The 135,507-nt window shown below is 36.9% G+C and overlaps 6 protein-coding genes and 2 pseudogenes across 10 annotated transcripts; 4 read left to right on the top strand and 4 right to left on the bottom strand.

Annotated features, from left to right (window-relative positions):
* Positions 1-1,409: 1,409 nt before the first annotated feature.
* On the bottom strand, positions 1,410-29,106 carry LOC104602454 (Radical SAM superfamily protein). Of its 2 annotated transcripts, XM_010266143.3 has the most exons (11): positions 28,675-29,106; positions 28,515-28,590; positions 28,254-28,351; positions 24,799-24,900; positions 24,572-24,658; positions 24,351-24,467; positions 10,131-10,234; positions 9,787-9,926; positions 9,544-9,680; positions 1,915-2,120; positions 1,410-1,805 (listed from the first exon to the last, which is right to left on the bottom strand). In XM_010266143.3, the coding sequence occupies exons 1-10, from the start codon at positions 28,861-28,863 to the stop codon at positions 1,947-1,949; spliced, it is 1,224 nt and encodes a 407-aa protein (XP_010264445.1). In that variant the 5' UTR covers positions 28,864-29,106; the 3' UTR covers positions 1,410-1,805; positions 1,915-1,946. The 2 variants fall into 2 exon arrangements, with proteins under 2 accessions (XP_010264445.1, XP_010264444.1); XM_010266142.3 differs by having other exon boundaries at positions 1,410-2,120.
* A 31,959-nt stretch (positions 29,107-61,065) lies between these two features.
* On the bottom strand, positions 61,066-66,034 carry LOC104602456 (receptor-like cytoplasmic kinase 176). Its single transcript, XM_010266144.3, has 6 exons — positions 65,425-66,034; positions 64,117-64,442; positions 63,684-63,819; positions 63,400-63,542; positions 63,146-63,269; positions 61,066-61,942 (listed from the first exon to the last, which is right to left on the bottom strand). Exons 1-6 carry the CDS (start codon positions 65,474-65,476, stop codon positions 61,482-61,484), a joined length of 1,242 nt encoding a protein of 413 aa, XP_010264446.1. The 5' UTR covers positions 65,477-66,034; the 3' UTR covers positions 61,066-61,481.
* A 6,081-nt stretch (positions 66,035-72,115) lies between these two features.
* LOC104602457 (triosephosphate isomerase, cytosolic) lies at positions 72,116-79,710 on the bottom strand. The gene is made up of 9 exons (XM_010266145.3): positions 79,551-79,710; positions 78,934-79,009; positions 77,166-77,289; positions 76,360-76,444; positions 75,365-75,497; positions 74,005-74,099; positions 73,283-73,361; positions 72,665-72,747; positions 72,116-72,369 (listed from the first exon to the last, which is right to left on the bottom strand). Exons 1-9 carry the CDS (start codon positions 79,587-79,589, stop codon positions 72,322-72,324), a joined length of 762 nt encoding a protein of 253 aa, XP_010264447.1. The 5' UTR covers positions 79,590-79,710; the 3' UTR covers positions 72,116-72,321.
* An 8-nt stretch (positions 79,711-79,718) lies between these two features.
* LOC148802187 (fasciclin-like arabinogalactan protein 2 pseudogene) lies at positions 79,719-81,072 on the top strand (annotated as a pseudogene).
* Positions 81,073-83,687: 2,615 nt separating this feature from the next.
* LOC148802186 (transcription factor ILR3-like) lies at positions 83,688-86,021 on the bottom strand (annotated as a pseudogene).
* An 8,002-nt stretch (positions 86,022-94,023) lies between these two features.
* LOC104602672 (cytochrome P450 86A22-like) lies at positions 94,024-94,596 on the top strand. Its single transcript, XM_010266455.1, has one exon. It carries the CDS (start codon positions 94,024-94,026, stop codon positions 94,594-94,596), a length of 573 nt encoding a protein of 190 aa, XP_010264757.1.
* Positions 94,597-100,378: 5,782 nt separating this feature from the next.
* Positions 100,379-107,829, top strand: LOC104602674 (cruciferin (DUF506)). 4 transcript variants are annotated; one of them, XM_088897622.1, is made up of 4 exons: positions 100,379-100,832; positions 100,937-101,247; positions 105,034-105,250; positions 106,740-107,829. In XM_088897622.1, the coding sequence occupies exons 2-4, from the start codon at positions 101,140-101,142 to the stop codon at positions 107,225-107,227; spliced, it is 813 nt and encodes a 270-aa protein (XP_088753748.1). In that variant the 5' UTR covers positions 100,379-100,832; positions 100,937-101,139; the 3' UTR covers positions 107,228-107,829. The 4 variants fall into 4 exon arrangements, with proteins under 4 accessions (XP_088753748.1, XP_010264758.2, XP_088753749.1 ...); XM_010266456.2 differs by having other exon boundaries at positions 100,604-100,832; positions 100,931-101,247; XM_088897623.1 differs by having other exon boundaries at positions 100,619-100,777.
* A 16,950-nt stretch (positions 107,830-124,779) lies between these two features.
* LOC104602458 (transcription factor AS1-like) lies at positions 124,780-129,531 on the top strand. Its single transcript, XM_010266146.3, has 2 exons — positions 124,780-125,613; positions 128,080-129,531. The coding sequence occupies exon 2, from the start codon at positions 128,136-128,138 to the stop codon at positions 129,204-129,206; it is 1,071 nt and encodes a 356-aa protein (XP_010264448.1). The 5' UTR covers positions 124,780-125,613; positions 128,080-128,135; the 3' UTR covers positions 129,207-129,531.
* Positions 129,532-135,507: the final 5,976 nt, after the last annotated feature.

The following is a 135,507-nucleotide window of genomic DNA, read 5'->3' as shown; positions in this document are numbered from 1 at the left end:
CGGTTCATGGGGGCCGATTTAGAGCTCTTTCACCCCCTGAACCGATCAGACCCCCAATACACCCACTGTAGGGGTGTATTGGAGGGGTCTTGGAACGATACATATCGGCCAATACGTGTCGCGATACTTTGAAGTTTGAACCTTGGTCAATATATTTACCAAGTGCTCATTTAATGCACTTATGTTGTTGTGCCTACTAGATCTGATCTTGTTTGGCTAGTAGTAATTTCTAGCTTCATTCGTGTTGAAATGGCTTCCACCGTTCTCTGCATGCTAGCAAACAGACAACTAAAAGTGGAGAAACAATGAATGAAAAATACAAAATTGTTTGTAATGCTCTGGAGAGATTGATTGATGTTTACCAATACTCTATAGGGAGAAGTACACTTCAGCCCAATGCAGAATTCTGAAATTACACCCCCCCATAGTCTACTAGCAGCCCCTCCTATAAACCACATCATGTCCGTAGATTTAGCATCAATCCATAATCAGGATTCATCCCCCTATATGGTGGGGCTAATAATTCTGAGCTGCGCTGATCAGTCATTCTCCCATATTCCATGTGGCTGTGGCAACCCAAAACGTTTCATTAATGGAGGGTTTACTTGGGCCATCCCACAGGGTTACCTAAATAGTAGTGAAACCACAAATTACAACTTTGGAATTTATTCAAATGGATGTTAGGGTCAAAACTGTCGGTCCATTTCTGAAAGGTGGATTAATTAAATCAATTACAAATTATAGGGGTATTTTAGTAAAATACATATGATAGGTTTTAATGGCTTTTTTACCAGTTTTGTCGGAGTATGTACTAAAGTACAAGTGTACAACACTTTCCGTTTAGGCCTCTTATGTTTTTCATTTTTCATATTTGAAGCGACAGTGAAGATTTCCCAAGCCCAGGGCCAAATTAGTTTGGAGGTAGACAAGATCTCCGGCAAGCAAAAACTCTGCTGACATAGGCATCCAACCACAAATTATAAATATCTCGTGTACATTATGTTATGATGGACAGATGATCCCGATGTGAAACAGGATTCCCATGCTGTCATGGTGTTCACAGAGTTTTTATTTGCAGGGAATCCCGTTATATTAATAGGTTCTGTAACTAATTTAGTTATGTGACTTGCATCCCTTAATTGGATAAAGCTTTAGAGGCTGTGCAAAAACTCTAAGCTGTGACAATATGGAAATCCTGCCATACATTGCGAACATCTCCCCATGAATTTAACAAAAATGCACGAGAGATGTTCCCAATGTGTGAATGGATGCCTCTCTGTGCACAGTTTTTGCTTGTAGGAGATCTGGGCTCCTGTTTTACAAAAAAAACACGTCTCTAGATCTTCTGCAAGTGTACCTGTTTTTGGAGGGGTTTGGACTGATACTGGAAAGACATAATACAGAAAAACTTGCAGCCAATCAACTGATATTATTAAAAAAGGTGACCAATTAGGTGGTATTTATCAAATTCATGGATTGCTTTGATTGGCCAAAGCTCTTCCGGTATCAGAATTTTTTATGGTTTAAAGTATTGACACGCGCATTAGGCGAAATTTAACAAGAGCCAAGCAAAGAGAATAAATCAGCTTTCAAGCTTTTTGTTGTGTTGCTTATACACACCCACGTCGTGAGTGGAATTCTTGGAAAAGGAAGATGCCAACTCAATCCACCAGGTAGGGTATTTTCTTGGTCCAGTCAGGCCTTCACCTCCGAGACCAACTGCTCAATAATTCACGTCAGCCCCATTCTCATCATTTCTTCAAGTTACTTGAGACTCTAGATGTAAATTGCAACCTCCTTCCATGCTTGAGATCATTATGAACAGCAGAAGGGCCATCAGCAAATCCCATTTTCTCTTGATTCTTATTATACACATTAGCAGGGAAAATAAGATACCAGACATGGCTAGCATACCAAGTTTGAAATGATCTGGGATCCTTGTGGCATCAGCCAATAGGGGCAACCAATTGGGTTTCTGAATTACCGGATAATGCAAGCAGAGGATTCCTCTGGAACTCATTTCTGAGCTGTCCACAAGCTGCATTTGCATCAAGCCCACGTGTCTGCCGGATGCTTACAGTTATTTTACGAGACTCTAAGGCAGTTGCAAATGCTAACATCTGTAAAGAACCAGAAACAACGGTCTATCAGTGTAGTTCTTAATTGTTGATGAACCATAGTTGTCAAGGTGTCTAGGGGATTCTGGGCGACACCGGGCACCTAGTCACCTAGGTGATAAGAATTTTATACTATAAAGAACTTTTGGCTACTTCCCTAATTTTATATACCAGCATGCATATTAATTGGTTTTTTTTTTATCAGTAACAGAATTTCATTGGAATTAATTAGGAGGTATTACAATCAAACAGAGGGAGGTAAGCTGTCTTAACTCCCCCACAAGTAAAAACAGAAGTAGAAAGAAGCCCAAAACAATGAAGCCCTATACACCCCTTGCTTAACTAGCCCGTCAGCAAAGGCATTTGCAGTTCTTTTAACCCAGCTGTACTTAACTTCAATATCCTTTGCCAGCCATTTAAATTTTTTCCTCTCGTTGTATTTCCACAAACCAGGCTTGTCTTCCTTTAACCGACTTGCTACTATCTCCGAATCCCCTTCAAGAATCAGTCTCCTAATATCCAGTTCTCTTGCTCTTTGGATCCCTTCTAGGGCTGCTGATATCTCAACCCTGAGAGAATCACCCTCTCCAATTGGACCAGAGAAAAGGGTTACAGTATTTCCTTCCTCATTTCTTAAAACCCCTCCAATTCCTGATTGTCCTGGATTCCCAATGCTGCTGCCATCAAAGTTTTAACTTTATATACCCAGCAGAAGGGGGATCCAAGGACTAGTGACCCTCTTGACCTGGACTGAATTTGCTATTTCTTTCCAATTTCTCAATAAAATATCCACAGAAAAGTTTGAAAACAAATCCATGGACTTCGGCCAGTGCACTACCCTTAAGTGGATCATCTCCACTAAGTTCTCAGCTTCCCCCTTCTTTTCCGAGAAGATTCTGGAGTTTCTTTCTTCCCACAAAGGCCAACATACAGCAGCCCTGATACTCCTCCACATGATCCTACCCCTCTTTGAAGGCCAACTGAAAAAAGAGGGGGAAAATAAACTTTGCACATTCGAAGGGGGGATCCAACTACACCCAAAGATAGACAAAGCCCAAGCCCAAATAGTTGTTGCATAATGACAAGACACTAATAAGTGGTACCCAGTCTCTCCATCAGCTTTGCAAAGAACACACCTGTGCGGGGAAAGACAAGTCTTGGGCCTTTTCTTTGAAGAAGATCACAAGTGTTTATTCTTTCCAGAAAGGTTTCCCAGCAAAAACTCCCAACCCAAGGTGGAATAGGCTTGCACCCAATTTCTTTAACAGGGAAAGGCATCCCAAGGGAAGTAGGATGCTGAGAAAGGGACTGAAAGAATGAAGCACAAGAGAAAGAGACCATGGGGGGGTTCCATATTCTGCAGTCTTCCTTTTGGGGGTTCAGAAACACATTTTCAAAGATTGCCAGGAGGGACATAGTATCTTCTAAGTCGATGTCCCTAACAGCCCTTCTCAAATTCAAATTCCACCCAAAACCAGAGGAAGCATCAGAAGGGACTAGAAAGGAAGAAATAGGCTCATTCTTAAGGTTAGAGAGCATACAATAATGGAAATTTGCTTGACAAAGGAGAATCCCCTACCCAAGTCTGTTCCCAGAATTTAATAAGGTTACCTGAATTCAATTCATACCTGGTCCATTGAGAGAAAACTAGGAGATTATGGATTGCTTTCCAAGGAGAAGTGCTTGTGGCCCTTGCCAAGATTCCCGGATCCTAGCCATTATTCTCTAGCCCATGAATGCTAACCACTATCTTTGCCCACAGTTTATCCATTTCTAATGGAAATCTCCATAACCACTTCCCCAATAATGCCATATTCCTTTTCTTAATATTCCCAATCCCCAGCCCTCATTGCCACTTGCTTCTAGTCACCACTTCCCAACCTACCCTGTGGTCCTTCTTTTCCTCCCCTAGCTCCCATAGGAAGTCCCTCATCAATTTCTCCAGCTTATTAGAAACCTGTGTGGGGATCTTGAAAACTGATAGGAAATAAACAGGTAAATTAGTTAGGATTGACCTAATCAATATTATACATCCCCCCATAGATGATTTTTCTTCCAAAAGGCAAGCCTTTTCTCAAAACTTCAAACTTCGAATCCAGCTTATATTAATTGAAAAATGATCAATTCTCTTTATTGAAAATATTAAATTTCCTCTAAAAAAGTGACAAATAATCATATCTAAAAGATAAAAAAAATCTTTTACATATATGATCTTCATTATTTTCAAAAATAATACTACTATAATAAGCAATGTTTAATAATGCAGAGGCGTGATGTGAGGCGTTCCACTACCTAGAGGCATGAGGCGTAGTTCAAAACGTAAGAGGCGTAAGCCTCCTTAAGAGGAGGGGGGATCTCATTTTTTCTTTATTTTTAATAAAAATCTTTTATATTAAGAAGAATAAAGGTGCATATCACTAGTTGAAAGGGGGGGGGGGTCTTGTCCAAGTGGAGGCAAGCAAAGCGAACCGAGGTGTACGCCTCAGAGGTTTTGGTGCCTCTAGCATATGCCTCAGGGTGTTTTGAGAGCACCTCGCCTAGAGGTACGCCTCCCACGCCTTTTAAAACACTGATAATAAGTATTTAACAGAGCAATTTCATAGCAATTAGTAACTAATGAAGGTTATTAGTTTTATATGATAAAAATTCAAGGTAGAAAGTAAAATAGAAAAAAAAGGATGTAGTTGCAGTTTTATTTAATTGAAAAGAGAGAGACTTATATTACTTCTTTCTTTCTTTCTTTTTCTCTCCTCAAAAACTTTTGATCTTTTAAATTTCAATGATAAAACATTAAAACAAAGTATAAATGATATATGGTATATAATAGAATGTATTTTACAGACATATTAATAAGATGCATCAATATAAGTGATATTATAATAAGACCCCAGCTTTATCATTTTTGTCACCTAGGCGGGCACTAGTTGCCTAGATGGGCACCTAGTCGCCATAACTCAAGGCAATTAGGCGAGATGAGGATACATGGGAATTGGAACCATGTTCTCTCATTCTTTCGCATGCTAAAGAGAAACTTCCATAGAACAAAACTAGAGAACAGGTATGGGACCATGTGCCAAGCAATGGATGCTAATCAGAAACAGGTAGAGAACTAAGGTTTTTTGAAATGGGAAACTTAAAAGAAGAGACAATGGGTTTCTCAATGAAACCTCAGAAATGTAAAAGATACTTGACAATTCTGAATCCCAAAAACAAATTCCTATCCTCCCCTTTCCGCCAAAGACAGAAAAAGGATACCCATTATGTCAGAGGGAGTTGTTTAGTAGTTAATTATGATATACTTGGCATTGAAAAACAAATAGTTAATTATGATATACTTGGAAGTAGAGGGTAACTCAAAGCTGATCATTTCTTGGACCAGAAATAAACAGCTTATGCCATGGACTTTTAGGCATGAGTTTAGGAGAGCATCACAAAAGAGCTAAACATTACTTTCAATTGGGCAAGGACAGCAAATGGGATGGCTGATACTCTAGCAAAACAAGAGGTATATAGGCAGTTTTTTGGAGCATTATCGTAACCTCTGTAACTTTGTTGGGGATTGGAATTGATTCTTATGGGTGGCCAGACCTTTTTCTTGTATTAATCAGTTTCATCATATAATAAATTCTAAATTTCTTGCTGATAAAAACAAAACAAAACAAAACAAAACAAAAAAATAGGGGGCAAATGATCCTTAGGAATATAACCAAAGTCTACAAATAATTGAAATATAATAATGAGAATAGATAATCCATACCTAGGCATGTTACAAGCAGCGTTGCATGGACAAGGGCATGGGAATTGGAATCCGTGTGTCTAAAAGTCCGACTCAGCAAGATGAGAACTTGGACTCGTGGATGCATTTATGGAAAAGAACATACTATTAAAATAATTCACATTTTTTGAATTCTAACATAATATACCTTTACAAAATGTTGCCTTTATTGTTGTTTGTTTGTAGCCATGTGTTGTACTTGCACTCTTACCTGATACAAAATTTGTACTTTTTTGTCTAGTTTGCACTCACTTGCAGTGTAAATTTTACATCACATAAACTGATGCAAAATTTGCACCACCTTCCTCCCTCCTCAATTATTTCTCATATAAAGTGGGGACCACATCATAGCGTTTCCTACCTCCCTCCCAAACAAATAGCTCTCCTCCTACCCTCACTCCATACTAGGGGTGCAAATGGATCGAATCATGATCCGATCCAATCCGAGATTTGATCCTATTTGGTCGAATTCGGATCACCCCCTAACTGATCTGCTATATATTTATTTATATAAATATGACTAGGACACTGGGACTTTGGCAAGGTTTGTTGGTGCCTCTCCTTAGAAATCTATACATGCCATTCTTCCTTCCTTTTTGCAGCACATCAGGTATGACCTCTGAATCAGGTAAAGTTTTGGGAGCACATTTGGGTGCATGAGATAACTTTGAAAGACCAATTCCCTTCCTTGTTTTCACTCTCCCGGTTTAAGGACAAGGTTGTGTCCAATTTTCTAGTTCCTTCTCGGTCTATTTTTGGGTTTGATTGGGATCTGGGGCTTAGAAGAGGCTTAAGGGATGTAGAGGTTGAAAATGTCACGAGTCTATTTCAAATCTTAGACCAGGTGGTGTTGGATCCTTTTGAGAGGGATAAGAGACAATGGACCCTTACTCCCTCTGAAACCTTCTCTTATGCCTCTTTTTTCAAGTCCCTACTGCCTTCATCCAGTCCATTTGCACAAAACTTTCTAGTTAAGGATGTTTGGGGTGAGCCGATTCCTCCGAGGATTGGAACCTTTTATTGAGAATCCTTCCTCGGAAGATGTAATACTTGTCACATACTCCAAAGAAAAGGCCTTTTTGGTGCTTGTCTCCGAATTGGTGCATTCTTTGCAAGGCTAATGGTGAAAGCTCCTACCACTTATTAGTTCCTTGCCCCTTTGCTACTGATCTTTGGGAATGGTTTTTTTCCTCTTTTGGTTGCAGGTGGACCCCACCGCCAAACATTCAAAGTTTGTTTAGCCCCTCATTCTTTGGTTGGCCAAACAAAAGGGGAAGGATAATATGGAGATGTATAAGGGCTGTTGTTTGCTGGACTCTTTGGGAGGAAAGGAACACCAGAATTTTCTCTGAAGTTGAAAGAAGTAAAGAATGCCTTATTGAAGTAGTAACAGTGAGGGTGGTACATTGGCTGAAATCCTTGGACCTGCTTGTTGATATTTCTACGGATATGTTGCTGAATAGCTGGCTGGAGGTGGCAAATTCTACTCCTACCCGCTCTTTAGTTTGTCCGTGTGGTCACCACCAAGAAGTGGACTTCTAAAGCTAAATTTTTAAGGAAGTAGTGAGGGAAATCCAGGTTCATCAGGTGTAGGAGGGGTTTTAGAGATGAGGATGGGAAGGTGCTCACTTTGTATTCAGGTCCCATTGGGTTTGGAGACTCTCAAAGCTGAGGTCTATGCAATACTGGAGGGTATAAGGAAGTCTAAGGAACTGAATATACAAAAGTTAGTCATTGTCTCATTGAAGGGGACTCAAAGCTGGTCTTTAGTTGGTTACAAGAAGGTAGTGAATTTTGGAAATATGCTAATGAGAGGAGGAACATTAATTGGCTAACTAGAGGATTGGAAATCAAGTTTCAGTGGATCAAGAGAACAGCAAATGCATTTGCTGATGCTTTGGCAAAGCAGGGGGTGGGAAGGGATCAAATGTTTTTGGCTGTTCTGTAACTTTTTCTTCTTTGTATCTTCCTGGAGAGAGTTAAGCCTGTTTATCTCTCTTTGGAGTGCTGTAACTAAATTCTTTTAATCTAATGAATTTCAGTTATTGATAAAAAAAATAATACATATATATGTTATTTATCTATTTACAAATATATTATTTATATTGTATTTTTTAAATTTGTTATATTATTTATTTTTTTATAAAAATCATGTATATATATGATGAAAATAATTAAAAAATACTTGTATTTTTGTTTTTCTTTCATTAACTTGGTATATTTTATTTTTTTCTTTTAATAATTTAATATTTTTTAAAGAAAACAAATGGGATTGGATCATATCCGAATATCTGACTTCCCAATTGGATTCAAATTCAGATTCATATTTATCAGATCCAATCGGATCTTCAGGTCGGGTCTGATCTACAATTAACAGCATCGGATCGGATTCAGATATACCCTGATTCGAATCTGATCTGATCCATTTGCATCCCTACTCCATATACAGTGTGAACCACTACATTTTACTTCTCACAGTCACAAACAAATAAGATAAAGTCAAATCTGAAGCAAAAGAAAACCAGAATTTACATTCAACCTATTTGTAATCCCACACATTTAGACCAGTGCAATTGAAATTTGCACTGCAAACAAAGTGACCTTTGAATAAAAAAATGGATTCATCTTCTAGATTAGAAGTTCATTTATGTCAAACAAGATAGGGGATAAAAAAGTAAAAAATGCTATGTAAAAATGCCTTCAAGAATCCATGCAGTGTCTGACTTGGCTGTGTGTCCCAACACTGGTTACAGGTCAAGTTGACACGAAAAATGTAAAATCTTTAGGACTTCAAAAATGATAAAATTTTTTAAGTTTGACTAAGACTAGGATTACCATTATAGGAACAACTATCATCAAGGAAATGTTCATAGAATTCTGTCATAAAGAAAATAAATTAAAGCACCTCAGAATACAAAAACACCTAATAGTAATAACAACCAATGCTGACAACAACAACAAAAAGCAATGATGATGACAATAATTGTATTAAAGGACATACCTGCATGTTACCCTCCCATAAAAAAAAAAAACAAAACAAAAAAGTTAAAGAAAAAAAGGAAAGAAAACCATAAAGTAGGTCAATTGGAGAGGTCTGAGTTAATTTGGTCCATCCATAATGGCTGCTTCCTTTTATTTGGTTGACTGTAAGAATACTTACTCCAGTTATCTTCACAAATATTGCCGTGCAGCAATATTTAATTACACAATCAATCTTGCATTAAGCAACACGAGACATGGAATAGGTTCTGCACTGTCATTTGGTGTTACCTTGGTACATGCATGGTTAAACAAGTTTTCAGGTGTGGACTTCTCATATAATGTGTACTTTTTCATGATATCTTGTTTATGAATTCCAAGTGCCCAGCTTTTTTGCTGATTTAACTTGGCACATCAGTGGAATGCTACAATCATTGTGCCAAGGCACAATGTCCAAGCATCAGAAATGCTAGATCATTTAGTTTCAAATTGTCCTAGTAACACTGCTGGCATCTTACATCATACTGCTCATTATTAAAGAGATCAAGATCAATCTAAAAGATCTACTAGGCTAACAACAACAACAAAAAAAAAATAGGATCAGGGGCCACAAGATTTGGGAGCAACAAAATGCAAGAACACAAATTTTCATGGTAAAGAGAATGAATATACCGCTTTCTTGTATGGACGCCGGTACTCTGAGCCTTCTATTGGATTGAATGGTATCAGGTTCACATGATAACCACGTCCCCATGCATGGAGTAGTTCTGCTAGTTCAACAGCATTCTCTACCCCATCATTAACTCCAGCTGCCAATGATAACATTAGTAAATGTATGTTTATTAAATCATATTGATGTTGATGACCTCATATAAAAAAAGAAGATAACCTTTCCCAGTCAGAGATTTAATGTACCTAAAAGTGTATATTCAAATGATACTCTGCGACCAGTTTCTAGGAAGTAATCCTTGCAGTCCTTCATAAGTGCATGCAATGGATAGGATTTTGCACTTGGCACAATTGTTTCCCGAAGTTTCTGGTTTGGAGCATGCAAGCTAGTTTCCAAAATAAATAAACAATAAAGCTTATGAAGTAAGAAATGTGAATAAGATATTAGCTAGTGAAAAGAAAATAATGCAAAAACATTGCCTTTGGGTTTACTATCTCTGCTTAGTGCATGACCAGTGGTTTCCAGCATGTGTGTAAGACATGGATATGCCACAATATTGGTTGAAATATTCTTACCGGAAACATCATACCTGACAGCTAATGTAGACTGTAGTTTATGTGATGCCAATTTTTTAATTGTGTTTGGAACCCCCACAGTTGAAATTGTAATCATTCTTTGCCCAATTTGCACATCCTTCAATCAAAAGGAAAAAATGCTAATAGAGATTAATCCAGAATCCAAATACACATAACCACACTTGCCACAAGAGCCTAAAATAAAGAAAGAAAATCAAGTAACCATGTTTCAGATAAGCTGTATCCAAAATAGGTTCAACAGATTCCACATTGGATGTTCAGAATTATTTAGCAGAAAGAAGACTAGTTTCAAGGCTGCTGTCAAGAAATTCTAAGCAGTGCATTCTCTCAGTAGTCTACTACTTTTTCCTCTGTAATGTGGCCCAACTTTCTAATCAACCTGTAACCCAATTCTTGGGTTCTAGATGGTGGATTTTGGAAAAAGCATCAGAATCTCAATAATCTAGATTTAAAGAATTCTAGGATCTAGAAGTCTAAAATCCAACCAGACTTTTTTTGCTTGGTAGTTTTCAATGGTTGTATGCATTCCAACCAAACTTTGGGATGTTATCAAATGGCCCCTTAACCATGTTGTTGGCACTAGAGTTAACTTTCTAGGCACTCACAGAAATCAATTATTTCTCCCAGATACCAACGCAAGCTTTACTTGCATTTTGAGTCAATACTACATGGATTAACTGAAGTTCATCACAACCAACCAACCACAACCAAGGAGACACCTTTCACCACTAGGTTCTCAGAGCCAATAACATTCATAAACCAAGTCCCTGACTAAGATGGATCTTCACTATAATAGTATTTCCAACACCTATAGGCCCTAAGAAACAAGAATAAAAACTGTTAAAGTTGTTAAATGATACTTATGTCCCAATAAATAGCCATCAAAGTTGAGCGAGACAGCATTGAAGGTGGGTTGAGGGGGTACAATGAACTTCCACAAGAAAAGGAGAATTAAGGAGAATTTTATTGGACACCTGGGCAAAACATAGAGAGCAGATTAAATTGATAAGTTTCAAAGCATGCATATTCTTTGATGCACATTATAGGTGCTTACCTTTAACAGAGAAAGGATTAGCTGAACGGCTTAGCTGTTCAGCAGGCTGTGGGACCAATAATAACACTCCACATCAATCATAAAAATGCATGGGGCCCACAATCATTCAATCTCTTAGTGTGGGTCCAATGTATTTTATCACTGGTGTGGAGGGCTATCATTAGTTTCACAGCCTGCCTCACAGATAAAGTTTTCGGCTAATCTGAATTCTCCCTTTAACACTACTAGCAATTATCAAGCCAATCCAAGGCCCTACAGCATAAAACACCCTCCGCAAACGCATATAGAAAGATACAAATAATCTTTACATGCTGATGTAAATGTGGGAAAAGGAAAAGAGACCATGGAAGAAGAAATCAAGTTAACTGATGTAGGATATATAAGGGGGTCCTACAAATTTCTGATCTGTTGACAGGCCCAGTAGGGTGAAGGAAGATAATTTGAGTGATTAATGATGAAGAATGGAGACAGAGAAACAAGTGGAAAGCTGGCTATCCAGCAAAGAATGAATAGCAGATTAAGAAGAAAGAGATTAACTCTTGCTTCTGCTGCTGCTGCTTTTAGAGTAGACAGCAAGAGATGGTTCAATCATAAAATGAAATAAGCAAGAGAGATTTTTTTTTTTTTTGATAAGAAGTAAAGTATCAATTCATTCAAGAGAAAAGTACAACCAGAGGCTGTACAAAGGAGATACGAGAATAGATTCAAACCACAAAACCATTGACAGATACAAACAGACTTTCAAAATTAAACAGAGAGCTACAAAAAGAACTGTCAACTTTAAACTTAGTCGATGACCAAGAACAGAGCTTCCCCACGATCTTCTTCCACACTTCCATCTTCTTTACAGCTTTTGTTTTGAAATATCCTTGAATTTCTTTCTTGCCAGATCACCCATAGGACTGCACCTGGAATCAGATGCCATAAACATTTCCCTTTCTTTCTTAGGCCTTGTAAATTCCAGTTGTTGACAAAAGTAGCCAAAGATTTTGGGCAGCAACTTCTGATTGCAAAAATTCTGAGAATCCTCACCCAGATTTTGTGAGTGAAGCCACAGTGAAGTAATGGGTGATCACCAGACTCCTCATCATTGTTGCACAAGACACACCTTTTAGAGTCAATCACCACAAAATAAGCAGTCCAGAAGAAAAAAGATATCTTCGATGGGCTGTGTTTGCACCAGATTAGATGTGCAGGGAAAAACGTATCTTCTTCCTCCTGGACCAGTTTGGTATAGAAAGATTTCACCGAGAATTGACCTTTGCTCTCTGCTAACCAGACCCTTTTGTCTGTTGCATTTACATCAATTTGGTTGTTGTACAACCTTTGAAGCTGTTAGACAGTGTATGCCCTTAGCTCCAATCAGAATGATGTACCTTATGACATTTAATGTAAATGAATAAAGTACATATTTGATTCATGTTATTGTGGTATGTTTCTGTGTAATACCCTTAAACTGGACACATATGAGACTCGTGTTAGTTTAGAATATTCACAGCCGTTGGATAGATCTGGGGAGATTTATCCTGCTAAGGCTGACACTGATGTGCTGCCAAGTTGGTTGGGGTAGCTTGTCTCAGCTGCCAGGGTGAGACCTGAGGTACATGCAGTGTGGGTTTTCTTGAAACCCTGAACCGGACCAGAATTCCAGTATTGCCCTGGACCTTGGAGATTGATGGGCAAAACTGGAATGTTACACCTGACCCCTAGACTCGATTATGATACTGCACTAGGTGTCGGATTGGGCTGTCTTTGATATGCCAATCAGTGAGATCCTTAGAGGGGGTCAAAACCTAGGTATGTTGGGACAATCCAAGAATTCATCTGAGTGGATGATCATAGTGACAGGATCAGCCCCTTTGTCGGACAAAGTGAACGATCGGGGATGCACTCTCTCTGATGGAAACCAAAACTGCTGGCAGTTGATTTCAACCGTTGAAATTTGTTTTGCAAAATATATTTATATAGAGATATACATATATATTATGGTTTCAAAATGTTTGCAAAAGGTTTTAATTATCGGGATCCATGTGAGTAGAGAATGCAGCACTGTTCCTTGCAACCAAGGGAGAGGTTCTCTCTTGTCGGGCAGTGTTTGATCATTATGGGCTGAGAGGTTAAGTGTAAGACCATTGAGGGTAATACCTGATGGGCTAATCTTGCATCTGCCCATAGTCCTTGGGTTTTTATAAGGTGGCTTGACCCAGGGACCATTTAGTATAAATGTTGGGCCCATTAAGAGCCCATGGTGATGGACTCAGGGGTTCACTGTCTCCTACAGTGAATTCGGCCAGGCCTTGTAACAGAGGTTGGGGCTGAACCCATGTGGCTGATGTGTAGATCAATGTTTGGGTCCCACGCCGTACAAGGATACCCAACTGGGCAGCAGTTTGGAGGATAAGTGAGCACATGGACTTAATGGGCCTAAAGCCCAATTCGAACTGGTTTAATATGATTAATTAAAGAGGGGCGGTTCTGGGATTTAGACCAGCATATAGGATAAGGGATTGTCCCTATCCACTCAGAGAGTCCAGATCCAAATAGAGATTTGGATCAGGAAACTCCTAATCAGATTAGGAGGGCTGATCTTTATCTGCAGATAAGATAAGGGATTATCCTTATCTCTTAGAGAGAGTCCAGATCCAAATACAAGATTTGGATTAGGAAACTCCTAATGGGATTAGGAGAAGCTCTCTTTAAGGCTATAAATAGAGGAGAAGGGCGAACCCCAGTTCATCCATCAAATTACAGATTCAAGAGAGAAGACAACACCAGTTGGACTGGCGCCATCTTCTGCTCTTGCCTTCTCCTACTGTTGCCACTATAGCCAGTTCGATCTTCACCTGTAAGAGCGATCAAGAAAGGTTCTTGATATTAGTTTTTGGAGAAAAACTGATCTGAAGTCGTGCTCACTCGCCCTCCATCAGATTCTTGGTGAAGAATTAGGTTCTTGCTGAAGGACCACCCTGTTGATTCTGCTCCACCCTACACTATGTCATCTTCAGTGAGAGCAGTCTTTGGAGATCTCCTTGGGCGTGAACACCTTCATTAGGAGTTACTACTACTCTGTATCAGGTATATCCCTCTCCTACCTTTTTGGTTTCAGATCTGGTCTGGTTTAGGGTTCAAAATTGATCCTTGAAAATGCAGTTTTCTAAAATAGGGAATGTGATTCCCAGATGGGAGAGAAAAATTTTTGAAATTTCGCCCAACCTACCTGCAGGGTTCGGCTATCCATATGATGGATCTCTCATCCCTTCAACCTACCTAATGGTTCAATCTCCCAATCATTCAAAGCCCTTCTGAAAGTAGGATTCCAGATAATCATCCCATTTTGGAACTGGACATAATCTGCCACTTTAGCTTCCTTGTTTGATGCAATTGCAAATAGCTCTAGGAAATCATCCATTAGCCTATTGTTTCCACACCAAACATCCATCCAGAAATTGAATCTATTACCTCTCCCCACAACAAACTTGATTTCCCTGCTAAAAGCATTCCTTCCAAACCGAGCAACCATATGACTGATTGGCACCTCCAGGAACCCAACCTTCATTCCTTGAACCATATTTTTCTTCAATTACTCTCTTCCCCAAGAAATTTCCTTGTTGACCATACCTCCAAGACCACTTTCCAGGTAAAGCTAAATTCATTTCCCGAATTTTTCTTATTCTCAGTCCTCCAATCTTTTTTTTTTTGTTTACAAACCTTCTCCCAATTTACTAAATGAATCTTCTTGTTGTCCTTCCACCCCTTCTACAGGAACTCTCTTAACTTCCACTCAATCTTATTTGCAACTCCAGCTGGAACTGGATACAGTGACAGCAAGAAAACAGTGTAGAGAACACTGATGTGCGCCCCACAGCTGTGGTCCCACTCTGTCCGTAGGGTAGAATGTATCTAGTCATAGCTGATGGTCAATCAGTTATTCTGTTATTCTAGTTTTATTTACTTTTCAGTTTTATATTGTTATGTGTTATGATGTAAACACCAAGGGCAGATGTGTCCTTTCATGTAACTAGCATAACATATAAATATTAAATTGAAGTAGCGGCGGCAGAATATTGAGATTCTATTCTTCTCATCAAAGCCTGTGTTCTACTGCTCTCTCACTATTCTTTCTCCTCTTTCTTCTTCACTTTCTCTTCTCTTCGAACCTGACGTTTCTTAGTGATCAAGACTGATAGCAGTCTTGAAAACCTACATGGTATCAGAGCCAAGTTAGGGTTTCTCATGTGAGTCTAATACCAGCCGACCACATGAGAATCTCCTAGGACTAGAAGCTGAAAAGGAGGAGTTCGCAGACTGATTCTTGGAGATCGCCAGAAGTGCTAGCAGCTATTGGAAGCTTGTTTGGGTTGCAGAGTGTTGGTGGTCAGGAAGGATCAGAGAAGACTAGGGTTCAGGTAACCTTAGAAGGCAACGAACATTTTTTCCTTGTAAGTTATTTATTTTCTAAGAGAAGTTCTATCAGAGAAGATAGGTTGGACCTATCTGGAGAGGGAGGCCAAACCATTCTAGGGTTTTTTCTCTTCGATTCACTAGGGTTTTACAGCAAACCCTACTGTTGGGCCGAACTCTCAACTTTGTTTCTCTCTGCTCTAGGGTTTGAAAGTGATCTTGCGGCAAGCCCTAGTGTTAGACTGAACCTTGTGATCTACCTAGAGCTGCCCTCAAGTTTATTGTTAGCATTGATCAGATTCTAGGGTTTCTTATTAACCCTACTGCAAGTCTATCTATACGGTACTGATTGGATTGTGCAACTGAATTGTTCACTTTAAGGATTGATTAAAACCCTAACTCTGCCAAGCATATCAGACCTACTTCTAAGCTGTTTTTCAGAGTCTTTTTTGGATTTTCGAACTCTCTTAAGGGGTCAGAGCTCTACGGACAGCTACTGTTGTGTTGGCTAGTTGGTTTCAGATCAGAATTATCCCAGTTTTGTGCACATACACTGTGAATACAGATCAGGCCTATACTGTTTTTTGATGGTGATTGGTAGTCCAAGTGCTGTTTTGAGACTTGACAAAAATGGAGTTTAAAAATCAGGCAGAAGGCAGCCTTGGGAACATCAGTTATGGTAGTGTTTCTGAGATGGGTGGTCAGATTACAACCGTAAAGTTTGATGGATCAAACTATTTGGAATGGGCCCAATCAGCCATGATGGCTATTGGTGGAAGAGGTAAATTAGGGTACCTCTTGGGAGATATGAAAGAACCTCCCAAGGGAGACCCGACATATACCAAGTGGATCCAAGAAAACTACTTAGTTATGACATGGTTGTGTAATTCTATGCAGCCTCATATTAGTCGGAATTACTTGTGGGAAAAGACAGCTAAAGAGATATGGGATGTTATGAAAGGAACTTATTCCCAACCCCTTAATGTTGCCAGAGCATATGAATTGAAATGTGAAGTGAAAAATCTTAAACAAGGAGAGAGACCGGTTTCAGTATATTTCTCTACCTTGCAGTCCCTGTGGCGTGAGATTGATCACTTAGAGACTCTTGAGTGGGAGAGTCCCAAAGATGCACAGATATATAGAAAGCAGGTTGAGACAAACCGGGTATTTGAGTTTCTGGCAGGCCTAAATTCAGAGTATGATATTGTGCGGCAACAGATTTTGACTAGAGACAGTGTGACTCTCTCTCAGGCATACTCATTCGTACACAATGAAGAGACCAGAAGGAAAGTTATGATGCAACCTCAGCCCCCCACACCAGCCTTTGTAGCGGTCACACCCAAATTAGGGGGTGATTCAGAGAAGGACAGGAGGAAGGAAGACAAGAAGGATGTGGTATGTGAACATTGTAAGAAGCCCAAACATACAAAAGAAATATGTTGGAAACTGCATCCTCACTTGGTTCCTGCGAAGTTGAGAAGCAAGAAGGGCACTGCTCATGTAGCCGTGAACACTGATTCAGCATCCTCATCTGGCACAAAAGGAACATCTTTAGAGACCTTAGTTGCAGTTCGGGCTGCCCTAATACAGTTAGAAAAGGAAGTTGGAAATTCAGCTCAGCCACCGCAGTCACCATCAGCCCCTGCCACATCTGCCTTCGCACATTCAGGTACTCGAGCTTCAGCCTACCATGCCTCAGCTCCAGGTACTACTGAACCTTGTTGGGTAATAGATTTAGGTGCATCCGATCACATGACTAGCTTGCCTTCTCTGTTTACCACTTACCATTTGTCTTCTGGTAGGGATAAAGTATCTATTGCTGATGGTTCCCTGGTTCCTATTTCTGGGAAGGGTGACATCAAGTTATCAGATACTATCTCCCTGACATCTGTCTTGCATGTTCCTAAGCTTGATACTAACCTTCTTTCAGTCAGTAGTATTACCAAGTATATGAACTGCTCAGTAACCTTCTTCCCTGATCGATGTGTTTTTCAGGACTTGGAGACGAAGAAGGTGATTGGGACTGGCCGTGAGACGAATGGGATCTATCTGCTCGGGGAGAGGTTCCGTCAGGAAGAGTCAGTAGAGAAGATGTCTTTTGTTTCTCAGAGTGTGAGTCCGGTTATGCCAAAGCATAACCGATTAGGTCATTTGTCCTTTCGGTCTCTAAAGAGTCTGTTTCCAGCTTTATTTGAGTCCATTGAGTTGTCTCAGTTGCAGTGTGAGAGTTGTGAGTTTGCTAAGCATTGTAGAAAGCTTATTTATTGAGTAATAAAAGGAGTGATAATTTTTTTGATATTGTGCATACTGACGTTTGGGGGCCTTATCACATCCCTTCCATGGGTGGGTACAGATATTTCTTGTTATTTGTTGATGACCATACCCGTTTTTTTTTTTTTTGTTTATCTCATGCATTCACGAGATGAGGTACCTGTCCTGACCCAAAACTTTCACCAAATGATCCTAACCCAATTTGATGCCAAGATCAAAGTTCTCAGATCTGATAACGCAAAGGAATACTTTGCTAAATCATTGACATCTTATCTTCTTCATCATGGAGTTATCCACCAGAGCTCTTGCCCTCATACACCTCAGTAGAATGGAGTTGCCGAAAGGAAGAATAGGCACATCTTGGAAGTGGCTAGAAGTCTCATGTTTACTTCCAATGTTCCTATTCGCTCCTGGGATGATGCTATCCTCACGACGGTATATCTTATTAATCAGGTTCCTTCCAGGGTCCTTGATATGAGATCTCCTTTTTCCCTTCTACACCCACGTGAGGACTTGTTTTCTATTCCCCTTAAAACATTCGGTTGTACCTGCTTTGTTCAGCTTCTCGGACCCCATCACTCCAAGTTCGAACCCAAAGCCTCCAAATGCATCTTCCTTGGTTATGCACAAACTCAAAAGGGTTATTGCTGCTATGATCCTATCTCAGGGAGGAAGTTTGTCTCCATGGATGTCACCTTCTTTGAGGAGACACCCTATTAGGGGGAGAACAGTGGGAGTGGGGTAGTAGTTCCTTTACCTATTCCATTGGGTGATGAGAGCTACAATGGTGAGGGCGGTCAGAGGGATCAGGAGTTGAGGGGGAGCTGCAATGGTGAGGGTGGTCAGAGGGATCAGGAGTTGAGGGTCTATCACAGGCGGTGTAGGCAGGTTGACCCCGATCATCAGTAGTCCAGGCCAGCTCCAATCTCATCTGCAGCTCCAGGTCTAGGTATTACAGTCCCAGGGCCCACAGAAACTTCCTCTATTGTTGCCATTTCACCTCCTACAGATGACCTTGACCTTCCGATTGCAGTCCGTAAAGGGAAACGACATTGTACCACATCTACAGCCCACTGTATTTCCCATTTTTTATCCTATGATCGCCTATCTCCTACCTATAGGTCCTACCTTAGTTCCATTTCCAATGTCCCTATTCCAAGAACAGTGCAAGAAGCCCTATCCGTCCCAGAATGGAAAGATGCAATGCAAGTTGAGATGGATGCCCTGTTGAAAAATAACACCTGGGAGGTAGTTGATATGCCCAAAGGAAAGAAACCAGTTGGATGCAGATGGGTATTTACGGTGAAGCATAATGCAGATGGATCCATTAAGAGGTATAAAACTCGGTTAGTTGCAAGAGGGTTTACACAGACTTATGGCATAGATTACTTGGAGACCTTTGCCCCGGTAGCCAAGATGACCACTATTCGAGTCCTATTATCCCTTGCAGCAAGTCACACTTGGCCTTTATACCACATGGACGTGAAAAATACTTTTCTGAATGGAGATCTGCAGGAAGAGGTTTACATGTGTTTGCCTCCTGGATTCTATGATGCAGAAGCATGTAAGAAGGTATGTCGGCTCAACAAGGCTTTGTATGGTTTGAAATAGTCACCTAGGGCTTGGTTCGATAGATTCAGACTAGCCCTTGTGAAGTTTGGTTATGTACAGGCCCAGTCAAATCATACTCTATTCATCAAGAGGGTGGAGTCCTCCTTGACACTACTGGCAGTATATGTTGATGATATTGTGGCCACAGGGAATGATAGCCATGAGATTGAGTCCCTTAAACAACTCCATCAAGAATTTGAGGTGAAAGACCTTGGTGTACTCCGGTATTTTTTGGGTATTGAGGTTGCTAGATCCAAACAGGGGATCTTTATCTCTCAGAGGAAATATGTCCTAGACCTGTTGGCAGAAACTGGAAAGTTAGGTGTCAAGCCTGCAGATACACCAATTGAACAGAATCACAGGATTAGTGCAGAGAGTGGGGAGCTTCTTGAAGACAAAGTTATGTTCCAGCGATTGGTAGGAAAGCTCCTATATCTCTGCCTCACTCGGCCAGATATCACATATGTTGTTAGTGTTGTCAGCTAGTACATGCATTCTCCTAGAACCACACATCTTCTTGCGGCAGAAAGAATCTTAGCCTACTTGAAGAGATGTCCGGGTAGGAGTATACTGTTCAAGAACAACAACCACATGAAGGTGGAGGTCTATATGGATGCTGATTGGGCTGGGAGTGTTGATGACAGAAGGTCTACCTTAGGATATTGTGCCCTTGTGGGAGGAAATCTTGTCTCCTGGAGAAGTAAGAAACAAAGTGTTGTCTCCCGGTCTAGTGCTGAAGCAGAATACAGGTCCATGGCCAACGGAGTGGCTGAAATCCTATGGCTAAGATCTCTACTTGAGGACTTGGGTATTGAGTATGAGAAGCCCATGATGCTGTATTGTGATAATCAAGCAGCCATTAATATAGTACATAATCCAGTGCAGCATGACAGAACCAAGCACATTGACGTTGATCGCTGTTTTGTACGAGAGAGGGTCTCATCTCAAGAAAGAAACTAGAAGCGGATCTATCCAAGTTGGGAATGATGAACATTTACTCCCAACTTGAGGGGGAGTGTAGAGAACACTGATGTGGGCCCCACAGCTGTGGTCCCACTCTGTCCGTAGGGTAAAATGTATTTAGTCATAGCTGATGGTCAATCTGTTATTCTGTTATTCTAGTTGTTATTTACTTTTCAGTTTTATATTGTTATGTGTTATGATGTAAACACCAAGGGCAGATGTGTCCTTTCATGTAACTAGCATAACATATAAATATTTAATTGAAGTGGCGGCGGCAGAATATTGAGATTCTGTTCTTCTCCTCAAAGCCTGTGTTCTACTGCTCTCTCACTACTCTTTCTCCTCTTTCTTCTTCACTTTCTCTTCTCTTCGAACCTGAAGTTTCTTAGTGATCAAGACTGATAGCAGTCTTGAAAACCTACAAACAGGAAGGGAAGAAAGGACACTCTTGATTAGAGTGAGCTTACCTCCCTTTGATAGATACCTTGATTTCTAACCAGCCAGCCTCTTATCAATCCGCTCCAAAATGGGATCCCAGATATACTTGGAATTGCATTTAGCCCCTAAAGGTATTCCCAAATACTTCAAGGAGAGCTTACCTACTGTAAAGCCCCAAGAGTCAACCCAAGACTGCAGCTCTTGAACCCTCCCCACTACCACCAGTTCACTTTTGTGAACATTCAAATGCAAGCCTGAGACCACTTCAAACCACCACAGAATGGCCATTAGGTAATCAATTTGCTCCTTGGAAGCATTACAGAAAAAAATCGAGTCGTCTGCAAACTGTAGTAGAGGAATCTCCAGCCTGTTTTCTCCTACACTGAAACCTTCCAAGAAACCCCCATTCACTGCCTTCCAAGTTAATTTCCCTAAAACTTCCATCACACATAGAAATAGCAAAGGAGATAAAGGGGTCTCCCTGCCTTAAAACCCCTTGAGCTCCTAAAGTGACCACATGCCCTCCCATTAACCAAGCCAGAAAAGGATGGAGTGGTGGTGCACACTTTCATCCAATTCCTCCACCCAAGGATTAAAGTATCGGAATCGAGTATCGTATCGGATAACTTGGATACGGATACGCTTTGGAAACGCATGGATACGGACGAAAAATATGATATGCTAGAGAAACACATAAAAATTTCATAATACATTAATAATATTAAATTTAAGGTCAAATAACCATAAATAATGTATAAATACATACAAAGTATATATTTTAATGGTGTATATGAAAAAAATATATTACAATTAATATAATATGATGCATAGATATCATACAATTTTATTGATAATGTATTAATCAAGAGTCCAAAATGCAAAACATATTTTCCTATTATATTTTAATTATTATATCAATTATTTTCGATTTTACTATTTTTACTTTTTTACATTAACAAAGAGGTCAACCAAATATTAAATTCTCTATGTAAATTAAAATATCCATTAATAATTTATAAAATGTATAATCTCAACTTAAAGTATATCAAATCTATTAAAATTTCTAAGATACATACCATATGCATTCATAATTTTTAATTTTTAAAATGATTGTTCCATTATTATATTTTTACTCCTATAATTTTCTAATTAAAAATCTTTTTTTGGTATATATGTAGATTAGTAGATTTTATAGATTCAGTTTAAGATTATATTCTTGAATATTTTGTAAACAATGTTTTTATTTTCTAAATAATAAATATGATTTTATGTAATGTAAATATATATATATATATATATATTCTCGTATTAATATTATATATATATATGATTTTATAGATTCATGTGCAAATTTATAAATTTTAAGTACTAAAATAATTATTCTCATATTAATATTATATTTTTATTTTTTTTTTGAGATTCAAATAATATTTTGATATAAATGTGGATTTGATATATTATTTATTTCTATTATTTTATAAAATAATGATTTCAAGTATTACTTTTTTTAATTTTTAGTTGGAGTTAGCAGTAATATGTATTATTTATTTGAATTGCATTTGAGTAATAAAGAAATAAAATTTGTACTCATTTAGTCATAAACACAAAAGATGGAATGGCGTAGTGGCTTAAAGGCGCGGGTGTTAAGCTTTCCCTTAGCTCTTGACACGGATTCGAATCCTTGCAACTCTCTTTTTCAGTAGAAGAGTATGCGCATGCGATACGGACGTTAAGTGTATCGCTCTATATCTGTCTGTATCGATATGTATCAGCCGATACAGTGCAATCCGGACCGATACACACCCGTATCAGCCCGATACGCACAACTGGTAGGATACATCTCCAGTCATAGCGTATCCCGTGCCTGGCACTAACGATACCAATACAATACGCCTCGTATCGGAGTATCGTATCAATATTTCAATCCTTGCCTCCACCTGGAACTGAAGTTCATTCTCCTTAAAATGCAGTCCAAAAAATCCCAGTTCACATGGTCGTATGCTTTTTCAAGATTCATCTTGCATAGCAGTCCTGCTCTACCACTTCTAAACCGGGAATCAATCAGCTCATTTGCAATTAGAACACCATTCACCACTTGTCTCCCCTCAACAAATGCACCTTGGAATTCAGAAATAATAAGCCCCATGACAGGTTTCATTCTTTTAGCTAGAACTTTTGAGAAAATTTTGTAAATGCTACCAACAAGACTGATCGGCTTGAAATCCTTTAATTCTTCAGCACCATGCTTTTTCAGGATTAGAGATATAAAAGTGGAATTAAGGCTTCTCTCAAGAGTAGCTGAAGCATGGAATTCTAAAAAAACAGCCATAAGGTCTTCTTTCAAAAAACCTTAACACCTTTTAAAAAATTTTGATAGTAAAACCATCAGGTCTCGGTGCCTTATCACCACCTTCCATCTCTTTAATTGCTTCCCATACCTCCTGCTCTGCAAATTCCCTCTCCATGTTCCTCATCTGCTCTTCAGGTAAGCTGTTAAAATTCAGTCCATCTACCTCAACATAAGAATTCAGATCTCCCTTAATAGACTTCAAACTAACTAGGAAACTGACCCAAAATAACTTCTAATTTCATCAAAATTTCAAACAAAGGAAAACCTGTATGTAACCCATAATAGGCAAAACAGAACTCCAATATAGACCCAAAAAGTAGAGACTCAAATCCCATCACAGCTTGAGACCCTACCACTAAAATGAACATAAAAAGGGCCATTACCCATGCTGGTACCAGCTATCTAGGGTCTTGGGAAGGGTGGACTGGGTACAGATCAATCCATGACATCTATTTTTCACAAAGTGACTGCTTTCAGATTTGAATCCATCTTCTCAAACTTGTCAACTTGAGATTTTACCATTAGACCAAGAAATGGCCCCTACCGAAAATGGGCATAACTCTCTCAAAACATGTCGGTTTACAATATGTTGGTCTTGTTCAATAGATGACCCAATTGCCTATCTAATGACACCAAAATCATGCAAAACAAACATGTTTTGACTTCTGAAAACTAGGCTTAAAGAAAAGTGACGTGATAACAACCACAACTCTTCAAAAGTCCAAAAACTCTCTAAGAAAGACAGACAAATAATTGTAACCCCTCCAAATAATTTACCTTATTTATCTATCAAAATAATGATTATCCTTGTTAGTAAGTCACTAACAAACTCTTCAAAAAGAAAAAAAAAATTACCAATAACCAAAAAAATTATGAAAATGCCTATGGTGTATGAAATAGGAATAAAAAAACTTGATTTTTTGTTCCATGGTTTTTTTGTACAAATTCTTCCAAGGATTCTTTCTTTTTTTTGACATCTACATAACATGTGTATGTCTAAGATGAACAATAAGAATATATCTTATTCCTATTCCATAGAGCAGGCTTAGCAATTCCTCTTTATCTTACATATTCCATGAAAGAGATTCATCCAATCATATGATGTATAAAAGAGCAAAGATAGACCTTATTCAAGCATCGATGTGCCTCTAAAACTGCTTTCAGATTCAACATTGGTTCACCCATTCCCATAAACACAACATTTGTCACCCTATGCTTGAAGAGCTCCTCTATAGCCAACACCTATATAAATAAAAATGGAAATGCAAAATACCATGATTACTAAACCAGTTCATCTGGAAACGGCTTCTGGAAATAATTGTAGAACAGATTTTAAGCCCAATTACCTGCTCAACAATTTCATGCCGCTGAAGGTTCCTTGAAAATCCTCCCTTGCCAGTAGCACAAAATGAGCAACGTAATGGGCAGCCTACCTAGATATTTTAAGTCAACATAAAGAAGTTAGTGTAAAAATAAACAAAATGACATAAACATAAAACGAAACTGCTCCTAAACTAGAAAATTTGATCTCTGTAAAAACCATTTGCCATTTTCTTCATTGAGTAGTTCATACCTGTGATGAGACACATGCAGTGAGGCGGTAAGAACCTTTATTGTCTTCAACCGGTATCCCAACTGTCTCAACCAATCTATTGTCCTCCAGTTTTATTAATATCTACAAATATCAAAGATGGCTAGAAATAAGAAATAAATAAAATTCATGACCATAAGACCAAAAAGTTCTCCTAACATGGGGACTGCCAAATTTCCTTCAAATGAATATGGATTTCAGAGGGGTATGTGTGTATGCATGTGTATATGTGTGGTGTGGAATTCTGGATGGGTGGATTGGTGCATTTGTGGGGGTTGAGAAATAGTTTTACATACACAGAAGGGGGAGGGGGGATACCTTCAATTTTTCTAACTAATCCTAGACTTATTAACCTTGATTTGATTATTTAAAAAAGATATGCACGAATCCCCACCATTTCACTATGGATCCATTTGGTTGCACATAGAATGAAGGAAAGCAAATGATTTCCCAGAAATGCCTTTACTTTTATGAATAACAAGAAAATTGTATTAATGAGAATTAAAGAGTACATCAGATAGGAATGATGCTATATGGCTCATTACCACTTGAACCTCTTTATCTCATTCCTATAGATACATAGCACAGTATTATTTGTCAACAACCAGATTATTACAACTTTTGAGTCTCCCTTAATTACAAGTTTCTCCACCCCCAATTACATTGCCTTTTGAACCCCAAAAACTGCAGCCATTAACTCTGCCCTTGTTGAATTCCCTTCACCTATTGGTCCTGAAAGTATTGCATGTAATTTATCCATTTTCATCCCTTAACACCCCTCCTATTCATGATGGTCCCATATTGTCACCCTTTCCTTTCCTCCCAAATGTGAAATCTGAAAATCAGAAATGGTATTTTCTGTTGATTGGGTACACGTGAAATGGCAATGAAAAGCAAAAACTTTCCAAAGAGTAGTAGTTATAGGAAAAATGGTGTTCCTTCTTTTTTTTTTTTTTTTTTGATAGGAAATGGTAACTTTCATTAGAGAATTGAAAAGATTACAGGCTTACCACCCACAAAATGGATGGAAAAAGAAAATCAAAAACTTACAAACAGGCCCAAAACAAAGCCTCCCTAGTAACTCCTTGCTTAGCTAAAGTGTCAGCCATTCCATTTGCTGACCTTCTTACCCATTTAAAATGCACCCCAATCTCCCTTGCTAAGCTAACAATCTCTCTTAGAGGCTGTCTAAGAGACGACACTCCCAGGTTTCCAGCTTGCATCCACCCTATTACCAGATTGGAGTCTCCTTCCACTTCTAATTGCTGCATTCCCCATTGTTTCACCAGTTTCAAACCTTTAAGGCCATTACTTCTGCCCTTAATGAATTTCCCACCCCAATTGGGCCCGAGTAAAGGGCCAAGACTTTTCCTTCCTCGTTTCTGTACACACCCCCAACTCCTGATTGACCTGGATTACACAAGGAGCTTCCATCAAAGTTTAGCTTCACCCTGAACTGAGCGGTGGTACCCAACATTCTTGTACCATAGGGGAGGAAAGCGAGGATACAGCTATAGCACTCCAATTTCTAATTAAGTCAGCGGAGGATAGTGTTCCTTCTATTTTTCCACAAGTCTCAGCGATTCAGGTTTATTTTCCAAGTTAAATCAAACATCCAAAAAAGTAGGAAAATGATCCATTTTCCTATTGAATATAATTTCCAAGGAAATTATTTCTTTTCCTTCATACTATTTGCAAACAAATGCAACCTATGTGTAACTTATAAGCTGTAAATTCTTATATATTCAATAAAGTCCTAGATATCATTCATTATATAACATTCCTAATTTCCTATACAATGAGAATATAGTTTATTAGAGACCACTTTTGTCCATTCTATCTTCATGATTTATATGATACACTAGATTTTTAGTTTTACAAGTCATATGGATGATGCAGATAAAGGAGCATCTAAAAACAACATTTAATTCAGAATTAAAAAAGATGGAAAAAGGAAACACCAACCTTTATTTTTATTCATTACCATCATCATACAAGCCTTATAATAACCTTTATCTTTATTAATTCATAAAATTCTATATTAGATTATAAATCATCATATACTTAAAACAGTGTTTAAATTTGCATGTGACACTACATTTTGAAGCATACACTGAGGTTGAGGCACGAGAAAGCCTTAAGAGTCACAGTACAAAGTATATGGCACATGCCCCACAGTCAAGAAAGTAGGTCTCAGAGATTCATAGTTTCATAGAGTGACAGAAATAGGATCTTTACCACAAGACAAGCATGAATGCACACATGGAATCATTAGAGCTACCCTTTTTTTCTTTTTTTTTTTTGAGAAAAGGTAACACAAAAGTTTTATTAGAAAAGAATCAGGATAATACCTGGCTGAGCAAACCCACTACCAACCCCCACCTAGGAAAGGACAACAACTTATAACTCCCACAGACTCTTGGAGTTCAGATGCAGAAGGGCACTCTGAAACTTGAATTCACTGACAAAAGAAACCCAAGACACAAGCTTACCCATAGCCAAATTAATTAACTCATCCACCTCTTTACTTTTTTTTACAGATCTGTCTCCTATTTCTCTCAGCCCATACAGTCCTCAACAGGGCAGCAGGGATAGATTTTTTATTTATTTATTATTATTTTTTTTTTTTTGATTGATAGAAGGGATAGACTTCTAAACACACTTCCCCTTCCTACTCAGGTTCCAGCACCACAAGATCTCCTTAACTGAATTTGGCATGACCTAACAACAAATCCCTGCAGATTTAATGAAGTGCCACCAGATTTGAGAAGAAACCGAACAGTGAAGCACAGATGATCAACAGTTTCCATCACTTGCCCACACAAGCTGCAGTTCAGATCCTGGATGCTAGAGACTTCACAGAGAAAAGACCATCCATTCCCACTCCACCTCCACCTCCATTCTTCTTCCTGGCTAATATCAACAGCCAACCTTTAGCAGATGAAGCAGACCCGACACCCAATCTAATTCCCAATCTTGGAAATTCCTTCTAAAGCTCGGGGCCTAGACTACATTACCCCCTAGGAAAGCCATCTTACCAAGCAAACCTACACTCAACCTTGCAACTTTTGCCTCAATGGTTGACTCTACAACCCAATAATTCTACATCCAATATTCCAACAACTATGGAACGTAGTCACAGTCTACGTTTGCTCCTCTTTCAAGCATTCAGACCAAAGTGCATAACAGACTCCTTCGTACTTGGTTTGGTAAAATAGCTATACCAATTGCCAAATTAATGATAACGTCACCGGAATTATATTCCACCAACTACCCATGAGCTCTTTAATAATGGACAAGCTACAGATAACATCTTCTAATAATAACTGCCTCAATTAGTTTGTTATTGGTTAGTTAACCATATTAATGGAAACTGACAAAACAAAATGCAAGTAATAATGCATAAAAAAAACAAATAAATAGACTTAACATCCCACCTTAATAGTGTCATCAGCCGCGGCAACGGCACGATGAATGGGCGATCTCCCAACCCTCCATCCAGCTTCCTGAAGATCACTCCTAAAGGCCTGAGGCACTGTTAACCATAATTGGGTCACAAATAACAATTACTGATATTCCAATAATAAGGAAATCCGAAGAAACAAAAACGCAAACATTACGGGGGGTTGATTTACTTAAACAGAAGAGTATAAAGGAAAGAGGGAAGGACAAAAAGAAAGAAAGAAAAAGCAACTCACGGTGACTGAAATCCTGAATTTCTTTGGCCTTAGTCTTGTAAAGAAGATGATGAAGTTGCTTTCCTCGATAGCTTTGCTGATGAATAATTCAAATTTCAAAGATGAGTTTCAAAATATACAGAGATATATATAAACTGGTGACATTACCCTTCCGTTTTACCTGGCCAAAGTCTCTAGCGACCTGCTGAAGCTCTTGCTCGGACATGCCAAGGAGGATGCGAGAATCCAGCTGAGACTGAGAAACGCGGGGCGGAGATGGGAGGGAAACTGTACGCAAAGGGATGGAAATGGAACGAGAACGAACTGCTCGCGCGAGGGGAGCGGAGCACACGTTATGCAGCAGCGCCATTGAAGTGGCGACCACTACTACTGCCTGCCGCCCTCTTAGTTTTCAGAGGCTCTCAGAGCGAAACCAATTTCTACCGTTTACCGGGAAATATCTCCAACTCTCACAGCCTCGCGTCTCATTATATTTGCGCCTAAAAAAACGAAGAAGATAATTATAAACGGCACCCTATATCCAGGGACCGGGACTCCTATTTTCCGACAGTCGACGAAGGCTATCACATTAAGTAGCGGGGACTCGTGCAATGTACGAAAAAATATGAAATATTGAATAAATTTGAGGCTCCGTTTGGTTTGTGGGATGGGAATGAGAATATTCCCTTTTCTCTTATTTGTTTTGAAGGAAATAGATGAATGGGACGAGAAAAATGATATTAGATCTCAAAATAGTAGAAAGAGGGTCGCACCAAAACAGTGTGACCTTGGTGGAAAAACTCAAGAAACCTCCCCTTTCCCATTCGAACCCAGAAGCAGAGCAACGGTGGCAGTACCCCCCTCTCAGCCACTCCCGTCCTCCCTCTCTCCTTTCTTCTTCTTCCGTCTTTTGTTTTTCACCCAAAAAAAAGCATTGTTCATCGTCTTCTCGACAATGAACATAGGTAATACCAGTGGTGATGACTAGGATCATTTACCCTATAGTACTCTCTGTTCTTCCATTTTCTCTATTTCCCCCTTCCTTTACATCTTCACTTTCTGTCGGCGAACTACTGTTTGTCTTCCTCTTGGTGAAATAGAGCACCCCACAGCGGCTATACTCCATCATTCCTACCGTCTTCGGTAACTGTCTCACTAGTTTTGACTAATTTTTCCGATCATCCATTGTTTCTGGCTTCGTAGCTATTTGTCTTCCTTCAGCTTCGTCTCACCAAAATTCCTACTCTCAATCCTTCTTCCTCCTTTTCTCTGATCGCCGCTGCAACTCTCGACAGCGGCAATCTAAGAATCTCAGCACTCCTATTTCTCTCTCATTCCCTCATTTTCCCTCTCTCTTTCTCTCTCTCTCTCTCTCTCTCTGATCGCCACTACAGTCATGGAGCTCTATTCTTCATGAATCTGGTGAAGAAGCAACTCATGACAGTGCTTTTCCTATTATTTTCCCACATATAAAACCAAACAATGGAAAGGTAAATTTTTACACTTTTCCATCAAATCCCATCCCATCCCACCCAAATCTTCCCACAAACCAAACAGAGCCTTAGGAATAAGTAGACTGTAATCCTTGTGAGAAATCTGAAATTATAGCCACGTGCTAGTCTACTAGTAGCCCCTATAAATCACATTCTACTACTGTGGATTTGGCATCAATCCATGGTCAGGATTCATTCCACCTCTAGGGTGGAGTTAAGATTTCTATGGGTGGATTGAACAGTTAAAACCCCAGAATTTTATTTATTATTAATTAATTGATAAATTAATAATCAAATTTTGTTATTAATTAATTAAAAATATTCAAAGTTATTATTAATATTTAATAATTGTACTTTTCATTTAATATTGATTTATAGAAAATAATTATTGTTAATTTAATACGAATAAATATTTTTAACCAATTTAATTTTATTAATCATTTGTAGTAATTTTAGTAATTGATTATTTAAAAAAAATTGATTGACTTTAAATAAATAAAAATAATTATAAAAGCTAACATGTTTATTAATTTCACTAATAATTAACAACTATATAGGAATGGCAAAGGGGTGGGGCACCCCATCCCTGTCCCCACCCTATAGTCAAGACACTCTACCCCATCCACACCCCATCCCTAGTGTCAGGCAATTTAGGGCAAGGCACCCACTCCCCGTTAGGGATGGGGAATCCACGAATTTCCTCGCCTCGTCCTCACTGTCGAGCAAGTTTAGGGCAAGGCATCCACTCCTCATCAAGGATGGGGAATCCTCAAATTTTCCCCACCCCATCCCTAGTGTCGAGCGGGTTCAAGGTAAGGCACCCACTCCCTTTTAACCCAATATTCAATTTAATGACAAAAATGATCAAAAGGATATACTGAGTATCAGTCACATGGTAAATTTCTAAAACTACATTAAATTGTCTTTAATTTTCAAAAATGTAATTTTATGAAAAAATTAGAAAATTTATTACATTTGTGTTATTTTGAAAATTTATTCAAATTTATTTTTAAATTGTTATTAAATAATTTATTTTCTTTTTAAATGGTTTACTTATAGAATTACACTAATTTATCTTATATTTTCTAATATAAACTAATCAATAATTTCCTGTTTCCAATATTATACTAATTTATCTTAAAAATTTGTGTAATTATTGGTTCAGATTACAGTTTTCCCTTTCCCATACTCATTTATCTTTAATAATTTACAATGCAAATTACATAATTTCTCAATAGTTTTCTAAAATCTATCAAATGAAATAAATTTTCCTAAAATTTCCAAAATATTTCAATAATTTTTAATAATTATTTAATACATTTTAAATAAACTTTCAAAAATTTTATATCTTTTAATTTCCAAAATTTTATTTTACGAAAATGTAGTTTTATGAAAAATTTTGAAAAAATTATTACATTTGTGTAATAATGGAGATTTATTGAGAATTATTTTAAACTGTTATTAAATATTTATTTTTATTAGGTAGTTTACTAAAAAAATTACACTAATTTATCTTTTATTTTCCAATATAAATTAATTAATAATTTCATTTTCTAACATTATAATGTTTTATTCCCCATCTACATTTGGTTATTAACTATAATAATATCAATAACTAAAATTTTATACTTTTTGATAATTGTTAAATATAATTCTCAATTTTATAAAAATTAGTTAAAGAGTTTTGAATTTCTATAAAGTGTTGTTAATTAACATGAATATAACAGTATTTACCCAAAATACTTTAAAAAGTCATGATAGTTAATAACAATATTTATTAATTTTTGGTAATTTACTAATTGTACTGATAAGAATATTTAATTTTTGGTAATTTACCAACCATATTTATTAACTTTTGAAAATAACACTATTTAATACTCATTGAATATGGGTTGGATTAAATATTAACCATATTTAACTATTTACTAATTAATATGAATATTTTAAATGAGAGAGAGTGGATATAGATTGGGGGGAGAGAGTTTAAGAATTGATTGGGGAGTGGGGTAACATGATAAGAGGAGATACCTTAGGAGAGAGATTCTACGAATATTTTTAGGTAGTTGGGTTGGGAATTGTAACAAGGCTTAATTAGAGTGGTGGGAAGGGGAGAGGAGAGAGAGTCAAGGTGAATGCAGGGTGGGGGAAATGGAGCAAGGAGAGGCATGATGATGTGGACAATCTTGCTATATATTTATTTATTTATTTAACCCCGCAATTACGTTGTGGAATATTTTTTTAAACAATGTTTTCAAAACTAGACCGGGTCGGATGGTCGGATCGGAAAAACCAGGAATGACCGGTTCCGTTTTCCTTCAAAACCGCTTTTTCCTCCAAAACCGTTGATTTTGGTCAACAAACCGCTAAACCGACCGATTAACTGTTTGAACCGTTCGAACGGTTTTGACCATTTTTCAATTTTTTTAATTTTTTTATATTTTTGTCAGAACGGGCCAACTATTCGAACCAGTAACCGAACCGCTGACCGGTTCATTTGTAAAAACCATGCTTTTAAATCTCCAAAGCCAAACTACCCTTTTGCTAACTTATGGGGTCCAACTATGTTGTCAAAAAGATATAATATGGGGAAAATTTACAATCAATCAACCGGCATAATAAAAGTAGTAACCAATCAATTGAGTTTTCATCAAAATTCATTCGAATTGTGATTGGTCAAAAGCATTTCTGATATCATGTCTTTTAGGCATCATAAATTTTTCTATTTTATGATATCATTTTACCCTTTTGATTTTAGTTTTTAATTAGGTTTTGCTTTGAACCAAGTTTATGTTAAGGATGTCTTAAGAATGATTGATCAATCAATTTCTTGAGAATTAGTTGTACTTAGAATAGTTACTTTCATCATTTTGACTTGATATTTATTGATGGAGGGTGATTTGGCTCGACCTCGTAGCATGGGGACACGTGGGTACAACCTGGCATAAGTGACAGGTCAGCATGGTAGCATGGCCATAACTCGGTGTACTGAACTCGCCAGAGCCCAGCAACGTAGCTCGGCGAACGTAGCAACTCGTCAAGCAGAAAGATCTAGTACACAGAATTCCCCCTAAGGGAGGAGGACTACCAAGCTCCTCCCAAGACCCGAACTTCCCCTGGTGGGCCCCAAACTCTTCCTTCCCGAAAAGGGAACACCCCGATCTACGGGAAGTACCCCGAAGTGGGGACACTTCAGGATAATCCCATCAACGCTCCCGCCCATATTTGCCTAAGGCTCAACTCGAGCGCTTGCACCTCGGCTACCCCGGCACCTCGATGTAGGGTAGCTCGAACCATGGCAACTCAATGCAAAGTAGCTCGGTAACCTACAGAAAAGATCCGCCTGACAATAGTACCTGCCGAATCCGGAGGTTGTGCCCACGTCTCTTGTCAGGCGGCGTTGTGCTAGACACTTCTGCCAGATGTGGCGCGCCTGATAGGTCCGTACACTACAATGGGTGCCCACATCCACCACCTCGTCTCTGGCAGTAACGGCTGCGGCAGAGGCGGTTAAGCCAGATTTGACAAAACACCGGTATAAGAGAACCCTAACCCTCGCGAAGCAAAGGTATTGAAGCTAGCGCAATCAACACTCTTAGTTTTCTCTCTGCATTTTCCTCAAGTTTTCTCAGAATTCTAACTTAAGCATCGGAGCGTTCCCGCCGGGAGAGCCACCTGGAAACTCTTCACGTTCCTCTTCGTCTCAGGTACCGTCAATCACAGCTAGGAGCCAGGTTCCAGCCAGCTAGGAGTGCCCGGATCGTGTAGCATCATTTGGCGCTATCTGTGGGAATCGCTTCAAAAGGCCTTCCTTTAACTTCTGTGTAACTTTCTCCAAAGAACACATCAGCACCATCAGCACTCATGGCTTCCTCCAGCAACGCCGGACGCCGAAATGCCTCTAAGGAACGACCCCAGCTTCCCACTGTCTACATCAGACAATTCACCGTCCCCCTCTCTATGGACGGAGTTCCTAGTCTGAGTGTGCCTCAGACAGTGGCACCCGTGGCTATTCCACTTCCCCCTACGGTTGGAACAACCTTCGCTGAACCCACCATCCCCCCTCCGGTGGCTAGCCAAGGTCAGCTTGAGAATCTGATGCAGTGCATGCGAGCCATGCAGGCTCAGATGCAACAGTTCCAGCAGCTTCAGCTTTATCAGCAGCAAGTGTTGCACTAGGTTTCCCAATATCAGTATCAGCAACAGTTTCCTTCACTCCCACCTCGGCATCCACAGCACAGCAAACCAGGCCCCGCCACCAGAACGAACTTCCTTTCCGACGGGGAGAGACCTCGGTGTCGTCTCACGGGAGAAAGGAGAGACCACCTACCCCCGCCTCACAGCTTGCAAACAGGTCGGGGGCTTCCTAGCCAGTTAGGCCCGCGTCGCCTCAGCGTTCGCAATTTGAGCTCCCACTTGCCGAAAACCGGTTCGAGGTGCTGGCCGCCGACTTGGGACAAGGTCCCTCAGTTCGCAGCTACCAACAGCAGTTCGAGCCTTTCCCTGGGCCCATCGAACTCGGTAATACCGAAGCTAGTAGCACCAACACCGAGCTGGCTAAGAGGCAGTGGAGACGTGCCGAGCTCGCCGAGCTCGCCGAGCTACCACCCACGATCTACCCAAACTCAAAGGCAAGGAAGAGGTAAGCTCGGGCGAGGCAAAAACTACTCCGCTTCTTTCAATTCCTTCCCCTCTATCACCAAAACTCCTTCCTGTCCCCATATCAAGGGACTTCAAGCTCTCCCCACTATCCAAGTATGATGGATCCTTCGATCTGAACGATCACGTTGACGCCTTTCAGTCCCAGATGCACCTGGCAAGAGCCAGTGAATCTTGCATGTGCGTGGCCTTCTCCACCACCTTCAAAGGGGTAGCCCGCACCTGGTACCGAAACCTCGCGCCCAGTTCGATAAGAAGCTGGGCGCAGTTCGTGCAAGTCTTTACCTCCCACTTTGTCACCAGCAAGAGGTGCCCAAGAACACAAGAGAGCCTCCTTGGCATAGTTCAGAAGGAAGGGGAGTCCATCCAAAGCTACATCAAGCGGTTCAATGATGCTTGCTTACAAATACCCGACTTGGACCCCGCAGTTCGACTCAGTGCGGCCAAGCGAGGCATCACCCACAAAGAGTTCAAGTGGCACGTGGTTGTCAATCAGCCGAAGACCGTGACTGAGTTCCTCAAGCTCGTAGATCAGTTCATAGGGACGGAGGAAGAGATCCACCAGAAGGGCGAGCAGGCCCTTGAGAAAAGAAAGAGGGAACCAGAGCCCCTAGCTCAGGGTGATAGCAAGAAGAAGAAGGACCAAGCTCGGGGAGCAAAGCCAAATCAGCCTTTCCGAGCTCCAGTAGCGGAAAGGGACTACACACCCCTCAACGCAAAGCGGGCCGAGATCCTCATGGCGATCAAGGATGCCCCGTATATGAAGTGGCCACCTCGGCTGAAGGCCGACCCTAATGTTAGAAATAAAAATTTGTATTGCAGTTTTCATAAAGATCACGATCACAGTACCGGGAACTGTAAAAACCTCCGTGATGAGATAGAGGAACTCATTCGTCACGGATATCTGAGGAATTTTGTACAAAGCAATAATAGTAATAAAGCAGGTTGGTAGGGGGAGCAGAATAGAGATGCTCCTGAGTCTAGCAAGCAGGCAAAACAGCCGCAGAGGCAGCCCCCCCGAAGAGAGACCAGTCCGGGGGACCATCCATGTAATTGTTGGATGATCAATTGTCGCGGGCTGCACTTCGATCGCTGCTCGATCATCAGCTCGCGAGGCTGCCAGGGAAGAACAGAATCCCCCGAAGTGGCCAAGGGTGGAGGAACTGATCTTCTTCACAGAAGACGACATGCGAGGGGTCCACTATCCCCATGATGACACGCTCGTCATAAAGATAAAAATCAACGACTTTGAAGTCAGGTGTGTCATCGTCGACTCGGGCAACTCGGCGGATATTCTCTTCAAAGCAGCCTTCGACCAACTTCAGCTCCAAGAAAGCGACCTGAAGCCCGCAAGCACTCCACTAGTGGGATTCAGTGGAGAGGAGGTTAGACCTTTGGGAAGAGTTACTGTACCTGTGGAGGTCGGCACCTGGCCCAGCGTGGTGAGGCTCAACCATGATTTCCTGGTGGTCGCGACTCCCTCCCCATACAATGCAATAGTAGGTCGGCCCATCACCCACGCCTTACGGGCAGTAGTCTGTATCTACTATCTGGCAATGAAGTTCCCTACAGACTTCGGGGTCGGAGTGACGCGAGGCGATCAACTTGAGTCCCATAAGTGCTATGTAGCCGCCTTCAAAGGAAAAGCCAAGGTAGCAGACGACCTCAAGCTGGAGCAACCCACGGAGCAGTGCACAGAGCGTGCCACACCCATCGAAGAGACCGTCTCCATCCCGGCTTCGACAAAGGACCCAGCTCGGGCGCTTCAGATCGGCGCTTCTATTGATGAGCCTCTGCGATCTCAACTAGTAAGTTTCTTACTCAAGAATTTGGATATTTTTGCATGGTCCACGGCAGAAATGCCCGGCATAGACCCTAGCATTATAACTCATAAACTTTATACTGATCCTGTAGTTAGGCCCGTTAGACAGAAGAAACGCAACCTAGCCCTAGAGCGATGGAGGGCAGTCGACGAGGAGGTCGAGAATCTCCTTGCAGCCGATTTTATCAGGGAAGTCCATTACCCGAGCTGGGTGGCCAACCCCGTTTTGGTGAAAAAGGCAAACGGTAAATGGCGCATGTGCGTCGACTACACCGACCTAAACCGAGCTTGTCCAAATGACTGCTTCCCGCTTCCCAAGATCGACCGCCTGGTGGACGCGACCTCGGGGCATGAGTTGCTGAGCTTTTTAGATGCCTATTCGGGATACAACCAGATCAGGATGGACCCAGCTGATGAAGAGAAGACTACCTTCATAACCGAGCTCGGCCTGTACTGTTACAAGGTCATGCCCTTTGGATTGAAGAATGCTGGGGCAACTTTCCAAAGACTTGTAAACAAAATGTTTGAGCCATTAATTGGCAGGAAGATAGAGTGTTATGTAGACGACATGGTCATCAAAACCCAATTTTCACATGATTTAATACAAGATTTGCATTCGGTTTTTGAAATTCTGCGTAAGTTTAATATGAAATTGAACCCGAATAAGTGTGTCTTCGGTGTCACCTCGGGTAAATTCCTAGGGTACATCATCAACCGGCGCGGCATTGAGGCTAACCCGGACAAAATTAAGGCTATCCTAGAAATGAAACCGCCCCGAAAATTGAAAGAGGTTCAGAAGTTGAACGACCGTTTAGCTGCTCTAAGTCGCTTCATGTTCAAGTTGGCAGACCGTTGCCTGCCTTTCTTTAAGGCAATAAAAGGCAAAGGCTTTGAATGGACTAAAGAGTGCCAGCACACGTTCGACAAGCTCAAGAAGTACCTCGCCACTGTTCCTGTCTTAACCCGGCCCGAAGAGGGTGATGTTTTAGAGTTGTACCTCTCGGCAAGTGACGAGGTGGTCAGCTCGGTACTAATAAGAGAAGTAGATCGTGTCCAATGGCCCGTCTATTATGTTAGTAAAGTATTAAGGGAGTAGAGACGAGGTACCCGGAGATAGAAAAGCTAGTCTATGCACTAGTCATTGCAGCTCGGAAGCTCCGTCCGTACTTCCAAGTTCACACCATTGTCGTCCTTACCAACAAACCTCTAAGGCAAGTCCTTCTCAAGCTTGAGGTCTCCAGAAGGTTAACGAAGTGGGCCATTGAGCTCAGCGAGTACGAGCTCCAGCACAAACCGCGAACTGCTATCAAGGCCCAAGCCTTGGCAGATTTTGTCGCATAATGCACCTTCAACTCCAAAATCCCCAGGTTGGTCGAACACGAGGCCCCCAGCTCGGGCACCGTGAAGTAGCAACCAGTGGGACATCTCTCCTAGTCAGACCAAGCGCAAACTGGGATGAGGAGCCTTGGATCCTTCACGTAGATGGCTCGTCGAACCAGCAGGGCAGCGGAGCTGGGATCGTTCTGTACGGGCCGAGCGGTGTAAAATTGGAGTACGCACTGCGTTTCGAGTTCGCGGCATCCAACAACGAAGTAGAGTACGAGGCGTTACTAACCGGGCTGAATCTAGCAAACGAGGTGAAAGCCAAGCACATTGTTGTCTACAGTGACTCTCAGCTCGTGGTCAACCAGGTTACGGGTGAGTACGAAGCCCGTGAGCCAACCATGATAGCTTACTTAGCCAAAGTAAGAGGGGCTCTGCTCAACTTCCAGTCACACTTCATCCAGCGGATCCCAAGATCAGAGAATGCTAAGGCCAATGCCCTATCCCGGTTAGCCAGCACTAGCGATAACACCATGAGAACCGTGTATATAGAGAACTTACCTCGGCCTAGCATTCTCGGGGGAACAGAGGAGGTCGCTCCCGTCGTTCAAGAAGAGCCGAGCTGGATCAATCCGCTCGCGAGCTTCCTGCTACACGGAACCCTCCCTGCAGACCGTAATGCCGCCAGAAGGGTAGAGCATCAGGCAACCAAATACGTCATGATAGACGAGCGGCTATACCGAAGATCCTATACGCTCCTCTATCTGCGCTGCTTGCGACCCTCTGAGGCCGAGCTGGTCCTCCACGATGCTCATGAGGGCCTGTGCGGCGGACACTTGGGGGGCAGGGCCCTCGCCTAGAAAGCACTGTGATAGGGATATTACTGGCCAACGATGAAGGCAGACGCGACTGAGCTCGTCAAAAAATGCGACAAGTGTCAAAAGCATGCCAACATCCACCACCGGCCTGCCGCCGATCTAAAATACCTCACTAGCCTGTGGCCATTCGCATAGTGGGGGATCGACATACTCGAGCCATTCCCACCAGAAACAGGGCAAAGAAGGTTCCTAGTGGTGGCAGTTGACTATTTCACCAAGTGGGTCGAAGCTGAACCTCTCACAACAATCACAACCCAGAATGTGCAGAACTTCGTTTGAAAGAGCATAGTGTGTCATTTCGGACTATCTCGGGTACTGATCTTCGACAATGGTAAGCAGTTCGAGGACATCAAATTCCAGAACTGGTGCCAAGACATGGAAATTCAGCAAAACTTCACCTCAGTGGCGCACCCTCAAGCAAACGGACAGGCGGAAGTCACGAACAGAGCTATCCTCTGCGGGTTAAAGGCACGCCTGGACCGAGCTAAGGGACTATGGGCAGATAAGCTGCCTAGCATATTATGGGCTTATCGTACCACGGTAAAGACCGCTACAGGAGAGACCCCCTTCAACCTCACCTACGGCACCGAAGCAGTCACTCCAGCCGGGATTGAGGTTCCCTCGCTGAGACTAGAAGCGTATGATGACAAGGCAAATGAATACGAGCTACGTACCAACCTCGACTTACTTGATGAGGTACGGGACATCGCATACATCAGGACCGCGGCCTACCAGCATAGAGTAGGTCAGTACTATAACGTCAGGGTCAAGAAGCGGACTCTCCTCGTCGGTGACCTAGTTCTCCGTAAGGTTATGGTGCCTGAGCCTGGTGTTGGTAAGCTCGGTCCGAACTGGGAAGGACCATACCGAGTAAAGTGAGTGTTCAGGGAAGGGATATACGAGCTCGAAACCCTATAAGGGAAACAAGTACCTCGAGCATGGAATATTGTCAACTTAAGGCAATATTACCTATAAACTACTGAGTAGACCACGAGTCACTCCCAGAGCCTAAGGGCCAAAATGCCGAGCTAACGTAGAGCTTGGCGCAACAAGACCCAGTCGCCTCTATGGCATGGGCGAGCTACTGAGTAGACCACGAGTCACTCCCAGAGCTTAAGGGCCAAAACGCCGAGCTAACAATGACCTCGACACTATAAGACCCAGTCGCCTCTTCGGCATGGGCAAACTCTAGGAGAGGTGTGACTAAACCACTCCCCCAGCCAAAGGGCTAAAACACCGAGCTGACTAAGGGTCTCGGCACTATATACGACCTAACCGCCCCATCAGCGTAAGCTTAGTATGCCAAGGACGCAAGCAGCTCAGGTGTGGACCCTACGGTACATAGCCCACCTCGGCATACAACAGGTTGACCCCGCTAGGGACAACCGTCAATCCAAGTAACCTAGGAGTAGACAGGTCGGGCATATGCCTTACTATGTCACTCACCTTGGTGTACGTTATAAAGACCACCCCTACAAAGTACTGGGAGACAGTTCGGGGTGGTGATGGACGAAAAATCCTACTTCGGACACTAAACAGTTCGAATAAAGCAGCCACTGGCAAAAGCACAAGGTGCAGAATACTTGGCAAAAAAGCGAAATTCATTGATTGAGAGTTTCGTACAACGAGCTCGGTAAAAAAAAAAATTGAGCTCGTAGGCTCAAGATACAAGGGCTACACTATTTGGGGGACTTATCTTTACTCGGGACCTCCTTAGGAGCTTCTGCCAGGTCGGTGGCATCTGCCTCTTCGTCGCCACTCTCCTCCTCAGAATTCGGGTCCTCTGTGGCCTGGCGGGCTATCTCGTCCGTGATCCGCGAGGCGGTGATGGTGCTCGTATCGAGCTCGGGGTATGTGTGCCTTATCAACCACCTACTTAGTTTCAAGCCCTTACGATAGGCCTCCATCAGCACGACGTCAAACTTGTCCGATCTGACATAGTCTAGAACGACCTTAACCTTGGTCTCCTCTATGGCCTGGTTGAAGATCTCAGTTTTCTCCTCGATATCGATCTTAAGAAACTCCACCTCGTGCTTAAGGACCCCTTGATCCTCCTTAAGGCCTTTAACCTCGAGCTCTAGAACCCCCTTGCCTGCCTGGAGGGCGCTCACCTCGCTCTTCAGCTCATCTCTTTCGCGTGCCATCTCTTCCCTTTCGTGTGCTAGCTCCTCCTTCTCTACCGTCAGCACCTTGATGACATTCTTCCAAGATGAAGCATCACTCTCCAACTGATAAATGTGGTCCCGAGCTGCCCTCAGATCGGCGTGGGATGCGCAAGCCGAGTCCTCGACAACTAGAGCCCGCTTTAGATACCTCTCGGACTGGAGTCAAGGCGTACATGGCGGAGTTCACCTGACCAGGGAGGATTGGTTAGCACCGAAGAGATGTACAAAAAGGGGGGATAAAAGAGAAGAGAGAAAAGGGTCTGTATAACTTACCACCATTGTGTGAGTGGCAGCCCAGGCTCCGAGCTGAGTAGGAGCGAGGTCAGCCCAAAGGGAGACCTCTTCGGTGTAGACAGCCCCCTTGATCTTCTGAAGGCTGCATTGAGGAATCAGGATGCTCCGTTCCCTCTCCTGAGTCCTCGAGCTGGAAATGGCCATCTCGGCTGTGCGGAAGCTTCAGCCGCTGCATCAGCGGCCTCGGTGGTGACCTCAAGCTCCGCAGCTGCCTAAGGGACAGGCTCTGCCGATGTCTCGGGCTCCCGAGGTGGCAGGATCTCCTCCAAGTCGATGATTGGAGGTACGTCAGGGAGCTCGGGCTCAGAAGTAGGAGCCTGCGGAAGCTCGGATTCGGAAGTGGGGGCCTGCGGAGTCTCGATGCGAGCTCTCTTGGCAGCTCGCTTCTTCTTCCCTTTCATCTGGCGGAAAAGTCTCTCCCCCTTATGCTTCTCTTCTTCCATGGGCCCTGCAACACAGCTCGGCATTAGTAAACTCGAAAGTACCAATCATTTAAACAAGGTACTAAGTAAGACAACCTACCCGGGCTCAAGCCGGCCTGTATAAGCTTGCTCTCGGCGATATAATCCTTGTAATTAAACCCGAGCTCAGTCCATGATTGGAGCGTCTCCCTTGTCTTCTTGTCCAGGATAACACCGGGGTCTTGGATGGCTGCCCTCCAATGAGTGGGGAAAGGCCACCCCGCGGTGTTCCAGACTACGAAGTAGTCCTGCTTCCAGGTCGGGACTTTGCTAGGAAGCTTGTGCAACATTTTGAAACCCGAGCGAGGGGACAGGTAGTAAGCCCACCTATGCTCGGGGAGAATGCTTGAAGCGCTCTTCTTTATTAAGAGGATTGAGCAAAAAATATCAAGGTTCAAAGGAAGGACATACTCGAAGCACAGGGATAAGGTCCCGACCACGTTACGAACGGAGTTCGGGTGAAGTTGGTCTATTGTGATGTTGAAGTGGTTCAGGACCTCTACGATAAGAGGGTGGAAAGGAAGACGGAGCCCGACTATAAGCTGCTCTCGGAAGATCACGATCTCGTCAGGACCGTGCTCCCATGGGAAGTTACCCGCAGGAAGACTGTAGGTATACTCCCAAGGCAAATTGTATTGTCGGATGAGGTATCGGAGCCTCTCCAGGGTCATAATGGAGGGACCGAACCTATCCGGCATCCGACCTCGGTGAGAGGGCCAGATTACCCGAGGTTTTCCACGCCTCGTGAGACTGGACTTCGGTGGGGTCACCCTGAGCCGAGGTACCTACCTCGGGCTCATCCAGTTGACTATCGAAACTAGACATAGCGAAGGAAAGAAACGAACTGGAAGGAAAGGAAACTAAAAGAAAAGCAAAGGAGACTCACCAAGGAGAGCAACCGAACTAGGAACAATTGACCTGAGCTGGAGACCTTAGACATGAGCTCAAGACAAGTGCTGAGGACTTATGGCGAGGGAAAATGACTAGGACCCCCACTATTTATGGCCATTGTACTCGGGCATCAATGGTCGAGATCAAGATGATTTAACGGCTCTCAAGGAAACCGGCTACGTGATTCTCGAGGCAAAATTGATTTAGCGCATTTTTTGACGTCCACGGAGTTCATAGATCGCGTGACGTCCACGCGTAGACTGTACGCGACTCGGATTGCCCTTGATTGAGCCAAGCAGTGAATTGGTCTGACCCATAAGTCGCCTGACCAGGAGGCCAGAGCTCCGAGCCAAATCCACCCGACACACCGCGGACTCCCTGCACTGGGTCAGAACCCCCAGCACGTGGGTACAACTTGGCATAAGTGACAGGTCAGCATGGCAGCCTGGCCATAACTCGGTGTACTGAACTCGCCAGAGCCCAGCAACGTAGCTCGGCTGACGTAGCAGCTTGCCAAGCAGAAAGATCTAGTACACAGAATTCCCCCTAAGGGAGGAGGACTACCAAGCTCCTCCCGAGACCCGAATTCCCCCTGGTGGGCCCCGAACTCTTCCTTCCTGAAAAGGGAACACCCCAGTCTATGGGAAGTACCCCGAAGTGGGTACACTTCAGGATAATCCCATCAATGCTCCTGCCCATATTTTTCTAAGGCTCAACTCGAGCGCTCACACCTCGGCTACCCCGACACCCCGGTGTAAGGTAGCTCGGACCATGGCAGCTCAGTGCAAAGTAGCTCGGTAACCTACAGAAAAGATCCGCCTAACAATAGTACCTGTCAAATCCGGAGGCTGTGCCTACGTCTCTTGTCAGGCGGCGTTGTGCCTGCCACTTTTGCCAGATGTGGCGCGCCTGACAGGTCCGTACACTGCAACGGGTGCCCACATCCGCCACTTCAGCTCTGGTAGCAACGGCTGCGGCAGAGGTTGTTAATCCATATTTGACAGAACTCCGGTATAACAGAACCCCAAGCCTCGCGAAGCAAAGGTATTGAAGCTAGCGCAATCAGCACTCTTAGTTTTCTCTCTGCATTTTCTCAAGTTTTCTCAGAATTCTAACTTAAGCATCGGAGTGTTCCCGCTGGGAGAGCCACCCGGGAACTCTTCACGTTCCTCTTCGTCTCAGGTGCCGTCAATCACAGCTAGGAGCCAGGTTCCAGCCAGCTAAGAGTGCCCGGATCGCCCAACATCATTTATTATCGTCCATCCATAAAATTTTGGGCAATTTATTGATTTTACTTAAAATACAAAGTATTAACATGAAGTAGCGTATTGTATCATATATGCCTTTTTTATGGTTAATCCCCAAATCCATTATTTTATATGTTAATCTATGTTTATACCTACCCCTTCAACCTACTAAAAAAAATTGTGTGGTATAAAGTTCCAATACACCCCTTCCAATGTAGGTGTATCAATACTTTGGACCTTATTTTACTTTCGTGTGACAGGTTAGGGGAGCAAATTGTATATGTAAAGGCTGTTTGTTTGTGGTGTAAATTGGTATTGATGTAAAACTTCACCACTGGTTCATTTTTATTTGTGTGTGTTTGTAATGTAAATCAAGATTGATGTAAAAATCCACTTTGGGTTCAGATTTGTTGGCATTTGGATGGAGTGGATTTTATATCGTAAATCAATGTAAAACTCTACTGTACATCGATAATCGATGTAAATATTATATTGATAAAATTGATATAATATTACATCGACAACCACATTTTTCAAAGCACAACGGTCAGGAATTTTAAACCATCAGTGTTGAACTCCATCGATGGGCTTTTACATCAACAAAGTTTTTACATTGAAAACAAACACAACCTAAGTATTACCACGGTATGGGAAAAGATAAAGATACCCAACGTAGTAACCAAGCAAGCAGTACCATAAAAAGGTGCTAACCAATCAAGTGGTATTCATCAAAACCAGTGTTCTCGGACTATCATTAACCTAGACAGTTGGACCGTTTGGCCCGGAAATCATCTAGGAAGCCGGTTCCGTTTCACCCTCAACCCATTTTTGGGCCCAAAACTGTTGACTTGATCAAATAACCATTGACCCAAGTGGTAGAGCTATCAACCTGCTCAACCCGGACAGAAGTTCATGTTTTCATAAGATGCAAAGAGAGAGATCGGAGAATAGAAAACAAGTTGTAGAAATCTCAGATCTAAGATCTCAGTTCTCATATCCGAGTTCTTAGATCTCAGATCTCATATTTGAGTTCTCATATGTCAAATCTCATATTTGAATTCTCATATGACCAAATGGTTGCCGTTGTGTTGTATGTTATTGCCACCATTGTCATCGTCATCGCCAATGAACATTGGATGCTCCTCCTCCTCTTCCTTCTTCTTCCCTCCTCTTCCTCCTCCTTCTTCCCTCCTTTCCTCCTTTCCTTCATTTTTTCCTTTCTTTCCTTTCCTTTCTTTCTTCTCAGCCAACAACCATCTCTTTTATTTTTTTTTCTTATAAAAGACCAAGAGTAATAATATTAATTGCCCTAATATTCCATACCGCCTTAACTATTCAACTTGGACGGTCAAACCACTAACCTAGAAACCAGTGGCCATAGTGGTTCCGCTTTTGAGTCGATTTTTAAAACCTTGATCAAAACTTACACTCAAGAAGATCATTTCTTTCTACAGTCCAGATAAAAAAAAAACAAAAATAATAAGAAAGACGCAAAGAACAACAAGCAAAACAAAAGAGAACTTAGGAAGCTCACACATCTTTTTTTGATGAATGATATAATACTATCAACCCACTCAAAAATAGAACCACATAATTCACCTTGAGAAGATCTGTATAAGCATGACAACCTATGAGCTAGCCCAGTCCACTATCGCTTAATAGAATAAAAAACAAACAATAAAGAAAGACAACATGGCTAGAATGTCTTGCACTATGACAAAAGCCTTCCTCTGGACATGATAATAACTTCTTTTGATTCAAACATCTAGTAAGCTTACTAGATGGCAATAGTAAAGGAGTAGGAGCAAGACCACACTTTTGATTCAAACAGTCTCAAAAAGCATCCTACCAAAGACCACGCTTTTGAGCCAAAAAAACTCCTAATAACATTGCAAAGCAAGGACTAGCGCCAAACTTTATGGCAATAACACCATCATCTGCACTAAGAATCAAAACATTGAAAGAGCTTGACCAGTAACAGAAAAACTACTATCCGATGGGTACCAACGGGGGGGGGGGGGAGCTTCAAATCGAGACATGAGCTATCTCCTCTGTAGATGTTTGCCAATTCGGCTTCAAGATCATGGTCATCTTATAATAAGACCTATTGATGACATTCACAGTATTCAAAGGATTAGGTGTGATATTGTTAAAAATCAAGTTGTTCTTGGCCTACCAAATAAACCAGGCTGCTACACAAATGTAAGCAATAGCTTTAACTTTCTCAAGATTTGGTTCACACAATCAACAAACCAATATGCAAAAGAGATGCATGTTAGTCTCATCATTAAATCTAAAACTAGAATCCTTAATTAATCAAACTCAAAATTGGCATGGAAAACTATTTCATCTACATTTAAAGAGATTACATCTTATTTGAGTAGGGGTGTTCCTTAAAACTGTACATCATTGATAGCAAGGGCATCATGGAAAGCTCTCCAAATAAAAATTTTTAGCATCATATTCAATGGGTAGACTCCATAGTCCATAACATGGACCAACTATGATTTTCTTAGCAACCTACATATCATTGGGTCTATCCACTCCCTTTTCCTCTTCAGCCGACTTGTTTTCTAGGAGGCTGATATGACAATGAATGCGCCATTAGAATACAACATCCACAACAACCTATCTTTTCTATATCTGTAATGCCCATTTTTTTTGTATGGCTTCCACCACAGCCTGACCAAAGAGGGAATAGATGACCTCCATCTTCTAATTGACTTCTTGAATTCTCATCAATAAGCTCCCTCTAACTTTATTGGGACAAGGAGGGTGAAGTTTAGGCCCCATAACAGGGTAGGTACCCTTATTGGATATCAAGAGGCAACTATGGAGGGTTCCAAGTATCAGCTTGATCAAAGAAACATGTGATTTTTTATAAAGGGGCACAACCCTAGTGATACAAAGTGATATTTTGAATTAACTTGGACTGCAACCATTTATCAAAATTGGGAAATTGGGATGTGCTTTGAAAAAAAATCCGGATTAGCCGAACGTCATGGCTGTTTAGCAAGCTGTGGAATCAATAATAAAGTTCTAGACCAGTGACAAAATACATGGGGCCCGTAGTGAAAAGTTAAATGGTTGTGGGTCCTATGCATTCTCCTTTAAAATTTTCTCTCATCTTTATTCTTAATTTTTCCCACACAAAATTGTTTTCCCTCATGAACTTCCTCCCTTATCTCTAATTTTTTGTTAGCCATGTCCTTCATTCACAAGCTCTACTATTGGTAGTCTTTGTAGTGATGTGATTGGGTCTTTATCCCCTTTGGGCTCTGATTGGCTTTGTAATCTCCCTTGATGATTACAGTTCTACTTAAACATCTTAAAACCAAATGACCCTAGCATTGATAATTATATATATAAAGGAGAAAGTTATTGTGCATTAGGAGTCCTATAATTATGTCACTCTAAAGAATATTTACCTTTAAACACGCAATCATTGATAAATACATATATAACAATTTTACTTCCTTTCAACTTAGGCCTCGTTTGTGTCTTGGTAAATGACTTTCCTGGGTAAAAAATGCACTTATCTGGGCAAGTGTTTCTTGGGAAACACTTATTCGGATAAGATCACTTGCTAGTGTTCTTTTATTCCCAAGATAAAGGTGTATAATGACTAATTTATCAAATAGACGTGACATTATTAAATGGACAATATTTTTCCATCATGTGTAAGTAATTTACCCAAGTTTGAAGAAAGTATTACTTCCTCAAGTAAAACGAGCTGCTAAAAAGTTGTTCTTTCTGTGGGATTCACTAATACTAGAAAATGAAGGCTGGTTTATTTCTTTTAATGTAGCGTACCAATTTATCCATCCCCACTTCCTAGAAAATGAACAAGGCCTTAAAGTTATAAATGATAGTCCCAATATATGCTTCTTAACATGTTGGAAGCATTTAAAGATCATTCTAAGATCTAGAAACGAACCGAAATAGCAGTTAGAGACCAATCTTGAGAAATCGAAGCAAATGCAGCGTCTATGGCCTGTTTAAGACATCTGAGAGCTTCAAAATCACTTCTTTAGCTTCTTCTCCTTTTGCTCTTCTCTTCTATACCTGAAACCAGACTAAGGAGCTTTTCTCTCCCAGCAGAACTGCAAAACTGAAAAGAGAGGAACTCCTTCTCTTGGGAGTTGGTTGCCTTTTGCTCGATGGAAGAACTAGGAGTGTGTGGCTTTATTTATAGAGCTTTGCAATCGCTCAAGAGGGGCTTTCTTTCATGGTTAAGCATTTGGAAACCAAAGGCTCCATCAACCTCAATTTTTCCAAATCCAAGAGCTTGTATACAACAAACAATGACTCTTAATTGCCTCAATGCACTCCCCCTTTTAGAGGAGTATTAGGTTGGTTTGTAGAACCATTTTTCCAGCCAAGATGCCATCTAGAGTCCTAGTTATCGACTGAGATTGAGGTGGTTCATCTCAATCCACTGTTGAGCTCAAGAACGGTATGAGCTCTAACAATCAATACATACACAAATGCATTAGGTATACACATAAATATACATACATACGTATATAATATTTGAATGTGCTACCATGAAGACGTATTGGGCTTGGGTTGCCCAATGCCTCAACCCTAAGTTAGGAATAAAAGCAACGTTCAAAAAATGAATTTATCAGCCATCTGAAACGTTAAATATTAATAGTTTATTGAGTTTGTTTTTATATATTATTATATGATGTGATAATAGCACTAACAAAATATTAGACAAAAAAATGAGCTTCAATTTGAACTCTAGGTTAGTGTTTCAGCTCAGGACCAAAATTTTAATTCCAGGACTGGCTTGACTACTAAAAATTTTTTATATGGGTCCAGCCCAATCTAGACCATAATCGCTCCTACTCAGATTGCTCATCTACTTAGCCCATTAGAAGCTCATTCTTGGCATAGTCTCACCAAAATCCATCCACTACCACTTGGAGCTATTTTGCTAATCCATTGGGGCTATCCTTTGCTCCCATTAGACATACATGTTGAACTAAAGGTCTTTTTTTTTTTCAGCTGCAATACAGTTCAATATGCAATCTCTTTCTGGCCTTCTTTCAATTTTCATTTCCCTTTTAGCTTTATTTGGCTTTCCTTTTTTACATTCATCCAACAGAACATAATAGCACAAGTGAAATAGTATTTCGGTTTGGAAAGAGTGTACGTACAAATATGTATGATGCAAATATAAGGTTTAGAAATACCCTATACATGATTTTCATTGAATATATTAGTATTTGCACTTTTCCTAATATGGAAGGAGTACAAATACAAATGTGGAGAGTGCAAAACCTTGTATTTTCCTATTATTTTGTATGTATTTGTAATGTACATATTTGTATTTGTCAAGATTTTAAAAAACGAATCATTCAGGGGTCTGATTCTCAAGATGATCCATTCTGACAAAAAAAAATTATAAAAATTAAAAAATAAAAATGGCAAAAAACCGTTGGACGGTTTGAATGGTTCGACCGCCCGGGTCAGCAGTTTGCTGACCAAATCAACGGTTTTTTGCCAAAATATGGTTCTGGGGGTAAAACAAAACCGGTCAGGTGACCAGTTCCCGATTTTTCTGGTATGATTGTCTGGTCCGGTCTAATCCAATTTTGAAAACATTGGTATTTGTACTATTTCAAAACTAAGCCTAATGGACAACTCTTCTACAACATCAATTTGATTGGCGTTAAAAGCACATTATTGTTTCAATAGAACAATGTGAATCACATGTTGATTTTTTTTTTTAACATCTCATCGTTCAATAAGACGTGGGTTGAAATAGTAACAAATGCTTCAAGTATTAACAATGTAACAATGTTATGGCATTAAACAGAACGGAATGATAAAATAGAATTCATGTAGCTGAACCCATATGGTTCGGATAAGGCTTGGATGATGATGATGCATTTGAAGAGAGCATCTTAGTGACTAATTTGATAGTGTTTTGTATCTCATCATAGCGGAAAGAACCCTAAGTCTTAAAACTAATCTTAATATGAAGCCACTTCTTGATATATGCATATTTCCATACCAGAATGCCTTTGTCCCTAGGAGATCTATATCGAATAATGTGGTTATTATGACATAGGAGATTCTACATTATATGAAGAAGCAGAAGAGATGATTTCGTTCAATAGCAATTAAGATTGATATGATGAAGGCCTATGATAAGATTGAGCGGGGGCCTTGGGTTTCAATCATTGGATTGATATGATCCATTTTTGTATTCTATTAATTTCTTTTTTAGGCCTAGTGAATGGCAGTCCCCAGGATTCTTCATTCCTTCTAGGGGTCTTCGACAAGGAGACTCTCTCTCTCCCCTTATATTTTCATCTTAGCTATGGAGGGCTCTCCTTATTGCTAGGTAAAGCTGAATAAATAGGTTAAAATATCTAGAGAGGCCCCTATTTTTTGTTGATGATGTTTTTGTTTTTTAAAAGCCTCCAGGGAGGATGTAGCAAATTTTTTGGACATAATTAATAATTTTCAACAAATGTTGGGATAATTGATTAATTGTTCTAAATATGACATTTTTTATAGTAAAGCTGTAAGCCACAAAGGAGTGAAACTTCTTAAGAGACAATTAAGAATGGGGAATTTTTCTTGTGATACTAAAGTATTTGGGTGTTCCTCTTTTTTGGGTTCGAAATAAGGCTCATTCTCTTGCCTTTGTTATGGATACTTTATCAAATAAATTAGATGGCTAGAGAGTAGCTAACCTTTTTTAGGAAGGTAAGTTGGTCTTAATGAAATATGTCGTGCAAGCTGATCCTAATCATGTGATTTTGATGGTTCAAATGCCTGCCTCTATCAATAAGGCTATGTTTGGTTTGAAGGAAAATGTAGGAAAATGAATGAAAAGGTAGGGAAACATTTACAAATATTGTATTGCTTTTCCTGTCTTTCCCTTCTTTTCCCTACCTTTTCCTTCAAACCAAACATAGCCTAAGAGAATTGATTCTATCCAGTGGGGTTTTTGGTGGAACTTCTAAAAGCAAGAGAAGAATTTTAGATGGTGTAGCTGGGATAACTTGTGCTCTCCAAAGACTGAGGGTGGGTTGGGTCTTAGAAAAGGCTGCTGAGTTGAATCAGGCGTTCCAGCTGAAGCTCGTTTGGTTATTTTTGAATAGAGAGTCAGCCTTGTGGGTCAAGAGCTCTTGAGGACCAAGTATTTGCATAATAATAGTTTATTCCCTTTTATGCCTTGTTCACTTTTAGGTAAGTTATTTATTCAGGTAAATTCACTTATTTTTATTTTTCAAGTAAATAAGGCAATGACCATTTTAACCATAAAAAATTCATTATTGAAAGAGTCACTTTTATTTCCCAAGAAAGTTGGAGTCACTAGAATGACCATTGAGATGTGACTCCAATTTTCTTAAATAGAAGAGAAAACGATTTGGGACTGTTCATTTTTTGTCAGCGTTTGGATGGTTAATAAAGAAAATTATATGACACTCAAAGGGCATTTGTGCTTTCTCAAATGCTACTTAATGGCTGACTAACTATAGGTATTGGATTGGCACATTTGGAAAGTTCAGATATTGATTGTTGCGTTTTAAGGTTTGAAGACCAAAATGATACTAGACCCAAAATACAGGGTACTAATTGGAAATTTCTCTAAATTAAATAATAAAAATAAATAAATTACAAAAAGCTAAAAATACAAAAAATCCATAACAAGAAAAAATATTTAATACCCATTAAGAGAGTTGTTTTTAAAAAAAAATAAAACCAACTATATTATCAAACACCCTCTAATTGGGCCGGCCAAATGATTGAATAATTCAACTGTTTGAGCGATGCAACTAGCCGGTTCCAATATATATATACACGAGTGATGACATGAGACCAAATTCAACATGAGGGTCTATGGCAACTGGCAAGGCAAGTTGGGCAATAACTTGGGTGGAGGACCACCTAAACCTATTCCTTATCCTTTTGTGCTGAAAATAATAAGTGAAAGAAATTAAAGCTAAACATTTGATTGACAATAACAAATAATGAAACTGCCTTGAAAAAGTGACAATTAATGGTCCCATCCACCAATTTCTAACTTTGTACTTTTCTTTAGCATTTTCACGTAATTTTTAGAAAATTTAATTACCATTTAAGATAAAATTTTAAAATCAAGAACCTCCTCCTATGAGTCAATTACTTAAACCTCCGTCACAAATTCTTTTAATCTCCTGAAACTTTGACCTCTCCGAGAGAAATTATAAGAAGAGATCTCTTCCGTTAATTTGACATTGAGAATCCAATATTGATGATTTCTCATTTATCATTAACACTTAATACTTGAGGGGGCTGAATGTTCACAAAAAATCTCTCTCTCTATATATATAATAAAAAGTATGAATGAGGGTATGAATTTTTTTTGATTAAATTGTTTACATTTATTATTTAGTCCATCTCTAATTATAAAGATTGAAAATATAATTTTAATTAATACTTTTTAGCTCATTTAATCCCCTCTCATTAACTCTTGTATTTAAGGTTTTAACTCCCATTCTCTCTTATTAAATCCCATATTTAAGTTAATTTTCACTAATAAATACTACTAATTAGATCTATGTACTTTTATAACTCATATATTTTAAAACTTACTCAAAATAAAATCATTATTTATCCAAATGATAACTAAACAATTCAACTATTCAAATCAAATTGGCCAACCCATGAACTCATAGTTAGATAATAAAATTTTAAATAGAAATGAATATAGAAAAATTACAAAAAAGTAGAAAAAATAGACACATTTATGATATTTTTTATTAATCATATTGAAAAACAAGTGCAACATACAGGAAATTTTTTTGTTGATGATGAAAATGAAATATATAATCTAAAACTAACAAAAAATGAAATTATTTTCCTATTTGGCAGAGATCAATAGTTCAACTTTTGTGTCAAATCTATCAACCTTGAATGTCATTGTTAAATAATAAATATTAATAAAATATAAAAAATACATAAACTTTACAAAAAAAACATTGGGGCACATGTATAATATCATATATTTAACACAAGGTTTTGAAAATCGACCTGGAAATGGAACCGTTATGGGCACCGTTTTTCGGTTCGGCGATTCAACCGTTTGGGTCAAACCGTTCGACCCGTGACGTCATAAATAAATAAAAAGCAAAAAATATTTATGTACTAGCTGGACCCGTGTGATGCACGAGATTTATTAAGTGAAAGCTAAATAATAGAAATGGTCATTTACTAAAATACTCATCATAGTTTCATGGATTTACTAAAATCTACCTTATAGTTAGACCTGTTCATGGGCTGGGTAGCCCGACGGGCCGGGCCGGGCTGGCCCCCGGACGGGCTTGCACATGGACTTTAGCCCACGGGCTTAACCTTGGGCCTAAAAGCCTGAGCCCGACTATTTTATGGGTTGGGCTCGGGATTTGTCACAAAAGCCCGTCTCGAGCCCAGCCCAACCCGACTTTTATATCCCCTTTAAACCTAATAATCCTAAATTGACTACTCATCTCATTCTCACCCTTTTAGCATCTTAGGTCTCAACTCTCAGGAACTGGCAAATGGCGAACCCTCTCAGAGGCGAACTCAACACCAGTGCCACCAGTGAACTATGGTGGTGAGTTCGCTCTCTCTCTCTCTATTTCATCTTCTCATTCTCACCGGTGAACTCCGACAATGAATTCTCTCTCTCTCTCTCTCTCTCTCTCTATATATATATATATATATATATATATATATATATATATTCCATCTTCTCACTTCTCAATGCTCTCATTCTCACCAGTGAACACCGGTGCCACCAGCGAACTCAGGCGAACTCACGATGCAATCTAATAAAAGTGAAAAAAATCATTGTTAGGTTGGGCTTCGGGCTCGGGCCCGAGTTTTGGGCTTTTTAAGAGGACCTACTCGGGCCCAAGTTGTAGGCCCGTTGGTCGGGCCAGGCTTAGGCCTGAAAAAATCCTACTAATGAGGAGTAAAAGCCCGACCCGACCCATGAACAGGTCTACCTATAGTTAGCATTTTTCTAAAACAACACTTATAATTTGCAATGCATTTAATCAATCTTCCATTAGATGACAGTGAAAATGACAGTGTTGACCCTAATGTTTATTTAAATAAATCTAATAAAAATAAATAAAAATAAAAATACCATTCTTGCCCTTAATAAGAAACGGGCAACCACTCTATTGGCTATATTTGGTCAATTTTGTTTTCTATACAAAAAAAAGTGTTAGGTGTATTTTTGGAATAAAAAACCATGGGCCTAATGGCAAAACAAACACTCCATAATGAAAGGTTGATTAAGTAAATAAGTTGTAAAATATATGGGATGTTTTAGTAAAATGAAAACTATAAGGTAGGTTTAAGTAAATATGTAAAACTATAAGGTGTGTACCCGACCCCGACCCCGACCGAGGATTCCTATTAATCCCTGTCTCCCGCCCCTGCCCCGCCAATTGGGTCCCCATTGGGGAAGGAAAATTGCCATCCCTAAAGGTGTGCTCTAGTAAATGACCCTAATACAAACACATAAGAGTATACAATTGTTTTATATTTTCAAAATTTTAAATAATTAATAATTATTTATATTTTATATACTATTCTAATTAAATTTTTCTAATACAAAAATAACAATAATTAATTTTAGTTAGGTTTATTCATCAAACTGATGAAACCGACCAATCCAATTCAACCAAGTTGGATCAGTTTCACTTTAGCATTTGTAAACCGACCAAAATCGAATGACGTAATCATTGATATATATTAATATTTTATATTTTAAATATATTTTTTAATATGGAAAAGGAAATTTCCCATGTTTCTTAGTCTAAAATGTTTTATATCATAAATCTATTTTCTAAATTTATTTTTCAATAATTGCACTGTAATTTTTAAGTTTAAATCTTTTGAACCGACTGACTAAACCAAAAAATTGACTCAAATCGATACAATTTGAGTGGGTTGGTTTTCACAAAAGGTTAGTCTGTTTCATCTAACCAACTCCCTAACATGCCTAGGTCAATTTGGTTGGCCAAATAGCCTACGACTGAACCGAACCAACTCATGAACACTCATAATTTTCAGCTAAATTAATAGTCTTATCTCTAATAAATAAAAATAGTTTATATCCAATAATTATTGAAAATTTATAGTGAAAAATACACAATTATTGAAAAATATATTGATAATGAAAAATACAAAAATTACAAAAATACAATAAGTACTAAAAATATATTAACTTAGTCAATAAATAGTATAATCTCTAGTAAATATTAATCAATAACTTATAATAAAAATACAAAAATTAAATTTTAAATTCTAAATAATAGTAATTTAATATTCAATAATTATTGAAATTTTTTTGTTAAATAATAAAACAAAATAAATTTATACATAATCATTGAAAAAACATTTATAACAAAAAACATTAAATAATTATTGAAATATAATAAATATTAACTTTAGTATATATAATTATATAATAAATATAGATTAAGAGTTTAAAATTATTATTAATAAATATTAATTTTTTTGAAAGTTATTTTCTCAAATTATTACTTGAAAGTGAAATTAATTATTTACAATATTATGTAAAAATATTAAATTATTATTAATTTCAATATTATGTTATAATTATTTTTCTACTTTTTAGAATTTTTTAAAAATTTATTACATAATTTCTTTATTTTAACTATTTAAAATCTAGTTTTGTTAAATATTTTTTTATTTAATTACTTAAATAATATGTAAAATATTTAAATTTTAAAATATTAATTATTTATTGAATTTAATTATCCATAAAATCATAATTTATACTATCATTACATAATTTCATTATTAATTTTTTAATATATTAAATTATTATTAATTTCAATATTATGTTATAATTATTTTTATACTTGAAGAATTTTTTTTTTAATTTATTACATAATTTCGTTATTTTAACTATTTAAAATCTAGTTGTGATAAATATTTAGTTATTTAAATAATCTAGAAACTATTTAATTTTTTTGTTTTTTGAGTTTTATTTATTTAAAGCTATTACATATTTTTAATGAAAAACATTTAAATTGATAATCTAGAAAAACATAATTTAAATTGTTAGTACATAATTTTGTGATATATTTTGTAAAAACATAAAATTATTTTTTGTGCTTTTAATAAATATTTTAAATTTATTATATAATTTTGTTCGAATATTTAAATAATTCTTAATTTTTTTAATCCAAACTTTCTTTAGATAAATATAGATAAAAAGTAGGGGAGAGGATAAATAGGAATTAGAGATAATTTTGGAGATAAATAGGAATTAGAGATAATTTAGAAGATAAATATGAATTAGAGATAATTTTGGAGAAAATGGGGGAGCTAGTTTAGGAGAATAGATTATTTAGGCTATTGGGAAAGTGCATCTCATTGGTTGTCTTAAAAATGACATGGAATAAAAAATTCAAAAAAAGGAGAAAATTTCTTGACCGTTTTGTTTTAGGGTAAAATATAAAAATCTTCCCTGAGTTTTTTGACAATCTTATAAACCTCCCCTATGTTTTGATTTTAACAGAATCCTCCCCTATAATTTTGAAAAAAACTATAAATACCTCCCTTCCATTAAAGTTCCGTTAACTTAGAAGATGAATTTACTAAAATACCCTTAAATACTTCTCTTTGAAACAAAGAATAGAGCAAGCTTCTCTTTGAAACAAAAACATCTCCACAAATTCACTAGCAACATTCCCGTAGATTTCAACAGGCAGTTGATAATCTTAATTTAGATTCGATGTTTGATTTCTTTAGTTTGTCAAGATTTTTGCTCTTGGGGATCAATCTTTGTAGAAGGCAATGTCTTTGACTTTGTTCATGTTAAATTTAATAAAACAATCCAGGTAAGATTGAGAGAAATAGGTTGGCGCTTAATACTTAATAGAAGTTTGAAATTTTTGTTTATGTTTTATGATTTGAGATCGTGTTAGGAATTTCTTTGAACACTTGGAGTACTGTCATGCACATCATATGAACGCATTATGAAGATGAGTTCAGTACGGTTGAAGCCTTTTGGGTAGATTAAATAGTTCTGAAAAATGGTTGTTAAATTACTTAAATAGTAAAAGGAATCGCTTAGAACCATTTAACAAGCATCTCCACGAAGTCTCTAGACCGTGGTTCCTATTTGCCTATCACCTGTAAAAAAAAAACAGAAAATGAAAAGAAAAAAATAGGAAAGAAATAGAATGAAGAAGAATAAAAGAGATGGAAAATTAAGAAAATGTGAAAAATAAATAAAATAGAGCAAAAGGATAAAAAATGAGTGACGATTGGTTAGCTCAATTGAGACAGAGAAGTGGAAAAAACAGGGGTAGGAGATTGGTTTGCTTCGGTTACCACTTTAAGGGTAAATGTGGTATTTTAAGAAAATTAATGTATTACGTTAGGGTTTTCGGCCAGAAAAACTAATAAGAGGGAGGTATATGCACCATTTTTCAAAACTATAAGGGAGGATTCTGTTCATATCAAAACACAGAGGGAGATTTATAAGATTGTCAGAAAACTCAGGGGAGGTTTTTGTATTTTACCCTTTGTTTTAATATATATATATATATATATATATATAGAGAGAGAGAGAGAGAGAGAGAGGGAGATAATAAAAAATACCATAGAAATTTAAATAAAATACAAAAAATACAGGAAAAAGAACAACATATGAAAAAATAAAAATATCTACATATAAAAATAATAAAATACAAAAAAAATATGGAAAAAATTCCAAAAAATGCAAGAAATTTTCCATGGCCATTACTAGATTTCAAAGTTAAAGATTAAAGTTCAAACTATGGTATGCAGATGATCCATAGTTAGAGATCTCCACCTGTTCTAAATTATCAAAACATTGATGTAACTCGCATGTAAAGTAGGAAATTTCTCAACCCAAGAAACGAAAACTACAAAAAACACCCAACCCCTTGCATTCACCAAAATAAACAAAATATAGAGGTAAAACAGGAAAGTGATCACATACCAAAGATGTTGATTCCAAGTTGGGCATAGATCGGAGAGAAAAATCCATCCACAAAATGTATAAACCACCATGTGATATAGAATGTAATTGCTATTGGAAATAGAATGACACTGGTAATGGTGGTGCGACAGTGGGTCCGCTGCCGGTGGGCTTGGGCAGTTGGGCTTGGTCGCAGGCAAGTTGCTGCTGCAAACCTGCAAGTTCTGCTCCAACTCGCAGACAGTGGGCTTGGTCGCCAATGCCCAATGTTGAGTGCCGAGTGTCGCTGCAAACTTGCCAGACAACCGCTGCAAGCTCACTGTCCGCTGCTGCAAGTCGTCGCTACAAGTGCTGGTGAGTCTTTTCACCGTCGGACGCCACTATAAGTGCTGGTGAGGGTGAGTCTTTTCACCGCCAGACGCTGCTGCAAGTGCTGGTGAGTCTTTTCACCACTGCAAGCTCGTCAGTCGCCGTCGGACGCCGAAGTTGATGGCCACTGCAGGTGGCCGGTCGATAGGGTGTGAGGGTTGAAAGGAGGGAACTTGGGAAGGGTTAGAACTTCTAACCCTAAAGCCAAAGGGAGTAAGGGATTCGAACTGGGTTGGAATATAAAAGCTATTTTATTTTATTTTATTTTTATTTAAAACATTGAAAATAAAAATGCTAACCCACGAATCGCTGCTTGGGTCGAACGGTCTAGCGGTCCAACCGCCCAGGTCAATGGTTTTCTGACCTTTTCAATGTTTTTTAACAATTTTCGGTTTTAAGTAAAATCGGACCCGAGGGACTGACCGATTACCGATTTTTCCAGTCCGACCGTCCAGTCTGGTCTAGTTTTGAAAACCATGATTTAACAAATAAATGTAAATAATAGTATTGTTTTTACATTGATAGAAATAAAGAAAATATAGAAAAAATTGAACACATCTATAACTCCATATTTACACCACTATTAAAAATATGAATAAAATTGTGAAACTTTTTTTTGACTAAAATACCCATTAAATTTAATCCCTATTTAATTGTGAGGTTTAAAATATAGTTTGAACTACAATTTTCACCTCATTCAATTCCCCCTCTTTAAATTTTACATTTTTTTTATAAATAAACAAAAAAGTATACACTAAGAAAATAAAATATTACAAAAAGAAGAGATCCAAATTTTGTAGTATGAATCTGATTAATAGTAAAAAACAAAAAAAAGAATAAAAAATATATGAATTTTATAGAAAAATTTGGATACATTTTTTTCTATCATTATTGTCGTATAAAATTGTCATATGCAAAACACGTGCACACTAGTAATATAAAAGTGTCTAATATAATTTGCCCAATTTAAAAATAGATTAGATAAGAATATCTTGAATCTTTGGGAAGCGAAAAAAACAGGAACACACACAAGATGGGACGGGGACGAGGACAGGGGATGTGGAACTGCCAAATGGATGAAAGGGGTCCAACTTGTCTTGGACTGGATTTTGGGAAATGGTGGTCACGACTCAATCACTCAATCATTCATCAGCGTTGGTGTAAATAAACCGTCTACCTTGCTTACTGTTAGAAGGTCCCAAAGAATTTACACCACACTACAGTAGTGGGAATACGAAAATATATCTGATATCTCCCGCACTTTTTGCTAAACCCTTTTTAGATGGGATGGCTTATGTTCATTCTTCAACAAGCTGAACGAACTCAACTCTGCTGTCCTGTCATTACCACCAGTGCCCAACTGCCCATAGCTTTTTTTCAGATTTGATTTAGGGCTGCAGCTGCTGCAAATGGGATCTGTCCAAACTCTGATTCAAATCCATTAATCCAATCCAATTAAAGTGGTTATCCAGATTCAGGGCTGATATGGATAAAATTCAATTCGAATCATCCAATTCCTTGTACTTACATCCCGAATTATGGTGATGGGGTGTGGATGATATGATTGGTACTAAAGTCTTTGTGGAGACTTGAGAATGAGGGTCCCCCATCAATACGGGGTTGTGGGTTGTCGACTGAGAGTGAGAGGGATAGGCCAGGCCTTTGGACAAATCAAATCATGAATGTTCATCAATGTTGTAAGTCGATAACATTTTCAAGTCTTTCGCCCGATTAGAATCCACCTTCACCGTCACACTGACTTCTCGTAATTTGTTAAGGTTTTCATCAGTTTCTCCGGTCCCAAAGGAAATTTTTTTGTCCTAATTATTTTGGGTTTATGTAGAAATAGCAATATTGATAAGTTTGGATAATAACTGATCAACAACCTAATAACTATTTTGGCTTCTGGTTCCCGGTTGAAACAGTCTGACCACCTGCTCCACTCCAGTATAATAACAATGGAAAATATAATTAAGCTGGCGGATGGGGGCAGGCAAGACAAGTATCCACAAAGAGTATACATTAGGCCAGCAAGAATGTTTGAATTGATAAATGTATATTACAAATACAACCATGTCTTTATTTTTATATTTAAAGTTATGTATGTTTTAATATGTGAACATGTGTTACCAAAAATTTTCTATCATTTAAATATGTATGTAATTGGTATCAATACCATTTCCATGTCAGTGTCGAGGGGACGCTTTCTTCTCTCTTCTACTTTTTCTTATTTGGTTGAATATTTTTCAAATATTTTCTAACAGTTTTAACACTACATTGGATTTTGTACAATCAGCTTCTTGATAAAACATCAAAATAAAGGGTTTTTTTTTTTTTGCCTACATGGCACTTAACTACTATCAAATAACATGGAAAAATATGCACAAAACCCAGACTACTTTAAGGAATTCCAAGGTATTGCTGTTGCCTAATAAAACTGCATTGATAGTTGTTACCAAACAAGGCCTATAAAGTTAAAATTATGTTTTTCCAAATTCAACAGTCAATTCCATTTCTCACCCTTCCCATGGAAGATGGACCTAAAGAAAAGCCTCCCGTAGTAGAAAAGGTTTCTAAGTTTAATTATCAAAAAAAAAAAAAAAAAAAAAAAGTAGAAAAGGTTTCTAAGTTTAATTATCAAAAACAAAAAAAAAAGTAGAAAAGGTTTCTAAGTTTAATTATCAAAAACAAAAAAAAAAAGTAGAAAAGGTTTAAGATTTTGGTATGAACACGAACTTTCTCTCAGACATATAATTCAGACATGTCCTTTCTACTTGATTGTCTTCTTAATGCTTGTGCCACCTGCTACGTGACATCCCAGTCTGCAGTTCAGTTTATTTCCTTTTTTTTTTTCCTTTTCTTGTTGTAGTCATGTTCAGTTCAGTCTTGAATGACCACAGCACAGCTTGGAAATAAAAAACGCAGTATACTTAAATATCCAGACTTCACTAACACCACATTTAAGTAAAGTCTCACGTTAAGACAGGAAAAGAGAGATGGGAACTCAATTTCTTTCTCATAGCACGAGGAAAATATTACAGAAAATTAATACATGTACAAAACTAAAGAAATGAAAAGTTAATATCAATATATGCAAAATCCTCCCCATTGCAATGGCAATAAAATTTCCTCTTCTCTAATCTCTTTTAGATGTTACAAACATGTCAGTAAACCACTGACACTTTTTGTAATTTCATTGGTTCCTCAAAAGTTAACAGGCACAACTGGAATATGTATTGATGTAAGGTTGATTCTTAATATATTGGCCAAAACAAGAACTGTACAGTAATCAAACAAGCATGGGTACATACCCTCTGGAATTGTTTTCGACATGATGCTTTTCATAACCACCCTCTCAATTGTTTCAATGGTAAAGATTACATGTAAATCCAATTCTCTCAGTTGCTGTTAAGCATAAAGGGGCGAAGCAGATGGCCTGGGATAAGGTGCAGCTTTTCTGTTCTGCGATTCATCTGCACTTCTTCTGCGGGGTCTGGTTCCACTGGTGGGTCGACTTTCATGATTTGGGTGGTTTCCATTTTGTGTGTCTCTCACAGTGTCTTTGGAGTCTTGAAGCTGTTCCAACGCTGCCACAACCTCATCCATGGTTGGCCTGTACTTTGCTTCTGTGGACAGGCATTGGAGAGCAAGATTTGCTGCCTTTTGTGCTCCGGTCAGTGAGTACTGTCCTTCAAGACGGTTATCCAGAATGCGGAAAATTTTCCGTTTGTTGGTCAAGTAAGGCTTGGCCCATTCTACCAGGATGTGTTCTCCAGATGGTCGGTTCTTGTCCACTGCTCTTCTGCCTGATAACATTTCTAGGAGAACCACCCCAAAGCTGTATACGTCGCTCTTAGCAGTCAGATGGCCTTCATAATAGTAATGGTAAAATGAAGATCAGGATGGAGAAAATGGTCTAGTTCTTTTGCTTCTTTGCCTAAAATCATGACTGTACAAAAGCTCACTTATAAAATTTTCAAGTCATACAAGGAATTCAATATGATTACTTTTCTTTTTTATACCCCCCAAAATAAATAAATAAATAAAATAACCAAGATTACAAAATGGAACTACATATTTCCTTCCCTTTTCTTTCCTTTTTTTTCTGGGATGGGAAAGAACATATTTCAAAGCACCTTGCCTCTGAAAGCAAGTCTTGGAATCCTGTTGCTATAGCTCCCCCATCACACTGCAGCTCAGCTGGTTCCACTGTTCATGTGACCAGTTACATCCTAGTAAACATTTCCTAGTAGCATGGTGCTATTTACCTTCCAATCTAATTTTAAATACCATATACAAGGAGGAAGGAAGGAAGGAGGCAATTAGTTGCAATCTGATCTTTTGCAAGACAGTTTTGCCCATCCCATCCAATGACATGTTTTAATTGATTATTCTCCTCAATTTTGTTTCACAAAATTGCCCTTACGCAGATAGTACATTAAATTCTATGACCATCCATTCAACACTTACAAACTAAATTCTGTTACTATAACATTCTCTCGTCATCCATATCTTCTAATTGTATTCCACTCTTCTATTTTACCTTCTATTAGTGGATAACTTTGGCTTATCCTCCACAAACACGCTTGACTAATAATTAATAAGGAATAAAGAGATTAGATGTGTTTCAGCCTCATTTTGCATGTCAAGCCTCTTTGTTTTATTATTTTGATTTCAGTGCAAAGAGGAAGCCATCGGCATGTATTAGGCAGAGATGTTGAGAAAATCTTTTCCACTTTTCTTCATTCATCAAAAAAAAAAAATCTTTTCCACTTCCATATACAGTCTAAAACATATTTAGATTTACAAATTTTATTTCATGCCAATTCAAAGGACTCAAAGGAGATTTGATATGGAGAACCAATATATCAAGAAGAATTGGTTCATTTAATAGAAGAGTTATGAAGAAATAAGAGAAGGAGAATGCAAGCCAGATCCAAATGGGCCGGGGATTTAATTGAAACCATATGAATTGAATTTTGATGGCAGTGGCCTGGTACTTTGGATGCAAATGTGAAAGAAATTGAACCAATAAAAAGAGTATCAAAGTAAACCATTTTATTGAATGATACCTGTAGCTAGGTATTCTGGAGCCGCATATCCATATGTTCCCATGACCCTTGTAGAGACATGGCTCTTGTCACCTGTTGGACCATCCTTGGCCAACCCAAAATCAGAAAGCTTTGCATTGTAGTTCTGCAAATTCATTTAAAAAGAAAAGGTATGAATGCATTGATAAAATCCTGACCAAAATCTTACAGGTGCTGGCAAATAAAATGCAATCATACTCAAAATTGCAGCGAAATGTGTTTTACAGTATACATACTGAATCAAGAAGTATGTTGGATGTCTTGAAGTCCCTATAGATAACTTTTGTTTCGGCACTATGGAGGAAGGCAAGACCTTTTGCAGCCCCAAGAGCGACCTTCATACGGAGGTTCCAAGAAAGTGGTTGGAAATAAGAACCCCCTGTTTCAAGAACCCAAACATGTTAATCACAAAATAAAAATTAAAACTCAACAGACTCTACATATCTCCCTCCGAAGAGAAAAAGAAAAAGAAAATAAAAAAGGAAAATCAAAATGGTAGGACAGGGATAAATGAGCTCACTCCTGAACAGATGGTTCTCCAAGCTTCCTCGAGGCATAAACTCATAGACTAGAAGACGATGCTCATCCTCTAAGCAATAGCCAATCAATTTCACAAGATTAGGATGATACAGCTGCCCCAGATAATTGACTTCTGCCTACAAGCTCAAAGATTCGGGCAAAGATTAAAGAATATTCCTTCTAAAGAGTATTGCAATGTGGAAATTTTAGTCCCCAGAACAACCAATAGCCAGATTATATAGAGAAGCTTGATTTAGAATTGGTCGACATTTCGACAATAAGAAACCACATACACATATATTCAAATGCCTGATTTCAACCCACTCAAGTAAGAAATTTGTGAGCATGCAACTTGAACATAAAGATAGAAGCCCCAGTGTAGGAAGATGAATTAGATCTTTGAAAAATGCAGAAGCCTAAAAGGGAATACTCACCAACCACTCCTTATGACCCTGAAAACCTTCTTGGTTAAGCCTCTTAACAGCAATAACGATGCCGGTCCCAGGCTTGGCAGCTGTAAATGCATGCTCATCAATCCACCCCTTAAAGACTGAACCAAAGCCACCTTCTCCCAAAACACTGTCAGGGCGGAAGTTCCTTGTGGCCATTTTTAGTTCGTTGAAGCTAAAGCTCTTCAAATTGGAAGACAGCAAAATCTCCCCTTCACTACGAGGAGTTTGAGGCACTGAAGCAGCTGAGACTTTGCTACTTGCACCACTTACATCATTTTCATCTTTGCTCACATATTTTGAGTTCACCCCTGCAGAGCCAAGGCAATGACTTTACATAAACTCATACATGAAATGAGATGTAAAAAGAAAGGGAGAGAAAAATTAACAAACTCAATCACCGCAGTAAAACATTATATTCCACAAACAAGGATCCATGACATTCTCACAGATAAAAAGTAACCAAATTCACAAAATTGAGCAAGACACCCTTTTCATGCTTTTCAAGATCAAAACATTATTAAACTATGTAGGCTACAGCAGAACACAAGGTGCATAAACCGAAACTTCCCCTGTAAATCTCAGAGAAAATATTGCAGGGGAATCTAATTTCCGGGTAAAATAACTCAATGGTGTTTAATTGCAAATTAGTTCAACTATAGATCAATCTACAAAAAAAAAAAAAAAAAAAAAATCAGCGTTTTCAGCAAACGAAATCCATCCGCTTAAAATAACAAATAAATCCTTAAATAAAACGATACTTTTCTGGGGACCGACTCAAGATGATTGGGAAGAAATGCACATTTAGTCATTTACTTGCAGGAAAAAAAAAAAATGAACTTGGATGTTATAAAAGCGATTTCTTGCTTCCAAACCTCACCCCTTCAAAGAAGGAAAAAATTAAAGGAAACTTAAATGAAAAAAAAAAAAGGAATCAACGTGATGGAGAGGGAAAGACACTACTGAAGAGATAGTTTAATCGGGGCGATGGAGAAGACACACAAAGAGGCTCCAATACAGAACAACCACGGACATTCATAGAGAGTTAAACGCGAAATAAAAACAAAATCAAATATTTCGAGGAAACCAAGCTCAAGAACTACAGAGTTTCAGCTACCAAGAGATTGAAAGCCCGAAAATTAATAGAAGAAAAGAGCAATATGCAAGAACCCAGCTCCGATCAAATTCAGTCATTCGAACTCATAAAATCTACATTTCAAGTAAATTATTTCCGAAGCAAGCAAAGAGAACCCGTCAAAAATTGTTGAAGCAAGCAAAGAAAAACGTCAATACCCGTATGAAATGGACTCTCGGCCTTGATTCGAGCGCTCCAGCAAGCCCCCATGGCAACAAATCCCGAAACCAAACTGTTGTATTCTTCTCTTTCGACCCTCACACTCCTTTAGAAACCAAAGATTTTAGGTGCAGAGAACTTGAAAAAATAGAACCGGATCCGTGAAACAAAGCAGATCTAGTGTGAAAAGGAGCTTTTCTCTGTAAAGTTAGGTGTCATCCACGAATGACCTCCCCCAATTGATTGCTTTGACTGCATATTCAATTAATAAGAAAATTCAAAAGAAACAACTAATCGAACACGAAAAAGAAAGGGATAAAAATAATCACATCCTTTTTCTAGATATCGAATAGAAGCTTGAAGAAACCCAATTATAGATGTTAGAAGAGGGGTTTTTCTTTCTGGTTTCTGGGTGGAACCAACAAGGACGACGAAGAAATCAAAAAGGGGGGAAAGAAAGGGAGGCTCGTCTTGGTGTTCGCTAGTACGTTTCTTGGAAGCTCTTTTCTAGTCCCTACCAAAGGCGAGACAGTTGACCTGTTTGTTCACTGCAGCGAGAGAGAGAGAGAGAGAGAGAGAGGTGGGAACGGGCTGGTCCCGCCCAAGCTTATCCTTTTAATTCCACGTCTCATACTTCAACACCATAGCCCCTGCATTGGCTGCGCTTTCTGGACCGTTAGATTCCAAATTAATGATTGAACATTTAAGCCGATTTGTTGTTGTCGGAAGGCTCTATGGTCTACCGTCGGCTTGGCTTGGTTTTTACTTTTTGCTTCTTTTTTTGACTATTAATATTACTTTTTTTGAGGATTTAGCGGAGGGGCTGTTGGGCTTGGGCCATTAACTCTGCTGGTTCCGTCACTTGATTTTCCCGTAATCGTCATTAGATTCTAAGGTTTCCAACGTAACGACTGCTAATAACTAATAATGGACACGTGCTGCAAATAAATAAAGTTTTTTAAAAATTTACCTTTCTCGGTCTTTGGTTTGGCTAAGATCAAATGAGCAGAAATATTTAAGATATCAGTAAAACATCCATTTCTTTTGAATTATTTGTTTTTTCCTTGGTAACATCATCATCATCATTAATGTCTTTATTCCAGTTATATGGGGTCGGTTACGTAACTCCTTTTCATTAATCTGTTTTTTTTTTTTTTTAAATTATATCTAAATAATTATTTCTTACTATTTATTTATGTCTCTTATAATTTACCTTGGATTTTCTAATTTCTTAAATGTATAACAAATCACTTCTTATAACAGATAATATCGATTTTTCTAATTATTCATATTTTTCTTTCTTTAAAACATGAAAATAAGGCATGAAAATCTTTATTTTTTCGTAGGGCCCATTTGAAAGCTAAAGAAATCATTTTGGCAAAGCAAAAAAGGATCCTCTTCTGATGGAAGAGTCTTAACCAAACTCACCCTGCAAGCGTACAAAAGAAGGGTAAGACCAATAATTTGGATTACTTAGACTTTTCCAAAACGGGTGTAAGTTATTGAAAAGTTATACTTTGACATATCTTCCAACGAAAACAAAAAACAAAAAATAAATAACGTATCTTTAAAAGAAAAAAGAAGAAGAAACAAATAATTTAGGCAGAATTTGCTTCTCATAAAATGGACAAAAAATTTTAAATCAAATATTTTAGACCGAAAGTATTTAAGGAAAAAAAATCAACAAAAAGAAAACAAATTAGCAAACAGTCATCATATAATTATATCTTTATTATATTATTATTATCTATGTTTCTAGTAAGACCCACAACATATCATGGGGAAACAATTGCAGATACTGTGAAAGTAAATTTATGGACATGGGTCCTACTTTATAAATTCATGATATGTTAAGATAGTATTGATGGCTTTGTATATTTAATGATGGGCTCGAGTTTCAACTACACCATTTGGAGCTTAGGGTCCATTAGCTGCATTGAATGGGTTGGGCTTGACCTAAACTGATTAATAATTAATAACTCTTAAGCTCTAGCCTTTTTTAGAGAGAGTATAAATATAAATATATAAAATACAAAATTTTGAACTTACAAATATTAGTATTTTGTATTCCTTCCAAGTTCCAAGCCGAACACGAGTTCAGCTACATTTTACAAACATGGGCTTTGTTTGAAAGGGAAAATACGGTAAAGCAGTGTAGTCTGGTCCAAGCAAACGATCATGTCTCTGAATATATTAATTAATTATTTAATTGCTTTTAAATTTTAAAATAAGGTAATTAGTAGTATATTCTAGAAATTGGATAGTACAAATGATGATGTGCAATCTTATATATGGCTTACGTATACATGGTGCCGATCCAACATTTAATGAGCTAGAGAAACACCTAGCTATACAGAAACGTCAATAGTCAAATGTGACGAAAGGATCAAGACCATTCATTTGCCAAACCACTGGGGGATGTCAATGTGCAGTGTGCACCATAAATGTGCTTGTTGTTTCATTAACTGTAAATGGAAATCCATACCATCAACTTGACAACTCACACTCACGAGAAATACCTTGGTTGTGGGACCCTTTTCAAGACGGCCATCATTCATTGCATGTATGCCATCTGTTGTGCCTGCCAGCTTGCCCTACACAGTCGCTCGAGACTCGAGAGAGTCGAGAATTGAGATAGCCGGAGAACGGGCCAGAAGGCCAGTCGGACTAGCGAACCGTCCATTTATCTCAGGGCCCACCGGCCCAGCCCATTTTGATGAAAAAGCAGCTTTTGGAGGTTGTATTATATTGTAAGATAAGATGTAAGATATATGTATATAATATCATATATGGTTGATAACAACAATGGGAACGAGTGTGAATACAACCAGGTAATAGGTTGACGACTGTTTGTTGTTTGAGAAAACTCCTAATAAAGAGAGATGATAAGGGTTAAAGGCTTAAAGGAGACAATAGGAAAGACAAGAGAAAGCTAGCCCTCGTGAGTGTTGACTTATTCCATCTCAACTTAGGTTTGGAGGGTGCAGAGCTGAGCCCTTAGCCACTGATCAGAAGTAAGAAGCTTATATTCAACGATGACACAGACTCACGCCTCTTGTTTGGCACTCTTTGACCTTTAAAAACTCTCTCTCTCTCTCTCTCTCTCTAAGTTCTGAGAATTCTGACCTCCTTTTATGCTTCTAAAATAAAATATAGAAAAAGATTCCCCAGTCATTGGTGTTATGTATTGCAATAGTAAATATTGCATTGCACTACTCATATCAACCCTATCTCGCTCTGTCTGGCTTCTGAGTGTGTGTTAAAGACAAACAACTTTGCAAGCAAGTTTAGCAATAATTAATTTTTTGGGGTGTCAATTAAATTGGGTAGAAGTAGACGTTTGCTAATCACAATGAAACCCTGTATTTAGAATTAATTCTAGTTATTCAGTTCCCAATAATGCAGCAGCTGTCCATTCCTGTTTCTTGCACCAGACAAAACCAGGATGACTGGATGAGGAGGGGCTAGCTAGGTCAGGCCGGTCCAGATCAGTTGGAGTTAGGAGACTTCCGATTCAAATTTAAACCAAAGTGGGAATACAAATCAACTACCCTAATTTGCAGGTTGTTGAGGAATAGCCAGTTAGCCACCACCCCACCTCCTCTAAAAAAAAAAAGATCACGGGCTCAAAGTCAATATGATGTTGGGTATCTTGACTTTGTGCTATAATGTACTTATCAGGAAAAAAGAAAGACTTTGGGCTGCCATCTCTCTTTCTCTCCTCTGTATAAAAAATGATCCAGTCTCAGTTCATTCAACTGTGATACTTCATATATTTTTTACTCGGCCCATAGCTCACCACCCCAACCAGCCCATTTGCCATGATAAAAAAATGATAATGCATCCAAAAACCAATTGATTGCAAGATTAATTGCATGTGGCTTCTAATCAAGATGAAAAAAAAAAAATTTGTTTGCAGAACAAAAGGATTCTTGTAAAGCAAAGAAATTAAATTCTTGCATTGCATATGATTAGATATCTTTGGGTATAACAAGCCAGAACATAAAAGATTTATCTATTCTTTTGGATCAAGAAGTGAGTCAAAGTCAAGCGCAAGGAACCATGGACATGCAAGAATTGTTTATTTGCTTTGTCTTTATCTACATTTTGACTTTTGTTCATCGTCCCTAAACAAAAGAAAAAATGAAGTATGTATCCACATACCGTTGTGAAAATTTCTTTTCTTCCTTTATTAAATTCTACATTGAGATGATGAAGTATGCATCATCATATTATCAGATATATGAAGAGTGTGGGTTTGAACGTATGAAATATCTAGTGGGCCTCTTTGGACAGTCGAGATCGGCCATAAGATTCCTCCACGTTGAAAAGAAAGTGGGTTCATGTGGGAAGCTTCTTAGTTCTTACATGACCCACGCATATGCAAGCATCTGTAGTTCAGAGTAAAAGAATTGTATCTGCCCCTGACGTGATTCTATCACAGGCCATTCAATTTTGGTGGCGGAAACAAAATGCCTTAACTCGGTGTTCTATCTATCATTGTACAAAATTAAAATACGTTCTTCAACTGTTTTTTGTTTTGAAAAACAAAACAAAACAAAACAAATTAAAATACAAAATGCCTGCACTGCCCACCCAGAGTTTTCTTCTTTTAATGGACCAAATTTGGAATACCAATGACTTAAATTCATTTGCTTGTGCCGGTCAAATTCTGATCATTCAGTCCTCGCTTTACATGGAAAATATCTTCTCATGAATAAAAACATACAAGTATTTAGATGTTTTCAATGCACGGCTACAAAAGATTGTAAGACTGAATCCAAATTCATGCTAGTCTTGCTACAGTACTAACGATAACGAGACTGTTGGACCAAGTCAGACCAAAGCAGCCAACCCAAATGGACCGGCTTTTGTATGTGTTAAGACTTAAGATCGACCAGATGAACTCATTAAATTGGGCAGTTGAGTTGAACCATACAAATAGGTGGGCACAACTTCTAAAACCATTGAATCCTACTTATTTTCTGTTGGCTGTTTTTGAGGTAATGCACAAGGACGGCTAGATTCTGGTGGATGATTTTTATTGTTGGTCCAACCATTTCTGATCCAGTTCCCGAGTTTTCTCCAAATATAATCAGATCACTCATCAATGTTTTCAGAAAAAAGTTAGCCGACCGCCTCTTTCTGAAAAGTGTTTTTGACCTCCCTAATCCTCAGTAGCAGTGGGACAGTTATGGATGGAAAATGACGTTTCACTAGGTGGAGAAGAAGAATGAGCGGGAAGCCATGAATCATAATGACTTGTCCCCTGAACCGAACTTTGATGAAAACCCCCCCATCTTGGATGCACTGAAAATGATCTCCATGGCCTAAACTTGTGCCAAGAGTGATTTGGGGTCTAAGCAATTCCAGCCTCATTGACGAAAATGTGTATGACAAAGAGGTCAAAAACATCTTTCAGAAATAAGGGAGGCTAGTGAACTTTTCCAGCGGGCCTTGATATCAATGCTTCAGGCCTTGATCTTGAGCCCCTTTTCATTTTAATAAAGAAAAATATATTCATGCACAAGTTTCAAGTTTCAACTATAATTTAATAATATGGAAAAAGAATATAAACAAGAGTCATGATTGGGTCACCTGCAGTCTGCAGGTGAGTCATTGTTATCCGAAGAGGCCACTTCGATGATCACGTAGCTAATCAGAACTGAACAGCTCATATTGAAGCTTTTTTTCCGAATGCCATGCCATATGTAAAATTTGGGGCTCGGATTTGCTACAGTTTGTGCAGACATATATTTGCATATGGCACCCATCTTTGAGTCAAAGTAAAAACTTGCGCCCATTTGTGTAACAAGTGAAAACTTTTGAGAGTTGGAAATTTGCACAAGAGATGGGTTCAAGGTTTGTTGAAATTATTAAAGGGCGATGCTTTCACTGTTATCAAGTGCCTGTTGGAGGAAGAATCTACTCCATGGCGTATCAGACCAATAAAAGTCGATTGACTGCAGGTGTTTAAATAGTAATAGTAGCTTCACCCCAATAATAACCGATTGCAAGTGTTAATCCTGCATTCCTGCTGCTTAAAGCGGTATCATTTGCAATGCAATACAGATATTACAAAGATACAATGATACAGACCACTAGTCGTAGAGCATGCGTAAGAATGCATAACAAAGACGTCTGAGATAAGTTAAACCAGCTATTGATGTGGGTAAGATGCTGAGATTAAATCTCATTTATGTTTAAATATTATAAAGTAACAGCCAAATCAATAGCAAATCAAGTATTGGCCATTAATTTCCTCCCGTGCCAAATTACAGTCTTTCACTTTGAGTGCAAATAAAGGAAGCCTTTTTTTTTTTTTTTGATTTTTGGTGACAAACAATTAGGCTATGTTTGTTTTGACAAAATAGAGAGAAACAGAAAGTTAAGTAGGTCCACCGTCTATAGAAACCCCAACAACCAGAAAACCAAAACAACTTTCTGTCCAGAGTCTTGGTAATTTAAATAAATTTCAAAGATGCAGACAATTTGGGCACCATATTTATGAAACACATTGTATAAGAAGGCCCTGACGAATCCATATTCCATTCCCTAACAATCACCAATTCAAAGCCATAATTTCCCGCATGGCAGCAGGTGCCAGTCACCCAGGCAATAGGGCATCGGTACGACCAAAAACCCGACCAAACTAAAATCAATAGTAGGATTTACAACATCATAGAAGAGTGACAAAAAGAGGGACATTCTCAATTTATTAAACTCAGAATCCTGCTGGCTCACATCCAGTTAGTTTTAGGTATCAACCATACTACATAGATACATAGATAATAGTGGCTCTTAGAAGTAACAGTTTTTGAAGGGAAAACTACAGGGTGGCAGTTTTTGTCACCAACAAAAACTCCCAGCATAAACCACCGTATGTGGTTCCAAGCTTAAGCAGTCTTCACAGTGGCAGACTTGATGATGTCAATGAACTCCGGCTGATAAGAAAATTTTGGCAAGAGGAGAGAATGTTAGCCAGCAATGCAAGGGTAAACCACCAAAACCACTAGATAAAAGAAGCCCAGACAGAAAAACCCAACTGTTTGGTTTGCAGGAATTTCGTGGAAAGGGATATGCTAATCTCAAAATGTTTTTTTTTTTCAGCTGGCGTTGCTTCTTTTAGGTTAAAATAAAAAGATATGCTATCTTTCACATCGGCCTATCTATCAAACCAAAAATCTCAGCCAAAAATATCCATTGAGATGGTTATTCAGACAGCCAAGAAAAAATTACCTTTAGAGAAGCTCCACCAACCAAAAACCCATCAACATCAGGTTGTGCAGCCAACTCTTTGCAGTTTGCTCCATTTACAGAACCTGAAAAAGAATCATTATAATCACTTTAAGCTATAGTCTTTTAAAAGCTTAAAAATCAATTAATTATTGTTGTGTTCCTATTTTTGTTACCGTGTCACCATTAATTGTTGGAGGGATCAAAGAGAGACAAGTTTCTTTGTTGTTGGACAGGGATGACAAAAAGGTTATTGGACAAGGTAGCACAAATGACTAAGTGAAGGAGGAGCTTTTGATGATTAACGAGAAGAATAGGGATGGAGAAGAAATTGGACAGCTTGCTGTCCACCAAAGAACGAGTAATAAGTTAGAAAGAAAGAGAAGTACAACTAGAAATAATAGTGATTTCTAGAAACCTAAAATTCCATTCTTAAGATGCCTACACCCGGAAAATAAATTTAAATAACTCAAAAATACCAATATCCCTATCACCAGAAAAATTCTGAAATCAGTGTAGGAATTGGAAGACTGATTTATTTCCTTATGTATAAGCACAATAGATTTCTTAGAGATGATGATGGTTCGTAGAAGAGAGCTTGCCCAAATAATAATCAGTTACCTCCATAGATAATCCTGGTTGTGGCAGCAACTTGAGCACCGACATTCTCATGAAGCCATTTCCTTAATTCAGAATGCACCTGTTATGCATATAATATATAGTTAGTGCAATGAATATGACAATTTTTTAAAGAAATATGTTGATACACCCATGGATAGACCTCGAGTGTGGGTAATTCCCGAGGTTCCATGGCAAGTAGTAACCATCTTTCCCTAGTAGTTGTCTATAATCTTCATAAAAAAATGTATGAACTTTCATTAGAACATAGAAAATCAGCAATATCCATAATAGAGGAGCTGAGCCCCTATCCTTGGGAAAAGAAGAGAAGAAAGGATAAAAGAAGAAAATAATCAATATGTGTTGATTGGAAAAAAAAAAAAAAAACTTTTGGGTTCTTCCTCGCTTATCATCAATTCATGTTTTGAAGTTTTTGAGGGTTCAAGACAGCATACATGTTGATTGAACCCCATAAAATAAGAAAATAATAAAAAGAAACTAGTATTTTAACTCACAAACTGAATAATTAGTAAGTTGGGATACTTTTCAACCCTAACCGTAACCTGAATTTCAACATGACCCAACCCAACTGGCCAACCCAACTTTGGCCTAACCTGGCCCAAGTTGCAGCCCTAATGACACAGGCCATCAATATAAAAAATGGGTCCATTCAATAAGAATACTGGAACCATTGTACTATAGCCAATAGAAACACCACTACTTACTTCCTGTGCTTGAGCAGGGGTTGCAACTTTTCCGGTCCCAATGGCCCACACAGGCTCATAGGCCAAGACAATATTATCCCAATTTGATACTTTATCTGCAAGGAAAAACATATTAGTATCCAGCCACAAAAGGAAATTAATGTAATTTTATTTTTAAACATTAAGTTTCAGGGCAATAGCACCTTCCCAAAGAAATGACATGTTGTTGATAGAATATACCTTCTATACATCATGCCAATCTATATGTTTATGATAAGGAGATTAGCCTGGCATAGCATTGTTCCATATGACTTGAGATGGGGGGTTGTTGCCCAGAAAAGAGGTATGCACACAACCCATCTAAATTTCCCCTCTTTGAACTTGAATAGAATTGCAGTGAAGCAAAGAAAATAACTAAAAGCTTAACATCAATAGGTTTTCTTATTTAATGTATCTATTATGGTTTTAAAAGTGAGTTTTCTGCATCCAGTTTTGGAGTTGTTACCGCAGTAAGGAACAAACCCATATAAAAGGAGAAATGAAGCAATCAAATGAAAGATACTGTCTTGAGCATCTATATCTTTCTTTTCTTCATTTCAGAATGCAATTGCAAAGACTAGTTTAATTTAAAAACCAATGACATTCATGAAAAACATCAAATAGAAAACAAGATAATCATAAAGCAAGTTTAGTTCCTAACTATAGTGCATTCAAGCCATTTCTCTAACTAATAGCACACAATAAGAGTGAAGTGGGTAATAAGTAACTTGAAGCAATTCCAAAAGCCCAAAAATTGGTTTGAGGTTTCAACAGGAATTCCCCATGTTAAATATAAACATGATGCAAATAAAAAATACAGAGAAGTTGGTAACACCAAGCAATACCAGAAACACAACAGTTACAAGATGCAGAAATGAAGCACGAAGCAACTACATCATAGTGTCTTGCACAAGTCCACAAGAGATAAGACTACAACAGTTCAACAACAATGTCCAACCCCCATTTCAAAGCCACATTATCTCAAATCCAGTAAAGCTAAGGTATATTCTTATCAGTATGATAAAGTTTAAGACCTCAATTGCCTAATTAAATGTAAAACAACAAAAAAGCACAACAAGGTAATTAAATATACCAAACAACGCCTTTTGGTATACAAAACAGCTAAAAAACATGGATGACACCAGGGACAAGAACCTTCATCTCAAAAAACCTAAACCTCAAATAGATCAAGAACTTGAAGCAAAAATAATAAATAGCATGGGGCTGAGCTACCCCCCATGTTGTGTTGCTCCTCCTAGTTTTAATAATAATAATAATAATAATAATAATAAAATTGCATGTAAAATGTGTGCAGCTTGTACCAAGCAAAATATGGCAGTACCTGCAATTGCTTTTGTCTGTGCAGAAACAATGTCCACAGTAGCTCCTGATTCTCGCTGCTCAAGAGTCTCCCCAACACAAGCAATCACCTTCAAGCCTTGAGAAAGTGCATATGCAACCTTATCTCCAACAAACTGAAACATAGAGAACATGTATGTAGATAGTTGCATACCCTTTCATTTGCATACACTCCAAATTCATTTAGCATATAAAGTAAATTGTGAAGCATGATAAGGGGGATGTATCCATATGACATAAAGCATTTGGAAACAAATGGGCTTAGGTAGGTGGAAGAGGAGGGGAACTGCCAAACATAATTTCATGGATGAAGAAGCAGAGGAGGTTTGTTGGAGATTTAGGCATCTGGTTAGAAATGCACAAATCGTAGGTGCCAATTTGAACAGCTCATTCAAATGAATACCTAGAAGTGCAAATATGGTAATTGATGCATTGGCTAAAGCAGGTGCTGTTAGGGATAATTTGGAATGGGGTTTTCCAGGGACAGGATCCAATATGTAATTCTGTAACTTCTGTTACAGTCTTATTTTTCATATTGAAGCTGGCATTGCCTATATTTTGGATCTGATGCCTTATTCTTAGGGCAGCTAGGAGTTTTCTCTAATAAAATTCTTAGGTTGCTTATCAAAAAGAAATGTAGAACTGCAGTCTAGTCTACACTGCAGAGTTGTGAGTTAAAGCCCAAAATTGTCAATTAGGAAGGATGCTACATTGATTTGTGCAGCATAGAAAGGTTGAGCATAAATCAATCATATGGAGAAAGCATTCTCAATATTGAGCAAGAAAGAATAACAGTCTGGCCTTCTTCCCTCCTTGACACCATGCCAACCCATGTACTGAGCATACATTGTTCTCCTGAACAAATCTGGAGAACAAGATCTGACAGCTGAACTTTTGAGCCACGTCACTTAGTGTGTGGTCACGCTTCTTTTTTTTTATTTTGTTAATACTATTCACCAAAAAGTAGAAAAATAATACCTCGTTTGATTCCTTTAATAATAGCCTTCTTTCTGAATGACCAATAATGACCCAAGGAATGCTCAAATTGACAAGCATCTCTGCACTGTCAACAGGAGACATCAAGTCACTAAACAATCATTTGTCACAAAATGGGTTACATAATTAATTTAAGATGGTATATCTTAAAACAAATTATGTTACTATCTTTGTAAAAGCAGCACTTGAGAAAATGAAATGAAAATAAGTGCAACAGTTCAGAGATATCTAACGTGTCTCTTCATATGAATAAACATCAATATGACAAAAAATACCCTGCTTGCAAACTAGAATTTGAAAATAAGAACAATGCTACATATCACTGAAGATGAAAGAACAGATGAACATAGGGGCATATTGATAACGGATGAAGTTGCTGACTGAATGACTTGCTTTGTCTCTTAGTAAATAAAATAATTAAATACTGATTTATTCAAAGGAGTCCACAATCTCAACCTCCTTAAAAACTTATTCACTAAAAGACAAAAAAAAAAAAAAAAAACTTTTTAGTTCAGCCATTTCAGCAGTTACCAAATGGCCCCTTGGTGAAAAAAAAAAAGAGAGTCCTCAAAAGAATTGAACAAATTAGTCATGCCACATAAAGTGAAAACAGCATCAATGACAATTACAACCTTGAAAATACTAAAATAATATTTAAAACATGCAAGCAATCCATGTAATATATCTGCTAGGGAAACATGCCCATCATGAGATTTGTTTATTATGATAATTGAAAAGAATGTGCCAAGGCTTGCAATTGAGCGAGGAGAAGCTGACTGGAAACATACCTAACTTCACCAGTGAAAGCACCTCCTTTCCTTACCCAACAGTTTTGTGCAGAAACATGAAAGTCAGACCTCAATAAGCTTTTTACCAAAGAAAGGAACACAAATGGAGGGCTTACAACGACCTCTGCAATAATAACACGTTTGTACCACATCAACAATTAGGTATTTGAGTATCAAAACATCTCCCAAGATAATATAAATGTGTGTGTGTGTGTGTGTGAGAGAGAGAGAGAGAGAGAGAGGGTGGGGGGGGAATTCACTTAAACCAACAATAAAGTATTAGTTTATCTAGACTAATCTTAGTACTTAGTTAACCCAAAGACATCAAAATTAACCACAACTGGGTTTTGAGATAGAAATTGAGAGTAGTTCCACAAAGTTGCCTGAGAAAATTATAAAGGTGCAAATTGGGAAAGTGATCTGAAGAATATCCACTGCATCAGGCCTGGATGGGCCCTTCATATTTCAAGAATTGCTAAACCCAGGTGGCCAGGCCTACCCAAGTTTCTCCCCTACAAAATCACAGTTCCCAAGTCATTCATGTTAAAGTGATATTTCAGATTCAAAACCTAGACAAAGTTTCAAGGTACAACTACTTCCATTACTAGGAAGTAGGAACTGTTTCATGAATTCTGTCAGCATTCAACATTCTCTTAAAAGACCAGGGGAGAAATATTTCTTCCTTAGTTTGCATTGTGAAAAAATGAAACTTGATTAAGTTTAGATTATTTCATCCTTGTTTTTCCAACTTGGAAGTAGGGAAGTGGCAGCCATGCCTAAAATCTTTAAACAATCAAGCCATGAAAAGGTCCACAATTTGATAGGTCCCACCCACAATAAGTTGTAGACTATGGCTGTTCGATAACAGCTCAAGTGGCTGAACTGAATGACTTGGTATTTTGTCTTTTAATGGATAAAATAATTAAACAATAAACTATTCAAAGGTATGGTTATCAACCAACTTCAGTTTTAGCTTAAGGAGCTCACAACCTCCTTAATAACTTTTTCACTAATCACTAAAAGAAACAGGAATAAGCCATTCAGTTCAGCTACTTCAACTGTTATCAAAACAGCCCTTAACGTCAACCGGATCAAGTTACAACGACCATCCATCCTATTTATCTTTTGAAAGACCATTCACCATAAAGGAATGTCAAAGAAATTTGAGTAGACTCTATATGACACCTAGGAACTCTAAATGAAGCAGGTAAAGCCTGATTAACTAAAATCTCTGCTGTTTTATCTACTTTCTATATTTACGAATTTACCAACCAGAATATAACATCTATTGACCAAATTACCCAATTAAGTCTAATTCAGTAGAATAGCATTCACCTTCACCATAACCTTTTCTCCAACCATTGAAGAACATGTTCGAAACTGAAGGCACACAACCAGGTGATTTTTTTTCTTGTTCTTCTGAGGGACAATTAGACGAAATTTTGGTATGAGGAATTCCGGTATATCAAACATATTGGATCATGAATATGCCTCAAGGGTGTTAAGGTTCCTCTCTTTATCTCCCCGAATACGATGAAAAATTCAAATATATACTGTTTGATATGCTCGTATAAAAGACTCGAATAGAATTCCAAATAGAAGAAAACTCAACACTAACTTCCAACTTGAAAATTAGAATGTGATTAAGATCCATGCAATAGTCGAAAGAATAAAAGTCTCAGCAATGAAGAAAGATGGCACTAAGAGCGAAAGGAGACAGTAAGAGTTTAACAAACCAACATAAGTAAAAGCAGTTTCAGCCACTTACCCACAACATCCTCAGAGGGTACCTCCGCTTCATTAAGTGTGGAGACAATCTTCTTCACTTCTTCATTGGTTCCATTCTAAATGGAGATTCATTCAAGTTCAGTTCCTCAACAAAAAGGAAATACGCATCGGAAAATTTAGATGAAACTCAATTCTAGCTACTCATCCATGACAGTGTTTAGTAACACAGTTGCTCCTATTATCGTTCGTCTATTTCAAAATAGACTTAGGACTGCAACTATAGAGTGGGAAAATGACAACTTTACTATTTAAGTTTGCATGCAAGAGCAACCGAGACAGCAAAAATCCAAAAAAGTCCATCACCAGATCTCGGAAAACACTGAATTATGAAATCTCACAAATGGCATCAACATATAAAATCCAACTATACATACGGATGACAAGACCGGATTGCCTAAACTGATTTAAAATCCAACTATAATCCGACTACAGAAACCCATCGCCTGAAACTAGTGACCAAAATCGGAGAACCATCTCAGTAAAAGAGAGATCTAAAGCACTTCAACTATGGATTTCATGTGCTGGTTAATACAAAGAAAAGATAAAAAGGGCAAACAAATAATAGGAACAGATCCCAAGGATCAACGATCTACTTACGCATTTCCAGTTGCCGCCGACGAAGAACTTTCTGCCCATTTCCAAAGGAAACAAAGATACAGGGAGGCAAGAGTTCACAGTAGCAGAGACGAAGAAAAGAGAGGTTTGCTTGGTAGCTGTGGGAGGAGATATTATTATTTACATTTATAGAGAGAATAAATTGTGCGGTGCTATTTAGGTGAAGTTACCATAATACCTCTGTTCTATTTTATAAGGGTAAAATACAAAAATAATCATGAAAATATCCCCTTTAATTTCATTTTAACAAAATCCTCCCCTGAATAAATTCAACAAAAACCTCCCTTCCATCAGTAATCCAGATGAAAAACGTTAGACCAGTGCATCAATTTTTTTCAAATACCCATTTTGCCCTAACAAAATCGACAACAACACACCCAAAACCACTACAGTATTTTCATTCTACTCAAATAATGCAGCTCTTCCCAATGGCCACTGGAGCAATAACCCTCTCTCTTCCTACTCTTAGTCGAGGTCACCGATGCACATAATATAGCTATCATTCAACTCGTCGTAGAGATCAACAAACGTGAGACCGTCGCAGTCTACGTAGTCTACAATGGCGGCATGTTAGACCTCCTGTCACACCTCTCCATCTACACCATCAAATTACCAAAAACGTCCTATCCCTTCATGTTCTCCTCGATTATTTTGGTGCACAAAAGTAGCTTCAAATGACAAATGGTACGATCTTGACTGCCACCATGTTCTAAGCCATCGGCTCTGCCCCCGACGCTTCTAGCTTCGTCAACATCACCAATCTCAAAGGTAGCAAGGTTGGCTTTGGAGTCGAATCCAAGCACGGCAAGGTCATGGCATCCGTTGAAGAAAAAGCCCCCACTCCGAACCCCAGCGAACTAAACCTCACATCTCTAATGTCAAAGCAAGGTTGTAAGGTTTTCACAGATACGCTAGTGGCTTCTGAAATTGAGTAGACATTTGATAACAACATTGAAGGAGGGTTAACGGTGTTATGCCCCACTGACCAGGTGTTTAAGGACTTCATGCCCAAATACAAGAACCTAATAACGGATGGGAATAATTTGTTGTTGTTGTATCACGGAATTCCTGTTTACGATTCCATGGAAATGTTGAGGTTGAATAACGGAGTTGTGAACACGTTAGCAATAGATGGTGCCAATAATATGATTCCACAATTTAGAACAACAGCGAGTTGGTAAAATTGGAGAAGATTGTGACAACCAAGATAACGAGGACGTTGTAAGACCAGCATCCTCTAGCGATTTACACGATTGACAAAGTGTTGTTACCCAAGGAGTTATTCAAGGCTTGGCCAATGCCAGTGCCAACACTGGCTCCAACACCGATGCCTATGGTTGGTAAGTCTCCCAAGGCACCAAAGCATGTGTCACCACCGATATCAGAGTCCGTGTCTTGGAATGGTGAACTATCTGATCAAACCGTGGCTGACGACAACAACGTTGTTAGATTTAATGGTGAGAGATGAATGGTAGCGGTTTTGGACGTGTTGCTGCCGATTTAGATAGGGTAAGATGGGTATTTGAACATTTTAAGGAGGATTTTATCACGGAAGGGAGGTTATTGTTGAATTCTTTAAAAATTCAAGGGAGGATTTTGTTAAAGTAAAACTAAAAGGGAGGTTTTTATGATTGCCAAAAACTTCAGGGAAAGGTTTTTGTATTTTACCCATTTTATAACTAAGGAATATACCCTTCGACTAATTTGTCCATCATCACGAATCACCATCACCAGACCTACTTTTTATTAGATGATATTATATTACGCTTACAAGGTTAAGAAGTTAAAATCGGAGGAGCAATTCTGTGAAAGGGATGATCTGCTCAGTGTATGGAGGGGTTGCACGTTGACGTTGCGCAAAGCGTGGCCAGACAGATAAAACATATAAAAGCGACCGGAGGCCTCAGAGTTTCGCGACCTTGTTTCAGGTTGTGGTGGTTGCTTTGGATCATCCATGGATACGGCCCACCCCCACAGGAATCCTGCGTCAGAAAGAAGATAGAAGAGTGGGACTGTGGAGAAGGTTTTTTTTGGAAGTGCATGTGCTGCTGAGAAGAGAAGTACAGAACCACACAAAAAGTTTGAGGCTTTGATCTCTGGAATCACCTGCTGTGTACAGGTAGTATTCCCCTATAAATTTATATCGCTGAAAACTGCGGCAAGAGGTGATTGAGACATGGTGACCGACTGACAATGAGATTCCGATTAGAGCAGGTGGGGAGAAAGGCATCTGATTTCTATGCATGGTCAACTCCACTCCAATTGCTCAGTTTATAAACAAGACAATGGCTCTCAAGTGTGATTAGAACTAATTAATCAGGACAGTTGGCAAAAATGGATTCTGATAACCCAAAATCCAAAGTAATTAGAAGAAATTAAACCCAACCTGCCGTATGGATTGATATATCCATCTATCTAATTCTAATCTAATATCACAAAATGTGTCAAGCAGACAAGGAGATGTGGGTTCTAGTACTAGTCTAGTGACATTTGTCGTTATTTGATTGCATTTAAAGAAATCGTTTGTCCCCCTTCTCAAATTTCTGTGTGTATATGGCATTCATATCTTCTTGAGTGGACAATAATAAATTTGCTTATGATCATGTGCCTTTGTGGGCTTCATTTGTCTCACTCAAAACTCCATCTCGCCTATCCAGAGTCCAGACAGTAGAAGAGCCTTGGTATCAAATCTGCATCTCTCGTGCCAAATCGGAACGCATCGATAAAAGGTACTTTCAAAGCCACATGTTTGAGCAATATCGATGGAGTCCAAGGGGTGGCTTCTGTTTCTGTAAAACATGGCACTCTTATCACATTAAAATTGGCTCAAATTCTCCTATAATCCTGTTCTGACTTCTGATGAATATAATAAGGAGATGGAGAAAAGCTCTGTCTAATACAATGGTTATTGGAGAAGCAACATTCACAATGGAAAGAAAACTTGTTAATTATTATAGCTGTACATATCATACTATTCCTTCAAAACTATTAAAAAAAAAAAAGAGAGGCTATTCCTGTTTATATTTATTATATTTCAACTTGAACCATCAAAGAGCATGCACATTGACTCATTTAGCTGTCCTAAAGATAATTGCCTTTCCTAACTACCTCTTCTAATTTAATTTAAGATCCTCGTTGTTGTATTGATCCATTTCGTCAGTCCAGACGAGATAGGATTAACTGAACTCAATAACTGTTTAATAGATTGTGGAATTAATAACATTCCACAGTCCACACCAATAGGACCCACAACCATTCAACCTCTCAGTATGGGTCCTATGTACTTTTGTCATTGGTATGGGGCATTATCATTCGTTTCACAGCCCGCAATACAGCTAAAGCGTTCAGCTAATCAAAATTTCAATAAAAAGTTCATATTCATTGGAACTTGGAAGTTTAGAGCGTCCTAAACATAACCCAGGGGGTCCTGACAAGGTCCATTGGGCTTAAACCGGGCCTGGGTTGGGATAAATTCATTTTAGCTTAACTGGGTTGGGCTCCATCCAGTAATCCTACATTGGAACACCTAAACCTTCTTTTTCTGATTTGAAGTATAGTTCTACTAGTTAATATCAATAATATGGTTTTGATTCTTTTGGACTGCTTCCCAATTATCAATCAGAAGCATTTTCTTTTATTTTTTTCCTTCTTTTGTCTTGTTATTTTTATGGTCGTCCAGCAGGAAAGATAACAAAAACACATAATGGACTAGATGCTATTTACGATTATTGTTAAACCTTTGTTTTCCTTCTTTCTGAATTCTGAACTCATATTTAGGAGTAATCATGAGAATATTCTTTTAAGGCTTCATTTGGTTGCATTTGTGATGGAGGAAAACCTTATTTTACAGAGTTTCATTACACCTTAATGACCGTGGAAAAAAAACTTCTTTCGAAAGGGAGGAAAAGAGTAGAAGTTTTAGGAAATGAGTCAAATGACATTCCTTTTAATATTCCACGATTCTTTCTTGGGAAACCATTCACTTTTTTTTCTTTTTGCAATTTAATCCAAACACCAGGAAAATAAAGAAATTGAATTCCTTTTCAATATCATTTTCTAATAAAACCATTTTACATACATACAACAATATGTAGCCTCGAACTAATTAAGAAAAGAAAATTTGCTTCTTCAATGAAGAGTCCAATGCTTCCGAGCACTTACTGATGGACACATACCCAACTTTTTACTAAAGCTGGATTGTTTTTTCCAAGGCTGACATACAACTTCTTACTAAATGAAGTACTTAGAAGGATGCTTGAATTGATTAATGATAAACTCCAAATAAATTGTATTTACAGAAGACATGTCCACTGTTTGTATTCTTCGAGCCTGAAGAGAGACGAGGGAAGAAGAAGAAAGTTGGAAATAAAAAGTGGCTGGGCCCATAAAACTTAGCATGAGAAACTCGGGCCCACAAAAGTACAGCACAAGACTTCTCCTCATAGGCTGGGCCCATAAAACTCAGCTCTTACAACGCCCACAAGAAAGGATAAAATTTCGGCCGTCTATGTCAGATGGCTTGTGATGTCTACAGGGATCTTCCTGTGTGACATGTTAATCCATATAAACTCCATGGAAATGAATTTGACCATCTAAATTTAGTAGCGGGCCGTCCCCGCATGATCCATTAGTGTTCGAAGAATTTGTAGAGTGAATTAACATTTCACTAGGGGTGCAACTTATATGGGCCCAACACGAACTCAGACTGACCTAGCTGCAATTTTCATTGGCTGGGCCTGGGCCCAAAGTTCAGGATTTTTCTTTTTTACTTTTAGGGCTAGGTCTGGACCTAGCTTTTAGATAGTCCAAACCTGGCCCGAACCCGATCCTATTTTATCCTAACTCGAACCTGACCTACCTATGTACATTACATGGATATACAAATACATATGTATATACATGGACTTGAGCCCGGCCTAAGTTTTTTTTCCTTTTTCTTATGAATATCTAAGCATGGGCGCTTTTTGGGACCGATTTTTAAGAAAAAATGCCCATGCTTTCAAGGCCCGTTTTTCACAAAAAAAAACGTTTTTGCTACATAGGCAGTGAGAAACATTATGCTGTTTAATAAGGTGATTTTCATCACCGTTTTTCATGTATGTGCTGACAGGTAAGCACCACATATGATACACATCAGTCAACTGTTGGGGGAAACGGTTGAGAACATGTTCTTGAGTGATATCCCAAGATGCAGGTGGCATCCATTGCCACATGGCCATTGGCGACAGGTAGTTTGGCTGATAAGGAATGCTCTTCCCATTGACAGAGAAAAATTAAAGTGGTTGTAGCTGCATAGGATGTATGAGGCGGCACAATAGGACATACATGAAACACAACCATCTGCTCCATCCTTTCTTTCTCTGCCTTGAACTGCTTCTCTGCCTTGAGGTTTTGTATTGTAATCTTAAGTGCATCATTTATTGCTTTAAGCTTATTTTGTGCTTCAAGGCGTAGCTGATTCAAAAGACGATGAGTTGCATTATTCAGGATGACAACCTTATCGGCCTTTATTGGCTGGCATGGCTGCAGCCTCCCTGGCTCCAGATTGGAACACAACTCTAAGAACCTACCATTGAGTCTGTCCCATCGCATCTTTTTGCTCCAGAGGAAGACTCTATATGACCTCGCTTCTTCAAGCATGACCTTTCGGCACAATTCTCGTCCTTCAGCAGAAATTCAAGTCCAAGGCCGGCCCGCACCTGATGATGAGACTGTTTGATCGCTAATCATCTGGGGTTCTGGGGAGGAGGCCAAAGATATTCAGCGGCTTGAACATCATCCATGTATTCTATAAACCAACTACTATTTTGACTTCTGAGCGGAACCCATAATTAAATTCACATAGACAGAGTAGGGCCCCCAGAGCGGAACCCTAGCAAGTCGATCGAATGGCGAACACCAGTTTTTCCACGAGCTAATGAAAGGAGAAAGTTGAATGGCAGAGGCAGAGTAGGATGGATGGCCGTTATGTTGACATGAGGACAAGATCACAAGTGTCGACATTATGTGATGATGATGACTACAAAAGGAATTGGGCCCCCAGAACCATCTTAGCATCTTCCCAGTTCCCACCCTAGTGGTGGTCACAGCAGAAATTAAATGGCAACAGGACTATTGTCATCTTCCCACTTCCAAAGTTATCTTATCATACAAGAAACATGGTCATGTTTAGAAACGCCCATCTCTCTCTCTCTATATATATAAAGTAATAAAATCAGGCAAAAGTCTCCTTACATGTGGCCCACTTACATTCAGATACCTGTTATTTCAAATATTTAAACAAAATGGACACGTAACAAAATCTGAATAGTGGTAGTTTAAGAATAGAGCTCACTAGACATGTTTCAAATTCTAATTAGTGGTAATTCAATAAAACAGTCCACTAACATGCAGAGTAGAACCCACCACTATGCAGAGAGTTGTGAGAAGTGGGAAGCTCCCACTTTCAATCATTTCTTAAAAACAAAGGAAGTTGTGCCATTAATTAGTGTTAACTACTAAGCTAATTAATTAATTATAGCTACTAATTACTAATAATAATTACCGTTAACTACTTTTAATGAATTAATTACAGCTATTAATTACTGTTAACTACTTCTAATTAATTAATTCTAACTATTAATTACTAATAATAATTACTCACTGATAATAATTCATTACAGAAAACAATTTCTTATAATAATTACTGCTATTACTTAATTGCTGATAATAGTTAATTAATATTGCTCATTATTAATTCGGAAAAATAATTTCTTATAATAATTACTGCTAATACTTAATTATTGATAAATTATTAATGACAATATTGCTCATTATTAATTCGAAATGATAATTATTAAATATTTTCATAATGGCAATTAATAATTTGGAAATAATCATTTTATATTTATATTAATTATTTTGAAAATAAATATTTAATGGTAATTATTTATATTATAATTATTATCAGAAATTATAATTCATACATTTATATGAAATAATTAATTATATTATTATAAGTAGTTATAATTAATAATAAACATTTTCATAATGGCAATTAATAATTTGGAAATAATCATTTTATATTTATATTAACTTATATTAATTATTTTGAAAATAAATATTTAATGGTAATTATTTATATTATAATTATTATAAGAAATTATAATTCATACATTTATATGAAATAATTAATTATATTATTATAAGTAGTTATAATTAATAATAAATATTTTCATAATGGCAATTAATAATTTGGAAATAATCATTTTATATTTATATTAACTTATATTAATTATTTTGAAAATAAATATTTAATGGTAATTATTTATATTATAATTATTATCAGAAATTATAATTCATACATTTAGATGAAATAATTAATTATATTATTATAAGTAGTTATAATTAATAATAAATATTTTCATAATGGTAATTAATAATTTGGAAATAATCATTTTATATTTATATTAACTCATATACATTTATATGAAATAATTAGTTATATTATTATAAGTAATTATAATTAATAATATTATATTAATGAATATAATTATATTATTATTATCAACAATTATAATTAATTATTACTAATACTGATGATGATAATTATTACTTTGGAATGTTAATTAATTCATGTAAATTAATAATTATTTTAATAATGTTAATTATTAATTGGGATATAATCATTTTATATTAATATTAATTCATATTTTATAAATATATAGTTGTATTACTTATTTACATTATTATTACAAGTAATTATAAATAATACTATTATTATTCTCCAATAAATATTTCATTTAGTGAAAGTTAATTTATAAAACTTTCAATTATTCAATATTGTTAAATTTAAAGAATTATAAAAGCAAATATTATTTTATGAATTAACTAAAAATCATAATATAACAAATTAATTACTTAATAAAAGAAAATAAAATAATAATAATACTTTAATATTACTGATTTCAAAATCAATACACACATAATAAGAATATATTATTAGTTAATAATAATAATAATAATAATAATAATAATAATAATAATAATAATAATATACTTATTATTATTATTGATTTCACAATTATTAATATATTATTAATCTATTAATAATACTGATTATTATTAAAAAATGTTAATAGAAAATTTTAATTACATAAAATTATTTGTTGAAATTACCCATTTTAATTCGGACAATTATTAATTATTAATTTATTAAAATTATTATTTATAGAATAGTTTTAATTGCTCTTTCATTAACGACCTTATTTTCGAGTAATTGGTTTTTTATGCTCAATAATTTTTTTTTGCAAAAATCCAAATAACTTTTCATTTGCAATGCTACCCATTTTATTTTTCTCTTATTCAGTTTTCCAAAAGATAAAAAAATAAATTAATGATATTTACCTATTTTTATCAAATTATGTATTTATCAAGTTGTTGTCATTGATGATGACAATGATGATGAGTCAACTTTTTGAAAGAGAGAGGTACTAATAATAATTAATGACTTCTAATTAATTAATTTTAGCTATTAATTACTAATAATAATAACTCACTGATAATAATTTATTATAATAATTACTGCTAATACTTAACTATCGATATTAACTAATTATTGATAATATTTCTCATTATTAATTCGGAATGATAATTAATAAAGATTTTCATAATGGTAATAATAATTTTATATTTATATTAACTCATATTAATTATTTTGAAAATTAATATTGAATGTTAATTATTTATATTAGAATTATTATCGGAACTTACAATTCATACATTTATATGAAATGATTAATTATATTATTAATATTATCAGTAATTATAATTAATACTTATATTAATTAATATAATTATATCATTCTTATCATCAATAATTATAATTAGTTATTACTAATAATAATGATTTCTGATAAACATTAATTACTGATTATAATTACTTACTGATAATTAATTCCTTAACTATAATAATAATAATTATTACTTTGGAATGTTAATTAATTAATGATAATTAATAAGTATTTTAATAATGTTAATTATTAATTGGGATATAATCATTTTATATTTATATTAATTCATATTATTTTTTTATAAATATATAATTAGTGTTAATTATTTACATTATTATTATTATTATTATTATAAGTAATTATAATTAATACAATTATTATTCTCCAATAAATGTTTCATTTAGTGAAAGTTAAATTATAAACTTTTAATTATTCATTATTGTTAAACTAAAAGAATTATAAAAGCAATTATTATTTCAGGAATTAACTAAAAATGTTACTTATAACAAATTAATTACTCCATAATAATAATAATAATAATAATTTAATGTTACTGATTTCAAAATCAATACACACATAATAAGAATATATTATTAGTAAATAATAGCAATAATAATATACTTATTATTATTATTGATTTCATAATTATTAATCTATATTACTCAAAAAAAGACATGGAATAAAAAAATATTCAAATTACCACTAAATGAATGAACTAAAAATCTATGAGTATTCTAGTTGACTTGAATTTGACACATCAACATGCCCAAAATTATAATTTCAACGTACATTTTCTATTTCTATCTCCCAATTCCCATAATTCAAACATACCATTGTGGGGAGCTTAGACTTAAAATCTATAACCATGATCGACCAAAAGAAGCGTTGCCACCTAACTTGGAGGTGACTTCCATACTTAGGATGGTCCCATTATTCTCCTTTCTTTCATGTTTCCTCTGTTGGATGGGCTTCGGAGTCCTAATTATTTTTTCAATTGATTGTAGCCATACATGATGATGATTTGATTGTAGTCATATATTTTTCATCTCTTATTTTAGGGGATGGATGCATTTGCAAATGTTGTTTGGCATGGATTGTTTTTCTTAACAGCTCTTTGAATGGATATCATAAATGCTTTTTATCCATTCATATGTCCCTAAATATTAAGCAGTATTGGTGATATTGTTGTAAACATCCATCTAAGTTTACTATTTTATAAATAGATGAATGATTTCAAAGTTATTGATACTTTTTTGGGGGTTAGTTGCTCAACAGGATATTAATTTTTTATTGTTAAATAGTAAATTTCAAATTAAATGATACTGTAATTGCCCCATAGTATGGGGTCATTGTCTAGATAAAAGCATGGTAAGTCTCTTAAATCAAATAAAGAGCCTACCCTAAATGTTTATTATAAATAATTAAAAAAATGAAATAATTCATATTAAATCAAATAATTACTTATTCAAAATTACTGAATTAAATAAATAATAATAACAATCAATTATTTATAGAAATAATTAATAATAATAACAATCATCAAGTACTTATTTAAGTAAATAATAAAAAACTAAATAACAATCATCAGTTATCATTAATGTTTATTCAAAACATGCCCCATAATAATTACCAAATACAGTAATTAAACCTTAAATGAGAATCAATATTTACTAATAGTCATTAAAATTGTTAAGCCAAATCATTAACGTTTATTCTTAAATGGAAAATATGAATTAACAAATCTATTATATAATAATTATACTTGGTTGGAAAAAAATATTTTAAGTAAACATTTAAATAATTACAAATTTAGTTAATATTATTACTAAATAACAAAAATTTTAAATTAAATACTAAAATAAAATAATAATAATAATAATAATAATAATAATAATAATAATAATAATAATAATAATAATGGTTAAATTAAAGTAATAAACGTTTCAAGTTGAATTTAATGACCTGTATAATTTTCGGGTTTGACATATAAGGGTCAATTTATGTTGACTCATAGGACTTGAAAAGTGGCGGTTTATAAACAGTAATAAAAATCATTAATATTTATTCATATATATTAACTTCTCGATACTTAATATGAGATCATTCACTAGTATTAAAGTAAACCAAAATTTGAAATTGTCCCAAACAAAACCACACTACCATTTCTAAGTTCAAACCAGACCAAACTGTCAATTTCAATTTGGTTTGATTTTATGGTCTTAACCATATAATGAACACTCTTATCCAGAATAGGGTGAGCTATATACTTGAACTAATCCATACTGATCTATTTAAAAACTAAATTCAGATCTGCTGCTGATAGGGTTTCTTGGGAGGTAAAAAATGGGCGTTGGATTCCATATGACATCACTTAATTAGGTCGTGGGCAGAGCTAGGCTTAAAATGGCCCCATTTATATTCCATTATCCATATGATCACTATAAATGCAAAATGTGAGAGACCCAGTTGCATCCAGATATACAATATGTGGGCATGGAAAGAATGAGTTCAAACTTGAAAGGCAACTGATATATTGTGTTAGAGGGTCAATTCAAACAATGGATTTCGATGCTGAATGACTGGTAATGGTTGATTGACCGGCCAAGATTAAGTAGGGCTATGCTATATGTTAATCCCAATTCCCGTTTCTGTTCCAAAAGTCGGCAGAGGAGAGGAGGAGGTATTTTCCTGTTTCAATTAATCAATTTCAAAATTGGTTACAATTACAAGGACGGTCAACGAACGCCTTGTTTTGATTCCTGGAGTTAAATTCCAGATTGAATTGGTCAAACAACAACAACAACCACAGAGGCTTTTAGACCGATTCATTCCAAATTTCCAATGCCTATTAGCGTTGGAGTCGTACTCTGCTGTCAGAGTCTATGATCAACAACCATTAGATTTCTTCCTCGCAAAATTGGCCTTCACGGCAGCCTTAACAGTGAAGCAGGTGTCATAAACTTATAATCGGGAGATGTTTTCAATAATGCACAATTTTAAGGGTGTGATTACCAAATTTTGCAAAGAACAAATACCGAAGTCACCTACAAAATTACCATCACCTTTATGTAAATGAAAAATAACGATTGTGGGTTTTTTTTTTTTTTTGAGAAAATGGTACCATATTGGCGCCACATTAGAAAAATCGGTGTTGGAAGCAACACCCTCTTGTTTGATACTATTTTCTTAGAAAAATGTTGCTTCAGATCATGTCTTAAAAATCAGAAAAGTGTGGTATAGAAAAATGCCAAATTTGATGTTTTATAGGAAAACGGTGTATTGCTATCAACAATGCAATAACGTAGTATCAATGTAACCTCATCTTGGACATTGGATAATAAGGGCAGTGTTTGGCATTGGTGCCGTTTTCTGAGAAAACGGTGCCATGTAGGCACCACGTCAGAGAAAACGGTGCTGGAAGCAACACCCTCTTGTTTTAGTATCGTTTTCTCAGAAAAATGTTGCTCCAAATCATGCCTTAGAAATCGAGAAAGTGTGGTCTGGAGCAACGCCAAATTTGAAGTTTTCTAGAAAATGGTGCATTGCTACCAATAATGCAATGACGTGTTATCATCTTGGACGTTGGATAATAAAATCAATGTTGAAAATGTTGTTGCTAGCAATGGTACCAAACAAAACCAGCGTTGTTTTCTTAAAAAACGCCTATGTGGCAGCACCGGTTCCAAACAAAAAATAAGAGAAAATGGTGTAATATTCCCAGCACCGATGCCAAACACCTACAAGATCAATGTTGAATATATTGCTGCTAGCACTGGTACCAAACAAAATCAGTGCTGTTTTCTCATAAAACACCTATATGGCAACACCAGTTCCAAATAAATAAGAGAAAACGGTGCTTACAACTCCACATGCCTAGCACCATTTTTCTTAGAAAAAGATATGATATTCCCAGCACCGATGCCAAACACCTACCTAATCTAAGTCTACTGATGTAATCTGTTACGAAATCATCAATCTGATTAAGCAATTAATAGTTCAGACTTCAGATTTGTTACATTGGAGGAATATGTTGTGACTCCATGGCTTTTCATTATCAAACCGTCTAAAAGTTCAATTTAGACCGCTCCGTCTTTGATTTTGAACACTTCTTCTGAAACCACTCCCTCTGTGGTTGTGAACACTTCTTCTGAAACCGCTCCCTCTCTGCAAGTTGCACAACCACTCCCTCTCTCTCTCTTTAGAGAGTTTCTCTCTTGCGTTGCTCAAGGTTCTAACAATCTCTTTGTTGGGGTGACTCCCTTTGGGGAGTCCCCCTTTTCCTTTATCATCTCTTTTCTTTTTTGTTTGTTTTTTCTTCTTTTTGCAGACGTTTTGACAAGCGGGTCATTTGCTCTTGGATCCTGTATTGGGCTTTCGATACTAGTGGGTGTTGCTTTTCGTTTTGCCATCCATAGTTAAGTTTGATCGTGGTTCTCTGACAAAAACAATTCATGATCAATTCCATTCACAAGGAGAATGCCGTTATGGAAGGCAGTTACAGTATCTGATACCGGTTGTAATGTTTGGGGCTCTATCATCTTTTGTGGATCTACCCCAACCATACTATTACCGGCTCTTTGCAATCTCTTTTAGAAACCTTTCCTGTTTTTTCTCTTGCTGTTTATGGTGGATTGGAGTTGTGTTTTTCTAATTCTGTTTGTGATTTTTCACCTTTGTTTGATTGCAGAAGTTCTTTTATTCTCCTACATCTATTTCTATATTTTGTTCTTCATTAGAAATTGTATTTGGATTCTGACTGGCCTTTTTGGCAAGTCTATGTATTGCAAAATTGGTACTAATTAAAGAACACAGCCATCACAGCATTGACCTCTAAAAGCTTAAAGTCAATCAATCCCAATTGCTCAAATGGTCATCAAGGAGAACTACCATAATCTGAATCCGGATTTGCTCCTAACACATGAGGTTCCAGATATGCGGCTCTGCTGTGAGGTGCAGGAGGAGCAATCTATTTCCCATAACGCCTATAAAATAATCTAGTAAGGTTGGCAGTGGACCACTACATAATTAATGTAGCCCAAAGCCGAATGGTTCAAAATCTTTGCTTCAATTTAAAATGGTTTTTAGAATTAGATATAAATTTTTTTTGGAGGTATTTGGTCTTACACCCGAATCACCGATAGGAGTCGTTAAGTAGCAGAAGCTGCACAACACAATAAGTGGTGCAAATGAATTAGATCATGATCCATACATATAATTTATAGATATGTTTATATTATATTTTTGTAGTTTATTATTTTTTTATGAAAAACATGTATATGTATAATGTGTAATATAGTTGAAAAAATGTTTGTGTTTTTTGTTTTTCTTTATATTTTTTAAATTTTTAGAAATTAAATCAGATTAAATCATATTCAAATATCCTACATCTTTAAATGGATTCAGATTTAAAATTGACTAACACTATCCTTATTATTTCTGACAATTGACTAATTCTACACCTGTTGTTAACGTCCATTAACAAAAAGGCAAAAAAAGACTATTTTACCATTTATTCTTCTTCAAAGTTTCAAAATAAAACAGAGAAAAGGGGAAAGAAACACTAAATTCGGTGATTTCAGCACTTACATCCCTATCATTTTTGCACCTAAAAACCTCTTTCGTAACATCGGATTTTGCCTGCCAGAGTGAGCAGGAAGCTGGTGGGTGATGGACTCCTGAGCTTGATGCTTCAAGCTGCTAAGCATGGCAATGTCTTGGATTTGGAAGATCTGTTCATGAGGTTTGTATTCGACAGTGCCTATATGATTGTCCTCGGCAGAAACCCGAACTCACTCTCTTTGAGCTCTGCTGCTAATGAGATTGCTAAAGCCATCGACGACAGGACGGAAGGTGTGTTCCATAGGCACATCATGCCCAGGAAGCTGTTGGGTTGGTTGGTAGTCGGGAGTGAGGGGAGATTGGCCAGAGCTCGGAAGATCATAAATCGTCACTTGTTAGAGCACATTTCGTTGAAAAGAGAAGAGCTGCACAAAGGGGTGCAGGGAAGTGATTTGATAGCTATGTACATGAGTTCTCAAGCTCAGAATGGAGAAAGCAAAGCTTACAGTGATCTGTCCCTCAGAGACACTGCACTGGGCTTCCTGTTTGTTGGGCGGGACTTGACGGGAACGTCTCTCACTTGGTTCCTCTGGTTGGTTTCCACACCCCCTCGCGTGGAGGAAAAGATCATTGATGCAGTTAAAGAAGAAGGAAGCAAAAGGTGTCATCAGAGATCAAAAGCAGCCATGGGTGTTTGATTCAGAAGATCTGAAGGATCTGGTGTATTTCCATGCAGCCATGTGTGAATCCTTGAGGCTGAACCCGCCACTTCCGCTCACCAGAAGAGGTGTTGTCAAAGAAGATGTGCTTCCTGATGCGGAGGGGGAGGTCTTAGAAGAGAGAGTGTGGGGACTGAGGATACGAGGGCAATATTGGTTTTTAAAAAAATTGTATAGGTCACGTGGGGTCACACGTGCATAGATTGGGAGCATTAAGGGATGCTAATGACAGGGGTAGAGTTAGTTAATTGTCAGAAACAATAAGGATAGTGTTAGTCAATTTTCAAACGGTACACTTAGTCAATTAGCTAAACCATAAGGGTAATTTAAGAAATTTACCTTAAACAAAATTAATATTTGAGAGGATCTACTATTTATACTATTGGATTGTATTCGGATATACCATGATTCCAATGCAATCCATTTGCATCCCTATAGCACCACACTCGAAAACCCCAAACCAACCAGGTAAATAAATAAATAAATAAAAGGGGTAGAAGACAAGCTTTTTGTTGTAAAAAAGATAGAAATAATAGCTAAAATATTTCAGTTGATGAACAAAATTCTACCTTCATTTAGGCTCAGTTTGCTAGAAGTGCAAATACAAGGTCTTGCACGGAACACATTTGTATTTGCACTATTCCCATTCCCAAATTGAACCTTGACAAAAAAGTTCAAGGCATCCTGAAAAGGTATATATCATTTCTGAGCATCAATTATCTTACTATTTCTCGCTAGACCTATTCATGGGTCGAGTAGCCCGACAGGCCGGCCCGGCCCCCAGATGGGCTTGAAGACAGATTTGAGTTCGTAGGCTTGACCTCGGGCCTAAAAGCTCAAGCCCGACTATTTTATGGGCCGGGCTCAGGATTTGTTAAAAAAGCTCGACCCGGCTCGACTTTTAGGTTAAACCAAAAACCCTAAATATCCTAAGTTCCTAACCCCTCTCTTCTCATTCATCCCTTTCTAACCAAACCTCAGTTCTCTTCTCAATAGTCGAACACTCAGTGGCGCAACCAATGAACTCTAGCAGATCGGCGGTGAGTCCTCTCTCTCTCTCTCGTTCCTCTTCGCACTTCTTCTCTCTCAAAATCTCAGACGCGAACTCAAGCACTAGCGAGGCGGCGAACATAGGCATCGACTGTGGTGGCGAGTCTTCTCCCTCTTTCTCTCTCTCTCTCTCTCTCTCTCTCTCTCATTCCTCTTCTCACTTTTTCTCTCAGAATCTCAAACGCGAACTCAGGCATCGGTGAGGCAGTGAACATAGGCATCGACGGCGGCAGCGAGTCCTCTCTCTCTCTCTCTCTCTCTCTCTCTCTCAGATGTGAACTCAACACCGGCAAACACAGTCATCGACGGTGGGTCCTTTCTCTTTGCCATCTTTCTGTTAGGTCGGGCTTCGGGCTCGGGTTGGGCTCGGGCTCGGGTCTAACAAAATCCTGTTTATGAAGAGTAAAAGCTTGATCCGAGCCCGACCTGGCCCGGCCGATGAACATGTCTATTCCTCGCAAACACAACATCTCCACATATGTTTTTCATGAGCCAGGAGTGCGATGGGAACCCAAGAAAAAAAAATTCTGCACACACTTGGAAAGCAAGAGAATTCAATCACACATTAGAAACATCTCTTCATCGTGAATTTGGCATACATACATGGAAAATATTCTCAATGCACAACTGATGCCTACCAATAGAGTTTTGCTTGTAGGAGATTGGAGCTAGCCAAAAAGTTCGAGAAAGCAAGCAAAACATGTTCCTTAAAGCTATATTTGGTTTGAAGGGAAAAGTAGGGAAATGAAAGGAAAGTTAGAAAAACCTTCACAAATCTTGTATAGGTTTTCTTACCTTTCCTTTCTTTTCCCTACTTTTTCCTTCAAACTAAACATAGCCTAACAGTCTAGTGGTTTTACATTTGGTGGATCCATTTAAAGATAAACTAGAATTTAAGTTTTTTTTTTTAGCACTTGTTCATAAGAATTAAAGCTTAATTAAATTTCAGTTTTAAAAGGGCATCCAGTATGAACAATTTGGTAGTTGAGGCTGACCCATAATGTACTGCTAAAAATAATTTAAGCTGGCCTTTTATGGCATAAAATATTATTACAAATATAAAGGTTTGCATTTTCCAACACGAAAGCTACTAAGACAGTTAGACAAATACATGTAATGACCCGTTGCTATTAGGTGCCAATCCCCTTTTTTAGGCTATGTTTGGTTTGAAGGAAAAGGTGAGGAAAAGAAAAGAAAGATAGGGAAACATATACAAGATTTGTAAAGGTTTTCCTGCATTTCCTTTTCTTTTCCTACTTTTTCCTTCAAACCAAACACAGTCTTAGTGTTTTTATTGATTTTTTTCCCAAGTGACAAGGAAATAAAAATGGAATGAAAACAAAGGAGAGAGATTATGTAAACGTAGGAGAGAAGAAGTGAAAGGGTCAGTTTGTTTTTGAGTGGAAGGGTCACCTCACTTGTACGTATAGAACAAGTTTACTAATTGGGTTGTTAAGTGTGTGATATATATGAAAATGTTTCATATGACGTGGCAAGTTGATTTTGTTTTCAAAACAAAACCAACCACATGTTGTTGAACACCCCCTCAGTTTGGTGCTTAATTAATTGAAGTCATTGCTTGCTTTGTGCAATGGTAAAATCTTGGGCCGGCAAGCATATGTGAATACGATTCAGTCAGATTCTACTTAGTTAGGACCAATATTAATAATGCTCTTATTTATGTTACTCTCCTTTTTATTAGAGAAAATTTATGATGGTATAAGAAGAGTTTTGACCAATCAAAGCACCTCATGAATTTTGATAAAAACCACTAGCTGATTGATCACCTTTTATGATATCAGTTGATTGGTTGTAAGCATATCTAGTATCATAGTTAAACCCTACTTATTATAAAATTTCAAAACCTCATATAAAGCCTCTTGTATAGACACTTTTACTAAAAATGTTAGCTTGGGTAGTTAGGTTCATGCGTCCATATTTATGGTTGGTTTTGAGTTGGCCCTTGACCCAACCCAACTAATTTGTACCCGTTAAAATATGGTGCAAAAATTGCACTGTAAAAGCCAAAGAAAAAAAAAAAGGTGATAAATTGAGACATTATAGTAACATCTTTTAATGTTGTTAACTTTTTTTATATAATTGGTAAATACATATTTGTACAATATGAATCAATTAAAAATAAGTAAATCATATGATGTCTTTAATGTAAATGGTTACTTTTTTGATTTATCGTGTAGTTTTTGCATCATATTTAAATTTGTTTTTTGGAGAGAGTCATAAAAGAGATATTTATTAAGAGGAAAAGAGGAATTCAACAGGGGAGAGGAGATGTTAAAAACATTGATCATTTGGAGGGAGAGGGTTGGGTTTTACGAAAGATTGATGTTATTAGAGAGAGTAACAATGGGTTTTATTGGAGAAAACTAGATAAGAGTGAGCATTGCAACTTATGTTTTTAATAATTTAATTTAAAAAATAAATGGCCACACATATGAGAAATGATAAGAGAAGGAGGTCTGTGTGGTGAGGGATCTTGGCTTCCCTCTTTCCTCTGTATGATATAGATAATTACTTGTTTTAGTGTAAGTAAAAATGACTTAATTATCCCAAATATCCATAGTTTTCAGACTCGGTTTTGTTTCACCCTTAATCCATTCTTTGGCCAAAAATCATTGATTTGGTCAACGATATATTGACTTGAGTGATTGATTCATTTGATTTGGACAATGATTTTTGGCCATTACTATTATTATTTTTATTTTTTTAAAATTAAAATAGATCATCCGTTCGAACCGAATCAATTTTTGGACAATGATTTTTGGCCAGTTCCAGTCAGTTTTTAAAACATTGCAAATATCAATCATAATATACAAAAATTATTTAAAAAATGTCTATTGATTTTATTGAAAATGCTTAAAACTTGGAGACATGTCAAGATGACTTCTTTTGTCTCAGCATCTCAAATGTAAAATGTTGCCTCCTCAAGGACCTCAACACTCAAATATATACTCTTATATATACATAGAGGATACACGTCTTTTTTATTTTTTTTGAAAATAGAGGATGCAAGTGAATTACATAAATTTCCACTGTATGGGTGTTGCCTGTAAACAAAATTGGGTTTCAAAATATCACACGACTATTAGTTGTCTTCCACATGCATTTGGTAACGACGACTTAATGGGAGATACAAACATAACTGATAACCACTGATAAATGATCATATGAAGATTCAGGCAGATGTCATATCAAGAAGCATATTTTAAGTGAAGCAACGGGCAAATGTGGGGAAGGTTAAAGTGGTTGTTATAAAACCAGAAAAGGGTAACCATCATGGGCAAAAAACAAACTACAATACACGATATGAAATTGATCATGTGTAATGTGCCCACTACTCCCCCCATTCGGGGATGCTTGGCTTTAACCATCATTCCATATTCCCATGTTTTGTGTAGCAGAAGACTACAGTTGGTGCCAAGTGCCAACCGGATGTAACTGGGTTGTGAATATTATTGCGGAGATGGACCAGACAGACCAATGCCGTGGACGTTCAAGCAACCCTTGTTTTACTTCATTATTATGCCTTTTGTAAATTTGGGGTTTCTTATTGCAGTTAGGAGGTTTTGTGAATAGCAAACTCGTTGGCTAGCTTGACTGCTGATCGAGACACTGTTTTTATTATTTATTATTTTTGGATAACTAATTACTAATATAGAAAAGTTATTGTTAAAGCCCACAATCTATTATCATCATTCAGATAATTAATTTTCTCATATTCTAAAAAATTAGATACATGTCAATTTCTGCGAAATTTTTGCTATAAAGTCCACCACTATCAGTTTACAATTCTCTACCATTCAAACATATGGTTTTTTCATTTTTTTGGAAAGTCAGATATGGGATATTTTCTTATAATTTACCCCCAAAGCCTATAACCCACTACCACTATTTTTAATATATTCCTAAAAAAATAATTATCCACAACTATTTCTCCCTACATTCTATCAATCTCAATTAATCATTAACTCTTTTCTTATTATAATTATCCATATTCTAATAATTATTAAAAAAATAATTTTTTAAACTTTAATAATTATTTAAAATATTAATAAATATAAATTTAACATTACTGATATCAAGTAAAGGAAAAAAAAGATGAATAGACGAAGGACGAAGGAAAAGGGCCGTCCGTACTGAGGGTTGCGCGGTTTTTACCTTTTAGCGTTCGCGTTTTGCGTAGGGCCGAGAACTAGAAACCCCGGCCCGCATCTCGTTTGATAATATCCGAATGGATCCCTCAATTTTCCCGTGGAGTGGGGGCTACTTACCCTGTCCACCGCCTCTCAAGTCGAGTCAATGCTCCGTGTCTGAATCTCCCCTCCCCCCTCCTGTTCTTTCCTCTATTGCCCTCCTATTTAAAAAAAAAAAAATTTAATTTATATAAAGATCTATGATTGTAGAGATTTTTCACCAATCAAACCCTTAGGTTACAATAGAATTGATGCCGATTGATTGGATTTTGGTTTCATTGTGTTTGTTAAACCCAATACATATTTATTGGCTCATTTTGGTTTCGTTCAAATTACAACAAAAATCGATCTTATAGGCAACGTGGAAGGTGTGGAAGATGAGGTACATCGAGAACGATAAAGGTCACCATGGTATAAAGTAACAATAAATTTCTCATTCGCATTTCGTGGCTTAACAAAGCCGCTATTTTATGGTATGGTCAGGTCTCAGGTGATAGGATGGGAGATACCGATACGAATTTTCCCGGTTTTTCGGCCTAAGTTCACACATTTTGCTAAGCTTTCTGCCTTCTCTCTCTCTTATCCAGAAACCAAAATTTCTCGATATATTTAAAAATCAACCAATGCAATCCAATGTACACTAAAATTTCGGGAGAATTTAAAATTTATAATCCTTAATGAGCTTTCATTTAGTTACACGAGGGTATTAGCGTCATTCAGCCATCCATCGTCCATTCGTCCTATATCCATTCCTTCCTCTCCTTGGCCTTCGCCTCTCATCCCTTGGGTTGCAGCAGGCCTTTCTTCCTCCTCTCGCCCTTTGGATCATCATCATCGAAGACCCCCCCCCCCCCCCTCCCCAACGATGAAAAGCACCGGCAAAAACAAAGCTTTTTAGGGTTTGTTCATTTCTTTCTCGCCCGTCCTCAATTAGGGGTTCTCGAATTCAAATTGGTTTGTTCATTTCTTTCTCTTAATTACGAATCTCCATGCTTGTAACGGAGAAATTAAGGTTTGGAATAAGGACTAATAATCGTTCTTGTGATCGCAAGATTCAGTTAAGCTGGGAACGTGGGCGTTTGAACCCAGGGCTACCGTCCGGCCCGCTGAAGGCGACGTCCGCAATGCTGGAGGGACGGATTGTCGCGTTTGCGTTGCGGCTGGGGACCTTTTGTTCAGGCTGGCGGGAGGTCGCGATGGTGCACCGTTCGTTGGACAGATCGATGGTTTCAGCCACGAAAGCGAGCACGACCTGGCCGTAATGGTGACCGATTTCCTGGAGAACGGGAGCAGTGGTGCAGATTCGAGATGCAGCAGCGACAGCGATTCTGGTTTCTCTGATCTTGCCCATCTTGCCGAGAGGATTTCGGTTAGTCGTTTTGTATAAATTTATCCTCTTTTACTTTTTTCGCTGCATCTATTTATTTCTTTGACTATTTTCCTATACTTGATTGCATTATTTTCCTTTCACCCCTTTTCATTAATCGTTATTTCGCAAAGGTTAATTTTTTTATGTTGTGACCGTGAAAACTGTCAACTTAGTAAGAGTGTATTTGTTATACATGGTTGTATTTGGCTATTCTTGACGTGGTTTTCTTGTAATCTGGCATTTTTATGCTTCAATTCAGTTAGTTGTGCAATTTCTGTATTCGCAATTTTCTACCAATCTAATCTCTCTCTCGTTAGGATAACTAAGAACTAAGGATTTCAAATTTTCACCTTTATTGTGTTTAATTTTTTTTCTCATAATTTTTGTATGAGTTGTTTTTAATAGGGTAAACATACCCTGAGTTTTGCAAAATGACTTGTACATACTTTTTTTTTTCAGGAAAAAGAGTGGTGATTAAATTATATTGTAAATAAAGTTGTACAAGGTTGCATGTCCATAGTAGAGTGCCTTGCGACCCCAGTCACTCCACCAGACTTAAATATACCCTCTATTTAAAAAACGTTAATAACAATTAAATATGAGGTTATATGGATTGTGGCCTATTTAATTTTTTAGAAACCCCATTTACCCTTCTCTGCCCTGTTCGACGAGAGAGAGAGAGAGAGAGAGAGAGATTCTTCCCGTTTTCATCATTGCATCTTATGTTTAAGATGGTAAATTATGCAAATCAGTTCTGGGGTTGTCGGACTAGGATTTACCATGAGAGAGAGAGGGAGGGATTCTTCCCATTTTCATCATTGCATCTTATGTTTAAGATGGTAAATTATGCAAATCGCAAATCAGTTCTGGGGTTGTTGGACTAGGGCTTACCATGAAGGGAATGTAACCCCCTTCACTACAGAATTGATTATTTGCTCCTAATAGTGTAATGCTCTGTAATTTAATGGATATTGATGTAATTAGCTTGTTTTTTAGTTCCTGTTAGTAGCAGAAGGGAATGTAACCCCCTTTTTAATATTCATCACTTGAAGCTTGTTCAGGGGTGTGAACAAACTTCTTTACATTCAAAGTATTTGCAGATTTCCGTTTTTCTTTTTGGTCTTTACGTGCTTCTTTCGCTTCCAGACGTTGTAGTATTTATCAATGATTATTTCTCCTGCTTGAAGGATTTGCATATAAGCATTTGGTTTCATATCATCAAGTTTCACTTATACCACTCTAAAGGTTTTCGTTTAGGATTTTATTAGTAGTTTTTTTTTTTTTTTTTTGATGCAGGTAAAGTATTGAATTGTATTAGGAGCTTTTGGTAAACTCCATCAGGTGGATAGGCATAATTTAAACTTTTAAGGGATATTAATAGCGGACAAGTTGAGGATTGACAGTTTTGATGATTTCAAGTTGCATATTCTTTAGTTTGTTGTTCTTGATTAGGAGCTTTTGATAAAAGTCATCAGGTGGATAGGCATGATTTAAACTATAAGGGATATTGGTAGCAGGAAAGTTCAGGATTGACAGTTCCGATGATTTCAAGTTGCATATTCTCTAGCAAAGAAATGCATAGTTTGTTCTTCTTGGATGTTTTTAGCATATAATAAGAATTGCAAGACATATCATGCTAAATGGTTCTGATGGATTTCCTGTCTTGATGGAGTTATATCATTTTTTGAAAGCCTCAGGTACATCAATAGAATATCTACATGACTACATGATAAATGCCTCAGTTTTTTAAAAGCGGGAAACGCAACTAAAGTGTAAGGGATTTCTATTATATTACAGAATGAAGTACCACTCTTGGAAAAATCAAAAGAAAAGCTTAATATACAAGAATATGCAAATCTAAATCTGAAACAAGTGGAATGTTTCAAAAATCCTATTAACTCAATTGGTTACAGCTTTGTGTAACACAAATGTCATATCTTTATGCATTCAAGTTCTAGATAATTAAACAGTTTAAACAGTAAATATCAAGGGTAAAAACTGTGATATTATAGATTATCCATTGAACATCAAGTTCTAGTGTATTCCATCAAAACATAGCAACAATCCAAATAAGAGGTACCCCCACTAGTGAGCCTTGCTTGTGAGCTGTGCCTTCAAAACAATGAAGTGCTACAGTTATTTTTTGGTGAAATAATCTAAAGTGCATCCACGTTCATCTAGGGGTGTTAATAAGGTCTAAATGGTTGATATTGTTCTTAGTTGAAAAAAAAAGATGTTACCTGAACTAAACTCTAGGTATCCATAGTAAAACCTATTATTTTGACCCTTTAGCACTTTTGATTTTATAGAAATAAATACATAAGCAGTGTTGTTCTCTCTCATGCCATGAAAAGAATGCAATTCTAAGACTTATCTGGTTCCTCTGCTTACGGGAGGCAATCTATAGCTGTCTGGAGCTAGTGACTGAAGGTCCTTGAAGGTCTGGGCATTGAGCCTTATGGAAAGTCATAGAGCTCACTCCATGCATAAACTGATGCTCTTTCCTTTCTGTGCCCATCTTAAAAGTTGGCAAGCAAATATAGACTAGTGCCAAATGTTAAATGCTAAGTCTGGTCCTAGTTTTAATCTTGTTGTCAAGGTGATTAGACATCTCTAGTTGCTAGTCCTTGACAAAGGTGCCTAGGTGATGCATAGCTCATCAGCTTTAGCTCCTGCATTATGCTATACTCGCTGATCAGACATTTCAGCAGATTAATGTTGCTTTTGAAAAGGTAACCTATATTGTATAGATATAAAAAAAAAGGAAGTTGTCTATCGTATAGTAATGGCAATCAGTGTGATATGATACATAACAGAAGCAGTGAGCATAACTTTACTGGCTTCCAGAATTAAAAAGGTTTGAGAAAGCAACCCAACAATAGTGAGAAAGATGCAGCAATTATGAACAACTTAAGAAAAGTAGTCTGAAGTATGGCTTACATGCATTTGATAATACAGTGGAAATGAAAAAAAAAATCCTTTTTTATCACAAAAAAAGGGGAAATGACCTAAAGTCTTGAGAATGAGGTTATAGAAGGGAAAAAAAAAAAGAATCTCTTTTAACGAGAAAGGTTAGAGCTGGAGAAAATCTTTTACCCCCTATCCAAATCAATATCTAAGTTAATTGGAACTGATTGAGCTCCGTTCTTCTCACTTTTCTCTTTTACCAAGAGCCTCACATGCATTATTTTAAAGAATACACAGAAAAAAAGGAAATCATGTTATGCTTTAATTTATTATATTATAACACCTTGCAGTTTATTGATGATAAAAAAAAACACCGTGCAGTTTATCAGAAGAAAATGTCACCTGGATGCCTAGGTGACCGACCACCTAGGGTCCCATACAAGTGTAGGTTGCTTGGGCAATCCTCTAGTCTAGAGAGTAGAGTGACATGCTCAAGGTGCATTGTCCGTTGATGCCCTTGGATGAACTATGGAGAACTATGAGAATCTCTTCCTTTGCTAGATAAATTAAGACAACTGAAGGAATTTATGCTGAGAGTTCTGTAGGTGAGATTTGCATTTAAAATTTTACTATGCAAATCTATGCAAGTTGTGCAATTTGTGAACCTATTCCATGTATCATTTATGCAATGCCGTGGACTAAACTTCTATCAATGCGATAGCAAATTCTTCACCTCTTGGAATTTCAATTTGTACAACTCATTTTGGCTGTCTGCTTTCTATTATGGGACCAATTAATTTTTTCTTTTTTTCCACATCTTGGTTTTTAACTGTAGTTTCTAATTAGGCTTGATTTTGCTTATTATCTTTTATTTTTCAGCTCTATCGGCACAAAGTGGATCAGTATGAGAGTGACCTGTTGTCTACAGTTCATTCCATTCTACTTTCCATCAATGAAACAGATCTTCACACTGTCAAGTCAAGCCCATGTAATGCTAGCTGTATCAGGTTTTCTTTGGCAAAGCTCCTGAGATCCTATGGTTATGATGCTGCTGTATGTGTATCCAAGTGGCAAGGTTCTGGAAAGGTCCCTGGAGGTATGCTGACAAATCAACCGACTTTGTGCTACTCTGGTGTCTTTTTAGTGTTTCAGGTGCATAATTAGGGCTGCAAGTCGGGCCGGGTTAGGTCGGGTTGAGGCTAACCCTAAACCAACCCTAAGTTCTAAACCCCAACCACCCTAACCCAACCCGACTTACCCAACCCTAACCCTAACCCTAACTAAATTCCTTCAACCCTAACCAACCCAACCCAATGTCAATTTTGGGTTGGGTTGGGCTCGGGTTGGGCCCAACCCAACCTTCTTCCCATCCCTTAAAACCTCATAAGTTTCTCGGTTTTAGATCTTAACTCAACTTTCACTACATATATTAATCCTATGTTTCATTAGTATTTGTTTGTTGACGTTTTTTTTTTGGTACACAATTCAGAAAAACAAGTGTTAGAAATAACTATAGTTTATTATGAGTTATGGCTTACGATAGATCTTTCTTGGGCGGAAAACAACATAGAGGAGATGAAGAATAAAATTTTCGAAAAAACATAAAATAATATTATTAAGGTTTTAGTCTTTCTGATTAGGATTAAGTGAAGTGATTATCTTAAAAGAAATACATGACACTATGTGGTGGGGGCTATACAAATATCATACATCTGAACAAATCAATGTATGCTATATATTACATATAACATATATTTATATATGACATGTACTATAGAATCGGGTTCGGGTTGGGTTGGATTGACTAAGGGGTCAACCCTAACCCAACCCGAAGTAGTCGGGTTCATGAATTTCAACCCTAACCCTAACCCGAATATCAACCCGACCCGACCCGACCCGACCCAACCCAATTTTTTCGGGTTGGGTTAGGGCCAACCCGGCCCAAGTTGCAGCCTTATGCATAATAGTGATGGTATATCTTGAACCACATGTCATCATATTCTATGATAGACATTACATGCATAGCAGGTTTGAATACTCATGTTATGCATCCATCCTGTCTGATGTTTTAGAACAGAAATGACCTGTCTTTACATGTTTCTGATCATCTGACAAGCTTTTCTTACATTCAAAAATTGAGATGAATCAGCTTTAGGGGCCATTTGATAACATCTGAAGTGGCTTAACTGAAAAGCTTATTGCTTTTGTCATTTAGGCTCAGTTTGGACGGAGTACGAATACAAGGTTTAGAAATAGGCCATATAAGGTTTTTCACTATACACTTTTGTATTTACACTCTTCCCAAGCAGTGGCTTAGAAAATAAGTTTTTAAGAAGGTTGTGGGCTCCTTGATGGCTGAAGCTGAAGTTGGGTAGAAGACTACTATTACCCTTGAATGTTTATGATTTAGTTGTTTTATCCACTAGAAGACAAAGCAATAAATTATTAACTTCAGCCATTATTGAATGGCCCCTTGGGCATTGGAAATTTCCTACTTGCACATTCCTGTCCTAGGCAAAAAGTGAAATTACTGCTTCAATTTGAATCTTTCTTAAATTTTTTCCCCTTCGATTGTTGTTATTCAGGTGATCATGAATATATTGATGTGGTCATTCATCGTGATACTGGGAACTCTGAACGCTTGATTATCGATATTGATTTCCGAAGCCACTTCGAAATTGCAAGGGCAGTTGAATCTTACAGTGCAGTATTGAAATCAATTCCGGTGGTTTACCTAGGTTCCTTGTCAAAGTTGAGACAATTCCTTCAAGTTATGGTGGAAGCTGCAAGGTCTTCTCTCAAGCAAAATTCAATGCCTCTTCCTCCGTGGAGGTCTTTTGCTTATTTGCAAGCCAAGTGGCATTCTGCTTACCAGAGAAAGCTGAATCCAGACGAACAGGGTATCCATGACAGAAGCTATTCTGATCATAAGCAGTGCATAGGACATTTGAGGAGGCTTAAATCTTCTCTCCAATCTGAAATTGAAGCAGAAAGATTATTGAAGCCCATAAACAACGACAGTCATCGTAGAGTGAAAATAGAGAGGCGGAGGCACCCATTCAGAACCCTATGAAGATGTACAGATTTTGGCGGGAAAAACAATTTTTGAAGAGGCTGCTTTTCAAAAAGAATGAGGGAGAAAAATAAAAAAATATAATAAATAATAAATAAATAGAGAGAGAGAGAGAGAACCATTTGGATATGAAATAAGCCAGATTAAGTTGGATGTATTCATACAGTAAACATGAGTAACAATAACACGCCATATTTTTGGTGAAGTTTTCATCTTATCGTTCCTGAGTTTGTAATTTCTCTTCCCTTCTCTTGATCTTGGGCACCAGCAGAGAGCGGGGAGACGGCAACTCTTGGGCGTTACCGAGTATGTCAAAAGTCAATTTACGAGTGGGGACTAGGTGGTACATTTGCTTGACCTTGATACATCGTTCTATAGATTCTATTTGTTCTTTATGTTATAATTTTGAGCGACTTTCCTAGCCTCTTATTTTACGGGCATAGGAAATTTTGGTTTTATCTCAAATGTTTTTTTTTTTTCCTAGTAAAGTACAAGTCAACAAGTTAAATACCCTTTACAGCTGCAATTTAAAGGCTGGTTGTTTGATGCCATTGTTATTCTGTTCAATCAATAATATTATAATCATTTCTGGGTTTGTAATATTTTCTGCAATCCCATCCTCTGTTACACATCACTGTAACTCTTTCATGGTGTTATTAAGCAAGGATTCTAAACTTAACATCATAAATACTAGGGGTGGACAGGAATCAAGATATCTGCAAGTCATTCAATTGATTTGGGTTAATTTAAATTAAGTTCGAACCCAATATATAGCTTTGATTGCTAATTGTATCGAGTTAAAATAATATGAAGCTTGGTTTGTGATTAAACGTGAACCGAGCCGAGATGAGCTCAAATATATGAGCTTTTGAGTTGAATTGAATTGGAGTTGGTCTAGGACGAATTAGACTCAAGTCCCAGCTCGAGTATGTTTTTTTTATGTCGAATTGAGCTTGAATAATTTAATATTTGGCTCAACTTGTTTCATATCCACCCCTAACATATGATTTGTGTGATAGAGTTTTACCATTAATTAATCTATTTGCTAGTTTTAGCTTTGCTATCAAAGCTTAGATAATGAGACAGAATTAGGGCATACAATCTGTTTTGGACTTGTGGTTGTTTCGAGATAGACAGAAATGGTGTTTGTCGTATCAGTTTGGACCTGGATACTAGAGATATGTAAAAAGGAGCGCCTCATCCAAGTGTTAAATTTTTGGTCAACCAATGAACAAGTGAACGTCTTGGGTAAATAAAGGAGATGATCAGATTTTTAATCAGTATCGCGGTTAGAGGTGACAGTTGGTCTGGTTTGGGTTAAAAAATGGGTTGGTTTAACCCAAACCTGCCTTGGTTCAATCCAAATCCAACCCACCTAATCCGTTAATAAAAATTATAAAAAAGAAAAAGAAAAATAACAGAAGGTAGCTTGGTCATTTCTTTTACTTTCTTCAACCATAGCACCGTGAGTTTTGTCATTGGTGTTTGCAAATAGAAACCTTAAAAGGATCTATTGCAAAAGAAGAGAGAGAGATGAATGATGTTAATATGAAGAGTCTAATAGATTATTTGCTGGACAATAATGCCCAACACACCCAAACCAACAATTAAGCCTCCCCTTATTGGGTTACCCAACCTGCCAATTACCCTAGATTAAATGAATACAATCCAACGCATCAATTAATGGCTGGTGGGTGGGTTAGTAGGTTGGGTTGAAAAGTAGATACCCCTAATCATGATGGTAGCTTATATATATGGAGTTTATATTTGTATTTCTAAGGATTCGTTTGGTTCCTCGGTATAAGTGCTTGGAATCAGAACAGGAAAGGTGCATTCTGATTCTAGCTGTTTATTTGGTTGGAATGAAATTCCAGTTCCTATTCTTGATGGAATGGGATTCCTCTATATGTGGGCTTGACCATTCCAAGCCCCCCCTCCCCCCCAACGAAATTCCCATCCTACTTTTTCAAATCTAATATCTCTCTCTAGAGGAATGATTTCAGGCCAAAGCCTCCTATAGTCAAACATGTGGCCCACCTACATTTATACACCTGTTCTTTCAAAGATTTAAACAAAATAGACACGTGTCAAATTCAGATTAGTGATAATTCAAGAACAGAGCCCACTAACATGCAGATTGGAGCCTACCACCATGCAGAGTTGTGAGAAGTGGGAAGTTCCCACTTTCAATCCTTTCTTGAAAAAAAAGGAAACTGTGATTAATGCATTTCAAATCAAACCAGTTTCATTAAACAGGTAGTTATTAATTCGACATGCTATTAATTACTGTTAACTACTAAACTAATTAATTAATTATAGTTCTTGATTACTAATAATAACTAGCGGGGACCCGTGCGATGCACGGGATTTATTAAACGAAAGCTAAATAATAGAAAGGGTCGTTTACTAAAATACTCCTTATAGTTTTATTGATTTACTAAAATCTACCCTATAGTTAAAATTTTACTAAAACATCACTTATAATTTGCAATAGATTTAATCAATCTTCCATTGGATGATAGTGGAAAATGACAGTGTTGCCCATAATATTCATTTAAATAAATGTAATCAAAAGAAAAAAAATAAAAATACCATTTTTGCCCTTTATAAGACATGAGCAACCACTCTATTAGCTATATTTGGTTAATTTTGTTTTCTGTACAAAAAAAAAGTGTTAAGGGTGTTTTTGAAATAAAAAATCATGGGCCTAATGACAAAACAAATACTCCTTAATGAAAGGTTGATTAAATAAATAAGTTGTAAAATATATGGGATGTTTTAATAAAATGAAAACTATAAGGTAGGTTTAAGTAAATATGTAAAACTATAAGATGTGTTCTAGTAAATGACCCTAATAAAATCACATCAGAGTATACAATTGTTTTATATTTTCAATTTTTTAAATAATTAGTAATTATTCATATTTTATATACTAATTTTAATAATTTTTTTATAATAAAAATAATTAATTTCAATTAGGTTTATTTATCAAACTGATGAAATTGACCAACCCGATACCCGAGTTCGTCGATTTTCTAGTATTTTAAGTCGGCTTTGGTTAAAAAATTTCCCAATTCGACCAAGTTGGATCAATTTCACTTTGGCCATTTGTAAACCAACCAAAATTGAACGACCTAACCATGAATATATATTAATATTTTATATTTTAAATATAATTTTGAATATGGAAAAGTGGGGAAATTTTCATATTTCTTAGTCTAAAATGTTTTATATCATAAATCTAATTTTTAAATTTATTTTTTAATATTTGCACTATAATTTTTAAAATTTAATTTAATTTTGAAGTTTAAATCTTTTGAACCGACTGACCAAACCAAAAAATTGACCCAGACTGATACAACTTAAGTGGGTCGGTTTTCACAAAAGGTCAGTCGGTTTCAGTTGACCAATTCCCCAACCTGACCAGGTCAGTTTGGTTGGCCAAATAGCCTACAACCGAACCGAACCAACTCATGAACACTTATAATTTTAGCTAAATTAATAGTCTCATCTCTAATAAATAACAATAGTTTAATCTCTAATAATTATTAAAAATTTATAGCAAAGATACACAATTATTGAAAATATATTGATAATGAAAAAATACAATAATTACAAAAATACAATAAGTACTAAAAATATATTAACTTAGTCAATAAATAGTATAATCTCAAATAATAGTTTAATCTCCAATAAATATTAATCAATAAGTTATAACAAAAATACAATAAATACAATAAGTACAATAAATTAAATTCAAAAATTTTCACTAATAGTAGTTTAATCTTCAATAACTATTGAAAGTTTTATGTAAAATAACAAAACAAAATAAATTTATACATTATCATTGACAATACATTTATCACAAAAACAATAAATAATTACTGAAATACAATAAATATTAATTTTAGTATATATAATTATATAATAAATACAGATTAAGAGTTTAAAATTATTATAATAAATATTATATTTTTTGAAAGTTATTTTCTTGAATTATTACTTATATAAGTGAAATTAGTTATTTACAATATTATGTAAAAATATTATATTATTATTAATTTCAATATTTTGTTATAATTATTTTTCTACTTTTCAGAATTTTTTTAAATTTATTACATAATTTCTTTATTTTAACTATTTAAAATCTAGTTATGTTAAATATTTTGTTATTTAAAATACCCAGTTATTTAAATACTTAAATAATATGAAAAATATTTAAATTTTAAAATATTACTTATTTATGGAATTTAATTATCCATAAAATTATAATTTATACTATTATTACATAATTTTATTATTAATATTATAATATATTCAACTATTATTAATGTCAATATTATGTTATAATTATTTTTTGCTTTCAAGATTCTTTTTTTAATTTATTACATAATTTCGTTGTTTTAATTATTTAAAATCTAGTTATGAAAAATATCTAGTTACTTAAATATTTATATAATCTATAAAATATTTAACATTTTTTGTTATTTGAATTTTATTTAATTAATGCTTTTACATATTATCAAAGATTTGAAAAACATTTAAATTGATGATCCGGAAAAACATAATTTAAATTGCTAGTACATAATTTCGTGATATATTTTGTAAAAATATAAAATTATTTATTAGATAATTTCGTTAATTTAACTATTTAAAATATAGTTATGATAAACATTTTGTTATTTAAATATTTAAACAATCTATAAAATATTTAAATTTTTTGTTATTTGAATTTTATTTATTTAAAGCTATTACATATTTAAAAGCATTTAAATTGATAATCCAAAAAAACATAATTTAAATTGTTAGTACATAATTTCGTGATATATTTTGTAAAAATATAAAATTATTTTTTGTGTTTTAAATAAATATTTTAAAGTTATTGTATATTTTGTTAGAATATTTAAATAATTCTTAAATTTTCTAATTCAAAATTTCTTTAGATAGATATAGATAAAAAGTAGGGGAGAGGATAAATAGGAATTAGAGATAATTTAGGAAAGAAATTCTCTACTAAATTAGAGATAATTTGGAAGATAAATAGGAATTAGAGATAATTCTGGAGAAAGTGGGGGAAGTAGTTTAGGATTAATTTTAGGAGAAGAGATTATTTAGTTTATTGGGAAAATGCATATCATTGGTTCTTTAAATGTGACATGGAATAAAAAAATAAAAAATAATTAATTTCAGTTATTAATTACTAATAATAATTACTGTTAACTACTCCTAATTAATTCATTCCAGCTTTTAATTACAAATAATAATTACTCACTGATAATAATTAATAATTGAAAATCATTTCTAATAATAATTACTGTTATTACTTAATTACTAATAATTTATTAATGATAATATTGCTCATTATTAATATGAAAAATTGATTTCTTATAATAATTATTTCTAATACTTAATTTCTAATAATAATTAATTACTGATAATTTATTACAGACAATATTGCTCATTATTAATTCAAAATGATAACTAGTTAATGATAATTAATAAAAATTTCATAATAGTAATTAACAATTTGGAATAATCATTTTATATTTATATTAACTCATATTAATTATTTTGAAAATAATTATTTCATTTTAATTATTTATATTATAATTATTACAGAAATTATAACTCATACATTTATATGAAATAATTAATTATATTATTATAAGTATTATAATTAATAATACTATATTAATTAATATAATTATATTATTATTATTATCAATAATTATAATTAATTATACCAATACTAATGATGATAATTATTACTTCGGGGTGTTAATTAATTAATGATAATTAATAAGTATTTTAATAATGCTAATTATTAATTGGGGTATAATCATTTTACATTTATATTATTTCATATTGATTATTTTATAAATATATAATTAGTATTACTTATTTATATTATTATTATTATTATTATTATTATTACTATTAATAATTATAATTAATACTATTATTATTCTCCAATAAATATTTCATTTAGTGAAAGTTAAATCATAAATATTTCATTTATTTTATGAATTAACTAAAAATCGTAACTAACAAATTAATTACTTAATAAAAAAATAATAGTAGTAGTAGTAATAATAATAATAATACTTTTTTACTGATTTCAAAATCAATACACACATAATAAGAATATATTATTAGTTAATAATAATAATATTATACTTATTATTATTACTGATTTCATAATTATTAATATATTATTAATCTATTACTAATACTGGTTATAATTAAAAAAATGTTAATAGAAAATTTTAATTACTTAAAATTATTTGCTGAAATTACCCATTTTAATTCGGACATATAATTAATTATTAATTTTAATTTCTTAAAATTTTTATTTACTGAATAATTTTATTTACTCTTTGGTTAACGACCTTATTTTTGAATAATTTTTTTTTTTGCTAAAATCCAAATAATTTTTCATTTGCAATGGTAACCATTTTATTTTTCTCTTATTTAGTTTTCCAAAAAATAAAAAATAAATTAATGATATTTACCTATTTTTATTAAACTATGTATTTATCAAGTTGTTGTCATTGATGAAAATGATGATTATAAGTCAACTTTTTGAAAGAGAGGGGTACTAATATTAATTTCAGCTATTCATTACTAATAATAATAACTCACTAATAATAATTAATTACTGATAATAATTACTGCTAATACTTAATTACTGATAATATTTCTCATTAATAATTCGGAATGATAATTAATTAATAATAATTAATAACGATTTTCATAATGGTAATTAATAATTCAGAAATAAGCATTTGATATTTGTATTAACTCATATTAATTATTTTGAAAATAAATATTTAATATTAATTATTTATATTAGAATTATTATCAGTAATAATAATTAATAATTTATATTAATTAATATAATTATATTAGTATTATCAATAATTATAATTAATTATTACTAATAATAATGATTTGTGATAAAAGTTATTTACTGATTATAATTACTTACTGATAAATAATTCCTTAATTATAATAATGATAATTATTACTTCAGAATGTTAATTAATTAATGATAATTAATAAGTATTTTAATAATGTTAATTATTAATTAGGATATAATCATTTTATATTTATATTAATTCATATTAATTATTTTTTAAATATATAATTAGTGTTAATTATTTATATCATTATTAATATAAGTAATTATAATGAATACTAACATTATTCTCCAATAAATATATCATTAAGTGAAAGTTAAATTATAAAGCTTTCAATTATTTATTATTGTTAAACTAAAAGAATTATAAAATCAATTATTATTTCAGGAATTAATTAAAAAAAATAATAATTTAATATTGCTGATTTCAAAATAAATACACACATAATAAGAATATATTATTTGTAAATAATAGTAATTATAATATTAATCATTATTATTTCTGATTTCATAATTATTAATATATTATTAATCTATATTACTCAATAAAGACATGGAATAAAAAAATATTCAAATTACCACTAAATGAATGAACTAAAAATCTATGAGTATTTTAATTGACTTGAATTTGACATATCAACAATGCCCAAAATTATAATTTCAACCTACATTTCCTATTTCTATCTCCCAATTCCCATAATTCAAACATACCATTAAGTTATGTACAGGTTTCCCTACCTTTTTCCTAAAGATAAATTATAGCCAGTTTATGTGCATTGTGGGGAGCTTAGACTTAAAATCCATAACCATGATCGACCAAAAGAAGCATTGCCACCTTACTTAGAGGTGACTTCTATACTCGGGATGGATCCATTATTCTCCTTTCTTTCCTGTTTCCTCTTTTGGATGGACTTTGGAGTCTTGATTATATTATCAATTGGTTGTAGCCATACATGATGATGATTTGATTGTAGTCATATATTTTTCATCTCTTACTTCAGAGGATGGATGCACCTGCAAATGTTGTTTGTCATGGATTATTTTTCTTAATAGTTTTTTGAATGATTTTTTTTTCCTTCTTTGCCTCTTTGATATTGTTGTAAACATCCATCTAATTTTACTATTTTTATAAATAGATTAATGATTTCAAAGTTATTGATACATTTTTGGGGGTGGGTTGCTCAATATGACATTGATTTTTTATTGTTAAATAGTAAATTTCAAATTAAATGATACTGTAGTTGCCCGTTACTTAGTATGGGGTCATTGTCTAGATAAAACATGGCAAGTATCTTAAATCAAATAAAGAGCCTACCCTAAATGCATATTATAAATAATTAAAAAAATGAAATAATTCAGATTAAATCAAATAATTACTTACTGAAAATTACTGAATTAAGTAAACAATAATAACAATCAATTATTTATAGAAATAACTAATAATAATAACTATCATTAGGTGTGCTCACGGTTTGAGTAACCGAACCGGTAGTACCGGTTTTTTGAAAACCGGTAACCGGTTGACCGGTTCAGGTTTTTTGACTTATAATATTGATTATAAAAATATATATAAATATATAATAAAAAATTATAAAAATATATAAAATATTATATTTTAAATAATAAATAATAAATATTATATTACAAATATATATTTATATATAATACGTATTTATTAATTTATAATATATAAAATATATATAATATACATAAATATATAGAAAAACATGTATACCGGTCAGTTTAGTTAACTGATTTTTTGGTTTGATTTCGGTCGATTTTTTTGATTAGTTCGTATTTTCGGTTTTTTTTGCTCACCCCTAACAATCATCAAGTACTTAATTAAGTAAATAGTAGAAATGAAATAACAATCATCTATTATCATTAATGTTTATTCAAAGCATGCCCCATAATAATTACCGAATACGATAATTAAACGTGAAATAAGAATCAATATTTATTAACAGTGTTTATTCTTAAATGAAAAATATGAATTAACAAACCTATTAAATAATAATTATACTTGATTGAAAAAAATATTTTAAGTAAATATTTAAATAATTACAAATTTAGTTAATATTATTACTATATAACAAAAAATTAAATTAAATACTAAAATAGATTAATAATAAGAATAAGAATGGTTAAATTAAAGTAATAAAGGGTTCAAGTTGAATTTAATGACCCGTACAATTTTATGGGTTTGACATATGAGGGTCAATTTATGTGGACCCGTAGACTGTATGAGTATCTTAAAAAATGACAATTTATAAACAGTAATATAAAATAGTAATGAAAATCATTAATGTTTATATATATATATACATAGTTGAGAATAAGAAATTCCAATTTTGATCCCGATGGTGAATCAAATAAACCCTAAACCTTGTATTTTATACTGAATATATTTGTATTTGCAATCTTATTCCTATACTAAGTCTGTAGAATCTCTAATCAACATCCAACTGGGAGGGGAAATCCACAAAGAGAATATAGAGATCAAAATGAAGAAGATAAATACAAGAGCAAAGTCACTGAAGCATAGCTGCTCTAGCTATTTCTAAAGCCTTTCATGTAGAAGATGCTGAAGCACTTCAATGATTGTTAGCCAAAAGGAAAGAAGAGTTGGGCATGATCACTTAAACGTCATTACCAAAATGCAAATAGGTAACTGATACACTACCTCTCCCAAACTTGGCATGCCTTTTTTTTGGTCTTTTCATCCATTTCAAAATATCAACGAAAGCTGTGATAAACCTTAGATTGCAATGATAAATAGATAGAGAGATAATAGACCTCTCAGTTAGATTCACATCAAATTTTTAACCGTTTGATCTGATTCTAGTTGTGGGTTATGCTTGATGTGATTTCTAAACAAGGAGAAAGCTGACAATGGTGGTGACTGGTGAGAGAGCAAGTTACCATGGGTTTGAATCTGCCACCCACCAACTTGCGCCCCAAAAACGTCCCCACACCATTAAAAAACGCCGCGTGTCCTTCCACACGCAAGCGCCTCAACCTCGTGCGGAGCTAATGGGACGGCCGTTAGCTCGTCCCGTTAGCTCACATTTCAATGATTTCGCCCAAAAAAGTGAATTTCACTCCTATTGACCAGCCCTCTGAAACTCAGACTGCCCATCTCCTCCTTCGCCGGATCTTCCCAAGAAATCCGACGCCACGATCATTCTTGCAGATACACCAGAACTCTCCATCCCTTTCATCTCAGATATTCTCAGCTATGTTTGTTTTTTAGTTTTTTAACTTTTTTGCAATAGAAAAAACGCAAAAGGGAAGAATCGCCGATAGGTATTCTCGAATCTGTTCTCTCTTCCTCCTGCAATACTCCACTCTAAATTCACTGATTTGAGTTTAACCATGGAATGCCTCCAGCTGGGCTGATACGCAGTGCAAAGATAAGAGCAAAATCCATGGTTATTTGAAGAATGAATATTGCGTTAATTAAAACCATAAAATTTGTGTGGGCCAGACAGAGCACAATCGTTTCCGTGATCAGAGAGGGTTGGCGCTGAAGACCTCATAAACAAGTGATGTGTTTCTGTGCTTTAAAGGGAAATCAAGCAGTTGGTTTGTCGAACTAAAAGTCTCATAATCAAGACAAAGAGCTTTCTGGGGATGACATAAAAAGGCATTGTTGTCGTTGTTTCAAGCCTTTGAGTCCTAACCAGAGCCAGCACCTGTATCTTCTTCCCTTCTGCGTTTTTTTTATTGCAAAAAAGAAGGTTAAAAAAACTGAGAAAAACATATTCAAGAATATCTGAGATGAGAGGGACGGGGAATATATACCCCCGGTGTATCTACCGGAATGATCGTCGGCGTTGGATTTTTTGACAAGATCCGGCGGGGAGGAGATGCCGTGGTCTGGGTTTCAGAGGGCAGGCCGATAGGAGGAGTGAGAGACTGAGATAAAGATTGAGACTGATTTTTTTGGGCGAAATGGGAGCTAACCGCCGTTTCATTAGCTTCGCACGAGACTGAGATGCATGCGTGTGAAAGGACACGCGGCAACTTCTAATGGTGTGGAACGATTTTAGGGCGCAAGTCGGTGGGGCGCAGATTCGAACCCAGTTACCATTGCCTAAAGGTATTGTGAGATCAGTACGGTATTACCTTTAATCAAATCAGTAAAAAAACCAAGAAATCAAGGAAACTGTATAACCAGTAATTTTGGTGGTTTTGATCATTCCACCAGCAAACCGCCTGGTTGATCCACCAAAGAAGAGCTTAAGCGTGAACCCAAGTACCCCCCCAGCCTCTGGAACTTTGGCCCTGCTTTGTGACACATTAATTGGGACCACCGGATCAGACGGGGAAGTTAATTGCCACCTGTCCCGTGTTTACACTTTACAGTATCAGATGGCCCAAAAGTTAGATCGTAGAAAAAGTTATCGTTTGATATTATTGCATTTTAAACGGACTGTGTAGAAATAAGTTGTTCTTCTTAAAAGTGCTAAAAGTGATGTCAATCAAGCGGTTAAAAAGTCATATGATTTGTTGGTCCAGTCGTAGTCTTTCGTTGGAATCCATTCAATAGTGGGTCCTGATTCTACGAAATAGAAAGCTAAGCTGACAACTGACAAGTTATGGGATATGGGCTCTATACCTTGTGCCCGGGGCCCAGTAAAGAGATCTGCACTAGTCGAACCCAAATGGAGCCCCATGGATCACTGCCCAGAAGGAGTGAGACATGGTAATTCATATTCAAGTGAATAAAAGTGAAGTGTGCGGCGTGCATTAGTGGACTGGAGTGGAGGTTTCTAAGTGTAGCTCTTTGGCTAGCCTGGTCAAATCACAACTGATTTATCTGGAATCTCAAACCTTTGGTTAGTGGAGAGTATGGGACGCAACTCACGCAAATCTGACATAAATAGGACCAACGCATGATGAGGGATCCATTGCATAGAAAGCTACGTAAACAAAAACACAAGTCTGTATTTGGTTTAAAGGAAAAAGTAGGGAAAGGAAGGAAAATGTAGAAAAACCTTTATAAATCTTGTATAGATTTTCTTACATTTCCTCCTTAACTTTTCCTTCAAACCAAACATAGTATAAATGTAAGGCCTCTTGTCTGCCTAGGATTGATTACCCCAAGCCAATTATCTTCTGTTAAAAGCTTTGCTTCTCCATCTCCTACCTCTCTCTTTTTCTTATATAGGTTGAACTGTTTATCCTGTGCATCAAGTGGCACTCTATTCTACATCAGAGAGAGAATTTGGTTTAGACAAAGGGGCGGATTAAAACATGATTTATTTATTTATTTAGAAATAACTAAGACTCTAAGAGGGAGGGGAGAAAGTGGTTGGGCGTGTGGTGTTTTCAATTTTTTTTGTTGAAAATACCATCAAGGAAATCTTACGCGTTCCTTCCTACTTAGGCATGAGAATTTGATAGATATCAAGGAGGCTTTTTTTTTTTTTTGATTTTGAGGAAGAAAGTTGGTTATAGAATTGTGAATTTTATTGACCTAAAAACCTATATTTTTCTAGGTATCACTTATCTGGTGGGTAATTAATTTTTTTTTACATGGAGAAAAATTATCAACATTTGTATGGGACAAAAATGTCCCTTTTAATAATAAATTTTTATAACTCAAATGATTATTATTTTATTTACCTGAAAATAGAAGAATATGGATAAATACACTTACTCAAGGAAATAACTTACTGAAAAGTGAACATAACTTAAATAAGATTCTGGTAACAATCAAATTTGAAGCCAATAGCCATATTATGATTTTTCAACCAATTGAAAATTCTTTTGATTCCTATATTTCCCACACAAACAAGTGCAAATAAATGAAATGACAATTGGGATATTAGAATTTATTAGGGCTGCAAGATGGGTTTCCCGATTTTGAAGAATTTCAACTGCTTACAGTTTCGGGATAGTGTTCAGGTCCATTGAATCTTTAACTTTTGAAACAAGGGAAAGAAGGGTTAGAAAAACAAATTGTTCTTTTTTTTTTTTTTCAAATGATCAAGGACCTCTAGTACAAATTGAGGGAGGGAGCTGACCTAGTGACTAGAGAGGTACGTATACCAATTTGGTTTGTCACCTAAACTTTCATATGAAAAAAGAAAGGTACTCCTGAGTCTTGACAAGATTCCAAATCTGGTCCCAAAAAAATAATTCTGTGATGAGCTGCACATGGGTTTGGACAGTTGTTCCTTTTGGACCCATAACAAAGTCCAAAAAAAAAGAAAAAAGAAACGAATAGGGTTGATCAATGTCCACTTTTGAACAAATTTGACTTGGTCAAAGATTAATTCTTTTAATATAAGACTATTTTTAAAATTTATGAGAATCATTGTTTGAGTAATTACCCAAACAGATAATTTTAATTCACAGTACCATCCAAGTATAGTGCAGGAATTACATTGCACTAATCTTCTTTATTTCTAAAGTTTATCATCGTTATTTAAGCATTGTCTCAACCAATGTTTTAAAAATGATTCGGAATCAGTACCATTCAAGCCATTGGTTTTGGGTCCATAGTTTGACCGTGGTCTATTCTGACAAAAAAATAAAAAATTAAAATAAAATGGCTTAAAATTATTGAACGGGTCAAACGGATTAATGGTTTGATCGCTTGAATCAACTGATCGTTGACCAATTCAATGATTTTTGGTCAGGGATTAGGTTTGAGGTAAAACGAAACTAATTAATTACACAATTTTCAGGCCAAATGGTCCAACCATATGGATCAACGGCAATTCAAAAACATTGGTCTCAACTATTCATTTCTAATGTTATACTCATCAAATCTTAGTCTGAATGATGTATCTTATCACATATAAGAACTTTTTCTTTTTTTTTTAAATTTCTTTCTCCCCATTAATAAAATGGAAACTTAGATTTATAGAATCATGTTGTGGCAAAACCAAATGGACAAATAGTCAATTGACTAAATATAAAAGTTAAAATAGAAAGGAAAAAAAAGAAATATATGTGTAAAAGTGCAGCAATAAAGGACATTTTACAAGTAGCAAAGCAAATCGAATGCAAAGACGACCATCGACACAAGTTTTTATAGGAAAAAATGTGATTAATTTGCAAAGATTTTAGTCCACGTTCCCTAATTGGTAGCTAAATTTAGAAGAACCCATGCCACTATTTTTCATACTATATTTGACCAAGTTGTGAGGCCCAAATTCAAAAAGTCTTGTTTGTTGGGGTTAAGAAGAGAAACCCTCCTTTAGCTTAACTAGGTGGTAGTGTATGGATGTGCTCTGCCTCTTTGTCGTTTTTGAATCACCTTCCACCAGAAGTTCAACCTTGTCTCGACTCCAGTGAACTATTGGATGAATTGGGGCTTAAGGCAGCTGAACATGTGCAGACTTATCAAAGAAGAATCTCGCGATCCAGCTGAAAAACTACAGCTAAAGCTAGCGCGCAACGCAAGAAAACGGCTGCGCTAACGCGCAACGGCGTTAGCGCGTCAGCGCTCAAGCATGCGCGCTGGGCATACCTCTTCCGTGCGTCTTTCTCGTGGCGGGAACAGAACAGGGAAAGACCCGGCCGACCTGCCCAGGGCTCGAGGGCGAGCCATACGAGAGTGAGTCGAAAGGCTTTCAATAATGATGGAAGTGTTGATTCTTCTTCAGTATAAAGCTGCTTCCACTGTTTAGTCTATATTATTGGCCAAATAAGGCTGGCATTTCTTCCCTAACCTCATACATTCATCGCTAGTCCAAGCCCATAATGGTGGCACCTTAATGCCTTGGGCCAGGGTAATTAAGATCCATTATTTGATTTATCAGCTTTTTTACCAATTACCAGGTTTCAAAAATCTATGAACAAGACCCACATGAAAGGTTCTCTCAACTTGAATTTCTTTATTTTTGCAAACCAATGTCAGATTCCATGCATCCCTTCTTGTAATGTTTGCAGAGTTAATAGAGAGTTAGCATGATTCACTTGTCTTCTTGCTCATGCTGATCGATGTGGATTGCTATTTGCTAGCTTAGGTCTATTACATTTACATCTGGGTATGGAAATTTCAGTCATTCGGATCATCCTTGATCCAATTTCAGTGTACCATACAATGGGCTCAGATTTCCTACACTTCCATGCAGTATGTTACAGGTGTTCATCAGTTATGTATTCACATATGCGTTGATACATATATACACATTACGTTTAATAGCACACTTGTTATACAATTTGAAGTGCAACAAAAAGTTCAGGAAATGCACCAAATCATAGAATCTGAATCATTTTGATTACGCCCCATGAAGTAAAAATCACTTCTGGAATTTTATGCCCTAATACATTTCAAGTTTTTAAAATATAATCTACAAAACAAATCCCTTTGTTATGTAAATTATTTTTTGCTGCAACAAAGGATGTAACAACTCAGAGAAGTTGATACTGAATCGTAGGCAGCAAGCTGACAAAAACAAAAAGGCGAATTTTCAAGTTGGAAGGAAGGGTGAGGTGCTGAATCCATTTGAACCCTAATCCGACGAATACAATACAGCCTACTGGAAAACGCGTTTGGGAAAAATACAGTCTTGTACGTCCCTCCCGCCTGCTCCTACGCCCCAAATAAATACATCTGGAAAAGTTGCAATTTTTGAGTCAATACGTTGGGGAAAAGATCGCATCCAAACACTGCTAAAAAAAAAATCTAGAGTACGTTTGGAAATTGGAACCTTTCGAACAAATTCGGAAAAATGGACCGGGTTCAGGTTCCTGCATGTTTCGAACAAAATCTGTGCAATGCGCATGTTTTTTATGTTTATGGCTTTGGTTGGTGTATGAATGTTGTTGATGGTTGGCCTTGCTTGGTCATCCTAGCTGTGCCCGTGCCCGGTGACCCTCTGGATCCGGCCTGTCCAAACGCTCCCTAAAGTACCTGTTAGTGGCCCCCGTTGTCCGAATGCTATGCTGCACCTTGTACGTATGGAATCTGGAAAGGCCCTTCGTGGGGCCCTGTTGATGGGTTCACATCACTGCATTATCGTTCTTTATCATGTGTCTTGTCGTGTCTTACAGCTCCTGATAAGTCTTCTCTGAAGCCTACCGTTTGATTGATGGACCTTGCATCTTTTATTGATCGTTTCAAATTTTCAAGGGATTTTTGGTGGGTCCAGAGATCAGTTCGGGACGACACGACACCGTTGCCGTTGATACCTAGATTTGCATCCCAATGACAGATGGCACGGTGATGTTGGTGATCCTGGGAGTGGGCCCACAGTTCTCCCTTGAAGCATGCCAAGACAACAGAACGCGAAAAGAAAGAAAAAGTTAAAAAGGGGGAAGGATTTTTAAACCCTCTCTCAAGAGTCCCTCACCGTCACCGATCCCTATATTATTCTCTGCAGCTTTTGCTCTGTACTGCATATATATCTTCCAACAAATCAAAGCAAATGAACCCAGAAAAGGATATGCTAGAAGCGCTGTAGGAACCTCATTCCACAATTGGATTGGAATCTTGTACCTCATGATGTGAAGCAGTACAAAGGGTTCCCATCTAATTGTGGAAGCCTATGAGCTACAGAAACTGTAGATGCAGGGAATGGACCACTCCATCAGGTCCTTGAAATGGATACAACTTGAAAAACATAAGTAAAATTAAAAAAATATATTAGTAAGAAGAGAGAGAAAGGCGTATCGTATAACTTCTCCACCACCAAGGCTTTACTTTTTCAGAAAGGGAATAGACACACCCGGATCTCCCTCAAATTTACAATACGTCTGATACGTCATGTCACCACATTTTATCCCCAAAATGCCCTTCACGGGGCTGTGGGGATCCAACGGACAAAACTACGTCTCTTTGAATTTGAATTTGAATTGAAGATCAGCTGTGGGCTGTGGATGTTGTCTGTCTCTCCTTCCCGGCTTCCCCTAGTCCCCTAGTCCCTACCTTTTGTGCGGTATGTTGGTTGTGAATATCATCGATCAGGCTTTATCAATATCAGCTTCGGTTTTGGTTAATTGAGGTGTGTTGTGTGTTGGTTGCTGCTTGTATCGGTTCATATAATATAATTATATAAACCGTCGGATCCATGGAGGAAGGGAGAGGGCATGATGTGTAAAAAGAGGTAAAGAAGAGGGTGTTAGGGTGATAAGGGGAGGGAAGAGGGGGTTATGTACTTTTGCCCCAGAAATAAAGGGAGAGTGGGGGACCGCGTAGGCGCAGCGGGAAGAGAAAACGACGTAACGTATCGCTGACATCTGACTATCTGAGCCGGGGAGCAGAAGTCGAGTCCCCATCGACTCGTCTCCTTGTGCCGCGAAACGCGGACTACAGTCCCCCAAGGCTGTGCCACCTCGGGAACCTTTTCTGCTCACCATCGTTGGAGAAGATGAAAGGATGAACATCCCCTCTCTCTCTTCGTGGGCCATAGATGATGGCCCTGGCACTGTGGTGGCACATCCTTCCCTTCCTCCGTTTTCAATCTCCGATCCCACCCTTTCTCAAGATGGTCCCGTTACGGCTTACGCGTCAATGCTTTATTTAACATCAAACATTATCATCATACGGTAGATGATCATGTTTTTGGACGGTGATATCTAATTGCGCGATCAAAGGCGTGAATGTGGTTTAGAAAACTGGATTCACGATAACAACGAAGATAAAAAAAGGATAACCTGATTTCAATTTTTCTGTTCATCTATTGTCACGTCTTGGGCGTCGGTTTGACAAGTCCTTCAGGAGAGTGGGAGTGACGAGAGAGATGTCATAAAACGTGACCGAAGAAGGGAAAAATCAGAGAGTAAATTATTGTTACTAATTTTTGTTGTGTCACAATTCACATATCCTGTCTCTTATCTCTTTAACACTCCGTTTTGTTTCGTTGTTGACCAACTGTTTCTGTTTCAGATTAATTTTAATTAATTTCTCCGTTAATACCGTAAATTAATATTTAATAACTATAATTGGTTTGTTACGCCCGCGAAACTGCGCGACGGAGAAAGCGCGAATTGACGTTACTGGCGCAGTTTAAGCTCTGAAATCGAGCGTACGCCCCCCTCGCCCTTTCCCTTCATACATTCACTTCTCTCTCTTTTCTCTCTCGCGCGCGCACTGCACAAATTTTCTCCTGGCAGTTGGCACCTCTGGGCTTACGATAGCACATTCCCTCCCGACGTCAGCACGGACCTTGGACGTTGAATCTCGACCGCCTTTTTTCTTCCCATTCGCGTGCCCTCCTTTTCCGCATCTGTCAGCTCGCTCTCTCTCTCTCTCTGATTTGAAAAGAAAAAAAAGAAAACCGAAATTCCCTAAAATCTCTCTTCCTCCTGTGAGCCTTTCGTTTTACTGCTTAGAAGATTTTCTTCTTCTTACTCTAGCTAGGGATTTCTTTCTCTTTCTAGGGTTTTAACCAGCAAGGCAGCAACAATTTCGTTTTGAATCCTGTCCTGTTCCAACTTATCTGATTTTGCACAATTTTTGGAGATGCGTCGAAGAGGAAGTTTAGTGTTGCTTACTTAGTTACATGTAAGCTGTTTCCTTGTTCTTTAATTCCAGCTGGATTTCTCTCCTTTATAATGTGTGTATTAGGAAACAGTTTTAGTGGTATTTTCTTTACTTGTTAGGGTTTTATCTTTTTTCACTCTATGTTTTTAATGAGAATTTCGATTTCTGACTCTTTCTGTTTTTGTTTTATATCTGTTTAGACAGCTTCATATGATTATCCAGTTATTTATCACTGGCATTTTGATGCTTTGTTTTGATTTATACATTCTTAAGGTTTCTTTCTAGAGATGTATTTGTATGCTTGAGATGTTAGATTTAGTGACGCCGTGGAGTTGGTTCACTTAGTTTTCTTTTTTTTTCTTTTCTGTTTTCTTGCTTGGCTTTAAAGGCCTCTGTTTAGCATGCTCTCCACTGTGAATAAATTCGGTTACTCCGACCTAATTCCAAAAACTACTATGTAACATCTCAAGAAGTTTGAAATCTCTTAAGTAACATGCGCATCCTAATGGCAGTGTTCCTGCTGTTTCCAGTAAAAATTTTGAGAGCATCTCAAATATATTTTTATCCAGAAAATATCATACCAAGTCTATGTTGATGTCGGTCAAGCTCTCCCTTTTCCCCTTTGAATTTTAGCATCTCAAATCAAAAGCTAATTGATTCTACTGGGATTTAGCAGATTGAAGGTTTAAGGTCTCGTGTATTTTGGTTCTACTAGGATTTTTTTTTTCTCATTTTTGATTTCGAGAAACAATGAGAACCAAACATTCTGATGGTTGTGTGGGAGCAAGATACTTTAAAATGTGGTGAAATTTTCTTTTTTTTTTACTTGGATTTTGTTATATATCGCCTTGTAACAGGTCTCTAAGGATGAATTGCAGCATTGATCCCTGAAATCTACGGGGTGTGCTTGTAACCTGATAATTTGAATATCAGATTCGGGGAGTTTGTTGCCTTTGTTTCTGATGGGCACCTAAATATCCTATTTCTTTATTCTTCTTATCGAGGCTCTTTTTGTGACTCAAGGAATTGATCTAAGATGGAGAGCCTGTGAGTTCAAAATTCAGCCAATGGAAATTAGGTCATAATTATCTCAGTATCATTATCATACTGAATTTAATTTCCACTTCATTTAACCATTTTCAGTTAATCGTATAACATATGTATAGAATCAAATAGGATTTAAATTGAACAAAAAAGTTAATTCAGTTTGAATTTACCATTCTAGTGCCATTTCTTTTCTAGTCTAAAATCATAGTTGGCTCTTATGGAAAAAATGTTAGGCTCTTAACCGGTTTAGTAGCTTAGGGCCTGTATTTTTTTTATATAAAAATCCAGGTTGTTCTATTTCCTGTTAACTGAAAAGAATTCCCAGTTCTTTGTGATATTAATTTGTCATTATGAAATTTCTGGATGGTTATTGAACTAAATAGCTGATCTAAGATTGGCCTCGGAGGCTTGGACTAGTTTCACATTTGATTCGATTTTTCTGGCCTTGGGGTAATTTGGAAACTGATTTAGTTATAAGAAAAGATGCAGCTTTTAATTTTGATCTCCTCGTGTCCCCTCCAATGCTCGATTTTTGTACCGGCAATTATAAGAAAAGATGCAGCTTTTAATTTTGATCTCCTCGTCTCCCCTCCAATGCTCGATTTTCATTCTTGATATTAGAATGAATGTTGTGCTTTGTGGACAGAAATTTTGGTTGCAATAAACTGAAGCCCCTTGTTGATTTATTTGTCACGTGGTACTAGAAACCTGAATTATCTGAATCCATCCTGTTTTCAGTTAACTGAAACAGGGATTTGATGAATAGGCCAGTGTGGAAACAGGAGTCGTGTAGCCAACCCCATATAGTGTGGATAAGGCTTAGATGTGATGATGATGGATAAGATGAATAGGCCAATGGGTGGAAGAAATTATCATCAAGTAATCAAATAATTACAGTTATTCTAACTTGTAGTCTTTCTGTTTAAGTGGGTTTTATAGATTTCATTCCTACTGCTTAGTGCTAACAAATTCACAATAATGACACTCACAAGCTTATGCCTACACAAGCAAAAACCTATAACAGATTTGGGTTCTTTGCTGTTCTGACACTGCCATCATTAATTATCTGTTGTTTTGTATTGATGATTTGTGCATGTTGCTATGTGCTAAATTATGTCTGATGGGAACATGGAGATAGAAAGCATTTGCTTGGTTTAATGATGATGAGGTGCTTTTTGGTGAAGTAATGTCTTTATATTCAGAAATGAGCCCTTGAAACAGTTAGAATGTGGCTGAGTTGGTGATGCTAATTGATAAATTATTTGGTACTTGTTGTCCCCTTCCAGGGAGGGGGGACAGGGACTCAAGGTCCTACAATCTTTTATGTGCAACACCTATGACCCCACCTAGATACTAAATTCATCTGTTTAACTTCATTCAAGGAATAGTCTGTTGCATCAGATGGTCCTGTAACCTTTTTTGATTTTCATCTGTTTTTAGATACATTATGAAGAACCCGAGTCCAAGGCAATGGGCAGTGATGTTTGCTCCTGGAAATGAAGGAGAGGCAACGCTGGAGGGCTGAAGAAGACGCTATATTACGTGCCTATGTGAAGCAGTATGGCCCAAGGGAATGGAACCTCGTATCCCAGCGCATGAATACACCCCTTGATAGGGATGCAAAATCCTGTTTAGAAAGGTGGAAGAACTACCTCAAGCCTGGCATCAAGAAGGGATCCCTCACCGAGGAGGAACAGCGTCTTGTCATTCATCTCCAGGCAAAGCACGGAAATAAGTGGAAGAAGATTGCCGCTGAGGTTCCTGGCCGTACTGCTAAGAGGCTAGGCAAGTGGTGGGAAGTATTCAAGGAGAAGCAGCAGAGGGAGCAAAAGGAGAGCACCAAGGTCCTTGATCCTATAGAAGAAGGAAAGTACGACCGCATTCTTGAGACTTTTGCAGAGAAGCTGGTAAAAGAACGTTCTGCACCATTCCTCATGGCCACCTCCAATGGAGCCTTCCTTCACTCTGATCAGCCTGCACCTCCACCAACCTTGCTTCCCCCATGGCTTTCCAGTTCCAATGGCACACCTACAGTGAGGCCACCCTCCCCTTCTGTTACCCTAACCCTGTCACCCTCAACTGTTACACCAGCTCCTGCCATCCCATGGTTACAACCTGAAAGAGGAGGGGATGGCACTCCCCTTGTCTTGGGCGGTTTGCAGCAACATGGGGCAGTTCCTGGAGGTGGTGATGGTGCAATTGTCTCTGAGCTTGTAGAATGCTGCAGGGAGTTGGAGGAGGGGCACAGGGCTTGGGCAGCACATAAGAAGGAAGCAGCCTGGAGGCTTAAAAGGGTGGAGCTGCAGCTAGAGTCTGAAAAAGCATGTCGAAGGAGGGAAAAGATGGAGGAGATAGAATCAAAGGTAAGGGCCCTTAGGGAGGAACAGAAGGCGACTCTGGAGAGGATTGAAGCAGAATACAGAGAACAGTTGGCGAGTCTGAGGAGGGACGCTGAAGCGAAGGAACAAAAATTGGCAGAGCAGTGGGCTTCAAAGCACATGAGGCTCACGAAGTTTCTTGAGCAGATAGGCTGTCGACCTAGGGCCACTGAGCCTAATGGCCGCTGAATCGGACCACAATCTATGATTTGGGGAGATGGACAATGATGGTTCTGTTGGTTACTTGCATCCATCGAGCTCTTGTTCGTCTTTTAAGAACTTATTTTTCCGACATTTACACCTCCCCTATCTTCATCTGCCGATCTTGTGTGCATTCTTCCCCAAAGCTTTTGCTGTATTGGGTTCTGCTTCAAAAGGGATCACTTTGAACTTGCGCCACATATATTGTATTTATATATCATCTTTCAGTGACTCGTTACCGAAGCCATGATATAGCCGAAGAGCAGTTTGACCCGTTTTAGTAAAACCGTTTATTGATGCTTCTCTGTCTGCATCCACGCGCCATACTTTTTTTTTGTGAAAGTACTATTGTTTTTTAATTTTTTTGATAAAAACATGAAAGTACTATTGTTACTCTTTAGGTTAGAGTAACAATAATACAAGAATTTTCGATGAATGCACCTCTTTTTTTATGTTGTATTAGCCATCCATCTGAGATGGAATGCTCCAAAGTAGATACTTAATTTCTGTATATTTTGAACCACAATTACCACAAAATAGGTTGCCAATTGAATGTGGTTAATGCACAGTTGGAATTGGAAAGCCATAGTTGAGGTGATTAAAAGCTATTTTCCTTTTCGTTAGATGATTCCCGTGCTCGAAGGGGCGAAGATCAACTTTTAAAAATTTTTAAACAGTCTAACGGTTTACTGATTTTTGTCCAACGGTTAAGGTTTAGGGGATCTTTATTGCAAAAACTGTACAGGGGTCTTTGACACCCATAGTACAGGGGGTCCGTGCAATATATATACTGAATTCGAATACAAATGATACGCGGAGTTATTCTTTCATTTCATTTTGTCATTGTATTAGAGCCTCCGATGACCCGACTTAATTTCTGCTGCCCTGGCTCTGTTTCCTTTATTGCTTTGACTTTTCTGACAATTACCCTGTAATCTTGTCATGTCCGATCAACTATTTGCACCCCTCAGGGGCGTTTCTGGTATCGTGTCCCTTAATATGGGACAATTATTCGTGTCCCTTAACATGGGACAATTATTCTACATAGCAACAGGCCATGAGAAATACTTTGAAGGCAAAGAATAACTACGGTTTCGTGGACAGATTGCTCTAGAGGCATGTTCCCGGTTCAGTAGAAGATCGACCATGGTCAAAATGCAATTCCATGGTCGTCTCCTGGATCTCTAACTCTTTTGCTTGTGAACTATACTAGAGCATGGCTTACATTGAACTTGCAAGAAAGATCTGGTTTGACCTCCAAGAAAGGTTTGTTCGGAAAAATGCTCCACGAATCTATGAGTTGAAAAGAAAACTTTCATTCCTTTATCAAGGAGAAGTCTCAGTGGCCTCTTATTTTACAAAACTGAAGGGGCTGTTGGACGAGCTCGCGACTGGCCCCAATTCTCGATTGTACCTGTGGCACTACTAAGGAAACAAGTGCAGATCGTGAAAATTTAAGCATGGATGTTCTTTATGTGCCAAAATTTAAGCATAATTTGTTATCTATCAACAAATTAGCATCTCAACTACATTGTACAGTGTCATTCGCTTCTGAATATTATGATATAGGACCCAGTCTCTCACAATGTGATGAGTAGAGGAGAATTGCACAACAACATCTAATGTTTACAGATACTTCACCTTAGTTTTCCTATCATTGCTCTTTTTTCTTGTATTATTGGAGATTATCAAACATGGCACAACCGCCTCGGGCATGCTTATACTCAACAATTGTATCTTGTTTTTGATGAGCTCTCACCTCCAATAAGGGATGCATGTGATTCTTGTGAACAAGCCAAGCACGTACGGGTTCCATTTCCAATAAGCTCCATACGAGCATCAACACCATTCGACGTAATACATTGTGACATATGGGGAGCATATAACACACCATCTCTATCTGGTGCCAAGTTCTTTCTCACCATCGTTGAAGACTTTAGTCATTGTATTTGGGTATTTCTCATGAAAAACAAGTCTGAGACATGCCAATTACTTGTGTCATTTTATAACATGGTTCCCACACAGTTTGACTACAATATCAACAATGTTAGATCGGACGATGGTAAAGAATTTTTCTCTGGTCCTCTTCTACAATTTTTTTTTCATTTTTTTGCACATGGTATTGTTCACCATCATTCTTGTGTTGATTCTCCCCAACAAAATGGAATCGTAGAGAGAAAGCATCACCATCTTTTAGAGGTAGCCCATGCTTTATGTTTCCATGCTTTCTTACCTATTTCGTTTTGGGGTGAATGCGTGCTAACAACTGCATATATCATTAATTATCATCCATCTATGCCCTTACATGGAAAAACTCCCTTTGAATTACTCTTTGGTAGGAAACCAACATATGGTCACTTTCGAACATGTGGATGCCTATGTTATGCACAAGAACAATCCCTTTCTAGTGACAAATTTGCACCAAAGGATGTTTGATGTCTATTTGTTGGTAATTCACACAGTCAAAAGGGATACCGAGTCTACAATTTGGCCATGGAACGGGTATTCACCTCTCGTGATGTCACCTTTTATGAGACTACATTCCCGTTTGCATCTTCTGATCTACCTAAGTCAACTCAAATGGATGACTCCAACAACTTAGTCATACCTCTCCCACAAAATGATGATGGCATTGATGATACACACAATCAACAAGTTGACATTGAGCTTCCTATTATTGCTGAAACTGCTACAGATGGGCCTGATATCAATTTTGCGTGTGATGACTGTAATACCACTGCTTCTCATGAGTCAAATGAATTCAGTTCACCAACTCAACCTAGTCCCACTCGAACTTGAAGGTCACCAAGCTATCTTCGTGATTACATCTATCATGGTCCTACACATCAGTCTCCTAATAATGGCACACAACTTTCTTCTATCACAGAACCCACATCATACATCAGGCCTGTAGAGATCCAAATTAGTGTTAGGTCATGCAAGAAGAGATCGTTGCTCTAAAACGTAATCAGACTTGGTCTATTGTGGACCTCCCTCTAGGTAAACACCCAATTGGCTCCATATGGGTTTATAAGCTCAAATATAAAGCTGATGGCACTATTGAACGCTATAAGGAGTGTCTATTTGTTAAAGCGTATACTCAAATTGAAGGTTATGACTATCATGATATATATGCACCTGTAGCAAAGCTGGTTACTCTTAGATGCCTACTTGCCATTTCAGCTGTCAAAGGGTGGGAATTGCATCAACTTGATGTCAACAATGCTTTTTTGCATGGTGACTTATCTGAAGAAGTTTACATGAGTATTCCTCCAGGGTTTCCTAAGCATGGTAAAAATAAATCTTGCAAGCTTCGTAAATCATTATATGGGTTAAAAGAAGTATTTTTTTGTTGGTCTGAGAAATTTGCATTTGCCCTTAAAGGAATTGGTTTTACACAGTCCATTACAAACTATTTGCATGGTTGCTTTCACACCAAAGATCTTGGATTTCTCCACTATTTTCTCGACATGGAAATCACAAGGACTTCCTCAGGTATTTTTGTTGACCAATACAAATATACTATTGACATAATGACTGAAATAGGTATGCTCGAATGTAAATCCATCTCACATCCCATGGAACAACAATGACAATTCACTAATGAATCCAATCCATTACTTGAGGACCCAACTCAATACAGAAGGTTGGTGGGTCGGCTCGGCATGTCTACCTAACCATTAGTCAGCCAGAATTTAGCTACCCAATTCATGTCCTTACCCAACACCTTAGTGCTCCCAGGGAAGAACATATGCAAGTTGCTAAGCGTGTCATCCGATACATCAAAAGTGCACCACATCAAGGCATATTCTTCCCTGTCACAAATGATATCTCACTTCAAGCATTTTTTGACTCTGACTGGGCCTCTTGTCCCATCACTAGATGCTCAACAACAGGTGTTATATCACCATGTTAGGGCATTCACTTATCTCATGGAAAACAAAAAAGGAAATCACAGTTGCAAGATCCTTTGTAGAGGTTGAGTATTGTGCCATGGCTCTTGCCACAAGTGAAGTTCTTTGGTTGATGTGTATACTTCGAGATCTTGGAATTCAACACCAACAACCAGTTCAACTCTTTTTGTGATAGTCAAGCAACAATACACATTGCTACCAATCCTGTACTTCATGAACGTACGAAATATATCGACATTGTCTATCATTTCGTTCGAGAACATGTCCTCCACAAGACTATTGCTCTTTGTCACATTTCCACTACTTCACAACCTACTGACTTGTTAACAAAAGCCTTGGGTGCAGATCAATTTCAATCTCTTTTGGGCAAGTTGGGCATTACCCATGCTCCAACTTGATGGGGGTGTTAGGAAGAACAAAATCGGTTGTAACTAATCTTGCCCACGCGGATAATAAATTGACAAGTGGTTTACCACCAGCTAATCATATATATATATATATATGATTTGGAATAAAATTGATACATGGAGTTCCTCTTTCATTTCATTTTGTCATCATGAATGCCTCTATCTCTGTGAAATTAACGGCGGTTTCTATTCAAGGTCAGAGTATTATTCTTCCCACCACACATGCAGCCTTCCACATCATTTGGTGGTTTCCCATCCAATAAATATTATTGTCCTATAAATTTAGGCTATGTTTGGTTTGAAGGAAAATATAGGGAAAGGAAGGGAAATGTAAGAAACCTTTACAACCCTTATATTGGTTTCCCTGTCTTTCCCTTCCTCTCCCTACCTTTTCCTTCAAACCAAACATAGCCTAAAGTCCTCCCTCCTCCCTGCAGATGCCAATATCTAATCTAATATAACAAACCGAGAGAAGAAAAGATATCACATAAATGATGACAGTCGCTAGTATGTGATTTTTATCTGGTTTTCGTCAACGTTTTTCTCTTTGATTTTATGTTATCTTGAATTCTTTATCACCCAGCTTCTTTAGTAAAATTTTCCTTAGAATAGAGGGGTAACAAAGTTGGTTATTTTTTTTGAAGGCGGTAACAAAGTAGGTTAAACTCTACATTCCATGATCCACCCACGTTCTGTGATTCATGGTCCGCAAGAAAGAATGGATTGAAGCACGATAGGTTGTGCTTATTTTCTTTAAATAAATGCAGTTGATGGCAAAAAGTGTCTGTGAAATTTGAGTCTAGAAAATGATGTATCCGTAAAGTCTTTTAACAATCGAGAAATCCTATTAAAACAGATCTAAGATCTTTCTTTTTATCATCTGTTGCTCAGCGAAGTAAATCAAAGTTTTTAAAATCGAATCAGACAATGAACCATTCAGGGTCTGATTCCTAGGTTGAATGATCCGACCATTCAAACCCAATGAATGGCCTATTTTGACAAAAAAATATAAAAAAATAAAAAAATAAAAAATGTTAAAACCATTAGACAGTTCGAATGATTCAACCACCTGAATCAGCGGTTTACTGACCAAACTAAATCAACGATTTTTTACCAAAAGACAAAAGACAATGGAACCGGTCAAGTAGATTGTCATATCATTACACTACTACACTATTCCATGAATATCATTTGTCATTTATTGCCCAACGTCAAGTCATTTTGGATTAGTTCTAAAAGAAGCTAGGGGCTGATACAATTTTGGTTTTGGAGAACCATCAATGAAATCAGCCTAACAATTTAGTGCATTTTATTCATAAAGAGACCTATGTTCTCTGACATGTTAGTAGTCTACCTTTAGGGATCTATAGGAATATTTATCTGATTTTCTTACGTTGCCCTCTATGGAAGTTGTTTCCCTTAGATGTCTCTCTGTCATTCAGAATTGCGAATTATACAACTACGCTTTTATTGGATGCATGTACAGCTCTTATATATTCAAGTGTTGAGAAATGATGCACCGTTCTCCCAAGGTGAAAACGAAAAAACTAACAGCTTCATGTGAAGGGTAGGGATGCCGTCATCCATTTCTATTTTATTGAATTAATTCGGATACCCTCTATAGGATTTTTCAGATTGGAACACAAAATAGGATCCGTTTCAAAATCCAGTCGAATTCAAATCAAGGTTTAGAGAATCCGATCGATGGATTTGGATTCAGATTGAATCATATGGATTTTATATCAGATCAGTTCAGATATACCCCTAATTCAAATCTGATTCAATCCGTTTGTGGAGACTTTATGGAGGACAATGGTCACTTGTCTGGCTGAGAAGAAAGATATCACAGATCTATCTCAGACTTCATCCGCCCTCTAATAAACTGCAATATGCAGAACTAGTCATTTTGTAGCGTCATAATGCCATATTCATGCTTCAACCATGGTGCTTAAATCATTTTTTATGGTT

The sequence above is a fragment of the Nelumbo nucifera genome, chromosome 2 (genome assembly GCF_055504915.1).
Source record: "Nelumbo nucifera cultivar China Antique chromosome 2, China Antique-T2T, whole genome shotgun sequence".
Lineage (NCBI taxonomy): Eukaryota > Viridiplantae > Streptophyta > Magnoliopsida > Proteales > Nelumbonaceae > Nelumbo > Nelumbo nucifera.
The sequence above is the reverse complement of the archived record's forward strand: the minus strand, read 5'-3'. Positions and strand labels throughout refer to the sequence as shown.

Coding starts and splice junctions, on each gene's coding strand:
- LOC104602454 (XM_010266142.3), bottom strand. CDS start 28,863: ATGGCGCTGCTGCATAACGTGTGCTCCGCTCCCCTCGCGCGAGCAGTT. Junction 28,352..28,514: donor AATTCAGGATTTCAGTCACC/GTGAGTTGCTTT, acceptor TATGGTTAACAG/TGCCTCAGGCCTTTAGGAGT. Junction 2,121..9,543: donor GGCGTCCATACAAGAAAGCG/GTATATTCATTC, acceptor GGTTCTTTACAG/ATGTTAGCATTTGCAACTGC.
- LOC104602674 (XM_088897622.1), top strand. CDS start 101,140: ATGGTGACCGATTTCCTGGAGAACGGGAGCAGTGGTGCAGATTCGAGA. Junction 101,248..105,033: donor ATCTTGCCGAGAGGATTTCG/GTTAGTCGTTTT, acceptor TTTATTTTTCAG/CTCTATCGGCACAAAGTGGA. Junction 105,251..106,739: donor TTCTGGAAAGGTCCCTGGAG/GTATGCTGACAA, acceptor GTTGTTATTCAG/GTGATCATGAATATATTGAT.
- LOC104602672 (XM_010266455.1), top strand. CDS start 94,024: ATGCTTCAAGCTGCTAAGCATGGCAATGTCTTGGATTTGGAAGATCTG.
- LOC104602458 (XM_010266146.3), top strand. CDS start 128,136: ATGAAGGAGAGGCAACGCTGGAGGGCTGAAGAAGACGCTATATTACGT.
- LOC104602456 (XM_010266144.3), bottom strand. CDS start 65,476: ATGGGGGCTTGCTGGAGCGCTCGAATCAAGGCCGAGAGTCCATTTCAT. Junction 63,543..63,683: donor GGAGAACCATCTGTTCAGGA/GTGAGCTCATTT, acceptor TTCTTGAAACAG/GGGGTTCTTATTTCCAACCA. Junction 63,270..63,399: donor CCAACATACTTCTTGATTCA/GTATGTATACTG, acceptor ATGAATTTGCAG/AACTACAATGCAAAGCTTTC.
- LOC104602457 (XM_010266145.3), bottom strand. CDS start 79,589: ATGGGCAGAAAGTTCTTCGTCGGCGGCAACTGGAAATGC. Junction 77,290..78,933: donor ACCCTCTGAGGATGTTGTGG/GTAAGTGGCTGA, acceptor TTATTATTGCAG/AGGTCGTTGTAAGCCCTCCA. Junction 73,362..74,004: donor CCCCTGCTCAAGCACAGGAA/GTAAGTAGTGGT, acceptor TATGCATAACAG/GTGCATTCTGAATTAAGGAA.